The following is a 144,179-nucleotide window of genomic DNA, read 5'->3' on the forward strand; positions in this document are numbered from 1 at the left end:
GCTTAATGAATTTGGGAATGTTGGAAGCCATATCTGCAAAGAGAAACAAGGAGAAACAATTAGATAATATGCAAACACATACGGAAATATGGGGAGATGCAAGCATAGCAGATGGCATAAAAATCGTAAAGCATGCAGGAAGGAAATTTATAAAGCGAATATCAGGAAAGTAAGTTCAAAGGTGCAAGCTAAGAGGAAACCTGGGTTTCCCGTCGCCTCCACATCTGCACCCCCCTCGTCAACGGGGGATGCATCCACCATCGTGGTGGAAAAACCGAGCCTCTCCAGATTTTCCGGAGTAAGCAGGCTGGAGCCATCACCTAGCCCGGTGGATAGCCCCAACACATGCTTGGCCCTCTCAAGGGACTCTCCCGCCAGAGGAGTCTGCACTGGCATGTCTACAACAAATACAAGCGTAAGGAAACTAAACGGGAACCCTAAAAGGCAAAACTGGACAATGGATTAAGGAAAAGCTGGCTTACTGGGGGAGAGATTGAAGTCCTTCCTGTAGACTGGGCAGTCATAGCAGTAAAGGAAGAGCTTCTGCCAGTCCGACATCGACTGGCGGTTGCCCTTGATGCCCTTCTTATGATGGGTGTTCCAGGCAGTGAGGTAGAAGAAACCGGGGGTCCTGCCGGTAAGTTTCAGCTGGAAGAACCAGCCCAACTCCAAGGCAGACATCCTCACCCCATGGTGGATGTCATAGAGGATGTAGAGGCAGACCGCCATGCGGTAGGAGTTGGGGGTGAGCTGCATGGGGGAGACCTCATAGAAGTCCAAGACCTCCAGGATGAAAGGATGGAGGGGGAGAGACAAACCCAGCCTGAAGAACTGGGCGGAAAGCACGGCTTTGGGGTAGCCAGTGCCTGGCTTGAGGGTGTCAAAGCGGTGACACCTCTCTCCTGGCTTCGGGATCCCCAAGGTGCAGCCGGGGTTGCAGGACTCCAATAGGGACTGCAGCCGAACAGGAGTCATGATGGAGTCCATATGCTCGCAGGCCAGGACTACAGCTGGAGGCTCGATCACCTCCACGGAAGCCTCAGCCTCCCGCTCAGCCTCCTCGGGGCTCCCCTCGAGGGCTTCAGCAGCAGGGTCCAGCGGGAAGCCCGAGGTCCCATCCGCCTTACTGGACTCAGAGGTTGTCCAGTTGAGCTCCTTCACCACCAAATTGCGCCTGGAGCGGGTTCTGGAGCTAACCCCTAAACTGGGCCGGGCAGGTTGAAGGTCCTGGCTAAAAGAGGATCCCGTGTCAACTGCAACAACGGGAGCCTTGCTGGTGACAGACTGAGAAGAGTGTGAGGACATGGATCCTTGAGACATCTACAATAGGAAAGGATGGGTTAACGAAAGGACACAGCAAGATGAGGAGCGGTCGAGAGAAAGAAAAACAAAAAGGAAGAAGGAGAAAGGGTTTGCGGAAGACTGGGCTGCAAGGGTGGAGCCCTACGGGCGTGAGGAAGGAATGAAAAGGCTTCAGTTGGAGCCCTGAGGTGTAAGAGGACTACATCCCTCACAGGAGGTGGCACAGGCCACGGAGGGCGGTTCATCTTCTTCGGGAAGCCCAACAAGGGACCCGGAGCGGGAAGCCTAATCCTAACCCCAGTCTCAACCACAACAGTCAACATCCAATAATTACCCTAGGCTACAATCTAAGCAAGTACAACGCAGCAAATCACACAATAAAACATCCAAGGCAGATAAAGACACACAAAGGGGTTTCGATCGCAAAAGAGGGGTTTCCTCTGAAGGCTGATTGGGAACCTAGGGCTTATGGCCTAAAATCGTAATTGGGGCTGCGAATCGACAAGGCGTCACAGCAACGCCGAGAGTGGCAGTCAGGTCACGAGATACACATAACATAATCAGGGCCAAATCAAAGCATGTGGTGTGTGTGCATTCAGAGAACGAGTGTACATATTTAACTATACTGGCATGCAGGGCATATTGGCGGTTTAATCTACTGAAGTAACCTCAGATGGACAAATGTGGGTGAGTGCACGCATACCGAGGTGAGCAATTGAAAAGCAGAGAAGAGACAAACAAGCATGGATCATACAAGCATTTAGCCACAAACATGGATGAATGTAATGGAAAGGAGAGCCGGAGGTCAAGAGACATACCTTTGGTCGGAAGTAGAAGAAAAGCCGAAGAGAACGCCGGAAAAGCGAAGTAGCTCTGCGCCTGGGATGCTTCGAGTGTGAGAAGTGGGAGAGTGAAGAGTTGGAGAGATATAAAAAAGTAAGGCAAGGCTGTGTGTAGGTGTATATATAGCTGTGGGAAGTGGGGGACAGCTGCGCCAGGTGGCGTGCCGTGACTGGCTTGGCGTGGAGAAGGCTTTGATGACGCAGGGCTTCCCGAGGCCCAGGTGGGTGGCTGAAGAGGTAGAGGCAGGCTAGGACTCTACAGCTGCACCGCCTATTTAGGGGATTTTCTGTTACAATTCAAATCAATTTGAATTCAAATTAAACCCCTAAATATTTGGGATCAGCCTTATCACAAACTGACATGGCATACGCGGGAAGCTAGAGAGTTGGAACAAAAATTGTGGAAGCTTGGACATATTTGCGGAAAATAATTTTTATTATTTCGGGATAAATATTCAAGGCTTGTGGTGGTTGTGCCGAATTAATATAATTGGTTTTATAATTATGTGTGGGAATTATGTCTGAATTATTTCTTGTTTCTTGCACCGGGCTATGCTCACGTAAGCTTAGAAATAATTTATGATTAATTTCTGACATAATTTAAGGGCTTGCAGCTGGATGATTGAGGGTTACCGTTCTTAGGTTCCTCTCGTATTTAATACTTCAAGGAACCGGGGGGTAGTTGTTGTGCCATAAAATCTCCCTGGGCCTATTTTACAGCCCATCATATTATTTGGGCTTCACTTGGGCTTATTGGAATCATTTGGTTAAGAATAATGGGCTTCACCATGGCTGGGTGGATCATTGAAGGTGTACAAGAAGGTGTATGGACTCACACTGGAAATATAGTGAAGGCTGCCATCAGAATGGGGTTGCACCTGAAGGCGCTTTAGGGGTTACCACTGCTAGGGGTTACCGCTAAGTGCATCCTGGCTTGCAGTTACGGGGCTGTAGTTAGGGGATGCCGCTGGCAGGGCTTCCGCCGCCTGGGCAGAATGGCAGGCAGACTCCAAACAGGACTCTTCTTCCTTGTTTCTAGGAGGGCGAATTGGAGACATATCGGGAGTGTGTTAGCTATTATTTATCTACGAATTAAGGGATAAATATATACATTATGAAGATAATTACGATCGGGGGAAGATAATTCAAGAATATTCGGATAATTATGCAAGATGAAGGCTTCAAGTAACCTACTTGGAGTGGGATACCGCTGGATAACTACTGAAAGAAGGCTGTTTTATCTTAAACTCGAGGGGATAAGAGCTTATCTCTTCAGAGTCCTAAATCGAGAACTACATGGGCTTGATCCCTATAAATATAGGGTATGTAGGCACCTTGCAAAGGGACTTGAATCATATTCACGAGTTCTACACTCTAAAGAGAGGCACGTGTAACCTTTGTGACAGATATTTCCGGGCAATTGCAGGACGGAATTCCATAATTCCGGCCTCGTTGTTTGGTTCTTTGCAAGCTCAGCCCTTAAACACACTTGTTTCTCATTAGTTTTGTTAGTTTATGTTAACGGTAGCCCCTAAGAGCTAGCCGTGATTTTCGTAGTCGTAACAGATATCCCTATAATTGTGCTATACGGTTCTGGGGGTGTTGTATCAATTCCTCTCACAACAATATATATATATATAGGGTTGAGTTCTAGGGAGACCTTCTTCATCAAGAGACCCAAGAGACTAAATATAGACCATTGATTATTCAAATCTCTAATTATTACTCTTAGGGGCACACTAGTCAAAAGATTATTTATTCTCCCGTACAAATCTTGTATATACGAAGCGTATAAACAAATATAAGGAAACTGGTGTTTACAATGTCCATCTTTCATCAATCAATGATCACCTTATTTTTGGTAAATCATGTACTTGAAAGCCAATATATCAACGGAGGTTTTATATTTATTCTTATATAATACTTTCCTTTCTAGTCGAGAAGCAAGCTTTATAGATTTTTTCCCAGAACAACAATGGAGGTTGACAAGTCTCATCGAAGGTTTGTCTTTTGTTGTGCATGTAAAGTCAAATGATTTTAAATTCTAGTGTTATCTTTAGGGTTTTATAACAATTCTGTTGTTCTTCTGATGGCTATGATTCGAAATCTATAAATCGTCTATGTATTGTACAACTAACCAACTATTTTTATTGCACAGGGATGAAGAACAATACTGATCAGTCCAAATACGAGAAGATCGAAATACTAAGATTCCATCATCATCGCTCCTGGGTCGAATATCGTGATGATCTACTATCACTCCACCTTTGGTGTTAACCATGTTTGGGATTCACCGTGTCGTTGTCGGATGGATCAATCATTATATTTATCTTACATCCTTTCCCTGTTTGGTAGCCAAACCAAAAGAATCTGCAACATTGATCTATGGGGTTTGTAGCTAGGCATGTACCAGTTATATTTATCAAGTATGGTCGTCTTCTTGTGTTGTTATTCTTTTCTGTAGACCTTCACAAGAGAACTGGTTTTCCATAAAATTCATGTAGAGGAAAAGATGCAGATTTTGTACCTAAGCTGTCTGGTGTTCTTAAATTTTTTAACGACGTTGGAGTTTGTTGTTGGATTCTTAATTGTGTTCCACCTATATTGAATGTTAAGTTATGAATTCTTAACCGAACACCTTTAAAAACATGCCACCACCAGTGTTGCAGTTTGTGGAAGTTTCTTTTGGCTATACCCCAGATAACCTCATCTACAAGAACATTGTCACAGTTTACAAATAACTTAGAACTTTCAAGGAACACTTTGAAGAACACTTTGAATTAAAATAAGATTTCAAGGAACACTTTGAAGAACTTCGAAATTTGAATTAAAAGAACATATTATTTCAAAATTATTGAACATTTTAAAGAATCCGAGTAATGTAGTTTATAATACATAGTTATTTATAGTCCAAATTAATTATGAGTAATGAAAATTGAAGCGTACATATATCTATCTATATTTAAAATATTATTTACATTAATGACAATACTTTTTGATTTTAAGATCGGTCACACAAGAATCTTTATATTTTTGGTAATGAACTGATAACAAACTTTATATTTTTGTTAATGCATTGATGTTGGTATATATTATGTGTCAAATATAAAAAATATTTTATAAATCATATGATATGGTGTCTTTTACGAGCTTAACCTCCAATTCATTGAAGAAAAAAAATCACATCAAGATTCTTTAATCTACTAAATAATATAATGCTGATACATGTAGATCACTTAAAAGAACTCAAAATATTTATAATATATTTCGGCAGAATATTATAAATAGAAAATTAAATTAAAATGTGTAGAACACTCACTTGAATAAAGTGTTTATACTGAAATTTAATAGTTACTCCGTAGAAATAAAAAAATAAAATTATACTGCAGAAAAAATTATATATACTAAATTTTTTAAACAAGTACTCGATTAAAATGTTTATACTGAAATTTAATAGTCACTTTGTAGAGCTAAAAAGACAGTTGTAATGAATTTTTTTAAATTTTTTGCTTGAATAAAGTGTTTATACCAAAATTTAATAGTCACAGTCTAAAATTCAAAAAAAAAAATGCTTGAATAAACATTTAATAGAACTATAATTGTAAACACTTATCAGAACTTTAAGTAATAAAAATAATGTTCCTTTAGCTGTTCTTATAGAACAAGAAAATTTAAGTACAGCATGGTTAATCTAAACCCCAAAATTTCAAAAAAAATGTATTATTTTAAATTCATGACTTTGATTTCTATCCTACTAACTCAACATATGTAATAGTTTAAGAAATTTAATCTCTAAAAGATTCATTACAGTGTTCCTCCAAATACATTTCCATTTATTTTATTTAGTAGAACTTAATAATATATTCTTCATTAAGACACATTAATAAAACCGAAGAATCCACGATCACCTATGAGATTAAAGAATCAAAAACACTTTAAAAATCATAAATTATAAAAAAAATCATCTAACATAAACAATAAATTAATAATTCAAAAATATTTATGAGAATCACAAATAAAGTAATATAAGAAAAATTTTCGAGAATTTGTTGATTCCATATAGTAAATTATTCTCTAAATTCCATCATCATATTTTAATTTTTTGATTTCATAATTTATTTTGATTTTTTAAATGAGATTCTTTAAAGTGTTTTATTAGCATTATATATATATTCAATAGTTTTTGCATAATAACATTTTCTTGGAAAAGTAGTTGAAATATGAAATTTAATTCTAAAAATTGTAAAAAGTTAGATGACATGGTATAAATATTTTAATTATTTCAATAAGATTTACATCATTCATGAGTTCTTCATCGATGTAACATATCTTATTGAATGATTTATATTTTCTTACGGATTTTATAGATATTCTTTAAGATGTTACTTACGATAATAATTGCATTTTTGTTTGTTATTTATTTTGGAAGATAAATTTTAAAAATGAAATTATTCATTAAGTGTCCTGCGTGCCAACTGCCAAGTGTGCGATATCTTTATAAATTATTTTCATACTAATTTAAAATTTTCAGATACTAATTCAATATCTTTTTTCTTAGAGATTCTTTAAGGTGTTACGTAGTTATATAATAAAAATATATGATTGTGTTTTCTTAAAATTTACTAATATAGATTTATTAATTCAATTAATATGGAGATTCGTTAAAGTGTTCTCAAAAATACTAAAGTTCTAATGAGAGATCTAACAGTACTTTTCTGCTCGTAAAAATGTTTAGGTTTGTGCATAATATATAAATTGTTCTAATATAAAATTTAATATAAATTTTTTGAGTAAATATTGTAAATATTAACTTTTATGTAATTTTTAAATTTGTTTATATTTTCACTTATCTTATCACGGATTCATTTCAGTGTTCTGGTGTTAAATTTAAATATTGTAGTATAGAGATTAAATATTTTATTATTTCAGAATAAAAATTCTATTAAGCCGTTGTTTCTTTATTTATTAAACTATAACGTTAGCTTTGGAAGTAAGAATCCGAAGAGAATCCTTAAAGAATGGAAAGGAGCTCCAAGCAAATCGTACTACAGTAAATAAATTTAAATTTCAAAATCATTAAATACAATGCATACATCGTGGAATTGTAAACGTATGCATTAATGTACATCGTAAATATGATAAAATTTTAATACAATCTCTTAATTATAGTAAGAACCTTGATTGACTATGTAGGTTGCACGTATGTAAATAAAATCTGTATGAAATCTTTATAAAAAAGGCAATATCATTGATTGGATTCAGGACAATTAATACATCTACGTATTCTTTAAAAAATACGATACATTGTTCTCCTTACTACCCCTGTACAAAATCTATGATTAATATATTGCATTAATTGATTTAACCATGACCACTAGATTAATACAGATCCAACGGCTGATTATATGGTCTCCCAGGTCTTTGGCTGAGCTGCGGTCTCTTTTGAACCTCCCCCTATATATATATATATATATATATATATATATATATATATATATATATATATATATATAGAGAGAGAGAGAGAGAGAGAGTTATACTCCAATAGAAACCTCCTTATTCTAGAAACTAAAAACCAAGCTGAAATATCACTAAATCCTAAAGCAAATACCACTAAATTTTTAAACAACCCCATCTCCACCACCATCTTCACCAACCCCACCTCCATCTTCACCAACCCCACCTCCACATCCGCCACTGCCACCACCTCCGTCGTCACCTCCTCCATAACCACCACCACCTCTATGCCGCCCGCCCCCTCCATCTCCACCTCTACCTCCATTATTTCTCTAACAACACAATTTCCACTCCATCTTCACCAACCCCATCTTGGTCGCTGCTTCAACCTCCTTCAGCCCCGTTCATACTTCTTTCTCCACCTCGACTCAACTTCAAAACGCGGCGGAGCCACCATTATTCCGGCAACGCTCCAACCCCCTACTTCAAGCCGCCCACACCTTCGCTACAATCATCCTTCCTCCATCTCCACCTTCACCTCCACCACCGTCACCACCATTTGAATTGAAAACGTGAACAGATCTGGAGATTTGAGCAGTTTTTGGAACATATATGGAGATTCTGGACGGTTTCTGCAACTTTTCACTAATTCTTGCAACACAGATCACTAAATCCTAAAGAGAATATCACTAAATTGTACTGAGAATATCACTAACTTTTATTGGTTTCTAGTTTTTATTTTAAGAGTGGTTTCTATTTGATCATGAGCCTATATATATAGGGTCGAGTTCCAGGGAGACTCTTCGTATTGAGAGACCCAAGAGACTCCATCTAGACCATCCGTTAGTAGTATTTTTATACAATCTTGAATACATCTCACAATGGCAATACAGTAATTATTTCTATTAATGGAGGAAATTTTTATATTCTCAAATCTCTATAATCTGTGTATTTATGGAAGATATTAATATGTCTTTTATGTAGAGATTTAATGTTCTTTTCAGATTCGGAAGGGATATATTATGCATTTATGTAGAGATTGAATAATCTTTTTATATTTGGAAATGAGATATTGTGCTCTTATTTTTGAGATTGAATTATATTTTCAGATTTGGAAAGAATATATTTACGCAATACTATATTTTCGATCAGTTTATGTACCAAACACGATAATGATTAAATTATGTTGATCTCTTATCAAATCATTAAAAATTAGTAGAACACTTACCAGAATAATAGTAAAACCATGGCACATTGAAATTTTTGTTAGGTCATTAAAAATGTACATTATAACACTTAATAGAATAATATTTTTTAGAAGAACTCACCTCAAGTTTTTTGTTGAACTATTAATTACATATTTATGCGGAATTTTTTGTATTCTTATATTTTAACCAAATCTATTTTAGTAAATATAGTAATATGTAATAGAGCACTTTTATAAACACTTAGTAGAACATTTAGTTGACTAAAAAATTATAGTAAATTTTAGTAGAACAGTTGTTAAAACAAAAATAAATATATTAAATTTTAATAAAACACCTTGCGAATCTCTGTAACAAAATATGTTACCAATCTTAATAAATTTTATTATATGATCTCTTTAATTCAAATTGAGATTCTTTAAAAATATTATATATAATAAATTTAATTTGACACTTATTAAAGAAAAGAGTAACTAAATTCACTAAAAAAACTTAGCAGAACATTTATTATATAAAAATTTCTCATTAAAATTTTTATTAGGTGTTTCGTTAGCCAGTCATATATATTTATATATATTATGATTTTATTATATGTTATTTTTAAATAAAGTAAAATATATTTGATATAATTTATTTAAGTCATATATTTATTAAGATTCTTCTAATTGATGCATTAAGTGTTTCATATAATGATAATAAAAAAATAATAATTTAAACTAATAAACACTTAAGAGAATATTAAAATTATATTAAGATTCTTCTAATTGATACATTAAGTGTTCCATACAATAATAATTTTATTTAATTTTTTAAAGCGAATAATAATAATAAATTTATTTGATATAATTTATTTAAGTCATATATTTATTAAGATTCTTCTAATTGATGCATTAGTGTAAAATCTAAATCAAAAAATTTAGTATAAATTTTATTGTAATCTTAAGTATTTTTTGCTAATAAACACTTAAGAGAATCTTAATAAAACATTCACTACTACATAGTTGCCGAAACATGATTAAATATATTGTAATCTTAAGTGTTTTTTGCTAATAAACACTTAAGAGAATCTTAATAAAACATTCACTACTACATAGTTGCCGAAACATGATTAAATATATTGTAATCTTAAGTGTTTTTTGCTAATAAACACTTAAGAGAATCTTAATAAAGCATTCACTACTACATAGTTGCCGAAACATGATTAAATATGTTGGACCATGTTTAATAGAATTCATTTAGGATGAGATTAAACATATGAGAACACTTAAAAATGATTGATATATAATATTAAGATTCTCGCGAGTAATTTAATAAATATATTCTATTACTGAGTCTCATAAGTTCATAAAAATGTTTGATATAGAGTTTGTAAACATCCAAAAAAAATTGTAAATTTTACATCAAAATATTTAGTATAAATTTATTGGAATCTTATTTTAGTTTAATAAAAAAAATATTTTTATAATTTTTGGTGAAATTATATTGAAAAATTATCCGATAAACACATATTATATATGAAGAATTATAATGAATATTTTGAAAGAAAATATATCAGAAGTATATTTAAGGTGTCTAAGGAACACCTTAAAGAATCTTGTGAAAATAAGATTCACGATATTAAAGAATCCGATATGTACATTTTAATAATATCACGATCATCTTAAAGAATCTTGTAAAATTATTCGATATGTACATTTTAATAATACCACGATCATCTTAAAGAATCTTTATCATTATCTTTACTTTGATCTTTAAAATAATTTTTAATACGATCTTTAAAATAATCTTTATTAAGATCTTTATAAAGATTCTCTTAAGTAATCTTTTTAAATGATTTTGTAAGATTTCATAAAATATTTACTAGAATCTGTTAATATTTGTAAAAATATCCATAACATATTCCAACGAATCTGTGATAAATTGCATAATGTAATTTATAGTAATATATTAATTGTAAATTTTTCAATTTATGTTAATAGTGCACCCAAATCATCATACAATCTATTTAAAAAAGGTATGATTAATGCAAAATATGTATCATTAATGGTAGTTATTCTAAGATCTTGACATACATGGAAACAATTTAAATAGTATATTATAAATAACTGTAACTGAGATTTTGATGGTAATTAAGCCGCATAATTATGGAAGTACAATTAACAAAATCGTATGATTAATGTATGCATAATGCGTATTTTTAAAATATAATATACTACCCTTAGAGTTTAAACAAGGAAGAATACCAGTATGTATGTATAGCATATAGACCACAAGATCAAAAGAAAATCAATGGTAGAGATCATGGTCTCTCAGGTCTCTCGCTACTCCCCGGTCTCTTTTGAACCTCTCCATATATATATATATATATATATATATATATATATATATATATATATATATATATATGAGTTAAGTTCTATGGAGTACATAAAAACATTGGAGTATTGGAGTACAAATCATAATTTTTTAGTTTGATCATATATAATATCTTTGATTATCCAAATTTTGATATAATCTATCATTTATAAGTTGTCTTGCACATAATTGTCAATTAATCATTAATATCTTTCAACTTTAACAAGTATTAAGATTATTATTTTGCTTATTAGTTATATTGCAGAACATAAAGTCCTATGATTTATAAAAGTAATTATTCTACCATTTGATCACAATGCTTATGTTGCAGAACATAATGTGCAGGTTGTCAAATATTTACAAATATTAGTGGACAAAAAAAATTGAAATTTAGATGACTAAATTACATTTTATCAAACTTTGTACTCCAATACTCCAATTTGTTTTGTACTCCATAGAACTTAACTCATATATATATATATATATATATATATATATATATATATATATATATATATAAAAGTTTCACTTGATTTTTTTTGTTAGATGATGAAAAAATTAAATATCAAAATTAGAATTTTTTATAATATAAATAATCTCAATTTAAAAAGATAAACAAAGAGATATAAGAAATATTGAAAAAATAATTTAAAACAACCGTGCTTTGGACAGGTTAGAAAGCTAGTTTATATTATAAATCCGAACCCGAATCTGAAAAAATCCGAATTATGTAACCCGGATCCGTTAGATTTTATTCAGGTTCGGGTTAATTCGAAACTTGAAATATATAATTGTTTAACGAAGATGAAAATTGAAAAACTCAGTAGTTTAAAATAAAAATATTACAAATTCTAAAAATTTGAAAGCAAATTATAATCCAAACATTGCAAAATCATTTATGATCTACTAAGCCCAATATATTATTATATATAGAGTGATTGACACTTTGCACCCCTTATATTTAGACGCTTTTTCGATTTCATCTCAAATAAATTTTTTTGGCAGTATGCACCCCAAAGTTTGAAAAACGCTTCGTTTTGCACCCTTTTGACCACTCTCCGTTTAATTGATCGTTAAAATTAACAGTTGTACCTTTTTCACTTTGCACCCCACAATTTTAATTTTTTTTCACGAGTATTTTGAGTATTTTTTTTCACTTTTCCTTCTCCACTATTTGTGCTGCTGCTTGTCCATCTTCATCCCCCACCTGTCCAGCCATGAATTTTTAGATCAATTTATACGCTACTTATCATCTGACTTGTTCATTTATTTAGATCAATTTTGTCAATAGTGTTGTCTAGCTAGATTCGATATCAGGAATAAAATTCTGCAAATGTTCATATGAATACCATAGCATTTCTATCCTCAGACACATGTACCAGTAGTTGCTCATAATATTATTCCAGATTTTGTAATCTATCATCCCTCAAATTAGTGAATCTCTTGTTAATTTTTAAGACAACCTCTTACTATATGGTCAAGTCTAAGATTGCTGGTGTCTGAACTCTACATGATGATGTACCGTATCAGATTTCACCATCATCAGAGTGCTCATTCAGGAGACACTCTTTCTATTTTAATATTAAAGTTTCGAAAATTGTCAAGTGTTAGGTAATTTATGAATACGAAGTGCTATATACAAATTACCTTATCTTGATTTTATGTTCACAATTTTCAATTCCAGGACCGGTAAAATGACATTTTCATCTCATCAGAAAGAGGCTCGTAGATGCCGTGGCTGACATGTGTTCTGTTCTTGATGTGGAAGTGTGGCACAACCTGTGTTCGTACTCTCATATAGACAAGACGGAGGTGTATGTGTGGTTAAGTACCCTCTAAGGCGCCTCTCGACTTCTGCAGGTTTTGCTGAAGTAGGCCATCGAAATTTTAGAGTAGGGGATAAAGATCCCATCTGCACGTATATAAAAATTAACGATAGCACGCGTTGAACCTTTCCTGTTAGCTATTCTTGTCAACTCCTGTAATTAAAAATTAACATTAACCTCTTATCTCAAACACTTAATCTTATGTTTTCCTGTTCATTCAAGCCATACACCGAAAAATATTGAGTTGAGCGAGTTCATGATAGTGAAGAAGTAAAAGATGAAGTTCGGAAAAGAATTGAAATCGCAGATGGTACCAGAATGGACAGAAGCATACATTGGTTATGATTCTCTGAAGAATCTCTTGAAAGATATAAGTCATTTTCAAGAAAGATATAGAACAACACCTTTAGCTACTAATCCACCTGGATTAAGTCGAAAACTCACACTTTACAGAGCTTTTAGTGGCTTAACCCAAAGAACTGTTTCTCCAAGAACTCAAGACTTTGAAATCCAGCCCATTTATAGCCTTTAATTCATCAGCAGAAATAGTGGAGAAGGAAAAGTGAAAAAAAAAAAACTCAAAATACTCATGAAAAAAAAATTAAAATTGTGGGGTGCAAAGTGAAAAGGGTACATCTGTTAACTTTAACGGTCAATTAAATGGAGAGTGGTCAAAGGGGTGCAAAACGAAGCGCTTTTCGAACTTTAGGGTGCATACTGCCAAAAAAATTTGTTTGAGACTAAATCGAAAAAGCGCCTAAACATAAGGAGTGCAAAGTGTCAATCACTCTTATATATATTAAGATCACAAAATGTAAATTCGTCAAAAAAAAACATCACAAAATCTGAAAAACAAAACACTAAAGTAGTAATGCAACACCAGCAAAACAAGACAGCAACATGTCCCTGTCACTGTCAGGCATGTATCGTGATACTGAGGTTTTCCTGAGGTCCGACGTCTGAGGACTTAGAGCATGCAACACCAGCAAAACAAGACAGCAACATGTCCTGTCACTGTCAGGCATGTATCGTGATACTGAGGTTTTCCTGAGGTCCGACGTCTGAGGACTTAGAGCAAGTCCAACACTATGCTAAGAGGTTCCCTAAAAATATTATAAAATAATATGTCTTAGTGATTTAGCACAAGATTTAGCACATGAGCTCCAATAGTACTCCCTATATCCATTCCCTATTATTATAATAATATTAGATAGTGGAGGAGAGAGGGAAAAAAGAGAGAGAAATGATATGGAGGAGAGAGAGAAATGAATATTTTAATGATAAAAATAGTTTAGAAGTGGCTAGCATATTCTAAAAATAGGGAAGGGGAGGCTTGTGCTAGTGATTTAGAGCAAGTCCAACACTATGCTAAGGGGTTCCCTAAAAATATTATAAAATAATATGTCTTAGTGATTTAGCACAAGATTTAGCACATGAGCTCCAATAGTACTCCCTATATTCATTCCCTATTATTATAATAATATTAAATTTAAACAACTTTGGTGTGGAGGAGAGAGGGAAATGATGTGGAGAAGAGAGAGAAATGAATATTTTAATGATAAAAATAGTTTAGGAGTGGCTAGCATATTCTAAAAATAGGGAAGGGGAAGCTTGTGCTAGTGATTTAGCACATCACTAGCATAGTGTTGGAGTGCAATTTTATCCCATATTCCCTATTTTTGGATTTAAGACTTGATTTAGCACACCTATTGGACTTGCTCTTAGTACATCACTAGCATAGTGTTGGAATGCAGTTTTATCCCATATTTCCTATTTTTGGATTTAAGACTTGATTTAGCACACCTATTGCACTTGCTCTTAGGATCGAAAAATGAGGCGCGGGTACTTACGTTTTAGGTTGTAAACTACATATGTACATAATACATGTTGCTGATTAATAAATCCCAACTTTTAACCCGTGCGAAGCACAAGCGGGTATATATTTCGTAATTTATTATTTATAATTTAAATTTTAACATCATTTTATTAGTATTTTAGTATTAATAGATTGAATTTTAATTAAATTATATTATTCAACTGACTATATTTTCTCCCGATTACTTAAAAATGGACAAACCCTAATATAATCCGAATTTAGCACACGTAGATTTAAAAGTAAAAAAAATTAGAAAATTCTAATTTTTTTCAAACTTAGCCGATCGTGTAATACCTTTGAAAGATTCAGTAATCTAATCAATTTTTATTTATAACATTATTATAATTTTTTTTAATGAAATATTATATGATAAAATATTGTTATGAGTGTTTTTAGTATTTGAAACTGTTTATAATACTAATAGACTCCACATTTGTAGAATAGACTCCACATTTGTAGACTTGTGGTACTAAAAGGAGAGTATCAAACCAAAAAATATAACTAAAACCTAGGATTACAAATTATACTCATGTTGGCTTATTATAGATAATATAGATTAAATATTAATATTAATAATTTATACATATACACGGGTTTCGGGTTCGGTTTGAAACGGATTTTGATTTTTCGGGTCAGGTTCGAAACGGCATACCATAAACTTGAAATCGATCCGAAAATAGTTCCAGTTTGAAAACTAAACTCTTTCAGTTCGGTAAAACCCAATGGGGTAATTTGTTATCAAAAAAGTAATAATTTATCTGTCAAAAAAAAAACAGTAATAATCTAGTACTACAATGAAAGGGATTAGCATTTCTTAGATGAAACCGACATCGGGAAGTGTGATATACAATAATTCACTTTTCTATCCGAAATTTGCATGCACCTTAAAATTTGTGCCTCGCTGTCAGTCTGTTGCTGCAACACGTATATCCTCAACGCCTTTGTTTGTCGTCTAAACCAGGAATTTAATTATACCACGCGTATGTATGTAGAAACAAAGCATGTACTAGGCTATATAAGCACTGAAGAACACAATCAAATATACTCATGTCTGCCCATTTCTAGTTCCCTTTAATTACCATCAGGTATGCATATATATATTCGTATACTGTATTGAATTTACCCTTTTTATTTCATGTCAAATTAATGTTTTGATCGTTTGTTTCCCCGATTGTCAAGGCCCTGTTGATTTTTTGTGAAAATTTTAGTAAAAAATTTGATAAGGCTAGTGAAATTGGGTGTTGGCCTAATCTTCCATCTTTATCTTCTTGATATTAGATTGTTTAGCGTTTTGAAATCCTAAATGCTATTTCAGATAGTGTTTTACAGGAATTTTCAGATTTAAACGCAAAACGATTTAGTTATTTTTTTAAAAAAAATCGAAATACTCGATTATCCGAAGTAATATTTGGGGCCATTTGTCCCGACTTTGGTATTTTGGTCCTTGTTGAAATTGTGGTATGGGGTTTTCTGGGTGAAATTTTGAATAAGAATTTTTGGATATAGAGAACCTAATTTTTGTGAATTGTTGAAAGGATGGAGGACATGGATGAGGACTGCGAAGTTGATGATAGTTATTCCTCTACAAAGCAAGTGAGTGGTAAAGCTAGTTGGTTAATAGGCAAAGGGATATGGTTGGGGAAGAAGGCTGTAATTACTGGTGCCGTCATCACATCTGCGCCACTGGTTCTTCCTCCACTTGTGGTTTTCTCTACACTTGGATTAGCTTGTTCGGTCCCTTTCGGGTTTGTTTTTGCAACATATGCTTGCACTCAAAAGATCATGAGCAAGTTGCTTCCTGAACCGGATTCGGGTTCTATGTTTGAGGACAATATGGAAGTTGATGATATGGAAGTTGTTGATTTGTTGCAAGGTGCAGGGGCAGAGGAAAAAGGATATGATCTAGAAGATGTTGAGTTGGTACAGGAATTGGTAGCGGAACAAGAATATGGTGATTTCTTTCAACGAGAGGAGGAACGAGAAAATGTAGTGGAAGAAGATGATTTGGTGCAAAGAGCGGAGGAACTAGTATATGAAGAGGATGAGGAGGCACAAGTTAATTTGGAGCAAGTGCCAGAAGAACAAGAAATGAAACAGACACCTGCGGTACTTAAAGAAGGAGATATCTTGCAAGAGAAACCAGTCAACACAATGGCATTTGGTGCGGCGAGTATTCAGTTGGATGGTAAGAATAATCTCCAGCCTGAAGGAGAAGCTCTTTCGCAGGAAGAAAATATCTTGCAAGAGAAACCAGTCAACACAATGGCATTTGGTGTGACGAGTATTCAGTTGGATGGTAAAAATAATCTCCAGCCTGAAGGAGAAGCTCTTTCGCATGAAGATGTTTTTTGTAGCCAGGACGGCATCCAAGTATATAATGAAGAACCTTTGGAGCAAGAGAAGTTGATGGTGGACGTGCTAAAAGGTACTGGGATGAAAAATATGTTGGATGATGCAATTACCAGCATTAATATTCATAAGCAAATCCCAGTTGTGCAAGAGAAACAGTTGAAGGAGGTAGTGGAAGAAACTGCTACAATGATAGAACTAAATGTAAATGATATCAGTAAACCCGAGAGAGTTCTTACTTACCAGGCATGTGTTTATGATGAGAAGAATGGTTTTTCAATGCTCAAGGAAGGGTCTGATGAAATGGAAAGAGAAATGCTGATGAGGAATGATATGGATGGAGAAGGTAGAAATGAGACTCAAGAAGGAAGCACATCGCAGGCAAATGAAATTTATTTGCGTACAAATGTCCAGGAAAGACCAATAAGAATTATAAAGCATACTCATGAAGGGGAAAACAAGGAGGAAACTACCAAGTACCTTCAAGTAGAAGATGCACTGTCAGCGGAAGGAACAGAAGTGAGAGATGTGAAGCTAAGTATTGAAGATATGAATGAAAAACCTGTTATAGAGATGCGCCAAGTGGTAGTTAGCGTTCATTGTGGTAAGAAGATTGCCAGTAAGCAAGAAATTGAAGATGAAGAGGAATGCAATAAATCACAGAAGCTTGTTTTGGTGGCGAGAAAGGTTACTGAAGAAACTGTTCAGGACATAAAGTGTGTAGTAAAACGCAATGCGTTAGATGATTTGAATTCAGCAAGAGAGATTGCTGATGAATGTGGGCTGGATTTGTTCGATCACGCAGCGGGTGATCATGACTCCTACAATGATTATAATATCACCCAAGGTATTGTTTTGGTGCTTAAAAAGTCCTGAATGATTATTTGCCTTAAAAGGAACATGCTTTAAGTGAATAAAAACCAGTGGAGTAAAAGGAACATGCAACGGTTTCATATCACAAAAATATATTATTTTGTAAATTGGAGTTACTTCTAGTTTAGAGTAAATTATAGAGATATTATTTATGGTACCATCACATGTTTTGCTTCTACAGGTGGTGACCTTGTATATTTTGTTTTTCACATATAATACTCTCATGTTAAGGAAAATGTAATAGAATTGGTTTTGGACTGTAAAACAAATTGTATTTGATTTTTTTTGCAAAACATATATGAAGTAGACCTTTGAATCATGTAAAACGGAGTTGAATGTTGAAACTTATTATAAGTCCATAGCCAAACTTTGAGCATAAATATATATCTCAGGGTCTATTTCATGTATCTTTTCGCAAAATTATTTTAATATACAATATGTTAAATAGTTTGAAATCAATTCTTAACGTTCGACTGAAGAGAATGTGAAAAACCAAATGCACAAGGTCACCACACAGAGAAACAAAATATGTGATGTACTAGTTGGGAAAAGCCAATTGTACAATGGTACCATAAGGGTAGATTATGTGAAAACCGATATATAGGGTCACCAAAAATAGAGAAAAAAATTGTAATGGTACCGGCAGGAAGAGAGTCCTAGCGCAGGCCCCAACATTTTTCAATAAAATAGTAGGCCTATTTGAAAGTTGGGGGGGGGGGGGGGACTCTGGGTGAAAGCTACCCTTGCTTACGCCTGGGGTCCAGTTTGTCAAGTGTTGCATATTAAAGGATTTTTAATAGTCTTAAAACTAGTTTGACCTATTTATCTGAGGTATGGCCATTTGTAATGTTGGAGACCACTTGGAATGTAGATTTTTTGCTATCGTATGTTCTACATTAGTCAAATTTTTTAACCATGTTCTCCCTGCAGGAAATGATAATTTTAGGAGCAGAGAGACAGATGATGTTGCAAATTTACCAGTTCTTCGAGTTTCCACAAAGGTAGCTGAATCCAAGCATATGCACCTCCAACCTGAGACTGATACCCTTACGCCTCCCAACGAGGTCAGTACTTAATATGTCTTTTTGCAGTCCCTCATAAAATTAGAACAATGGCTTTTTATGTACGTTCACTGCCCTTGGTTGAACGAAATTTGGTAAAACAACTGAATTTGCGGAAGTATAGATTCTGTACCAGCATTTTGCAAAACTTAACTAATAATTGTCATAAATTTGTAATACTTGTTATATTGATATATTCTTGCACAAAATCTGAGGTTTATTATCATCTTATTTCGGGAGTGCTTTAACTTCTGGCTGGTCTTCTTTTCTCGTATGATGTTCCATGGACATAAACAACCGATGTAATAGGGTACCTTGTGGGAATATAAGTAAATGTCCGTGAGAAACTTTGGCACATAATAATAGATAGTTCCTTTTACAAATAAGACATACCTGAAGGCCTCTTGTTGTCATTGCAATTTGTCCTCCAACCTGTTGTCAGCCAAGAACATCCATGACACTATGGTGACTAACTTCTTCCTTTTAAATGTTTTTTCCCCTTAAGAGGATACGAGTGATATCAGTGAGAGACTTCTTTTCTGCAACTTCTTTCCTCTGAAATTTATGGACCTCAAGTTTTGCTGGTACCTGTGTTGATCTCTTGTTGTATTTTGAGGGTCACTTTAACAATGTTAATCCTTCTCCAACATGCAAAACATGGAATTTTTTTCCCTGTTCAAAAACCGGATAACTAATAGTCTAATATTTGTATGGGCAGTGGTCCAGGTCAAATGATTGGTGGCAGCATACCACCAGCGGAAAAATAACCGCTGGAAGGAAAAAACCCTAGAACGGATGATTTTTCTGCTGGATGACACATTGCCACATTCACATCAATAATTTAAGGCTTAATGCCTTCCAGCAGGAAAAAACCGCTGGTAGTGTGCTTCATCAATCGATTGTCAGACCCTACCTGTATACAGCATACAACATTTTTTACTTTCTTTTGTGTCTCATAACATTTGTGCTGTGTTAACAAAAATACTTTCACAGATCCTGAATTTGAATCTCTGCCTCCTCAATGGTTTTTATTTACTGCAAAAATCTAAAATTTTGAAGTTATCCCTATATTGTAATATATACAAAGATTGCTAAATATTCAGAATTAACTATGACAATGATATGCATATCTGCCAATCATAATGATTTCATGTTACAAATAAACTATTCAGAAGAGGCACTCGTCTAGCATACAAGTTTCTAACATGACCTAACTGGTTCTTCAGTAGAACTTAATTTATCTATCTTTATTTGAAGTCCAACTACTACACAAGTGACTACTCGACTGATCTGGCACTGCAACTGTGGTCTTCTGTTGAGCACTAATATTATATATTTCATTGGTTGCATTTTCTATTTTCTTTACTTAAAATCAAGATAAACATACACTTGGTTATGTTTCTGTGAATCCTCTGCTGTTAATGATTTGCACACATTTTTCAGTAGGTAAACAGTTAATCCACTGGCAGCCAGGAATATGGTTCTTGGTTCATGGGGTAGCCAAAATCCTGCCTCTGATTTGTCTGGGTACCTTATTTCTATAAAAACATAATTTGAAGTATAAGTGAATTTTTTTAGTTGAAGTGTAGTAAAAAATAACAAACTAGACAATAAATAAGATATATTAAAAACAAATTAATTAAATTGATAAAATTTATTTATATAAATAAATGAAATGTTATTATACGTATTACGATAAAATTTATTATATATAGCACTAAATTTTGAATTATAAATGAAATAAACTGAAGTAACAGAAGTCCCATGTATAATTTTCTTCCAGTGACAATGTAATATGTGCATGTCCATTAATGCATATAAAAACTGTTGATTATTATTTTTGTTTTCATGATCCAAACAATAAATTGTCTATTTTTCCTAATTTTATTCTTTTTCTAAAAAAAAACACACACAAAGTTATCACGAAGTTAGGTAATTATTTGTATTTTGTTATACAGGTGTTTGTTTGTGTGCTGTATCTGAAGTTTCTCCGGCTGCCTGCCTGCAGAGTGTAGATACTTAAACCCTAAGGTCGAACTTTGAAACTAGAAAACAAAATAAATAGAAAGAGATATATGAGGGTGAGCATCATGTAGGCTGGCCCCTGCCCTGTGGTGTCTTTGCCCCGAGGCAATCCATAGTAGCTTTGATCATGTTCTGTTTCATTTTGGGAAGATTATGTAATCTCAGCACCTCACTGGGCAATATTATCTCATGAAACTGAAAATAGGCAGTATGAGAACTAGGAAGTTTGTTGTTTTTGTACATGGATTACTTAAGGCTGATATTTAATAGAGCATAAGAGTATATGGTGATAATCAGGTGATTTTTTTCTGTGAAATAAACATGGCCTAAGAAAACACTCATATGCTTGTCACAAGCCGAACTTTTGTTGTTTACATTTCCACGTACCTGATGTTTGCTGTAGGTATTGCTCGATGAGGAGAACATATGGAAACAGATTGGTGCACTACGGGCAATAGTGGGATATTCAGCTCCTATGCACACTACTAGCTTAGAGGAACTAAAAGCTCTCTATATCTTTACAGGAGTCGAACCGCCACCCTCATTAGCAGACAATCCGGATCTTGTGGAACTGAACGAAAAGCTCCGATTTCTAAAGTCGGTAGTTGGTGTGAAATAGTTATGTTTGAACTAGCATTTCTGTAGACGTGGTGTTTGATATCTCATGGTAGAGTGTCTTAAAATTCCGGAGGCTTTTTGCATGGTTGAATTATATGAATTGAATGTACTGTTGCATGATGATTGTTTTTTTCGCATTTGTAACATCTTAAATCTTGTGCTCTCTTTTATTAGAGTAGTGTTTTGCATTTTTCTGTCCAGGAGCCGACTAATTATGATTCATGATAGACAGACGGTAACACTAAAACCGGATTAGCATATTGAACATCAGAAAACTATATATCCAGGTGAGTAAATAACTATTGTATCAAGTCGGATGAATGTTTGAAGATAGTAAAATAGGCTAAATCCTGAGTAACTTGGACCGCAATATGTGTAATGGAACATGCAGCTGATTTGAGCAACTAATGCTATAAACTTTAGCTATGTCTTCATCATGGTTTGGGTTTGGCAGAAAACATGCAGATCATTGTATATTAGCTTTTTCATCCTTGGACTGCTGCAGGCGTAAAGATGCATATCAGTTCAAATTGCCTAGCGTGGTTCATGATTTGGTAGATGCTACTCTATTTGGTACTAGGGATGTAAAATGAGAATGAGTAATTCTCGAATATGAGTACACATTCCTATGTTTATCTTATGTTCACGGTTTACATTTTGAGTAGGTATCATATTATTATTTATAAAATAACTTTCTCAAATACCTAAATAAGATTTATATAATTATCTTAGCTTATTATATTTGTAAGTAATCAGTTATGTTATTTATCACTTAGGGTCGCGCTCAAGAGAGAAATCATGCTTAAAATAAAAACATGGAACCACTAAGGTTATTCTGCAGAATCCTAATTTTTTTATATAGATTTTCCGGATCTAAATCAAAATACATTTTTTTTGCATCGTTGTGTGCTCAAAAGTAATTTCAAAACATAAGACATTTTTTTCATGTACAGTTCTGCTGTAGAATCCTAATTAATTCTACAACAAAATAATTCTAGATGATCATTATTTTGTTATAGAACATATTGAGATATTGCATAATTTTAGATGATTTTTAGAATAAAAAAATTTGTATAACTACGTTTTCAGTTTAAAAATTAAAATTTGTATATATTTGTAGTGTGCTGCTTAACTCCATACAAGAGAGTATGCTATGAAGTACCGTGCTTTTATATATTTGTAAAGCACGTTCTTATGAGTGCGATGAGTCGCACTCATGAATAACTGTCTTATATAGCGTCTAGTAAAGAATATCTATATACATATAAAATTGATGTATCAATCTCACTAGACATATAATTAGCAAAATAAAAAAAAAGATTTATTATTTCCCCTCTTAAAATGGTTGAAAATTAATCATAATATAAAAATTGGTTCTATATATTTATACAAAATGATTCTATAATAAAACCAAATTAAAAAATATATCCTCATGAAATGCCGCGGTAACGGGATGCGGAAATTATATATGAGACGAGGCTAAAATACGAAGCTCCTCTCCAAACCGCCCCTTTGAGATAGAGGCTAAACACACATTTTAAAATTGTTGTAACATTTTCAAAAATTTCTTCTAAAATAAAACTCATGATTAAGTTTTTATTTTAAAACAACTTTTTTGAAAATATGCTAGGAAACTATATTCAATAAAAGTTTAAAATATGTGTAAAGTAATGCGGAAAAAATTATATAGAGCAGAATTTTATTTATATTAAAAACTACTCCAAATATTTTGTTTCGACCATCCACAAAAAAAATATTACAAACAAAATATCTTTTTATAGTGCAAAAAGTTACATTCACCCGGAGGGAGGGACTAATATCTGTCGGCGTGAACACAGCCTCAGCCAGCCAGATAATTAAAGTGAAGAAGCCTTGTGAATCTGGTGTTGCTCTTGCCCTAGCTCCCTTTAGATCTTCACTCTCTCTGGTGAGTTTCTTCTTCTTCAATTCAATCTCTCTGTTTCATCTCGTGAATCTCCAGATTTCACTCTTTCTTCTCTGCTTCGTTATCTATTTCTTGCTCAATTTTTACGTGAAATTTAGTGGTTTTGTAATCTCGATTCGCCCAATCTCTACTATTTGTGAAGTTATGTGTTTAGTTCTGATTCTTCGGTTCATTTCAATTGGCTTAGTTGTATTGATAATAGTCACTGAATCTGTACTGTGTTGAGCTTTTTATTTATTTATTTTGAACTTGTAATTGTTCTCTCTCTTCACTATGAAGACTTAAGTGTATGTTTGTAGTTACTATATGTTTGATATATTGTGCTGACTTGATTTGATATGTTGATGATATTTGATGATTTGGGGTTTTATTTCTTCGGACATTGTTCGTTTTGTTTAGCTGTCTTACTGGTAAGTTTTCATATATATATATATGCTTGACTTATAGGTTCACGCTGTTTTTATATTGTAGTTAAAGATATCTATGAAATGAATATTCGTGAAATTGATCCTGGTGTTTATCAACTTTTGATTCTTTTGTTTCAGTAACAGGGAGCTGGAAACGTGTGCAATTAACTAAATTATTGTCTGTCCATGAGAAAGGGGTTTGAATTCTCTTGTTCTAGATGATTTGCGAGAAGTATACTAGTATGCTGCAAAGATGGACGGTTTTCTTGCCAAACTCCAAGGGTCATTGCTGTTGTATATTCTAATCCTTTATTCTCAAGTGAACATTATTGGTGCTCTCAGTCCTGATGGTATGATTATGGGTTTCCCATTCTCCTAAATTCTATTTGAACTCCTGCATAAAAGAAAACTTCTTGGTCTCTGTGTTTGGGATTTAAATACGGTCTGAAATCTGTAGTTCGTCTAAATTTCAACTTTCCATAGTGGATAATTATTCATCCCATTTTAGGAATTTTTGATGTTGCTGGTATGTGGTATGAGTACGGGTATGCGGGATGTTATCTCCCATTAATTCGGTACAAGAACCCATGAATCAGATGTCAGGGGTTTATACAACCCCATATGTAGTAATTTGTTTTCATTTATAAACATCATAGGACATCATGTTGTCTCCACTTCTTTTCCCTCGTTCAGATTGCAATTTTTGCTGTTCTTATTTTCATTCTTTAAGATTTTTGTTAAGATTTATGGGCTGCTATATTTTATGAATTAAATCGTTTTTCACAGTAAATGGGACAAGATGGAATTGCAATCCTAAACGAGGAATCCAATTTGTGGTTCCATAGCATGACTTACAAATTCTGTAACACTGCCTTAGGGATATTGCTTAGAGTTGAAGCAGTGTAAAAATTAGTAAAGAGTGCTGTATTGTTTAAAAATTCAACTCTTCATTTATTGTATTACAGGCCAAGCACTTGTTAGTTTCCGGACAAATATTGTAAACTCCGACGGCGTCCTTCTGCAGTGGAGACCTGAGGATCCCGATCCATGTGGGTGGAAAGGTGTAACGTGCGATCCCAAATCCAAAAGAGTAACATCATTGTGAGTTAGTAATGGAAGATAGAGACTAGTATATCGATTTCCATACTTATGTTGGCCTGGTTGTCTTTAATATATTATTTAAGAACATTGTTTGATGTCGTATTGAGCTATGTATGACTAGAAGTATATTATGTGAAAGATTTGTTCTGGGTAGAATCCAAGACACACGACTATGAGAAAGAACAGATGTTGAGTTGTTGACAAAAAGTTACGCAGAGTAGAAAGACCAAGAGGGCAACTGGGTACCAAATATTTTTCGACGTGTCACCAACTTTATAGGAACTATTTAGGTAACAAACAACTGAAGGGCACCTTTGTCAGTGGAGATACTGCCTTATATATAAGCATTAAAATTCGTAAATTACTCCCCCATTCTTCCATTGTTCAAGTCATATTAGAACAATGCATGAGCAGTAAACCACATACTAAGCAGAATTTCACTTCTGCTTGCCATCTTACCTTTTGCCTAAACATGGACGAGTGGAGCCACTTATCTTAGGTCTTTGCTTAGGTCTTTCGCTTGTCATCTTACCTTAGGTCTTTGCGGCCATTACCATTTTGTATCTAATTTGTGAGGTTTTTTAAACATTAATGAATTTGTGGACACAGCTGAGCTCTAAGTCGATCCATGTTATATTTTTTGTGTGATTATTCTTGTTTAATGATGTAAATTTACAGTAGTATATTTACTGTATTATATAGGTAGGTTTGTGTGGGCGTATCTAAGTGACTAACAAAAATAGGTTGTTGCCTCTTCAGATGTATAATCAATTTTAATATGCTATAAAAATAATAAAAGGTCACATCTCTATATGACAGGAGAACCTTAATATCAACCAATAACGAGACTAGTCCTATATGCTTCCTTATTCCCATGCTCTACCTATTATAACTGAGCAAGTTCGTATATAATATATTTAAGCTTCATAATAAAGCACAGCTAGCTTCTATTATATGATAGCATAAAACAAATTCAAATTAATCTTTTCATATTGCTGGTAGCCTTGGATTATTATTGTTAAACACTATATAAAGCCATCCCTCTCCGTGTTTTTCTACCTTGTCTTTGTCAAATTTTATTAGATAAAAAGCTCAAGTCATTCCTTTAGGATGGTCTAAGTACCGCAATCAATTGGACAGTCCTTTTTAGGAGATTCCTAATGCATTTTGAAGATGTATAATAGATTTGGGGAAGGTAAAACAATTTCTGAGATGGGTTACTTGAAGTTCATGATTCTCATACATGCTTCACCTTCTCAGAATTTTAAGAACGAAGAATCATTATCTGGTAGTCTACTAATTTGATTTTTAATTTTTTGTACATTTCATTACATTATTCTTATGCATTTCTTTCACAGCTTTTACTTTTTTAACAGTTACTGGTAAAATGTAGATGATACGGTGTAGTTGTAGCATATATTTCAGCTCTATAAGCAATTTTGTGAGTTTGTTTACTTCTCACATATTGCAAATCAATTGATATAGTTCTTTAAGGTCTAAAATTTACATAACTAACTGAGATTATGTGTGTTCATCAGGAGTCTCTCTAACCACAGACTGAGTGGCTCTATATCGTCAGACATTGGGAAGCTAGAGAACCTGCAGTTTCTGTATGTTTTTAGGACATTTTATTTTGTGTTTTAAAATTATTTGGATTAAGACCAAGGATGTATAGAATTTGAACTTGGGGTTGCGTTTTTGCTAGTATTGTTTTCGTCATATTTCGTGTAGTGGGAGGGTGAAGAAAAGACTGATACGAGGGAATGTCCATTTGCATAAATTGAATGTATTTAGTGTTTTTTATGCTATTATATTGTTTAATTTTTTGTAGGGCTCTCTATGACAACAACTTGTATGGGAATATTCCTCCAGAGTTGGGATCCTGCACAAAATTGCAGTCATTGTAAGTTCAATATGCATATACATATGTGACTACAATAGTATGACTGGTAGTATTTGTGTAGTTGGCCTTCTTTTATTATCAATTTAATTATGATAGAAGAAATGAAAAGATCCATGTTTTGGGAAAGTCGAGTTTGAGGTGATATTGAAACAAATTATGTACAATCAAGTGCTCTGTCTCTTTGCTGTAAATAATTTTGGTTTTAAAATAATGCAACTACTCACATTAGTGTTTGTATTTTATCCATAACTAACAAGTCTTTAAGTTCTGTGTTGGTCCTGTTGGACTTTTTCTGACAGCATATAATTAAACTTGTACTTGAGCGGATAAACATGTACTTATAGTTAAAACACTGGAGAAGTATTTACTTGGAAAAATCAACATAATACAATATGTGACGATAATGTAAGATTTACAATGAAATTCAGCAAAAACTGATATCCTTTTCGCTATAATTGAGGTTTGATTTATTCCATTTGACAGAGATTTGCTTGATATATAATGCTCAAGCACATGTGATTTGTATAAATTATTAAAGTTTAATTATGAGGTTCAAAGAATGTCAGTCACACATATAATGTTGCAAAGTTAAGTTTTCTAAGAGTGGTTATTATTTATATTTTTTGTAAGAATGTAAGATGAAATTAGTGTTTATAGTATAATATTCGACATGGAGGCCTGGTTCAAGCTTCACCTGTATGATATCGTTAAAATGTTTTTTCCCCCCCAGATATTTGCAGGGTAATTATTTGAGTGGAGTAGTACCCTTTGAGATAGGAAACCTTACTGAACTTCTTAATCTGTAAGTTATTTCGAATACGCAGATTACTTCTCTTTTGTATTTCATAAGTTGCAGGCTGAACCTTATGTCAGCCTTATTAGCATGCCTCTTAAATCTGTTTTACATATCTCTTAAAGCTGTTTTGTATTTCGCAAGTCGTTTTGTGTTGTGGAATAAGGTTATTCTAATTATTTAGCACTTGGCAGAACCGATTAGAGAATAATTCAACCTTATTATATAAGAGGAATGCATAACATGTCTTGCATGCAACCATATGATCTCCTGATGTGTTTTAAGTTATAAGATCTGTTTAGTAACTCTCACTAACAAATTGAGGTTTCAGTGGTGATGATTATGAATCATGAACATACCAGTTGTTAACCTTTGTTTTGTGTTGTAAAAAGAGGTGTAGTATCCTAATTTGAATAGCTAGTTAGCAGAATCATTCAAAGATAATATGATGTTATAAAATCAAGTCATAAACCAGTTTTCAAGCCTCCGTTTCAGTCAAGTTTGACCCAGTCCAGTCTACACTTACAAACAACTGCTTCAATTGGTCTCTAGATAAATATGTTATCAAAGCGTTCTTGATTTTAGCATCAAATTTTTTGTAGCTGCCTCTCCAATATTAAACCAAAACTATGTATGAGAATTGGAAGGAGTCCAAAATATAGTTGGAAATCTTTGGGTTGTTAGTAACTAACATGTCTTGTTTTAGTTAGCACCACTATCCGTCAATATATGAACTGCATATACCTTTCCGATTCTCTTCAATTTTGCTTTCCGTCGATATCTTGTAAACTTTATCTAAGATAGTTCAATTCTTGTAGAGATATCTCAAGCAACTCTCTTGGAGGAAACATTCCACCTTCACTTGAGAAGTTAACTAGACTCCAAGGATTGTAAGTGACTGATGTTTTCCTGAGTTCCATGTTTTTTATGGTTTATAGTAGGGATAAATTGTTTACTTATCATATGTGGTATGTATAGCAATGTATCAACGAATTTTTTGGTTGGAGCAATACCGTCTGATGGCATTCTTCATAAGTTCGCAAAAGACTCGTAAGTAGTATAATAATTTTAAATGATTTTCTTTATTTATACTATATGTTATGAAGAAAGTATTCCAAGTTGTGTCTGGATGTCTTACTGTACAGGTTTGTTGGGAATCGTGGTTTATGCGGTAAGCAAATTGAAGTGACGTGCAAAGATGATTCTGGAGGTTCTTCAAACTCAAATTCAGATTCAGGTAATTCATAAGCAAGGACCCTTTTTGGACTGGGGTATTGATATACTCTATTTCTTGGGGTTTAAATCTTTATGTATAGACATTTTTAGTACCGTTTCAATTTTAAGATGCAATTAAGTAGTATATATTTAAAGATATGGACTATACACATGGTAGATGGTTGGCTTTGAAATAGATACCTACAAAAATAAGTGTGAAATAATGCTATAGTTGCACACCCAGGATTTTACATTATTGGAGCATTGGATTCAGGAAAATCTAAAAATAGGGGAACTAAAGTAGGCTGAATAAGTCGTGGTGATACTAATATGGTATCATTCAGTAATATGACAAAATTTAAAGGTTGAAAAAGTAAGCTTTTACTTTTCTAGGCTTGTTAGATTTTGCTAAACTGTACAATGAGTGTAGGGTAGGTGTATCCAGTCTCTCAGTTTACCTAATCTGTACTATAGTGATTCCTGTTTAAGAGAATAATAATGACAACATCTAATAAATTGCATAAAGGAATAGTGCTTTGAACCATAAGAGGAGAGTGTTACTCAGTTATCGAAGACCGCTTTACGATAAAATAAGGGCCGAACCTGTATTCAATTTCTGAAATACCCCTTGCACCTTTGGATGATGGACACTGTTTAACCACCTTTATTATGAAACTAGTATTAGTGCCCACTTTGCATGGATATTAAAAAATCATAAATTCTTTGTTAAACTAAATATGAATTAAAAAAATACTTTTGAAAATTGAGGTTCCATTTTATTAGAAACATAAGAAATATTCGCTCCGCTGTTTTAGGTAAACAATCCCTTTTTTTATTTAACCTCAATTTAAATTTGAATTAACAAATTCAAAAAATGTGATATAAACTTTTATTTACATCTCATTTTGTTACAGTTTATTTACTTCTCAGTCAAAAATACTTTTGAAAAATGAGGTTCCATTTTATGAGAAACATAAGAAATACCCACTCTGTTGTTTTACATTGTTCTTTGCGGGATGTTCCTCTGAATTGTATATTATTCAAAATTTTCTAAACATAATAAATCTTTTGGAGTATAAAAGTAAATCTCACATTACTTCTGTCAACTTTTTTCGATCTAACAATTATTAATTAGGAACCTCACCCATATACCCAATTTTTGCTTTTCACCCTCTTTTTATACATTTTTCTTAAAACTCAAAGTCCTACTTAAAATAAGAAACTGGGTGGAACTGAAAATAGATATACATACTACACTTTTCATAGTTTTTAGGTATACAATCATTTTTCATTCAACTTCACTTTAAGTTTGATATATCAACACATAATAATATACTGTCGATATATGCATATTAGCTTAATATAATTGCATACCCCATTCTCGAATAGCTTTTATGTTTACCATCGCATCCATCCGAAATGATATAAAAGAAGACCGTAAACATACATCTCAGAAGAGATTATAATATTAAAAACTCGAAATTTGACAAATCTTGGAAGAGTTTTAACAGATATTATTATTATAGCTATATGCAAGAGAAAGTATTTAAATTGAAATTTCATTGAACTTCGAACTGAATGAAATTTTAATTTGAATGATTTGTCATCCTGCTGAAGAGAGAAGAGAGAGATTCAAATTTGAAATTGAATGGAAATTTAAATCGTACATGGATGTGGTTGAAACTATAAATTATTTGGTTCAATTATTGTAGATTTTAATTCAAATTGAGATTCAAATTTGAACTGAGATGCTGGATATAAGAGGCAATAAAATATATGAAATAGTGTGAATGCAGCTGCTTTTTCATTTGTATGTTTTCCATGTATGGGTGTACAGGGGAGTCAGAGTCGTGCACAGTATAATTGAGTCAATTAGTTATTGATATTTTGAAGTGAATTGAATGGCATTTTCTGTAATCATATATGAAGTCTTGGGATCGGGGGCATAAAAAATGCATGTAAAAAGTTTCAAGATTTATAATTTAAAGGATATCTCCCTGTCCTAACCATTTCTCTATAGTTCCCTTTTTTTGGTGTCCCATCCAATTCTTTACATTTCAAAACTTACCAAAAATAGTCAACGGGTCCCACCATTTCCCCACTTTTCTTCTCTTTTCACACTACTTTTACTCCACTATCTCCCTTTTATACATAAAAAGCAATGGGTCCCACCACTTCACCCACTTTTCTTTCTCTTTTTCACTACTTAATACATATTTCTTAACTTCCATGCCCAAACCTTATGTAAAAAAATGGTTGGGACGGAGGGAGTACATGTTAAGCTCAATTTTACAGTTTTTCATTTAACTATGTTTTTTTAATACATATGTAATGAATTCCAATGTTAATATTGTGAACGGTTGAAGTAATCTATCTAGGATAGTATGAGAAGCGAACATGATGCATTAACGAGATCAGTCACTATTATTAATCAGTATTAACATTATATAAGAGGCATGCTCCAATGCTCTCAGTCTACTTTCCTGTTCCGTTATTTCTCTATGCAAGCATATATAAAATTGAACATGTGATGAACCTGTGGTGAGGTGAATCATTATTATAATATTCCTCTACATGCAAAACACTCTATAAGAACCTTAATTGCACAAAAAAGCTATGGAAACGAAGCCTGTACAGTGACAAGTGAGAGATTGAACCCAATAGACGAGGGCTCTAAAATAATCAATCAAGTCTCTCTTGTAATTTAGACACTAATTAGAACGAAAATAATGGAGATAGGGTGTTATGGTGATAATACAGTGAGTTCCATCCTTGTGAAAGCCTGTCCACCAAATCCTAATTAATACACGTGAACCTGAATTAACTCAATACACATTGATCCAACTATATAGTATGAATGATTTGAAAAATGCAAGATATGCATATGAAAGAATCATGTAGAAAATAAATAGTAATTAGAAATTTGGTGGTAAAAGCTTCTACTGAACTCCAAATTAAAGAGATTAACATCTAATACAATACAAAGTTAGCACTAACATGATCTAACAATTATTACAAATCTAACTAGAGAGTGGAAGCTTGGCTAGTGGTCCAGGCTTCAAAGTAGATTCCCAAAGATGGTGGAGCTAGGAATTCTATTGGTGCTAGGTTTAACTCCGCTAACACTGTTGTTTTAAGGAATACTTTGAGATGTTCTCGGAGTCGCCAAATTTTCATCACCGGGAATCTCTTTGTCGAGATAAACTTAAATCTTCTATAGCTCCCATGTTTATATCCAAATGAATCCTGAAAACTATATCACTCTGGGACTCGTGTCATAAACGAGCAATTTGAAATTGTTTTTGGTGTTTTCTATAGATATAATGCACGAATAACGAATAAAGTAAAGGTAACAGGACAAATAGAAAGATTTTAGACAGAATTGAGAGAGATACAGACAAAAAGATAGAGATCGAGCAGAAAGACATAATTAGTGAGATGAGAGATAGAAACTTGCATGAGAAGATAGCAATTAGAGAGAGAAAGATCGGTGGAAAAGATTCTAATTTTCATATTTCAATTCAAATACTGAATGTACAAACTCAAACAAGTATTTAAAGAAGTATTTATAGACCTCGATTTGCAAGAAAACAATAAACAGTAAAATTACAAAGGCGCCAATGCACTCTTGGTTCAATGGTGGACCCTTTAAGGGATATCGTGGGTTCGAACCTTTTCAAAGACAAGGTGGGTGTTTTTAATTTTCAGAGGAAAAAATTGATCAAGGCACCCTTACTAATAACCACAGACTTTAGATAGTTATTGTACTACTGCTGTTCCTAACAACCCACCCCCCTTAAAAACACCTATGTCCTCAGGGTTGATGGAAAGCTGGAAAATTCCTAGTGAGCAAATCTTCATCCTATCATGTCGCTTCCTTCCTCCACACTGCAGTCTTTCCATAGAATCAACAACTGAAAACCACTTTGTTGTCTCTCAAGATTTGTTTGTAGTCAAGCCGCCTTAAAGCAATGACACAAATATTCCTTAGTCATTGACTTGAGGTGCTGCACTATCTTGTTTTAACCTACAGCTTTCTTTAGTTGGGAGACATGAGAAAGTGGCTGGACCATCCGAATTTCAAAGTAGAGCCAGTTCATAGAGGCCACAGACCAAATCTTTGCAAGAATTTCATAATTTCAAAAGGCTCAACAAACTAGGCAGCCAACTTCAAGCTTTTTCTAATAGTTACAGTAACCGTCCTGTATGGTTGTAGCATCAAATACGCCCATTCTCCTGGATGAAAGCTTTTCTGTGACCTCTTTGTGTCAGCATAGTTTTTCCTTCTCAACTGAGCAGCCTCTAACAATTCTTTAAGCCTTTTCCACTGCAGTTGTTTTCCAGCTAAGAATTACTCCAAGCAATGAATGTTCGTGTGTTCCCTAGCCTGCTAAAGCCATAAGTGTTGGTTTACTGCCATAAATCACTTGATAAGCCATGGTGTGTGAAAAATGGTGTTATATCTGTCTTCAATCCTTTTGACTTGGACGCTCATTAATGAAGTCCACAATATCCCTCCAAGGTTCCTTTGGTATTTGTAAGGGTTTTTGACTGTTGCTTCTTTAACTTGTTGTCAAGTGACACACTCTCTAATCCATCTACCCACAGTGTGATTAATAAAGGTCAATAGAAATATTCCCTGATTCTTAAAGTAAATCTCCAACCAAGGGTGTCCACCTATTCCATGACTATGCAGCTCCTCAAATATTTGCATTATGAGCCAAACCCCATTTCCCCCCATATTGCAGCAATCTTGCCCCAAATAGTATTCTTGAGGTCCCCTTGTTACTTAATAATGCTTCAGTAATGAGCTTTTGTAACTACTCATCTCCAATATATCTGTCATGGATGTGTTCCATCCACAAGGGTGTCACAGTGGATATTTAATTATTCTCAGCTTCACAAACCTGTCACGGTTCGTAGTGGGACTAGACTGTAACGTGACCACCTGATTATTCCATTTGGCATGCACGGTGTTAGCCTTATAATTGCACATATCCCCTATCCGAGTTGGCCTTTTCACCCCCAGTTTCACTTGCAAATCTGTCAAATCAACCACTTGAGGAGCAGCCTTAAACTCCAGGCCCTTCCAAGGGCCAGACAAACTAAGGACAATTAGTGGTACTAGTAATTTTATTCCCATTAGGAAGGTGCAAGTATATTGGATCTTGCTGCTGAGTTGGAATATTCAACTCTTCACACAGTTGAGTCTAAATGATATTCCTGGGACTGCCTCCATCAATAAGAGACACCACCTCTTTGTTGTACATCACGCCCCTTGTATTGCAACGGTGGATGGTTTGCTCCTGGTAAGCCCAAAGCAGCTAAAGTTAGATCTCGGTCTCGCCAAATATCCATCTCTTCCCCATGGACCATGTCAAACTTAGGAGCCCCTTCATACTCTTCTTTTATTTACAATAGGAACAAAGACCTTTCTGTCTCCTTTCTTCTCTCTGAATAAGCCAAAGGCCATGGTTTGCTGTTGATAGTGATAGTGTTAGGAGCCTCGGTGGTGACCAGCATGGAGGAGGGTTGTTAGTGGTGGTATCGACACTAGTTATCTCTTTAGAAGGTGAAGATTTGTAGGAGTCTTGTAGTTGCCCTTTCTTGGCTGATTGGCTAAAGTTTGCTCACAGATTCCGGCTAACTTTAATGCTTGTTCCAGAGTTGCAAGCTTCAAAAGTGTGACAGTAAGGTGATGTAACCAACAATAGAACATGAATAAATAAATATAGTTTTAGATGGAGACCTTTCTATTGACATTGGATTGATGTGTTCCAGCACTGATTTATACTGTGACATGTTTCGTAATACAACATAAAACAAAGAATTTGGCTTTTATTTGGGACATTTATGTTTTATATATACTAATACCTAGTTCACATTTTACAAGATCGTAATCCTTTTTTAAGCCTAACGATAAGTTGTATATCAATTGTTTTTAAATATCTTGAATATGTTTTGACGCCAACTTGCAGGCCAAAACCAAAATGGGAAGAAAAAGGCCTCGGGGCGGGTACTTACAAGTGCATTTGCTACTGTTGGCGCGCTACTTTTGGTTGCACTTATGTGTTTCTGGGGCTGCCATCTCTATAAGAAACTTGGGAAAATGGATAGAAGAGGTCTTATAATGGATGTTGGTGGAGGTACTATAGACGATTTAGTACTGTGAAATACATTGTTATGATAAATATATATAGTTTTGAGTGCCCTAAATTTTAACTATATCTTCGTCGTCTCTTTTCCTATTTTTGTCAATGTAGGTGCATCTGTTGTAATGTTCCATGGAGACTTGCCGTACACTTCAAAAGACATTATAAAAAAATTCGAATATTTGACTGACGAACATATTATTGGATCCGGGGGATTTGGAACAGTGTACAAGCTTGCGATGGATGATGGAAATGTATTTGCCTTAAAAAGGATATTGAAGCTGAATGAAGGTTTTGATCGTTTTTTTGAAAGGGAGCTTGAAATCTTGGGAAGCATTAAGCATCGATACCTAGTGAATTTACGTGGATACTGCAATTCTCCAACATCAAAGCTTCTGATCTATGATTTCTTGCCTGGTGGCAGTCTTGATGAAGCTCTCCACGGTAGTAGCATTCCCTTTCTTGGTCGACAATTATGCTTTATTATCTTAGTCCTTATTGCATTATCATGTATCAACTCTTCAACTTTGTCCAACAATTTGCTTTATGTTTATATTTCTCGTACTATAGAATTTTTCTGCTTTATGTTTATACTAAATTGCATCCTTGAGTATCTAAAAAAGTAGATCACTGAATCCCCATATTAGTTAGTTTCTTCCATGTTTTTTAAGGTTGTAGTGCTATCATGATCAAAATATTTGAATGACTTGTGACATGACCTCATATAGGAGTCCTTGGGGACGTCGGTTTAGAGTAGATCTATCCTAGATTGACAGACCCCATACTCAGGGGTGCGAGGCACATGTAGGGAACGAAATTCTAGCAGAGTGCGTCGCATATCTTCTTTAGCATACTATATTCGTTTTCTATACTCTATTTACTGTACTGCATGCATGACACTTTTTACTTTCATACCTTTTCTGTTATTGTTTGATATCTATATTAGGTCTCTACTGGATTTTTAGAGCCATGATGCTTCTGAGTTTTGTGTTTGCTGTCAATACTTTGAACTTTAATCATGTAATCTTCACCAGTTTCAGGACACCACAACCACAAGTGTAAACTCCGGTTCTGCATTAACTTATCAGAATCAACCACTATAATATGCTTGTGAATCACACACAAAAGGTCCAAAACTGATGTCAATCATTGATCTCCTGATACCGGCCACAACATTAACTGATCTACTATTTTGGCGACTTTCAGTATAACTAACCAGTAACCACTACTAACACTGATGCGAGAGTAAACTACTGTAAGAATTCGTAGTCAAAGGACTATGTGACACTACTGCAGATGTATGTAGCTGAGTACAGAAATCAAATACCTGATTCGCGGACTTCTTAATATAGTAATTATAGATCCGGTTTTCACAATCATAACTTCTTAAGTTGCGTATATACGAGTGTAGCAAGGTTGAAGCTGTGGTTGACCAAAATTTGCTGGCTCTGATATTAATTCCAGGAACTGTGAGTTTCTGAAGTGAAAATATAGAAGCTTTTTAATGCAGTAAACAAGCAATAGACATAGATATAGCATAGCACTGAGGTGGAAAGAGAGTAGTAGTAAAAGTGAAATAGAGATAAAGGTGGAATATTATAGCTTGAAAAAGAAGAGATTTTAGAGAAAGAAACAGTAGTGAGAGAAAGAGTGGTGGTATTTCTTCCATTTTCATATATCAATTCGTCCTAGAAATTACATTCTTTAGATATCATTTCAGTTTCTTATGGAAAGACTCAATTACCCTTATACACAAGTACCAAGCCCATTTCATACTACAATCAGACTACTAATACTACCAGGGGTGATAAATTCTGCCGAGTCCTGACATATGCTTTGTTTTTTGTTTATGCTTTTGTATTGCATCTCAAATCCGGGGGTGTTTTATTTTTGTTTATGCTTTTGTAGTGCATTGTCATAGTTGCACTCTTTTTAAGAACCACTTTCTTCATTCCTAGGAATGAATGTAAGGTGTGCGTACATACCCTTCCTTCCCTGAAAGTGGGGCAGGACATACCAGGAATGATTAGTTGGTATCTTCTGAACCAACTCCCGGGAATACAAAATTTTACTGTTATCTGCTTTTAATTCGGACCTTACATACATGAGGATTGCAGATTCTCTTACAACAGTGGAGGGCTGTAAAGAGTAGTATCATTTATTTAGTTCTTTTCTCTCTTAAAGTTAAAGTTTTTGTTTTCTTATCTGAAGTTTTTATTTAGTTCATTTATACTCAAGTTAAAGTTTTTGTTTTCTTATCTGAAGTTGTATGTGCTCTTGGCAGTTTCTGACTTGTTCTTGTACAAGGTCCTGCGTAGAACTTATATAATTACACCATAATTTTCTTATTTTTATGCAGGTAGGTCCGAACAACTTGATTGGGATGCTAGGCTTAATATTGTCATGGGAGCAGCGAAGGGTCTTGCTTACTTGCATCATGATTGCTCACCTAGAATTATTCACCGTGATATAAAGTCAAGCAACATATTGCTTGATGGGAATTTGGAAGCACGAGTCTCTGATTTTGGACTAGCAAAACTGTTGCAGGATGAGGAATCTCACATCACAACAATTGTTGCTGGAACTTTTGGTTATCTGGCTCCAGGTAAATATTAAACTACGAGTTAATCACTGATATTTTGTTTTAGTAATTGGCTGAGCATGTAACTGTTGATTCGAGTTTCCTCCTGCTGTTAACACAACTGTCATAAATGTTTGTCAACTGAACCTAAAGCAAAATTTGCAAGAGTTAGAGTGGTCTATGTAGTCATAAATTGCTCTTGCTGATCGAATGCTTGTCTGAAATTTCCCTCAGTGCCTGGGTTCATTTGTTTATCATAATATATTTCGTCTTAAGCATGTATACAGCTTCATAAGACGATTCCAGGCCTGTAGTAAATTTTATTTCGTAGGTGCTAATGTTCCTCTGGTTTCTGTCACCATCAAATGTATCTTCAATTCTGAGATAACCGTCTGTTTGTTTTTATGCAGCATATGTTGCAGTTTCGCAAATTATGTAAACACGAATATTTCTATTTTTGCATTTTTACTTGCAGAGTATATGCAGAGTGGTAGAGCAACAGAAAAGACCGATGTTTATAGTTTTGGGGTTCTTGTGCTTGAAGTTTTGAGTGGCAAGAGACCCACTGACGCATCATTCATCGAGAAGGGCTTTAACATTGTCGGATGGGTAAATTTCTTGCCTCCCTTTTTTTTGCCAATTTATAATTTATTAACCCAACAAAATAAATACAAGGAGTTAGGTCATACCCCGGGCCCTCAATTTTGAGTGAAACAAACCCCAACTCCATTAGCTAACAAAGGTCCACAATTCATACACACAACCACTGCCACTCCGGCTATATGCAACTGCTATATAAATTCCTCCCTGTTTCAGTTGATATAGAAGTAATAAAGATATTCTGCTATGGCATTGTTATGGTTTTGACTCTCTACTCTACTCTTTAAGACACTGATATAGCTGATTGAAATTTTAACAGACTCTGTACCTTGATTTTATTTAGTTACTGGCTGAATTGCCATATCTGCAACTGTGCAACTTTAACGAACTTCAGTCATGCTCTCTCCTTATTTCAGTTGAACTTTCTGGTCACTGAGTGTAGGCAGAGGGAGATAGTTGATCAGCATTGTGAAGGGGTACGGGCAGAAAGCCTTGATGCGCTGATTTTGGTTGCTATTCAGTGTGTTTCATCAAACCCAGATGAACGTCCTACTATGCACAGAGTAGTACAAGTACTTGAGTCAGAGGTTATGACCCCATGCCCAAGCGACTTCTATGATTCAAGTTCTGAGTAAAGTTGTGTTGAGAAGTGGAACAGGAAGGCATGTTTTAATAGTTTGCAACACAGGTGAAAGGTGGCATATGAGGTGGCACAGGATCTGTAGTGCAAAATCTGTTGTAGGAATCATTCTTTCTTACAGACCTTTGACACTTGGGAAGCCTTCCTTTTTTTTGTGCTTAGTTTAGTGTAAGGGCAAACAGGCAACCAATTCACAATCGGTTAAGATTCTTGTTATCATTTACGGTGTTTTTAGTGTCCTCATTTTGATTGGTTCTTAATGGAATTTCTTTGCCAATGGGGATGACTATGGTACGACAATTCTAATTCATTCTCCTTTGTTTTTCTTTTCTAGTCTATGTTTTCCCAAATTTTAACCCAAAATAAAGTGTATATGACTTTATGCAGTTCTACGTACCCCTTTCTTTAGGGGTGTTTCTGCTGTTAATGTAAAATATGTTTCCATCACATTGAATTCCCCATGTAAAAGTATCACTATGTATGACTGCACTTAGGCAAGTCACTATTTTTTTCCCATGTAAATCTACAAAACACGAGCAATTATTTATTGAATATTTACTTCCTTTATACAGTAAACCACTTGTATAATGAGCCATTTTTATTGTATATTAATCTTTTTTGTGATTGAGATATTTTTGCAATTTTTTCAATATTTATACCTTGAGTTTGCTTTCACATTGGTATTACTATGTCCATACGTCCTCTTTGCTTTGGTCATTTCTGTTTTGCTACGCCGAATACTCGCACTAGTGGCAGAACATATGTTGCTTGGTTTGAAACCAATTCATCAAGATCAAATGGGCTTGTGCTTCATTGGCTCATGGGACCTTGCAACTTATGTGTTCTTACTATTTGATTGCCCGCAGTGAGCTTGAGGTCGAGGTGTATGAGTCTTCAGATGTTCCCATATTTTGGTTCTTCACATGTTCCCATATTTTGGTTCTTCACATTTCCCATCTGTGTACAAAGTTGTACCTACATTTATATTTGTGGTTTTACGGATTGCTGGTGTGTTTATGTATACTTTGCACATACTGTAGTAAAGATTACCTACCGTGATCAGGTGGCTCCAGGGCATCACAACCGTCGCCCACCCTATTAGCATCCCAGGTCACACGCATTGATTTCACCCTTTATGGTTCATATGCATTTAGCAACCCGATTTAATCTCTATGATATGTATTTGTATTCTTTCTTACCATGCTCTTTTCTCACTTTTGCCTTTTGGCGATTTGATTCAGGTTCTCACCCGTGACCTGATTAAACGATTTTTAAAGGTAAAACATGATTGAAAGTTTTAAATAATTTAGTGATTTCACTGCAAGCTATTGCATTGCTTGCATTTTAAGTTCTATGACCTACCTACTTGCAAATAAGATTTGTGTTTGAGTGTTTATTTTGTCAATTAATCCCAATTGAATACAATAAACATTGAGGTTTATATCAAAGGGGCCACCCAATACGTCAATTCCAACCATCTCATTACGTGTTCATTTAAGTCATTATAAAGCAAATATATGTATCATTTTATCCGCATAACCGTTCATACCTCTTTTTATTTAATCATTTATAAAAAATTATCCATTTATTTTTTTACGACAAAATCACAAAATAATTTGAGATTTCCTAAATCAACATAACTAAATTATATTATGATCATTACACATTAATTACTGTGATTTAAGTGTGCTATTTTAACATCTTATAAATGAATAATTTTATTTTAAACGTTAATAATTAAAGAATGAGTAACTGATGGACACGAACACTGGCCGATTATCGGTTTTTTATGTTCGCAGGTCAATTGTGATTCTACTATTTTCAGTGATGTTGGTGTCAACTGGATTGCTCGAGAAACTTTTGTAATCATGTTTATGATCAAGAATAATCTGAAAACAAAGCGGCTATTTTCGATTTTTGTTTCACAATCAGGTTGTAATTGTTAGTTTGGGGATTTGTCCCGAATGTGTTCTTATGTTTTATGTTCAATAAAATCCTATTGATTGTCAAAAAAAATTAAAATTTTATTCATTAAACTATGATAATAAACCAGAAAATTCGCTAATCCTTATGTGAGCACCAAAGGGTAAGGCAGCATATTCCTATGGGAAAAAAAAAATAATGATAAAAAAATCCGCTAATCCGGAAACTTAAAACAACCATTTAGGGTCCTGTTTAATTACGAACCCAAATCCGAAATCTAAACCTCGACACGTTAGTTGCGGAATAAGATTAGTAAAGGGTGTGATAGTGACCAATTCAACACAAGGATATATGCTAGTAGTCGAAAGGATATACGAGGAGGAAGATATAAGGATGCACACAAGAATTGCTGTGAATGAATGAGAACTCCGCCATCGCTTCTTTCGCTAGCAGTTGACTCAGCTGTCGTTAATCTCGCCTCTTACTCCGATCTCTCTTTTCTACCTGAACACATTCTCATTGACCTCTTCCTGGTATTCTCTCTCTCTCTCTCTCTCTCTCTCTCTCTCTCTCTCCCTCTCTCTCTCCCTCTCTCTCTCTCTCTCTCTCTCTCTCTCTCGATTCTCATATCAAAATTAATCTCTTTCATCGCTTATTTTGAATCTTTTCCCCCTTTGTGTATATATTTAGGTATGTGTTTGATTCAATTGTATCTCAGATTTCAGTTTTTGCTTTGTTTTGATATAATGTCGTTGTCTCGCTTAGGTCTATGATGATATATGATTTATAAACTGGTTTTTATTTGAATTACTGAGTGCTATAAGTGTTTAGATACTTAGATCTGAGCTTCGCCCGTAATGAAGGTTATATGATTATGTATTGTTAATTGATTTTCACTTTTCGAGGAGGAAAAGTGAGAAAGAAAATAAGGTCAGTGCCGAATTGCACAGTTCTAGGAAACTAAAGGTAAAAGCTGTATATTTTATTGAAGAATCAGCGGACTGGAGATAACAGATGTAGCAGAGGGATGGACATGGTCTATATATAAGCTGGACATATTAAATTTTAATATGATCCTAATCGCTAGATATGCATCCAACGGCTCAGGATCAGTGTGTCCCGTCCCGAGCATACTGCTGCCAGGGACTGGACCCTTTTATTTCTTCCGCTCCGCCATATTTTATTTTAGATACGCCCAAATACGAATTATGCAGTAATTTTTTGTAACCAAAATTTTAACTTAAACTTTTTCCAGTTCAAATTCAAAACTTTTGGATTTTTAATATAGTAAATTCAATGTACTCATAGGAGTAAATTATTTTTTATGTTAGTCGAGTAAATATATTAACTATATATACTAATTTATAACTTGTGTTTTGTACGGATTTGTTTAAATATATATTAATTTTAACAATTTGTCCTTGTATTTTGTAAAAAATTATCTACTATTTCGTTTTAATTTTAGCTATTCTTCATTTAAATAAAAATAATTCTTAGCTAAAATTTTAAAAATCTCAGTATATTATCTAAAATACTATAATTTATAACTTTTTATTTAGTAGTAGTAGCAGCATTCAAGAAAAAAATGTATAAAACTCCATAAAAATTAGTTTTCGAACACATATTTTGAGGTGTCTATTTGATATTTATTCAAGCAATATCATGTTGAATTTGATGACTAATTTGATATAAACACTTCACTCCAATGAGCACTTTGAGATTTAACCCAACAAATACTCACTTAAAACATTTCGAGTTATACTAATCTCAATAGACCAGCCCCGTAAATCTTTACATGAAGGCAAAGCTTTTGACCAAAAAATTAAATTGCCACACAGAATTATGATTTTGGGGCAGGAAGTCATTTACCCATATGATTCTATAAACAAAATAAACATAGGGTTATCAAACTGTTTTCTGACTCATTTTCCAATTTTGTGATTCTGAATCATTTTTAGAAAAACCAATCGAGTTAAACATCAACATCCTCTTCAAAATCTATTTATGATATCCTGTATTCGAGGGCTACTTCTATTAAGCTCAAGCAACCAGAAGAAACAAGTAAAAAGATGAGTCTCAAAATCACAAATACCCCCACAACATAAGAAAGGTAATTATAAAAGTGTAACTAGTCAATAACCCAAAGATGTAAAGAGGCCAGGAAAACTACTTTCCACATGCTTTAGTTGAATTAAGAAATCGCCTAGCAGCATCCAAACTCAATTCTTCATGAACCTACAAGAAGCAAAGGATATCAGTTACTATCTTTGTAAACTGTCTCACAAATTAAAAGAGTGACTACATAAACAATTAATATAGAATAATATCATACAAGTTTCTTATGAACATGTTGGAATTCCTTGCAAAATCGGTCAGCCTCTGCTGCACCAAGCTGTGAAACAAAAAAAATGATAATCATCAATGTCTCCAATGTCTTTAATATATGATGGCACAAAATAAAACTGGGAACTTGGAGAATTCCTTTATTCGAGTGTACAAAGCAGAATTTCGCAACATTTTATGTGGGCAACTAAAGAGAAAAACAATACTAATGTTTCCCGAACTAGAGTTTTCGAGCATGAAAATCCCAAATTGAAGATTAGGGATGCTTAATATGGATTCGGATTGGTCAAAGATATTGTCTACTGCTGATAAATCAAATGCACTTAATTATGACAAATTCATTGAACATAATCAATCAAAAGGATGTCACAGGATGTCAAAAACTTAGTCATCCAGAGACCTTTATCTTGCTCTCTATAAAGAGGCATCTGGTTTAGCTTGAACTAGATTGGTGCAAGCATGAAAGGTGAAGTGCCCAACTTCAAGATACCAAATCCGACTAAAATTTGATACCCATCCCTGTGTCATGTCCTTCGGACACGAGTACCATACTTTTTAAGGTGTAAAGGAAACACAGGGGCTAGGGAAGCATCTGGATGCCTAGGCAGTAAGGCGCTCGCCTAGGCTTCTATTAGGCATTCAACTACATGCAAGCACATAGATTATAAATTAGGTACACATATTTTGTTTATATCTAAGAATAATTATGTTAATATATAACTAGTTTATTTGATTAAACTAAACAAATTTTATCATTTTTTCAATTTAAGACTGTTCTAATTTATATCATAGTTCGATTGTCATGTCACAATTTTACGATGTTACTACTTAAATTCATAAGCAAGTTCAAATTTCTCAAGAATCAAAAGACTATTGTCGACTATGTACTCTCCAGATGGACAATATGGTGTATAAGACTGAAAATGAAAATAACAACAAACTTTATCACAATCTCCTCTGAGCATCTAATAAAAATTGGTGGCAACACATACTATTCCAAATGCTTGGATTAAACAGTTCTGCTTAGATCTTATATAAGAAGACAGGACATGACCAATCATAAAGATAGTGTAGTAATAGGATCTTTGTGTTAGACACCCATTCAGCAAAGCATGTAGCCATCACACAACAATGCATCGACATAATGCTCGACACCTGCATGGTCAAGGCAGATGAAAACAGAGCTGCCAATCTAACATGATGGTATTTGCAACTTAAAGTCACCCCAGATGAAGGATACAAACTCTACCCTGACACTGTTATATATCAATGTAATAGGGTTAATTATCAAATTCATCACTCAAGTCGACAAAAGATATCAACTTCATCACTAATCTCCACGGGTTCTCACTTGACTCACTAAACTGATTTGACGGTATCAAAAACATCACTACCCTTAACTTAGCTAACGGAATCATAGATGAAGTGACAGCTGGACAATATAAATAGCAAAAAATGGTTGACGGAGCGACAACTAGCAGAATAGTCTTGCTTGAAAATCCATGATTATCATAACTTACTTGAAAATCCATGATTATCTTGCTCAAATGATTGAATCAGTAGCTTGATTGCAGTGGCGTTGGTGATTGCAGAGCTAATATATATGTAAACAACCACAGTGATTAGTCGTTGGTGTTTAAAAGGGACTATATATAAACATAAAAGACGCTACTTCGCCTAGCATTTTGATTTGTAATAATATATAAAACGCTACACGAATTAACGTTTTTCCTGAATAGTAAAACGCTAATTACCTTGCGTCTCTATTTGTCATTTAGAGGCATTTTTTCAAAACAGGTTATTTGGGAGATTAAACCCAATAATATTGTTATTTGGGGCTTTTTTCTAAAAGACAGCGAAACCCGTGGCATGACCTGGTGAGCAGTAATAAGCTGCAATCAACAGAGGGGCAGAGGTGAATTGAGTTGAGTATGGAGAAACATGAATTTCGTCAAATACTTGAACTCTTTCCTATCGTGAGATCTCGCAACTATCGGGTAAACTTGCTTCTATCCTACTACGCTTTTGTTTCTCCGATTTTAATTTAATAATTGTTTATTAATTTACACATACATCACCTAATTATTGTTGAGTATTCTGGCGATGTTTTGTAATTTCAGTAAGCAGAGCATATCGTTATACATACACTACTGCAATTGAGAGTTCTCATTCAACTCAATTCAACACTGTTATTATATGTTTCAAGATATTATATGTTATTATACGAATTTCTCTAATTTGTCATTAAAATTTCATTTCCAACTCGTATTTTTTTTTTTAAATGAAAAGAGTAGAAGCTGTTATCCGCGATTAATAGTGATATTGCCAATGGAACAAATTGTGCAGTATTTTGGATGGAGAGAATGCTAAGTTCTTTTTTGGATCCAGATTTGGATTGTAGATTGTAATGTCGGGCCAAGTGCTTGAATTTTGTTATTAGAATGTCTGAAGAGAGACAAGTGTGTAGACTACAAGAATTGGATTTACATGTTTGATAAATTTAACAAAATTTGAAACTTGGAGTACTGGATGTTATGGTCATCACTCAGTTTTGGAATATGAATTATGCACTCATCTACCTAAAAGTTAAAAGCACATAAGGGTGCACCGGGTAGTGATGTTGATTAAGAATGTGTTGTGGCTACACTTGTTTTGTCATATAGAGCCACTAAACACAGTTTATTAAGGTCATTGTAGATGGAACTTACTATGTTGAAAGTAAGATTTAATTATTTATTATCCAAATTGGTGTTTCTGACATGTTTTTTCATTCGGAGATCTTGAACATTTTGGTTTCACAATTTTTCTGTTATCTCTATTCTTAATGGTATTATCATGTCATATCCCAAATGTATAGCACCTTACATTTATATCTGACTGAACCGTCATATACATAGGGCACGAGTTCAATACTATCTTCTGCTGTCCTTGTTTGAACTTGTAATTCATTATTTCAGGCTGACTCGGAATCATCAACACAAGCAACCTCCCGCTCCATCCAGAATGAGCAGGTATCATTTGTATCTTCGTGCTTAGTACTTACCTTCTAGCTTAGCATGCTAATAGTGGAACTTCATCAGGTAGATGACTGGCAGGATGCTTGGGATTCAGAGTCAAACAAGGATATTGATATTAAAGGAATTGAAGAACATGGTATGCATTGATATATGTATATAGGTTTCACTGTTATTGCTTACATGTATATATGAATGATATTTATATGTAACAAATTTAAGTGTGGAAATGGAAGAGTAGTACTACACAACTAGGAGACACATTAGTGTATGCATGTGAACCTAATAAAAATAAATATTACTGTAGAAGGTTTATAGTCAAAGTAATTGTATTTATTTAAGATTTTCTCAACATGTCAAGACTGATCTTAAAAATGTCCCTTTTTTTTTTATCCTTGTGATTATAATACTGAGGATTACACTAGCTTCTCCAGGATCTGTTTTATCAAATTTGGCAAACAGTGATGATTTATTTTGGTTGATATATATTTGTGTCAATATCATCAGACCATCTACATATACGTGGATAGAGTGCAAATGCCATTTTTATACTTATAATTCATGCATTTCTCACTTCCATCAACACTGAAGTCATCTGACATCATAAGATTGTGAAACTTCTCATGCCATAGTGTAGGCAGTTGCTTTAGTCTATACAAGGTCGTATTTAACTTGCCCACATTTTGTTCTTGCCCATGAATCACAAAACCATCAGGTTTTTATTAATTTCTTTATCTAGTTCAACGTTTAAGAAGGCGAACAACCAGATTATGGAGGGCAACTATAAAAATGAAGACTCTTATGGATGTTAGTCTAGTGATCGGTGAAAAGTTTTTAATGAAGCCCACATTTTATTATTGCTTATAAACTTTGGCCACAGTTGTGCCCTTTACCTTTTGACAATGCTATCGAAATCTTAGTTTCTTCTTAAAGATGCATTTACATTTATTTATGAGGTAAATCAACCAAATACCATTTTTTTTATTTAATTATAATGAATCCATCTTATCATTGACATCGGTCATTCTACGATATGTAATCTTATTAGAATAACTTTCAGTTTTTCAGTTGAATCTCATTAAGTAGTTGCATTCTTACATTTTTCAGAAAATGTTTTACATGTTCAGAAGATAGCACAAATTGTTATGCAAGATATTAGTTTTTGAATGTAAACACAAAATACTCATTCTGATGTATGGTTTCAGATGGATTTTGGGAGAAGCTAAGGTCGGCTGCTGCAAAAAAGGTATGCTTGATTATTGTTGTCATATTACATTGGGGTTAATTATCAAATTCATCACTCAAGTCGACAAAAGATATCAACTTCATCACTAATCTCCGCGGGATCTCACTTGACTCACTAAACTGATTTTGGGGTATCAAAAACATCACTGCCGTTAAATTAGTTAACGGAATCATAAACCGGAGTGACAGCTGGGCAGTACATATGGCAAAAAATGGTTGACGGACCAACAACTAGCAGAATAGATGGCAAATGGCTAGCTAGTTGTAATTTTTTCTAGGATATTTATACCAAACAAAGACATGGAAAAGTATTTGTATTTTTTCCAAAACTAATGTTTTTTTCTTAACTATGTATTTGGAAATGAATGAGAAGAATGCAACAAAATATTTCAATATTTGAACAAGAGATTAAAATTATTTTGGATAAATTATTTTGTGGATAATTTACTTAGCTTAACTATATAGTTAAACTATTTCTCTTGTTCAATATTTATCCAAAATAAATTCTTGTGGATAATTATCTTAACTGCTTTTGGATAATTTATTTTGTGGATAATTTACTTGGCTTAACTATTAAGATAATTTATTTCTTAGATAAATTATGTCTGGACTTTTTCAGATGTGAAAGTATTCAAATATTTTGTTGCATTCTTCTCATTTATTTCCAAATACATAGTTAAGATAAATATATTAGTTTTGGAAAAAAAAATATAAATATTTGTCCATGTCTTTGTTTGGTACAAACCTCCCGGACAACTTCCATCTATTCTGCTAGTTGTCGCTCCGTCAACCATTTTTTGCTATTTATATTGTCCAGCTGTCACTTCATCTATGATTCCGTTAGCTAAGTTAAGGGTAGTGATGTTTTTGATACCGTCAAATCAGTTTAGTGAGTCAAGTGAGAACCCGTGGAGATTAGTGATGAAGTTGATATCTTTTGTCGACTTGAGTGATGAATTTGATAATTAACCCTATTACATTGATATATAACAGTGTCAGGGTAGAGTTTGTATCCTTCATCTGGGGTGACTTTAAGTTGCAAATACCATCATGTTAGATTGGCAGCTCTGTTTTCATCTGCCTTGACCATGCAGGTGTCGAGCATTATGTCGATGCATTGTTGTGTGATGGCTACATGCTTTGCTGAATGGGTGTCTAACACAAAGATCCTATTACTACACTATCTTTATGATTGGTCATGTCCTGTCTTCTTATATAAGATCTAAGCAGAACTGTTTAATCCAAGCATTTGGAATAGTATGTGTTGCCACCAATTTTTATTAGATGCTCAGAGGAGATTGTGATAAAGTTTGTTGTTATTTTCATTTTCAGTCTTATACACCATATTGTCCATCTGGAGAGTACATAGTCGACAATAGTCTTTTGATTCTTGAGAAATTTGAACTTGCTTATGAATTTAAGTAGTAACATCGTAAAATTGTGACATGACAATCGAACTATGATATAAATTAGAACAGTCTTAAATTGAAAAAATGATAAAATTTGTTTAGTTTAATCAAATAAACTAGTTATATATTAACATAATTATTCTTAGATATAAACAAAATATGTGTACCTAATTTATAATCTATGTGCTTGCATGTAGTTGAATGCCTAATAGAAGCCTAGGCGAGCGCCTTACTGCCTAGGCATCCAGATGCTTCCCTAGCCCCTGTGTTTCCTTTACACCTTAAAAAGTATGGTACTCGTGTCCGAAGGACATGACACAGGGATGGGTATCAAATTTTAGTCGGATTTGGTATCTTGAAGTTGGGCACTTCACCTTTCATGCTTGCACCAATCTAGTTCAAGCTAAACCAGATGCCTCTTTATAGAGAGCAAGAGAAAGGTCTCTGGATGACTAAGTTTTTGACATCCTGTGACATCCTTTTGATTGATTATGTTCAATGAATTTGTCATAATTAAGTGCATTTGATTTATCAGCAGTAGACAATATCTTTGACCAATCCGAATCCATATTAAGCATCCCTAATCTTCAATTTGGGATTTTCATGCTCGAAAACTCTAGTTCGGGAAACATTAGTATTGTTTTTCTCTTTAGTTGCCCACATAAAATGTTGCGAAATTCTGCTTTGTACACTCGAATAAAGGAATTCTCCAAGTTCCCAGTTTTATTTTGTGCCATCATATATTAAAGACATTGGAGACATTGATGATTATCATTTTTTTTGTTTCACAGCTTGGTGCAGCAGAGGCTGACCGATTTTGCAAGGAATTCCAACATGTTCATAAGAAACTTGTATGATATTATTCTATATTAATTGTTTATGTAGTCACTCTTTTAATTTGTGAGACAGTTTACAAAGATAGTAACTGATATCCTTTGCTTCTTGTAGGTTCATGAAGAATTGAGTTTGGATGCTGCTAGGCGATTTCTTAATTCAACTAAAGCATGTGGAAAGTAGTTTTCCTGGCCTCTTTACATCTTTGGGTTATTGACTAGTTACACTTTTATAATTACCTTTCTTATGTTGTGGGGGTATTTGTGATTTTGAGACTCATCTTTTTACTTGTTTCTTCTGGTTGCTTGAGCTTAATAGAAGTAGCCCTCGAATACAGGATATCATAAATAGATTTTGAAGAGGATGTTGATGTTTAACTCGATTGGTTTTTCTAAAAATGATTCAGAATCACAAAATTGGAAAATGAGTCAGAAAACAGTTTGATAACCCTATGTTTATTTTGTTTATAGAATCATATGGGTAAATGACTTCCTGCCCCAAAATCATAATTCTGTGTGGCAATTTAATTTTTTGGTCAAAAGCTTTGCCTTCATGTAAAGATTTACGGGGCTGGTCTATTGAGATTAGTATAACTCGAAATGTTTTAAGTGAGTATTTGTTGGGTTAAATCTCAAAGTGCTCATTGGAGTGAAGTGTTTATATCAAATTAGTCATCAAATTCAACATGATATTGCTTGAATAAATATCAAATAGACACCTCAAAATATGTGTTCGAAAACTAATTTTTATGGAGTTTTATACATTTTTTTCTTGAATGCTGCTACTACTACTAAATAAAAAGTTATAAATTATAGTATTTTAGATAATATACTGAGATTTTTAAAATTTTAGCTAAGAATTATTTTTATTTAAATGAAGAATAGCTAAAATTAAAACGAAATAGTAGATAATTTTTTACAAAATACAAGGACAAATTGTTAAAATTAATATATATTTAAACAAATCCGTACAAAACACAAAAAAAATAAATTAGTATATATAGTTAATATATTTACTCGACTAACATAAAAAATAATTTACTCCTATGAGTACATTGAATTTACTATATTAAAAATCCAAAAGTTTTGAATTTGAACTGGAAAAAGTTTAAGTTAAAATTTTGGTTACAAAAAATTACTGCATAATTCGTATTTGGGCGTATCTAAAATAAAATATGGCGGAGCGGAAGAAATAAAAGGGTCCAGTCCCTGGCAGCAGTATGCTCGGGACGGGACACACTGATCCTGAGCCGTTGGATGCATATCTAGCGATTAGGATCATATTAAAATTTAATATGGGACACAACGCAAAAATACATACCAGATCTGTCATATCTTTTCATCTGGTTGTGAGGATTCGGTTGTTCATCCCTGGTGTCATTACCTTCATACCCAATGATATATGTTGCGTAGGAGTTTATTGTTCGCAGAAGTGTATGTTTGTATATCAGTGTATCATGTATGTAATAAGTTGGGGGAGAGAGTGAATATATTATGTGTGTGTGTGTGTGTGTGTGTGTGTGTGTGTGTGTGTGTGTTGTATACTTGTATGTGTACGATGTTGTATTGTTCACATGGCTTTATTTCCAGTTTAAACTCTGAGTAATATACTATTAAAGCTAAAATATTTAAGGTTTTATCGGTCGGTATTTGGGTCTACGGGCTTTTTTAATTTATAACATACTTTAATGGGTCTTTTTATTATGATTAAAACATGTTTAAACTTTTTCATTAAAACATATCTCTTTAGGCCAATTTTTAATTAGCTTTTTGACGGGCTTGGCTGTCAAGAACTTATTCAACATATTAAATGAAAAACTTATTTAACACAATAAAAATATTAACACAGAGCACAGAGTACGACACTCGGGTATGTGTCATGTCCACTCCTCACCGGAGTTTGAGCAACTTAGAAAAGGACAACGAAATAGACAGGAGGGAAGAACAGATATAACACCCCAACAGTTACAACAATTTCCTATAGGTTACTGGTGGGTTGGGGAGAGCCCTCTCACATGGTCAGGGTGGTTCTTGGCAGCTGCTGACCACGATGTGTAAAGGGAGGTGGTTGGATCATCTCATATCACTGGTGGAAGGGGAAGTGCTGATTAAAAAGTGTGTGAAAGGGGCAGTTCTGTTATTAACTATGGGGTTGAAACTTGCCGAATAGCTCCCAACACTGTATAAAGTCTTTTGTAGAAGATGAAATTGATGATGAGAGAGAATAGTTGTGAAGCTTCTTGTTCAGACTATACAGTTGACTTCTGCGGTTGCAAAGTTACACACATGTATTTTGGAAACTCATTTTTGTTGGCCTGGTCAAACCAATAAAGTTCATTTAAATGTTTACTATATAGACGTTGTGTCATGTGTGCCACCTTGGCAGAGTGATACAATCTGGCAGGAAATTATGCCTTTACTAAAATTTCACCACAATATCAGGTGACACCACACAGCATGGGCATGGATTTTCTAGTTCTCGTATTAGTTATCTGGAAGGAGACAGAATTGGTTATGAGCTCCTGCTTTAAGTTGTGACTTCATCTTTTTTTAACACCATGGCATTATTTCTTTTTAGTTGTAGTGCATATATATTAATCCTCAACACAAATAAAAAAAATATGTCAGTGTATATATGTTATGTACCGGGTTTAAGCCTATATGAGAAACTAGATGTTTGCTGAGTTAATTGCATCAATATTGAGTTTAGCTGAATAATGCTTTGTAACATTAGCATCCTTTTCTTTTGCTGGCTTCATTGATTATGTATCTGTTTGACAGAGGACTTTAAGAGCTGGAAAACTGACTGAGAAGATTCTCAAGCTTTTTATTTCAACTGGTAAAGAAGAAGTACATTCACTCATCCAAGCGCTAAATATTAAGCATGTTCTGAATCCTGTTCTTCCCACTAGTAAGTAAATTTGAATACCAAATTATATCCCAATTCAGTTGAAAGAGCTAATTTATAATTCTTTCCACAGGATGCTCTGAAAGATTCTGATTGTCAATTTCATTCTAGTATTGCAAGAGTGCAGATTCCAGATTGTTGCTGTATTTAGGACTACCTAGGTTTCTTACATTAATTGAAATATCTCGCAAATGTCTAAAGTAATGATCAACGAGAATGAGGTTGATATTGTGATTGGTGCACTAAACCCAGACCTAACATATTTTATGGAGGAATGGAGACCTGTCTTCTCCCGCTTCCACCTGATTATTGTCAAAGATCCTGATCTCAAGGAGGAACTGAAGATACCGGAAGGCTTTAATGTCCATGTCTATACAAAAGCAGATATAGACAAAATTGCCGGTTCTACTTCCACATCCCTTCTCTTTAGTGGTTACTCTTGTCGTTATTTTGGCTATCTGGTCTCTAAAAGAAAATTTATAGTTTCAATTGATGATGATTGTGTTCCTGCAAAAGATGACATGGGCAACTTAATAGATGCTGTTTCTCAGCATGTCCAGAACCTGGAAACTCCAGCCACTCCTTTCTTTTTCAATACACTTTATGACCCTTACCGTAAAGGAGCAGACTTTGTTCGTGGTTACCCGTTTAGCTTGCGTTCTGGGGTGACGTGTGCTCTGTCATGTGGTCTGTGGCTGAACTTAGCGGACTATGATGCACCTACTCAAGCCCTCAAGCCAACTGAAAGAAATTCACGATATGTTGATGCTGTTCTTACTGTACCTGTGAAGGCTATGATGCCTGTAAGTGGAATTAATATAGGATTCAATCGTGAGTTGGTGGGACCTGCTCTGTTGCCGGCATTAAAGTTGGAACAGGAAGGGAAAGTGAGGTGGGAAACAGTAGAAGATTTATGGTGTGGAATGTGTGTAAAAGTAGTAAGTGACCACATGGGGATAGGAGTGAAAACTGGTCTTCCTTACGTGTGGAGAAACGAAAGAGGCGATGCTGTTGCAAGTCTGAAAAAAGAGTGGGAAGGGGTAAAGCTCATGGAGGATATTGTCCCTTTCTTTCAGTCACTGAGGTTTTCAGAAGCAGCGGTTACAGCTGAAGAGTGCGTGATTGAGTTGGCCGCAGCTGTAAAAGAATCCCTTGGGCCATCGAATCCTGTCTTTGAGCGGGCTGCAGAAGCTATGGTGCAGTGGGTTAAACTCTGGAAGGTAGTCAAAACATAAGTGTCATATTAGTAAGCCAGCGTAAGAGCTTGTTTCTCCCAGCAATGCCCTGTTTCTCTTGTGTTTTTTATTTTGAGTTCCCTTTTAACTATAAAGACAATGACGAGTGAAAATAAAATCTAATAAATATTGGTAAATTGTTACTGCGGAGGGACCTCTGTTGATGACGAGACACTAGATCTCGTTGATATCAACTTGCGTTGTATTTTCATTGTGTTGCTGTTATAATTATATATTTGGGCCTTGTTACTGAAGAGTGAAGGATAGTCTGTACAGTGAACAGTAATATGGATGGAATATAAACTAAGGTGGAGTTTGGTTGAAGTTTTTAAGCCCACTTCTGGATTTATAAATTAGAAACACTTATTTGTACCGTTTGTGTAAAAAGTCAAGAAGTAATATAAAAAACTGAGAATTCTAATTTTTGTTTCATGATTTTTATTTCTTTCACAAACACTTTAATCACTTGACTTGCTTGTAACTTAAATTTCATTTTTTTACTTTAAGCAAAAAATACTTATTTTAAGTTCGAGCTAAACAATCCCTAGATATCTTTGACAACTGAGCATTCGTAGAATTGGTATACATCCAAGTATACACCCAAGTTATATCTTTGACAACTGAATATTCGTAGAATTGGTATACATCTAAGTTATACGGATTACAACAAAAATTTGTTGAGATTGACAAATTATATAAAAGCTCTGTGAACTATTCAAAAAAAAAAATGAACACAATTTAATGTTCCCATTAAATATACCTCTATATTTATTTTTAAGATTGTTTTTTCTGAATAAAAATTTAAATGTCAAATTTATTATTTAGAAAAAAAACTTTTTTGAAAATAATTTATAAAACTAAACATTATAGAAGTATTAAGGTGCATGTTGTAAAAACGTGCCAAATTGAATGAGATATAGGGAGCAGTTAATAAGCCCACTTGAAAATATACACACACAAATCAATATTGTTTGTATTTAATATAGCGATAATTTGTAGTTTAGTTAGATATTTTTTACCATTTTTAAATTATTGTTATTTCTATATTTTTGAAAAAAATAGAATTGTATAAATAATGAGTGACAGATCAACATATCTCTTTTTAATAGTAATGTATTGTGCTCGAATACAAACACTGCAACTCTTTTTAATTCGAACATTATTTACTCCGAAACACACAGGAAACAGATATAATATAAATATTATCTTTTTTCATCAAAAAACACACTAATATTAGGAAAACATATACATATAGATGATAAATGTATTTATTATTTATACTAGCAATTTGCGATATACAAAAAAATATTATAAACGCTAAAATATTAAAAAGAGGATATAGTCATTCGGTCAATATTGTTTACTCAAATTTTAATTCATAAAAAAAGAATTCATCATGCAAAAATAATTATGGCTGTCCAACGATACTAAGTCATTTAAAAAAATGATATGCTTTAACTACCCTTAATTTACATGTAATGCAGTGCAAAACACTCTAATGATGAGAGTCGATCTTCTCTTTCTCCCATTTTTTTTTCACCCGCCGCCTCTTCTCCCCACTCTAATCCTTACCTCCATACACTCAATCTAAATAACAATTGTCATTGGAAGAGATCTTATTTTCCCCTCTCTTGTTTTTTTGTTTTTCTCTTCAATAATTTTGTAATAATCTTCATCTTTTGGGTGAGATTTTTGATACTTGCATCCATTCTTTTGGGTGTTTTATGTCTTTTCTTTTGGAGTGGTTTGTGTCTCTTCTGGTTGGTGTGGTTTAATATGTTTTGATGTGCTCTATTTGTTTATTTTTAATCAATTGATAATGATTTTATTGGTGTATCGGGTAATTTGGGAAGCCAATTTTGAATCTGAAACGGTGGTAATTATTGCAAAAACTACCTTGCATAACGATAGATTGTTCAATGTTCTTACTCGTTCTGATGTAATACACAATAAAAGTTGAAAGTGAAGCCCAACCAAGTTAAATCAAAGTCGTCTAAAATATTCAATAATTAAAATAAGATATTAAATATTAATTAAAAGTCAACTTAATTTTTTATTTCCACCATCAATTTGTTGTCTGACTTGATATGTATCACTATATATATATATATATATATATATATATATATATATAGAGTTAAGTTCTATGGAGTACACAAAATATTGGAGTATTGGAGTACAAAGTTGGATAAAATGTAATTTATTCATCTAAAACTAAATTTTCTTGTTCAATAATATTTGTAAACATTTGACAACTTGTACATTATGTTCTGCAACATAAACATTGTAATCAAAAGTAGAATAATTACTTTTATAAATTACAGAACTCTATGTTCTGCAATATAACTAACGAGCAGAACAATAATCTTAAAACTTGTTAAAGTTGAAAGATATTAATGATTAATAGACAATTATGTGCAAAACAACTTATAAACGATAGATTATATATAAATTTGGATAATCAAAGATATTATTTATGATCAAACTAAAAAAATTATGACTCGTACTCCAATACTCCAATGGTTTTGTGTACTCCATAGAACTTAACTATATATATATATATATATATATATATATATATATATATATATATATAGAGTTGGGTTCTATGGGGACAATTATATTTAGAGTCATTAGAGACCTATGTCTCTACCGTTGGATAATAGACCAATCTAAAGGCCAAGATTAAAGATTTATATATTAATTAAAATCTTTAAAAACAAAACAATAACTGATGAATAATTATATTATGATCATTACACATTAATTACTGTGATTTAAGTGTGCTATTTTAACATCTTATAAATGAATAATTTTATTTTAAACGTTAATAATTAAAGAATGAGTAACTGATGGACACGAACACTGGCCGATTATCGGTTTTTTATGTTCGCAGGTCAATTGTGATTCTACTATTTTCAGTGATGTTGGTGTCAACTGGATTGCTCGAGAAACTTTTGTAATCATGTTTATGATCAAGAATAATCTGAAAACAAAGCGGCTATTTTCGATTTTTGTTTCACAATCAGGTTGTAATTGTTAGTTTGGGGATTTGTCCCGAATGTGTTCTTATGTTTTATGTTCAATAAAATCCTATTGATTGTCAAAAAAAATTAAAATTTTATTCATTAAACTATGATAATAAACCAGAAAATTCGCTAATCCTTATGTGAGCACCAAAGGGTAAGGCAGCATATTCCTATGGGAAAAAAAAAATAATGATAAAAAAATCCGCTAATCCGGAAACTTAAAACAACCATTTAGGGTCCTGTTTAATTACGAACCCAAATCCGAAATCTAAACCTCGACACGTTAGTTGCGGAATAAGATTAGTAAAGGGTGTGATAGTGACCAATTCAACACAAGGATATATGCTAGTAGTCGAAAGGATATACGAGGAGGAAGATATAAGGATGCACACAAGAATTGCTGTGAATGAATGAGAACTCCGCCATCGCTTCTTTCGCTAGCAGTTGACTCAGCTGTCGTTAATCTCGCCTCTTACTCCGATCTCTCTTTTCTACCTGAACACATTCTCATTGACCTCTTCCTGGTATTCTCTCTCTCTCTCTCTCTCTCTCTCTCTCTCTCCCTCTCTCTCTCCCTCTCTCTCTCTCTCTCTCTCTCTCTCTCTCTCTCGATTCTCATATCAAAATTAATCTCTTTCATCGCTTATTTTGAATCTTTTCCCCCTTTGTGTATATATTTAGGTATGTGTTTGATTCAATTGTATCTCAGATTTCAGTTTTTGCTTTGTTTTGATATAATGTCGTTGTCTCGCTTAGGTCTATGATGATATATGATTTATAAACTGGTTTTTATTTGAATTACTGAGTGCTATAAGTGTTTAGATACTTAGATCTGAGCTTCGCCCGTAATGAAGGTTATATGATTATGTATTGTTAATTGATTTTCACTTTTCGAGGAGGAAAAGTGAGAAAGAAAATAAGGTCAGTGCCGAATTGCACAGTTCTAGGAAACTAAAGGTAAAAAGCTGTATATTTTATTGAAGAATCAGCGGACTGGAGATAACAGATGTAGCAGAGGGATGGACATGGTCTATATATAAGCTGGACATATTAAATTTTAATATGATCCTAATCGCTAGATATGCATCCAACGGCTCAGGATCAGTGTGTCCCGTCCCGAGCATACTGCTGCCAGGGACTGGACCCTTTTATTTCTTCCGCTCCGCCATATTTTATTTTAGATACGCCCAAATACGAATTATGCAGTAATTTTTTGTAACCAAAATTTTAACTTAAACTTTTTCCAGTTCAAATTCAAAACTTTTGGATTTTTAATATAGTAAATTCAATGTACTCATAGGAGTAAATTATTTTTTATGTTAGTCGAGTAAATATATTAACTATATATACTAATTTATAACTTGTGTTTTGTACGGATTTGTTTAAATATATATTAATTTTAACAATTTGTCCTTGTATTTTGTAAAAAATTATCTACTATTTCGTTTTAATTTTAGCTATTCTTCATTTAAATAAAAATAATTCTTAGCTAAAATTTTAAAAATCTCAGTATATTATCTAAAATACTATAATTTATAACTTTTTATTTAGTAGTAGTAGCAGCATTCAAGAAAAAAATGTATAAAACTCCATAAAAATTAGTTTTCGAACACATATTTTGAGGTGTCTATTTGATATTTATTCAAGCAATATCATGTTGAATTTGATGACTAATTTGATATAAACACTTCACTCCAATGAGCACTTTGAGATTTAACCCAACAAATACTCACTTAAAACATTTCGAGTTATACTAATCTCAATAGACCAGCCCCGTAAATCTTTACATGAAGGCAAAGCTTTTGACCAAAAAATTAAATTGCCACACAGAATTATGATTTTGGGGCAGGAAGTCATTTACCCATATGATTCTATAAACAAAATAAACATAGGGTTATCAAACTGTTTTCTGACTCATTTTCCAATTTTGTGATTCTGAATCATTTTTAGAAAAACCAATCGAGTTAAACATCAACATCCTCTTCAAAATCTATTTATGATATCCTGTATTCGAGGGCTACTTCTATTAAGCTCAAGCAACCAGAAGAAACAAGTAAAAAGATGAGTCTCAAAATCACAAATACCCCCACAACATAAGAAAGGTAATTATAAAAGTGTAACTAGTCAATAACCCAAAGATGTAAAGAGGCCAGGAAAACTACTTTCCACATGCTTTAGTTGAATTAAGAAATCGCCTAGCAGCATCCAAACTCAATTCTTCATGAACCTACAAGAAGCAAAGGATATCAGTTACTATCTTTGTAAACTGTCTCACAAATTAAAAGAGTGACTACATAAACAATTAATATAGAATAATATCATACAAGTTTCTTATGAACATGTTGGAATTCCTTGCAAAATCGGTCAGCCTCTGCTGCACCAAGCTGTGAAACAAAAAAATGATAATCATCAATGTCTCCAATGTCTTTAATATATGATGGCACAAAATAAAACTGGGAACTTGGAGAATTCCTTTATTCGAGTGTACAAAGCAGAATTTCGCAACATTTTATGTGGGCAACTAAAGAGAAAAACAATACTAATGTTTCCCGAACTAGAGTTTTCGAGCATGAAAATCCCAAATTGAAGATTAGGGATGCTTAATATGGATTCGGATTGGTCAAAGATATTGTCTACTGCTGATAAATCAAATGCACTTAATTATGACAAATTCATTGAACATAATCAATCAAAAGGATGTCACAGGATGTCAAAAACTTAGTCATCCAGAGACCTTTATCTTGCTCTCTATAAAGAGGCATCTGGTTTAGCTTGAACTAGATTGGTGCAAGCATGAAAGGTGAAGTGCCCAACTTCAAGATACCAAATCCGACTAAAATTTGATACCCATCCCTGTGTCATGTCCTTCGGACACGAGTACCATACTTTTTAAGGTGTAAAGGAAACACAGGGGCTAGGGAAGCATCTGGATGCCTAGGCAGTAAGGCGCTCGCCTAGGCTTCTATTAGGCATTCAACTACATGCAAGCACATAGATTATAAATTAGGTACACATATTTTGTTTATATCTAAGAATAATTATGTTAATATATAACTAGTTTATTTGATTAAACTAAACAAATTTTATCATTTTTTCAATTTAAGACTGTTCTAATTTATATCATAGTTCGATTGTCATGTCACAATTTTACGATGTTACTACTTAAATTCATAAGCAAGTTCAAATTTCTCAAGAATCAAAAGACTATTGTCGACTATGTACTCTCCAGATGGACAATATGGTGTATAAGACTGAAAATGAAAATAACAACAAACTTTATCACAATCTCCTCTGAGCATCTAATAAAAATTGGTGGCAACACATACTATTCCAAATGCTTGGATTAAACAGTTCTGCTTAGATCTTATATAAGAAGACAGGACATGACCAATCATAAAGATAGTGTAGTAATAGGATCTTTGTGTTAGACACCCATTCAGCAAAGCATGTAGCCATCACACAACAATGCATCGACATAATGCTCGACACCTGCATGGTCAAGGCAGATGAAAACAGAGCTGCCAATCTAACATGATGGTATTTGCAACTTAAAGTCACCCCAGATGAAGGATACAAACTCTACCCTGACACTGTTATATATCAATGTAATAGGGTTAATTATCAAATTCATCACTCAAGTCGACAAAAGATATCAACTTCATCACTAATCTCCACGGGTTCTCACTTGACTCACTAAACTGATTTGACGGTATCAAAAACATCACTACCCTTAACTTAGCTAACGGAATCATAGATGAAGTGACAGCTGGACAATATAAATAGCAAAAAATGGTTGACGGAGCGACAACTAGCAGAATAGTCTTGCTTGAAAATCCATGATTATCATAACTTACTTGAAAATCCATGATTATCTTGCTCAAATGATTGAATCAGTAGCTTGATTGCAGTGGCGTTGGTGATTGCAGAGCTAATATATATGTAAACAACCACAGTGATTAGTCGTTGGTGTTTAAAAGGGACTATATATAAACATAAAAGACGCTACTTCGCCTAGCATTTTGATTTGTAATAATATATAAAACGCTACACGAATTAACGTTTTTCCTGAATAGTAAAACGCTAATTACCTTGCGTCTCTATTTGTCATTTAGAGGCATTTTTTCAAAACAGGTTATTTGGGAGATTAAACCCAATAATATTGTTATTTGGGGCTTTTTTCTAAAAGACAGCGAAACCCGTGGCATGACCTGGTGAGCAGTAATAAGCTGCAATCAACAGAGGGGCAGAGGTGAATTGAGTTGAGTATGGAGAAACATGAATTTCGTCAAATACTTGAACTCTTTCCTATCGTGAGATCTCGCAACTATCGGGTAAACTTGCTTCTATCCTACTACGCTTTTGTTTCTCCGATTTTAATTTAATAATTGTTTATTAATTTACACATACATCACCTAATTATTGTTGAGTATTCTGGCGATGTTTTGTAATTTCAGTAAGCAGAGCATATCGTTATACATACACTACTGCAATTGAGAGTTCTCATTCAACTCAATTCAACACTGTTATTATATGTTTCAAGATATTATATGTTATTATACGAATTTCTCTAATTTGTCATTAAAATTTCATTTCCAACTCGTATTTTTTTTTTTAAATGAAAAGAGTAGAAGCTGTTATCCGCGATTAATAGTGATATTGCCAATGGAACAAATTGTGCAGTATTTTGGATGGAGAGAATGCTAAGTTCTTTTTTGGATCCAGATTTGGATTGTAGATTGTAATGTCGGGCCAAGTGCTTGAATTTTGTTATTAGAATGTCTGAAGAGAGACAAGTGTGTAGACTACAAGAATTGGATTTACATGTTTGATAAATTTAACAAAATTTGAAACTTGGAGTACTGGATGTTATGGTCATCACTCAGTTTTGGAATATGAATTATGCACTCATCTACCTAAAAGTTAAAAGCACATAAGGGTGCACCGGGTAGTGATGTTGATTAAGAATGTGTTGTGGCTACACTTGTTTTGTCATATAGAGCCACTAAACACAGTTTATTAAGGTCATTGTAGATGGAACTTACTATGTTGAAAGTAAGATTTAATTATTTATTATCCAAATTGGTGTTTCTGACATGTTTTTTCATTCGGAGATCTTGAACATTTTGGTTTCACAATTTTTCTGTTATCTCTATTCTTAATGGTATTATCATGTCATATCCCAAATGTATAGCACCTTACATTTATATCTGACTGAACCGTCATATACATAGGGCACGAGTTCAATACTATCTTCTGCTGTCCTTGTTTGAACTTGTAATTCATTATTTCAGGCTGACTCGGAATCATCAACACAAGCAACCTCCCGCTCCATCCAGAATGAGCAGGTATCATTTGTATCTTCGTGCTTAGTACTTACCTTCTAGCTTAGCATGCTAATAGTGGAACTTCATCAGGTAGATGACTGGCAGGATGCTTGGGATTCAGAGTCAAACAAGGATATTGATATTAAAGGAATTGAAGAACATGGTATGCATTGATATATGTATATAGGTTTCACTGTTATTGCTTACATGTATATATGAATGATATTTATATGTAACAAATTTAAGTGTGGAAATGGAAGAGTAGTACTACACAACTAGGAGACACATTAGTGTATGCATGTGAACCTAATAAAAATAAATATTACTGTAGAAGGTTTATAGTCAAAGTAATTGTATTTATTTAAGATTTTCTCAACATGTCAAGACTGATCTTAAAAATGTCCCTTTTTTTTTTATCCTTGTGATTATAATACTGAGGATTACACTAGCTTCTCCAGGATCTGTTTTATCAAATTTGGCAAACAGTGATGATTTATTTTGGTTGATATATATTTGTGTCAATATCATCAGACCATCTACATATACGTGGATAGAGTGCAAATGCCATTTTTATACTTATAATTCATGCATTTCTCACTTCCATCAACACTGAAGTCATCTGACATCATAAGATTGTGAAACTTCTCATGCCATAGTGTAGGCAGTTGCTTTAGTCTATACAAGGTCGTATTTAACTTGCCCACATTTTGTTCTTGCCCATGAATCACAAAACCATCAGGTTTTTATTAATTTCTTTATCTAGTTCAACGTTTAAGAAGGCGAACAACCAGATTATGGAGGGCAACTATAAAAATGAAGACTCTTATGGATGTTAGTCTAGTGATCGGTGAAAAGTTTTTAATGAAGCCCACATTTTATTATTGCTTATAAACTTTGGCCACAGTTGTGCCCTTTACCTTTTGACAATGCTATCGAAATCTTAGTTTCTTCTTAAAGATGCATTTACATTTATTTATGAGGTAAATCAACCAAATACCATTTTTTTATTTAATTATAATGAATCCATCTTATCATTGACATCGGTCATTCTACGATATGTAATCTTATTAGAATAACTTTCAGTTTTTCAGTTGAATCTCATTAAGTAGTTGCATTCTTACATTTTTCAGAAAATGTTTTACATGTTCAGAAGATAGCACAAATTGTTATGCAAGATATTAGTTTTTGAATGTAAACACAAAATACTCATTCTGATGTATGGTTTCAGATGGATTTTGGGAGAAGCTAAGGTCGGCTGCTGCAAAAAAGGTATGCTTGATTATTGTTGTCATATTACATTGGGGTTAATTATCAAATTCATCACTCAAGTCGACAAAAGATATCAACTTCATCACTAATCTCCGCGGGATCTCACTTGACTCACTAAACTGATTTTGGGGTATCAAAAACATCACTGCCGTTAAATTAGTTAACGGAATCATAAACCGGAGTGACAGCTGGGCAGTACATATGGCAAAAAATGGTTGACGGACCAACAACTAGCAGAATAGATGGCAAATGGCTAGCTAGTTGTAATTTTTTCTAGGATATTTATACCAAACAAAGACATGGAAAAGTATTTGTATTTTTTCCAAAACTAATGTTTTTTTCTTAACTATGTATTTGGAAATGAATGAGAAGAATGCAACAAAATATTTCAATATTTGAACAAGAGATTAAAATTATTTTGGATAAATTATTTTGTGGATAATTTACTTAGCTTAACTATATAGTTAAACTATTTCTCTTGTTCAATATTTATCCAAAATAAATTCTTGTGGATAATTATCTTAACTGCTTTTGGATAATTTATTTTGTGGATAATTTACTTGGCTTAACTATTAAGATAATTTATTTCTTAGATAAATTATGTCTGGACTTTTTCAGATGTGAAAGTATTCAAATATTTTGTTGCATTCTTCTCATTTATTTCCAAATACATAGTTAAGATAAATATATTAGTTTTGGAAAAAAAAATATAAATATTTGTCCATGTCTTTGTTTGGTACAAACCTCCCGGACAACTTCCATCTATTCTGCTAGTTGTCGCTCCGTCAACCATTTTTTGCTATTTATATTGTCCAGCTGTCACTTCATCTATGATTCCGTTAGCTAAGTTAAGGGTAGTGATGTTTTTGATACCGTCAAATCAGTTTAGTGAGTCAAGTGAGAACCCGTGGAGATTAGTGATGAAGTTGATATCTTTTGTCGACTTGAGTGATGAATTTGATAATTAACCCTATTACATTGATATATAACAGTGTCAGGGTAGAGTTTGTATCCTTCATCTGGGGTGACTTTAAGTTGCAAATACCATCATGTTAGATTGGCAGCTCTGTTTTCATCTGCCTTGACCATGCAGGTGTCGAGCATTATGTCGATGCATTGTTGTGTGATGGCTACATGCTTTGCTGAATGGGTGTCTAACACAAAGATCCTATTACTACACTATCTTTATGATTGGTCATGTCCTGTCTTCTTATATAAGATCTAAGCAGAACTGTTTAATCCAAGCATTTGGAATAGTATGTGTTGCCACCAATTTTTATTAGATGCTCAGAGGAGATTGTGATAAAGTTTGTTGTTATTTTCATTTTCAGTCTTATACACCATATTGTCCATCTGGAGAGTACATAGTCGACAATAGTCTTTTGATTCTTGAGAAATTTGAACTTGCTTATGAATTTAAGTAGTAACATCGTAAAATTGTGACATGACAATCGAACTATGATATAAATTAGAACAGTCTTAAATTGAAAAAATGATAAAATTTGTTTAGTTTAATCAAATAAACTAGTTATATATTAACATAATTATTCTTAGATATAAACAAAATATGTGTACCTAATTTATAATCTATGTGCTTGCATGTAGTTGAATGCCTAATAGAAGCCTAGGCGAGCGCCTTACTGCCTAGGCATCCAGATGCTTCCCTAGCCCCTGTGTTTCCTTTACACCTTAAAAAGTATGGTACTCGTGTCCGAAGGACATGACACAGGGATGGGTATCAAATTTTAGTCGGATTTGGTATCTTGAAGTTGGGCACTTCACCTTTCATGCTTGCACCAATCTAGTTCAAGCTAAACCAGATGCCTCTTTATAGAGAGCAAGAGAAAGGTCTCTGGATGACTAAGTTTTTGACATCCTGTGACATCCTTTTGATTGATTATGTTCAATGAATTTGTCATAATTAAGTGCATTTGATTTATCAGCAGTAGACAATATCTTTGACCAATCCGAATCCATATTAAGCATCCCTAATCTTCAATTTGGGATTTTCATGCTCGAAAACTCTAGTTCGGGAAACATTAGTATTGTTTTTCTCTTTAGTTGCCCACATAAAATGTTGCGAAATTCTGCTTTGTACACTCGAATAAAGGAATTCTCCAAGTTCCCAGTTTTATTTTGTGCCATCATATATTAAAGACATTGGAGACATTGATGATTATCATTTTTTTTGTTTCACAGCTTGGTGCAGCAGAGGCTGACCGATTTTGCAAGGAATTCCAACATGTTCATAAGAAACTTGTATGATATTATTCTATATTAATTGTTTATGTAGTCACTCTTTTAATTTGTGAGACAGTTTACAAAGATAGTAACTGATATCCTTTGCTTCTTGTAGGTTCATGAAGAATTGAGTTTGGATGCTGCTAGGCGATTTCTTAATTCAACTAAAGCATGTGGAAAGTAGTTTTCCTGGCCTCTTTACATCTTTGGGTTATTGACTAGTTACACTTTTATAATTACCTTTCTTATGTTGTGGGGGTATTTGTGATTTTGAGACTCATCTTTTTACTTGTTTCTTCTGGTTGCTTGAGCTTAATAGAAGTAGCCCTCGAATACAGGATATCATAAATAGATTTTGAAGAGGATGTTGATGTTTAACTCGATTGGTTTTTCTAAAAATGATTCAGAATCACAAAATTGGAAAATGAGTCAGAAAACAGTTTGATAACCCTATGTTTATTTTGTTTATAGAATCATATGGGTAAATGACTTCCTGCCCCAAAATCATAATTCTGTGTGGCAATTTAATTTTTTGGTCAAAAGCTTTGCCTTCATGTAAAGATTTACGGGGCTGGTCTATTGAGATTAGTATAACTCGAAATGTTTTAAGTGAGTATTTGTTGGGTTAAATCTCAAAGTGCTCATTGGAGTGAAGTGTTTATATCAAATTAGTCATCAAATTCAACATGATATTGCTTGAATAAATATCAAATAGACACCTCAAAATATGTGTTCGAAAACTAATTTTTATGGAGTTTTATACATTTTTTTCTTGAATGCTGCTACTACTACTAAATAAAAAGTTATAAATTATAGTATTTTAGATAATATACTGAGATTTTTAAAATTTTAGCTAAGAATTATTTTTATTTAAATGAAGAATAGCTAAAATTAAAACGAAATAGTAGATAATTTTTTACAAAATACAAGGACAAATTGTTAAAATTAATATATATTTAAACAAATCCGTACAAAACACAAAAAAAATAAATTAGTATATATAGTTAATATATTTACTCGACTAACATAAAAAATAATTTACTCCTATGAGTACATTGAATTTACTATATTAAAAATCCAAAAGTTTTGAATTTGAACTGGAAAAAGTTTAAGTTAAAATTTTGGTTACAAAAAATTACTGCATAATTCGTATTTGGGCGTATCTAAAATAAAATATGGCGGAGCGGAAGAAATAAAAGGGTCCAGTCCCTGGCAGCAGTATGCTCGGGACGGGACACACTGATCCTGAGCCGTTGGATGCATATCTAGCGATTAGGATCATATTAAAATTTAATATGGGACACAACGCAAAAATACATACCAGATCTGTCATATCTTTTCATCTGGTTGTGAGGATTCGGTTGTTCATCCCTGGTGTCATTACCTTCATACCCAATGATATATGTTGCGTAGGAGTTTATTGTTCGCAGAAGTGTATGTTTGTATATCAGTGTATCATGTATGTAATAAGTTGGGGGAGAGAGTGAATATATTATGTGTGTGTGTGTGTGTGTGTGTGTGTGTGTGTGTGTGTGTGTGTGTGTGTTGTATACTTGTATGTGTACGATGTTGTATTGTTCACATGGCTTTATTTCCAGTTTAAACTCTGAGTAATATACTATTAAAGCTAAAATATTTAAGGTTTTATCGGTCGGTATTTGGGTCTACGGGCTTTTTTAATTTATAACATACTTTAATGGGTCTTTTTATTATGATTAAAACATGTTTAAACTTTTTCATTAAAACATATCTCTTTAGGCCAATTTTTAATTAGCTTTTTGACGGGCTTGGCTGTCAAGAACTTATTCAACATATTAAATGAAAAACTTATTTAACACAATAAAAATATTAACACAGAGCACAGAGTACGACACTCGGGTATGTGTCATGTCCACTCCTCACCGGAGTTTGAGCAACTTAGAAAAGGACAACGAAATAGACAGGAGGGAAGAACAGATATAACACCCCAACAGTTACAACAATTTCCTATAGGTTACTGGTGGGTTGGGGAGAGCCCTCTCACATGGTCAGGGTGGTTCTTGGCAGCTGCTGACCACGATGTGTAAAGGGAGGTGGTTGGATCATCTCATATCACTGGTGGAAGGGGAAGTGCTGATTAAAAAGTGTGTGAAAGGGGCAGTTCTGTTATTAACTATGGGGTTGAAACTTGCCGAATAGCTCCCAACACTGTATAAAGTCTTTTGTAGAAGATGAAATTGATGATGAGAGAGAATAGTTGTGAAGCTTCTTGTTCAGACTATACAGTTGACTTCTGCGGTTGCAAAGTTACACACATGTATTTTGGAAACTCATTTTTGTTGGCCTGGTCAAACCAATAAAGTTCATTTAAATGTTTACTATATAGACGTTGTGTCATGTGTGCCACCTTGGCAGAGTGATACAATCTGGCAGGAAATTATGCCTTTACTAAAATTTCACCACAATATCAGGTGACACCACACAGCATGGGCATGGATTTTCTAGTTCTCGTATTAGTTATCTGGAAGGAGACAGAATTGGTTATGAGCTCCTGCTTTAAGTTGTGACTTCATCTTTTTTTAACACCATGGCATTATTTCTTTTTAGTTGTAGTGCATATATATTAATCCTCAACACAAATAAAAAAAATATGTCAGTGTATATATGTTATGTACCGGGTTTAAGCCTATATGAGAAACTAGATGTTTGCTGAGTTAATTGCATCAATATTGAGTTTAGCTGAATAATGCTTTGTAACATTAGCATCCTTTTCTTTTGCTGGCTTCATTGATTATGTATCTGTTTGACAGAGGACTTTAAGAGCTGGAAAACTGACTGAGAAGATTCTCAAGCTTTTTATTTCAACTGGTAAAGAAGAAGTACATTCACTCATCCAAGCGCTAAATATTAAGCATGTTCTGAATCCTGTTCTTCCCACTAGTAAGTAAATTTGAATACCAAATTATATCCCAATTCAGTTGAAAGAGCTAATTTATAATTCTTTCCACAGGATGCTCTGAAAGATTCTGATTGTCAATTTCATTCTAGTATTGCAAGAGTGCAGATTCCAGATTGTTGCTGTATTTAGGACTACCTAGGTTTCTTACATTAATTGAAATATCTCGCAAATGTCTAAAGTAATGATCAACGAGAATGAGGTTGATATTGTGATTGGTGCACTAAACCCAGACCTAACATATTTTATGGAGGAATGGAGACCTGTCTTCTCCCGCTTCCACCTGATTATTGTCAAAGATCCTGATCTCAAGGAGGAACTGAAGATACCGGAAGGCTTTAATGTCCATGTCTATACAAAAGCAGATATAGACAAAATTGCCGGTTCTACTTCCACATCCCTTCTCTTTAGTGGTTACTCTTGTCGTTATTTTGGCTATCTGGTCTCTAAAAGAAAATTTATAGTTTCAATTGATGATGATTGTGTTCCTGCAAAAGATGACATGGGCAACTTAATAGATGCTGTTTCTCAGCATGTCCAGAACCTGGAAACTCCAGCCACTCCTTTCTTTTTCAATACACTTTATGACCCTTACCGTAAAGGAGCAGACTTTGTTCGTGGTTACCCGTTTAGCTTGCGTTCTGGGGTGACGTGTGCTCTGTCATGTGGTCTGTGGCTGAACTTAGCGGACTATGATGCACCTACTCAAGCCCTCAAGCCAACTGAAAGAAATTCACGATATGTTGATGCTGTTCTTACTGTACCTGTGAAGGCTATGATGCCTGTAAGTGGAATTAATATAGGATTCAATCGTGAGTTGGTGGGACCTGCTCTGTTGCCGGCATTAAAGTTGGAACAGGAAGGAAAAGTGAGGTGGGAAACAGTAGAAGATTTATGGTGTGGAATGTGTGTAAAAGTAGTAAGTGACCACATGGGGATAGGAGTGAAAACTGGTCTTCCTTACGTGTGGAGAAACGAAAGAGGCGATGCTGTTGCAAGTCTGAAAAAAGAGTGGGAAGGGGTAAAGCTCATGGAGGATATTGTCCCTTTCTTTCAGTCACTGAGGTTTTCAGAAGCAGCGGTTACAGCTGAAGAGTGCGTGATTGAGTTGGCCGCAGCTGTAAAAGAATCCCTTGGGCCATCGAATCCTGTCTTTGAGCGGGCTGCAGAAGCTATGGTGCAGTGGGTTAAACTCTGGAAGGTAGTCAAAACATAAGTGTCATATTAGTAAGCCAGCGTAAGAGCTTGTTTCTCCCAGCAATGCCCTGTTTCTCTTGTGTTTTTTATTTTGAGTTCCCTTTTAACTATAAAGACAATGACGAGTGAAAATAAAATCTAATAAATATTGGTAAATTGTTACTGCGGAGGGACCTCTGTTGATGACGAGACACTAGATCTCGTTGATATCAACTTGCGTTGTATTTTCATTGTGTTGCTGTTATAATTATATATTTGGGCCTTGTTACTGAAGAGTGAAGGATAGTCTGTACAGTGAACAGTAATATGGATGGAATATAAACTAAGGTGGAGTTTGGTTGAAGTTTTTAAGCCCACTTCTGAATTTATAAATTAGAATCACTTATTTGTACCGTTTGTGTAAAAAGTCAAGAAGTAATATAAAAAGCTGAGAATTCTAGTTTTTGTTTCATGATTTTTACTTCTTTCACAAACACTTTAATCACTTGACTTGTTTGTAACTTAAATTTCACTTTTTTACTTTAAGCAAAAAATACTTATTTTAAACTTGAGCCAAACAACCTCTAGATATCTTTGACAACTGAGCTATACTGATTACAACAAAAATTTGTTGAGATTGACAAATTATATAAAAGCTCTGTGAACTATTCAAAAAAAAAATGAACACAATTTAATGTTCCCGTTAAATATACTTCTATACTTATTTTTAAGATTGTTTTTTCTGAATAAAAATTTAAATGTCAAATTTATTATTTAGAAAAAAAACTATTTTGAAAATAATTTATAAAACTAAACATTATAGAAGTATTAAAGTTCATGTTGTAAAAACGTGCAGTAGTTAATAAGCCCACTAGAAAATATACACACACAAATCAATATTGTTTGTATTTAATATAGCAATAAATTGTAGTTTAATTAGATATTTTTTACCATTTCTAAATTATTGTTATTTCTATATTTTTGAATAAAAATAGAATTGTATAAATAATGAGTGACAGATCAACATATCTCTTTTTAATAGTAATGTATTGTGCTCGAATACAAACACTGCAACTCTTTTTAATTCGAACATTATTTATTCCGAAACACACAGGAAGCAGATATAATATAAATATTATCTTTTTTCATCCAAAAACACACTAATATTAGGAAAACATATACATATAGATGATAAATGTATTTATTATTTATACTAGCAATTTGCGATATACAAAAAATATTATAAACGCTAAAATATTAAAAAGAGGATATAGTCATTCGGTCAATATTGTTTACTCAAATTTTAATTCATAATCAAAGAATTCATCATGCAAAAATAATTATGGCTGTCCAACGATACTAAGTCATTTAAAAAAATGATATGCTTTAACTACCCTTAATTTACATGTAATGCAGTGCAAAAAACTCTAATGAGAGTTCTCCCATTTTTTTTTCACCCGCCGCCTCTTCTCCCCACTCTAGTCCTTAACCTTATCTCAGAGACCTTATTTTTCTCTCTCTTGTTTTTTTTTTCTCTTCAATAATTTCGTATTAATCTTCATCTTTTGGGTGAGATTTTTGATACTTGCATCCATTCTTTTGGGTGTTTTATGTCTTTTCTTTTGGAGTGGTTTGTGTCTCTTCTGGTTGGTGTGGTTTAATATGTTTTGATGTGCTCTATTTGTTTATTTTTGGTCAATTGATAATGATTTTATTGGTGTATCAGGTAATCTGGGAAGCCAATTTTGAATCTGAAACGGTGGTGATTATTGCAAAAACTACCTTGCATAACGAAAGATTGTTCAATGTTCTTACTCGTTCTGATGTAATACACAATAAAAGTTGAAAGTGAAGCCCAACCACGTTAAATCAAACTCGTCTAAAATATTCAATAATTAAAATAAGATATTAAATATTAATTAAAAGTCAACTTAATTTTTTATTTCCACCATCAATTTGTTGTCTGTCTTGATATATATATATATATATATATATATATATATATATATATATATATATATGCAAGTGCTCAAATGAGAACCCCAACTAATGTGAGATATGAGATCTAATCTCAGCCTCTTACTCCGATCTCTCTTTTCTACCTGACCACATTCTCATTGACCTCTTCCTGGTAATCTCTCTCTCTCTCTCTCTCTCTCTCTCCCCCTCTCTCTCCCTCCCTCCCTCCCTCCCTCCCTCCCTCTCTCTCCCCCTCTCTCCATCTTCATATCAAAACTAGTCTCTTTCATCGCTTTTTTGAATCTTTTCCCCCTTTGTCTATATATTTAGGTATGTGTTTGATTCAATTGTATCTTGAATTTCGTTTTCGGTTTGTTTTGATATAATGTCATTATCTCTTTTAGGTTATATGATAATATATGATTTATAAACTAGTTTTTATTTGAATTACCGAGTGCTATAAGTGTTTAGATACTTAGATCTGAGCTTCGCCCGTAATGAAGGTTATATGATTATGTATTGTTAATTGATTATCACTTTTCGAGGAGGAAAAGTGAGAATGAAAATAAGGTAGTGCCAAAATTGCACGGTTCTAGGAAACTAAAGGTAAAAGCTGTATATTATATTGAAGAATCAGCGCACTGGAGATAACAGATGTAGCAGAGGGATGGACATGGTCTATATATAAGATACTGGATGGGATAAAATTTAACAGATAAACCCCGTTTTCGTCAACGTACAACTTCTTAGTTTAATAAAATGAAACTGGATAATAAACTGCATTTGCTTAGCTGCCCCAACTACCGTTTAGGGCATACCAGTGTATAAAATTCTACCAACTGTTGTTATGACACTAAAGGTAGCTGTGACTTATACTTTTTAATCTTACTACGCTAGACGCCCATTTAGGAGTATTATATATTTACACCTATTTTTTTATTTAGGTTGCAGAACTCTGGTTGCTGCATTAGGTAGATCATTCATTTGTTTTTAAGATAGCAATGAACTGTTGTTCTCCTCAAAGTAGATCCTTGAAAAAATATATCTTTTTTTTTTTTTTTTACTTTGTACTAGTTTACTGTATGTTAGAGTTATTTTGACACATTTACTTGGTCCTTGTTGATGCTGGTGTATATTTTGTCCTCTTTTCTACTAGCAAACTTTCTTAGGCAATTTTGAGATAGATACCAATGTAAAGTTTGTGTCTTCTTACTCTTTGTTTTAAATCTGGTTTAACTAATACTCTCATGGACTACAATTAGAATCATACAAGAGGCCGTTTGGAAACATGGATTTCATTTCAAATGATGGATTTCAAATGACAAGATTTGATTTGTCATTTTAAATTTTCATATTTATACTAATATTTGAATGTTTGGATTTCAAATGAAATCCAAATCCAAAGTCAAATTCCCAAACAAGTTATTTGATCAAATCTAGAATTTCAAATGAAATCCAGTTTCCCAAACAGACCATAATATCATTTATTGTTCAGGCATATCTATGATCTGTAGAACTTTTATGGAAAATTTTGAACTTTAAAGAAAATTCCAGTTAAGTCCTGGTACTTAGTTCGGAAGTGCAATACATGTTTTTTGTCCCGGTCCTTAGTTGGGATGTGTAACAAATATTTATGCACACAAGAATGAAATCGAAAACATGAACATGGTAATCATAAAAATGACTAATCGCCTTCTAGTTGACTAATCGTTATTCAGAATAAAAGTCGGTCTACGATTTGTTGATCAAACGTGTTTTATCCAGATCTGGCCCAGGCTAGAACCCGACCCTAATTTTGGCCCTAGATCCGATCTAAAACTACGAACAATAGCGTTATAAAGAAAAGAATTTTGCGTCCACAATCCACATCATATATATCAGAATACTTTAGGGCCTTAGGTGGCGATGGATAGGGCTTTGGGTGCTTGATTTGACTCATTATATTTGCTCAGACTTGTTGACTTCTGATATTTGGATGTTGTTATGCAGTACTATGCTTAGTCCGAACTATTATTTTGTTACTTTTGATTTAAACTGTAAAATTGATATGTGCTTTACTGTATAAATTATGAATATATGTATATGAACGAATTTCTGTGATAACTAACCATAAGACAAAGTAGACCCCCCCCCCTCTCCTAGCAAGTTTTGAATGGGCAAAACCAAATAATTTATTCGCATAAAAAAGCATATTACCCAATGGAGCATATCACCCAATGACCACATGCATCATTATATAATTTTAATAATGGACCACATGCATCCTTTTCTTTTGCTGGCTTCATTGATTATGTATCTGCTTGACAGAGGACTTTAAGAGCTGGAAAACTGACTGAGAAGATTCTTAAGCTTTTTATCTCAACTGGTAAAGAAGAAGTACATTCACTCATCCAAGCGCTAAATATTAAGCATGTTCTGAATCCTGTTCTTCCCACTAGTAAGTAAATTTGAATACCAAATTATTTCCCAATTCAGTTGATAGAGCTAATTTATTATTCTTTCCACAGGATGCTCTGAAAGATTCTGATTGTCAATTTCATTCTAGTATTGCAAGAGTGCAAATTCCAGATTGTTGCTGTATTTAGGACTACCTAGGTTTCTTACATTAATTGAAATATCTCGCAAATGTCTAAAGTAATGATCAACGAGAATGAGGTTGATATTGTGATTGGTGCACTAAACCCAGACCTAACATCTTTTATGGAGGAATGGAGACCTGTCTTCTCCCGCTTCCACCTGATTATTGTCAAAGATCCTGATCTCAAGGAGGAACTGAAGATACCGGAAGGCTTTAATGTTCATGTCTATACAAAAGCAGATATAGACAAAATTGCTGGTTCTACTTCCACATCCCTTCTCTTTAGTGGTTACTCTTGTCGTTATTTTGGCTATCTGGTCTCTAAAAGAAAATTTATAGTTTCAATTGATGATGATTGTGTTCCTGCAAAAGATGACATGGGCAACTTAATAGATGCTGTTTCTCAGCATGTCCAGAACCTGGAAACTCCAGCCACTCCTTTCTTTTTCAATACACTTTATGACCCTTACCGTAAAGGAGCAGACTTTGTTCGTGGTTACCCGTTTAGCTTGCGTTCTGGGGTGACGTGTGCTCTGTCATGTGGTCTGTGGCTGAACTTAGCGGACTATGATGCACCTACTCAAGCCCTCAAGCCAACTGAAAGAAATTCACGATATGTTGATGCTGTTCTTACTGTACCTGTGAAGGCTATGATGCCTGTAAGTGGAATTAATATAGGATTCAATCGTGAGTTGGTGGGACCTGCTCTGTTGCCGGCATTAAAGTTGGAACAGGAAGGAAAAGTGAGGTGGGAAACAGTAGAAGATTTATGGTGTGGAATGTGTGTAAAAGTAGTAAGTGACCACATGGGGATAGGAGTGAAAACTGGTCTTCCTTACGTGTGGAGAAACGAAAGAGGCGATGCTGTTGCAAGTCTGAAAAAAGAGTGGGAAGGGGTAAAGCTCATGGAGGATATTGTCCCTTTCTTTCAGTCACTGAGGTTTTCAGAAGCAGCGGTTACAGCTGAAGAGTGCGTGATTGAGTTGGCCGCAGCTGTAAAAGAATCCCTTGGGCCATCGAATCCTGTCTTTGAGCGGGCTGCAGAAGCTATGGTGCAGTGGGTTAAACTCTGGAAGGTAGTCAAAACATAAGTGTCATATTAGTAAGCCAGCGTAAGAGCTTGTTTCTCCCAGCAATGCCCTGTTTCTCTTGTGTTTTTTATTTTGAGTTCCCTTTTAACTATAAAGACAATGACGAGTGAAAATAAAATCTAATAAATATTGGTAAATTGTTACTGCGGAGGGACCTCTGTTGATGACGAGACACTAGATCTCGTTGATATCAACTTGCGTTGTATTTTCATTGTGTTGCTGTTATAATTATATATTTGTGCCTTGTTACTGAAGGATAGTCTGTACAGTGAACAGTAATATGGATGGAATATAAACTAAGGTGGAGTTTGGTTAAAGTTTTTAAGCTCACTTCTGGATTTATAAATAGGAAACACTTATTTGTACCGTTTGTGTAAAAAGTTAAGAAGTAATATAAAAAGCTGAGAATTCTAATTTTTGTTTCATGATTTTTACTTCTTTCACAAACACTTTAATCACTTGACTTGCTTGTAACTTAAATTTCATTTTTTTACTTTAAGCAAAAAATACTTATTTTAAGCTCGAGCTAAACAATCCCTAGATATCTTTGACAACTGAGCATTCGTAGAATTGGTATACACCCAAGTTATATCTTTGACAACTGAATATTCGTAGAATTGGTATACACCGAAGTTATACTGATTACAACAAAAATTTGTTGAGATTGACAAATTATATAAAAGCTCTGTGAACTATTCAAAAAAAAAAATGAACACAATTTAATGTTCCCATTAAATATACCTCTATATTTATTTTTAAGATTGTTTTTTCTGAATGAAAATTTAAATGTCAAATTTATTATTTAAAAAAAAAAAATTTGAAAATAATTTATAAAACTAAACATTATAGAAGTATTAAGGTGCATGTTGTAAAAACGTGCCAAATTGAATGAGATATAGGGAGTAGTTAATAAGCCCACTTGAAAATATACACACACAAATCAATATTGTTTGTATTTAATATAACGATAATTTGTAGTTTAGTTAGATATTTTTTTACCATTTTAAAATTATTGTTATTTCTATATTTTTGAAAAAAAAATAGAATTGTATAAATAATGAGTGATAGATCAACATATCTCTTTTTAATAGTAATGTATTGTGCTCGAATACTGTTAGGAATCAATAATTTTTGATGATAACATAATAATTTTTGATGATAACATAAACATTCTGTAACATGTCTTACTTAGAATCTTTATCAAATTTCAGTTGTAATTGTTATATTTTTTTATCATTGGGAATTATCAACGGATGGGTAGAATATGATGGCTAATTGTAAATATCCAATGCCATGTAATTTTATCTAAGTGAAGGATATTCAACTGATGAGCTGTAATTATTCAACTGATGAAGACTGAACCATGTTTCAACTGATGAAAACCAAGCATTCAACTGAAGACAAAGTATTCAACTGATGATACTAAGGAATTCAACTAATGAGACTGGAACAACATTCAACTGATGAAGTTTGTAATTCATTCAACTGATGAGCCTAGCACAACATTCAACTGATGAAGTCAAGAGCAGTTGAAAGTAACCAGAACTTTCAACTGATGAATCAAAGAGCAGTTGAAAGTGACTAGAGCTTAAGTCTGACAAATCACATGGATCGAATTACACTAAAATAGACATGGAAGCCTAATTAGGAAAATAAAGAAGAAGCAGAAACATACTTATCTCATGCAGTGCAATCTGGATCAAATCAAGATGATGGTCAAAGATGAAGACATCTCAGAAAGCATGCATAAGACAAAGTTGTGCAGCATTGTTTTTAGATTAGAGTGCATTTTGTAATCTAGCTAAAAGCTTTGTAAAACTTGGAGTATATAACCAAGTTAGAAGCATCAGTTGAACTTGTTCAAATTACAAAAAGAGAAAATCTGAGAGTTAGAACTTGTTCTTGAGTGATGAACCAGCAGCTGTGCGAATTGTAAACAATCCACGGATTCTTCTATATAAAATCTCACGGGTGGATCATTCAATCCACCCGTATTTTTAATACTTGGTGTTTTTCTGTTTACTGTGTTCTTAGTGTATTGTTCTTGAATCTTTTAAATTTGTAAAAGATTGTATTCAACCCCCCCTTCTACAATCTTTCTTATAGTCAGTGTAAAATAACAATTGGTATCAGAGCCAGGTTCCCAACAAACAGGGAAAAAGATCAACACTGCTAAAGAAAGATGGGAAAGAAGGATGCTGGAGTGAAGATTCCTAATCTTGACAAAGACAACTACTTTCACTGGAAAGTGAGAATGCATTTGCATTTGTTGTCCATTGATGAAAGCTATGTGAACTGCATTGAAAAAGGACCTCATGTCCCAAGGTCTGCACCAGTATGGGAGCTGATGGTGAAGACATGGTAGGTAAAATGATTCCAAAACCTATCCATGAGTATTCTCAAGAAGATACTGAAGAAGTGCACAAGGACAAGAAAACCATGAACCTTCTGTTCAATGGTTTGGATCAAGAAATGATTGATAGTGTTATCAGCTGCACAAGTGCCAAAGAAGTTTGGGACACCATCAGGACCATCTGTGAAGGGAATGAGCAGGTAAGAGAAAACAAAATGCAGCTTCTGATTCAACAATATGAGTCATTCCATTTCAAGTCTGGTGAAGGTTTGAGTGACACTTTTAACAGATTTCAAAAACTGTTAAATGGTCTAAAGCTTTTTGGAAGAGTATATCAAATTAAGGATTCAAATTTGAAATTCTTAAGAGCTCTTCCCAAAGAATGGAAACCTATGACAGTCTCTCTCAGAAATACACAAGAATTCAAAGACTATACTCTAGAGAGACTGTATGGAACCTTAAAGACTTATGAGCTTGAAATGGAGCAAGATGAAGAGATTGAGAAAAGCCAAAAGAAAGGGCATTCATCTGTGGCTCTAGTTGCATCTCTTGATGATGCTGTCAAGGACAAGGGAAAGTCTCAAGTTGAAGAAACTGAGAAGTTGGTCAAAGAAGAAAGCTCAGAGTCAAGCAAAGGAAAAGGAAAAGAGAAAGATGTAGCTGATTCTGGTGAAGAAAGTGATGGAATTGATGAACATCTAGCCTTCCTGTTAAGAAGATTCTCCAAACTAAAATTCAAAAAGAATTTCAATTCTGCAAAATCATTCAAAGGCAATCCCAAGTCTGATAGAAGCATGGTTGACAGATCAAAATTCAAGTGCTTCAATTGTGGGAATGCAGGTCACTTTGCAAATGAGTGCAGAAAGCCTAAAGTTGAGAAGAGGTCAAGTGAAAACATTGACTATAAAAAGAAATATTATGAACTTCTCAAACAAAAGGAAATTGAAAGGCATATGTTTAGCCTATTTGTAATTAAAGAGGTACCAACTCAACTCTGATAAGAAAGCAAGGTAAATAGCAAGTACTGTTGAAGGAATCCGTACGAAGAACGTCAAGTGATTTATTGAAATTATATGTCTGAAGAATTTCAGGATGCTGCTGCACACCACTGGAAGAAGTTCATTAATATGTTCAAGCCTCAGTGTACAAATAATCTTTTGTAGCACGTCCAGAAGTCCAGAAGGTATAAAGTTTTAATACTTTATTTATTCAGAAGATTCCATACTATTGTTACTAATGAAGAAGAACTACGAAGACAAAAAAATCGACGAACAAGCCACGTCTCAAATGTTTATTTGATAAAGAATATTTAATTCAGCTAGATACAGATGAACCAGACAGTACATTTGTGTGTCAGCTACTCAGATTAAGTGTTCTGCATCAACTTCAAGTGGCCGTTCAATCAAGACAAAGATCTACAGCGTTTAAACATGTCTGGAGTCCCTGCTGCTTAAAGAAAAGAATTATTTAAATATTTCTTTAATCACTTCACTCTTCAAAATAATTAAATTGGTTGTATAATTTATTTATTAAATTGATTCACCTTCGAATTAATTTAATTTATGAATTTATATGATTAATATAATTAATTAAGTGATTATTGAATATTTATTTAATTAAAATCAAGTGTTTACATACATATAGCAGTCGGTATGACATTATTCAATAATGTCATACCGTGTCACTCATCATGGCATTGTCAACATGACTTAGAAATGTCATTCTGGTGTGTTTTGTATGAGTTTGTCATTCGGTATGAGTTTCCTTAGGAAAGTCATACCGTGTGCACTCACATGTCTTCCTCCTGTATGACTTAAGAAAGTCATACCGTGTCAATCAGTATGACTTTCTTGGTTAATGTATGTCTTGTGCTTGTATGACTTTAATAAGTCATACCGTTTGAGCCCTTATGACTTAATATGTCATACCGAATGGTTGTGTATGACTATGGCTAGTTAAGTCATGCCAAAGGACCCTTGAAGGCCAAGGAAATAATGTCATACCGTGTGTGGCAGTATGACATTCCTTTTAAATGTCATTCCTTCCTTCCTTTTGGCATGGCTTTGCTTTGTAATGTCATTCCTAAGCTACTAAGTCATTCCTTTCAATGTCATACCTAGTTCCAAGTGCTTTGCCTATATATATGGCTTCACTTTCTTCATTTCAAGTTGTTCATTGCATTGTAAACTTTCAAGTTGTTTGTAACTTGCTATTCGTTATATCCACAGTTTTCTGTGCTTTGATCACTCGGTTGTTTTAATCACTAAACTAGAATACATCCTGTCGAATTTATTCTACGAACTTTAGTGGACATTAAAACGAACCTTATTAATTATATAAAGACTTAAAACATTGTTATATTAATTAATTAAAATCTGATTAACAAGTTTAACTCCAATCAGATTATTCCGCCGCGATTATTTTGTGACGATTGTATTCAACCCCCCCTTCTACAATCGTATCTGGACCTAACAATTGGCATCAGAGCGGTTGATACCATTTTTCCGTATCAGATCCTATACACACTCTGTAACGTCCAAATATTTTTTTATTCGAATTAATTTTATTCCAAAAATTAATTTTGATTTAAAATATTTTTCTTTCAAAAATCCAAATCTCATCCAAACACTATTCACTTCAAATCCTTAAACATGAGTACACAAAAGATCAGTAGCATTAAAATCCCACCGTTCAGCAAGGAACACTTTGGCCTATGGAAGAGGCACATGTTCCTATTCCTCCGCACCGCGAACAGAAAATACATCGGGATTTTGGACAAAGGTGTTACTACTCCGATGAATGTCATATTAGCACACGAAGAGGATGGTGTGTTAATACCTCATCAGGTCATTCCGAAAGAACTTTCTGAGTACACAGATGAAGAGAGTGAACAGATGAACTTAGATGACGCTCTTCAACTAATATTGGTGGAATCTCTAGATCCAGTAATGTACAATGCTGTTGTTAATTGTACGAACGCCAAGCAAATCTGGGATACGTTAGAGATTATCAATGAAGGCTCAGAGGAAGTTAGGGAAAACAAGAAAGAGATACTGATGGCTCAGTATGAACAGTTTGGTTCCCATCCCGGTGAAGGGATTTCAGAAGTATTTATCAGACTTAATAATTTGATAAATAATTTAAATCTGAATGGGAAATTCTACGACAAGAAAGAGGTCAACATGAAGTTTCTCTTAACCCTTCCCGAACATCTGGAACACAGAATCACTGCCATCAGGGAAAGCAGAGATCTGAATGAGATTTCTCTGGAAAGACTCTACGGAGTTTTGAAAACTTACGAACTGGAGCAAGTTCAGAGTAAACAGAGATATGGCTGGGGTAAAACACAGAACCATTCGAGAGCTCTAGTTGTTGAGTCACCTGTGTTAGGTCCTGAAACGATTGTAGAAGGGGGGGTTGAATACAATCGTCACAAAATAATCGCGGCGGAATAATCTGATTTGAATTAAACTGGTTAATCAGATTTTAATTAATTAATATAACAATGTTTTAAGTCGTTATATAATTAATAAGGTTCGTTTTAATGTCCACTAAAGTTCGTAGAATAAATTCGACAGGATGTATTCTAACTTAGTGATTAAAACAATCGAGTGATCAAAGCACAGAAAACTGTGGATATAACAATTGCAAGTTACAAACAACTTGAAAGCTTTTACAATGCAATGAACACATTGAAATGAAGAAAGTGAAGCCATATTTATAGGCAAGCACTTTGAACTAGGTATGACATTGAAAGGAATGACATTTAAGCTTAGGAATGACATTACAAAGGAAGATATGACATTGTTACACAAAGCCATGCCCTAAAACAAGAAAGGAATGACATAATTAAGCAATGTCATACTGCATAGGCACGGTATGACATTTTAAACTTGGTCACTAAGTCATTCGGTATGTCTTACACCTCCAAAGCCATTCGGTTGCCTTCGGTATGACATTTACAAGTCATACAACTGCAAGTCATACACACAACTGCCACATGCCTGATCCACAGACACGGTATGACATTCTAATGTCATACCAGATGAAGTCAGATGCATGCAATCGGTATGACTTCTAATAAGAAAGTCATACCGAATGAAATATACATACAAACAACATCAGAATGACATTTTAACACATTCCAGGGAAAGTCTTACACAAGGGCACGGTATGACATTATTTAATAATGTCATACCGAGCTAAATGAAGCATTAAATCAGCTTTTTAATATATATAAATATTAGATAATTACCCACTTAATTATATTAATTATATAAATTCATAAATTAAATTAATTCGAAGGTGAATTAATTTAATAAATAAATTATACAATCAATTTAATTATTTTGAATAGTGAGATAATTAAATAAATACTTATAATATTGTATATCTTCATCAGCAGAGACTTCCGGCTAGATTAAACTTTGTAGATCTTTGTCTTGATTGAACGGCCACTTGTAGTTGATGCAGAATACTTAATTAGAGTAGCTGACACACAAATGTACTGTCTGGTTCATCTGTATCTAGCTGAATTAAATATTCTTTATCAAATAAACATTTGAGATGTGGCTTGTTCGTCGATTCTTTGTCTTCGTAGTTCTTCTTCATTAGTAACAATAGTATGGAATCTTCTGAATAAATAAAGTATTAAAACTTTATACCTTCTGGACTTCTGGACGTGCTACAAAAGATTATTTGTACACTGAGGCTTGAACATATTAATGAACTTCTTCCAGTGGTGTGCAGCAGCATCCTGAAATTCTTCAGACATATAATTTCAATAAATCACTTGACGTTCTTCGTACGGATTCCTTCAACAGTACTTGCTATTTACCTTGCTTTCTTATCAGAGTTGAGTTGGTACCTCTTTAATTACAAATAGGCTGAACATATGCCTTTCAATCTCCCCCTATTTGTTTGTTAACATAACATGCAAATTATCGAGAGGATAACTCAACTAACTGATAAGACAAAGGATTAAACATGGATTGTAAATAGCAAAAAGTTTCTGGTATTTCATTAAACATTCACCAGAATTCAAAAGATTACATTAGATTACAAAAGGATGTTCTTACTGAACATATATTACAAATCCCTAATGAATCTAAAGATCAACTTCTCCTTCTTCGATATTAGAAGTGTGAAGGATAGGAGTTGATGGTTCTTCCCTGGTTGGCACTTCAGATGTAGTGGATTCACCACGCTTCATTCGTTCCTTTGCCAGAGCCAGTTGATGTAGTACTTCCAAATCCACAGGGTCTTCTCGGAAGTCTGATGGCTGAGATTTAGTAACATGTTTCATCTTTCGAAAGTACTGAGCAACATTCTTTCGAGTGCAGTAAGCAAGAATCACATCATCAGCATCAGACTTAGCTTTAGAAGCAAAGCCCTTGGTTCTTAAGAGAGTGGAGGCAAGAGCAAGTTGTTTAGCTGGATACTTTGGCAAGGCTTCTTCGTTCAGATAGACAGTGCTGAAGATCTCCTTGTGAACGAACTTAACACAATAAGGATTCCTGACAACCTGAGGACTGTTGAATACAGCTTGTTCCAGCAGTTTGTCACGAAGAAGTTCATTCAGGTTGGAGCTGCGCTTTACCTTATTCCGAAGCACCCAGAGCTCAGATACAGAGAGTGATTTCAGAGATTCGACAGATAATCTGAAAGAACCATTCCTCTGTGTATAGACAATTAGCTCCCATTGCTCTAGCAGGTTGTTGACTCCCACAGTCACATAATTCAATTCCAAAGCAAAGGCATGCATAAAGACATCCTCGTCAGAGTTTACCTCTCTAAGATCATAGATCAGAGATAAGAACTTGTTGTCATCGAAAGGCTCTCTTTGAGGTCCATTAAAAATTCTTCTTGCTATGTCCCAGCTTTTTCCTTCTTTCCTCCTTATATCAAGATTCTTCTGCTTGATTGCAGCATCATAGATTTTCTGTTTCTCGATCTTGATTTGTTCTTCTGTTATCAACTTGTCCTCTAGAAGTTTTTGGAAATCACGAAGCTTACGCTTCCTAGCTTCATTTTCAGCTTTGAACTTCCGGACATTCTCCTCATGTTCTAGGTCAACAGGTTCTTCATCCTGAAACAAATAACCCTCATCAAATATACCTTCTTCTTCTTCTGCTTGACGATAGGTAGCATCGAAGATGTCATCATCATCCATATCCTGTGGATAGTCATCATAACTATCAGAATTGAAAACATTGTCGGACTGATGTAACTGTTCTTTGCCTTTAGACTTATGAGTTTCTTTGTCAGGGGCAGATCCAGAAGTGGTATTTCCCTTGTTGCTTTGATTTGAGCTATTGCCTCTATCATCCCTGTCACCTTTGTCTCTATTCTCCCCCTTAGTTGAGGGATCCTCTCCGGAGGGTTGATCATCAGACTTATTGGAGTTTCTGAGGAGTTGATCTAACTTGCTGTCGATGGTCTCAAATTTGGACATGTAAAGTTCATGATTAGACCTCATTTCAACAGCCAAGTCATGGATTTCCTCTTTGAGCTCATCCCTGTACGAACTGGATGGCCTCTCCTCAGCTTTCTGTTGTAGGGTCACCAACTGTGCACCCTTGAGCTTCTCGTTCTCAGCAATCATTCTGGCTAATTCAGCTCTTAACTTAGCCATTTGTTCCTCAAACAGAGCAGGGTCAGTGTGTGCACTCACCTTACGTACACTCATAGCTGTTTCACTAGCCTCACGTGCATGTGTATCGCTCGGTGTTTGCCTTACATCACTCTGTTCATTCACTCTTCCTGCTGTACCTGTATATACTACCAATGTCCCCTGAGATGGGTTCAAAGGTAGTGGAGGAACAAATTGTCCTCCGGAAGCCTGTGAGGGCAGATTAACTTGCACGCTGCCAAGTTCCGCCTGATCAGAAAAGAAAGGGAGATCAGCAAAGTTTTCATAAATAATACATTGATTTTGAAAATCTGTGCACTCAGTAAACATAGTAACCTGTGTATCTGTTTGGGCTGGCACTAGCGTGAGTGCTAGCGCAGTGCTTGACTCTGTACAAGTTACCGCGGCCGGACGGTCAATTTCAATGGCCACATCCTGTTGAGAGAATGGGTCCAGAGACTGCTTATCTGCCATTTCAAAATCTGAGCCTTGTTGGGAAGGCACAGATGAGGCTACAGTTGTCTCCAAAGTTTCCACCCTTTGCTTCTTTGAGGGAGACAGAGCTGTGGGTTTATTCATCAAACTACTCGAACTCCGTTTCCTCGCAACTTTACGAACAGGTTGCATTGAAGTGTTGGTTGATGTGTTTGGAGAAACGAATATTTGTTGAAGAGAATCTTCAGCTAGGTTATGAACCTGTGTGTTGTCAGGTTCATTGCTGGTAGGCTGGAAAACAAAATCCATGTCACAAACAAGATCACAACAATAATCTGACGTATCAACATTAAAATTAGATGATAAGTTAGAAAGTACCTGAGCTACCTGTAGGTCCTGACGGAAGGACTGCAGCTCTGGGTTGATAGGAGAGTCAGAGGGAAGGGGTTGTGAGGTAGATTGTGTTTGTGGGATGATTTGGGATTGTGTTTGGTGTGGGAGAGGTTCAGATGAAGATGGTTGATGCTCGAAGAGATCATAATCCAAATTTTGATCTTCAAATGAAGGGTTAGATGGTTCTGTTTGATGGATGGGGGAGTGATATGATGATTGGTTGGATGAGTGGTGTGAAGATTGTGCTTCTTGGGATTGTTGAGGTGAATGCTGCTGTTGTTGTTGTTGTAGAAGTTGTTGTTGATGTTGAAGTGTAGGTTGTTGAGTCTGTAGGGGTTGAGGTTCTTGAGGTTGCTGCTGCTGTTGTTGTTGAGGTGGATGAGCCACTTGCATTTGATATGGTTGAAGAGGAGCATTGAACATTTGGAGCAAGTGAGGAGTGGTGATTAGTGGAACGTTAGCAAATTTATTCTTGTTATCCAACTGAGTCATAAGTTTGGTGCAGGCACGAGGAACTTGTGCCACAGGAGAGTTGGAGTAGTGTTCCTTTTCAGCGTCGGTCATTTTGTCATTCAGAAACAGCATGATAAAGCGAGGATAAAAGCATGCAACCTTCGCGTTCTGTTCAACCGATCTGTTCCTTAGTGGTCCCAACTTGGAGAGAATAGCTTGAAGAATAAGCTTTCCAAAGTTGATCCGACGATTATAAACAATGCTGAACCCAATCTTCTGAAGCAACGAGGTTATTACATTGAAGTTCTTGCGAGTGGTCGGAGCAAACACTTTAGCCAAAGTGTCGAAGAAAAGATCCCACTCAGGCTTCAGATTGCCTTTCAACATTCTAGGCAGATTGATCTCACCCTGATATAAGATTGTCTCGAAGAAATTGGTGAGTTCAGCTTCGGTAGGGAGTTCAACAAAATTCTCCCTTGGAAACCCCAAAATCCTATTCACATCATCAGTGCTGATAGTGATCGTACGTCCTCTGTGTACATCTCCAGAAATCCGATGATTATCCAACAAAGTAGTATTCAGAGCTGTCGTGTAGAAGTCCTGAATAGGCTGTATCTGGAGGTCTGCATGAGCTGTAATAGCAGTGCTGACGAGCGACTGGCTATTCAGAAACCGAACCCACGGTCTAAATCGAGCTAAACTAGCCTCGGGGTCAAAGAATCCATTCAAGTTTGTCTCCTCGATGACAAAGCGACCGGCCATTGTTAAAATTAAAAATTGAATTAAGTGAGAATTTTTCAAATAAAATAATAATTTTCAAATTTCTCACGAATTTCAATTAATAATTAAATATCAATTAATTAAATTAATTAATAATTCGAATTAAAGGGTTAAATTCGAATTAAAACTTAATTTAATTTAAAATGGAAAATCAAAGTTCCCAAACAATGTCTTAAGCTCCACTTTGTACAAAAATCCCCAATTAAGCTCTAAAAACCCTAAAAATTCGAACTCAAGAATTAGGGTTTGAAATCAGTCTAAACCAAACCACCACAAATCGTTCAATACAGGTAATCCACAACCAAAGGATCACAGAACCGGTGAGAACTCAGTCAAAATCGTTCGAATCAGTGAGAACTCGTGCAACTCGGTCAACTCGGTTAGACTCGGTGTAAAATTGGGCAGCAATTCGACTTATTTCTTGATAAAACAGAGTAACCAGCAAGCTTTAAGGGCTTGAAATAAGTAACCAGCAAGTTTTGATGCAAAAACTTGAAAAAATCGAAGGCAAGAACAATGGAGGTCGGTGTATATGTCTGTGTGTTGTGTGTAGGAGATGAAAGGAATAGGTATGACATTATCCGTTTAAGTCATATGGGTTACAGGGGTCGGTATGACATTCTCAAGTAAAGTCATACCGAACTCTTGAGAAAGACATTCTCGAGCGAGCGGTATGACTTTTCTTTGAAATGTCATACCGTTGGCAGATGGCAGACTTAAAAACCTCGGTATGACTTCTTCAAGAGAAGTCATGCCGAGTTTTGTAGGCGTATGGAACAAGACTGAGCCGTATGACTTAAAAAGAAATGTCATACCGTACAAACACAACAGAAAAAAAACAAAAAAAATGTAAAGAAGGCAGCCGGTATGGCTTTCTTTAAGAAAGTCATACCGCCCTATAAAAACAGATTTTTATAAAAACAAAATGGAATATTATGATCCTTGAGTAATTAAAAACAATAAAACCTTTTGCACGTTTAATCAAAAATCTAATACACATAATATATTATATATTACACATATATTTTGTAATATTCAACTTTAATTAAATATAAATACTTATGAATTTAACTTTAATTCATTAAAATGAATTAACTCAAAATCAAATATTTATACTTAATTAATTTTGAAAAATACAAAATAAATACATATAATTATCTAAATGCACAGAAAATATTACAGGGGAGTATGCAGCACTTAGAAAATTATAGAAACAGATATGAACATGCATAATTACACATAAAATTATCAGATAATTTACAAACAATTATATAAAAACTAATAAAATAGATATAATTATACAGAAAATTCACAAAAATATATAATAATACATAAAATACATATAAGCTATATACAAAGAGAATCATGGCATATTTAACATCCCTAGCTCACAAACCAACTTAGAGAAAGTGGATTCATCAAGTGGTTTCGTGAAGATGTCTGCAATTTGATCAGCCGTGGGTACAAAATGTAACACCACAGTACCATTCATGACATGTTCTCGAATGAAATGATACCTGATATCTATGTGCTTGGTCCTGGAGTGTTGCACTGGATTGTTTGAAATGGCTATGGCACTGGTATTGTCACAAAATATAGGAATTTTGTCGACAGAAATACCATAATCATTTAATTGATTCCTGATCCAGAGAATCTGAGCACAGCAACTTCCAGCAGCTATGTACTCAGCTTCAGCAGTAGAAGTGGACACTGAGTGTTGCTTCTTGCTGTACCAGGAAACCAACCGACGTCCTAGAAATTGACAACTTCCAGACGTACTCTTTCTATCAATCCTGCAACCTGCATAATCAGAATCTGTATAGCCGGTTAAGTCAAAACCAGTATTCTTAGGGTACCAAATACCTAAACCAGGTGTACCCTTAAGATATCTAAAGATTCTTTTGACGGCTATAAGATGTGATTCCTTAGGATCAGCCTGAAACCTAGCACATAAACATGTTGCAAACATGATATCTGGTCTACTTGCAGTAAGATAAAGTAAAGAGCCAATCATACCTCGATAGCTTGTGATATCAACTTTCTTACCAGATTTATCCTGGTCAAGCTTTGTGGCAGTGGCCATGGGTGTCTTTGCCGGGGAAGATTCTTCTAAATTGTACTTTCGAAGAAGATCTCTGACATACTTGGATTGGCAAATGAATATTCCATCTTCCTTTTGGCTTACTTGAAGACCCAGGAAGTAGGACAGTTCACCCATCATACTCATCTCATAATTACTCTGCATTAACTTAGCAAATCTCTTGCACAAGTTGTCGTTAGTAGAACCAAATATAATATCATCAACATATATTTGAACAAATATCATATCATTATCATGCAATTTGTAAAAGAGAGTTTTGTCTATGACACCTCTAGTAAATTTATTTTCAATTAAAAACTCAGAGAGGGTATCATACCATGTCCTTGGTGACTGCTTGAGTCCATAGACAGCTTTGAATAGGAAGTACACAAAATCAGCAAATTCTGGATTTTCAAAGCCAGGGGGCTGTTCCAGATATACTTCTTCTTCCAGCTTTTGTAAGTCTAAATGTAAAGACAACCCTATCTGTTACATAAGGATGATAACTCAACAATAGAACAGGACAAGTAAATAACACTACGTCTGCACCGGAATCGGAAGATGCGAAGACAAAGGTTGAAGAAGCCATCTACAGTCTTGAAGGAATAAGTCCACTGGAAGAAGTTCATTAATATGTTCATGCCTCAGTGAAGAATAAAGATTGAAGTATTCAAGATTGTGGAAGCAATGAAGATGTTGTCCAAGTACTCGAAAGATTTCAGGGCAACCCCTGAAGCAAGATATTTCTATATATCTTGGTTGGTTATTTATAATCAACAAACTGAAGCATAAACTAACCCGGAACCGACTGATCAATGTTTGCTGACAAAGACGGTACAATGTTTGACTTCAGTGTTAGTCGCTTGTGAACCAGACCAGTGCACTAAGCGTCAGCACGTATGGAGTTTGCAAAGTATTTATCAATCGAAGAATTGATCAAGTCATAACAAGTCATTTGTTCCAAAGCCAAGCCAAGCCAAATACTCTGCCTCTGCAAGCTATGCCAAAGCTTACTGCTCAAATGCCATATATCAAGCTTCCACAAAAAGCCATATCAGGAAGTGACCTATCTTTTATATGTGTGCACTTATATATTTGTATATGTACAAATATATTTATATATATGTATATATGTATATTTAATTAAATATAATATATATAATATATATGTATATATGTTTTTAAACATATGTATATGTATATTAATATGTATGTATATTTAAATAAATATATATGTATATAGTATATGTATTTATATTTTACATAAGCAATTATATAATTAAGTGTATATATATATATATTATATTATGTGCATATAAATATATTCATATTTAGAGAGAGCTATATATATCTTTATATATATATATATATTTATATTTATATTTACACATAGTTATATATATATTATATATATTTAAATATATGAGAATATATTTAAATATATGTGTATATATATGTTACTATATGTTTATATAAATATTATATATATGTATATATTTATATATACTTTTCTTTATATATATTTATGTTTATATTTATATTTATAAATAACTTTATATATCTCTATATATATTTATATATATATTTACATTTGTATTTACATATAATTATATATTATATATATTTAAATATATGAGAATATATTTAAATATATGTACATATATTATTATATGTTCATATAAATAAATTATATATGTGTATATATATTTATATATACTTTTATTTATTAATATAATAACAACATAATATATTATATTATATATATTATGCATGCATATGATGATGTCAGGTGTTTAGGGCACTCTAGGGTTTGCATGGCTTTATATATATATATGTATCAACTGTGTTCACTGTGTGGCGCAACTTACATTTGATTCAAGCAGAGACTAAGGCAAACACAGTATACAGAGTATATATATCATGAGGCGCAAGTTACTGACCAAGAGAGAGAACAGGGATGTACTCTCAGAGGTTGGCGCAAGTTCGTGTGCCTGGAATGTTTTCTAAGTCACCAAGGTCAAGGCGCAAGTTTGGGTCAGAGGAGAGATAACAGTGGACCTAGGCGCAACTTCAACCTGGCGCAAGTTCAATGAACTTAGAATTTTCTAAGTACATGTTACAGTGTACAGAGGGGCGCAGGTTTAAGTCTTGGCGCAAGTTTGCACGTACACTTAGTTTATTTTCTAAGTATTCAAAAGGTGCCAACTCATGTATTCACACTCAACTGGCGCAAGTTTAACTTGACTTAGAAAAATCTAAGTCATGGTTAACATACATGGCACCTATAGGCACATGTTGGAGGCGCAACTTCACTTCAGTAGTGCAAACTCAAGGGCACAAATTCATTCCTCTGGCGCAAGTTCAAGTGGCGCCAACTCATGAAGTTAACTAGGGTTAGTTAATGTAAAGTCTATAAATACTTGAGATGTGAGTTCATAATTTACACACACTCTCCACCACCTTTATGGTGGAATGGCTTTGTGCCTTGCACACTACTACACACAAATAAACTCTAGCTTAGTTTTGTATTATATATATATTTAGAAGCTAGGGTTTGTGAGTGTACGTAGTATTAGCCATTGTAGCCAACCTTCGGGTTTGGATTTATAGCACCCTTCGAGGTATTTATCAATATACAGATATACCTTGGAAAATACTGTGTGTTGGTTTAATATTTTCATATCCTCAGAAACCGACCCAATAAATATCCGGAACACGAAACCCATTACAGGACTGCAATTTATTTATCCGCAAGATTCGAAAGAATTTTAAATTGTAGTGAGTATCGTATTCAACCCCCCCTTCTACGATACTTTGGACCTAACAATTGGCATCAGAGCAGGCTGATTGATATACAAATCAGGATCCTTATCGTACGGAAAATCAAGAACCTAGCTTTTGATATTTGATTAGGGGAAATGTTCTTCCGGTTTGTGTTGCTGAATTTGTCCGTAGGCCTAAGCAAGGATTATCTGTCGGATACTGAACTTTGGACCGGGACTTATAAATTTATACTTTAAATTTTAATAAGTTTATTTTATAAATTTGACTTAATTTATTTTAAACTTATTAATTGAGTTTATTATGAATTAATTAAATTTATCTTATAAACTTAATTGAATTTACTTTATAAACTTTACTAAATTCAATTATTAAATTTGTTTAAATTTATTTTAAACTTGTAAAGTTTACTCTTAGACTTACCAAGCTTATCATAAATTTTTATAAATTTATTATTTAAATTTGTATAGTTTATGATATAAATTTAAGTTAAAATCTAGAATATAATCTTAAGAGGATTTTACTGATTATGGATATAAGTTCAAGTTCAAAGGTTCAATTTAGTTTGTTCTGGAAGCTATGATTTAATTGGAGACGAGACACTTGAATATTTTCAAAAATTAAATTTATTTAATAAATTTTAATATATTTACTAAATGAATTTGAAATAAATTTGTTCTAAACTTATTCAGTTTATTATGAATTTATTTGAATTTATTTTTTAAATATAATTAAATTTACTTTATAAATTTAACTAAGTTTATTTTATACTTTATTTCCTTTCATCTTTTAAAACTTATTTTTAAATTTATTGTCTTTATAATTTAAACTTAGTTTAAATAATCAAGTGTCCCGTAACCTTTTTAATTATTCTACTCCAAGACAAATCAGATTGACATTTAGTTGAGACAGATCAGGCTGACAGATTACAAGACAAACATCGGACTTTCAAAATACCAGATTCTCAGAACCGGTAATGGAAGTACATTGATGACCTAATCCAATTGATTACTCAAAGGATTATTAGAAGCAGTTTTCTATGTTCGACAAAGATGATTGTGATTCAAAGAAGATTCTATTGAAGACTAATTTGGTACTACTGACAGTGGATTTTGAAGAAGGTACTTCAGGCCTTGATCTGAGTAATTACTCCTACTTCATTATTAGATCACCAGATCAGGATGGGAACTTGCTTTATGTGTTGAGTGCATCTTCCCAGGGCTCGGAATATCAACTTTGAATGGTACCACTGGTAGTAGGAAAAGAGAAGTTTTTACGGATGAATCTTCAAGGATTTCAATCTAACTCAGTGATTCAGGGAAATACAATTACACAATGAATTGTATCAATGCTAAATCCATCCAGAATCAACTGAACCAAAGACAGAGAACTGTGGAGGTTTAAGGATATAATTATCGAGTTACTACCGCACCAAATCAGTTTCGTGCATTTATGTCAGAACCTTAGGATTGAACAGAAGAGTTTGTAACTGCTGAATTTGAGGAAGCTCAAGTCGACGAAAGTTAACACTTTTGAAGAATGTGAGGACATAACTTCAAGGATTAGCATAACACTGTCTGAGAGGTTTAGTCATGGCAGATTCAGATGGAATCCATTGGTTTCAAGTGGTGACTCTTCGGGGTTCAGTTCGACAGGTTGTTTGAAAACTGAGTTGGTCAGTACACACAATATTGTTTGGTATCTTTAGCAAATGAGGGTTGCTATATATATTGAAGCCTCGACAAACAAGGATGATAGGGCTTGTCTGAAATTCAAGTGGATGTTTTGAAATAAACATCACAACAAGTTCTTATGCTATTTTAGGAAAGGTGTGAGCTGGATCAGTTGCTGATGAGAAGGATGATTATGGTTATCTGGCTATCCCAGCATTCTCTGAAGATGACTCAACTCGCACATCTCAGGTACGAATTCTTTCTAACTATGGAATACATATTTCTTTATATTCAAAGCATGTTATAAATCTCTGAATAGAATTGTTTAACACACAAGCACAAGCATGATAACATCACAATAGATAATGTTGAACTAGTATGCTAGATCACTATTCTGGTAACTAGGATTGATGATAATCTTGTGCATGTGTCTTTAGCAGATTCTTAACATGTGTATGAATATTTAGTATTTGATTATTTGCAATGATGAGATTAGAAGCTTTCCTTTGGAACACGACTCTTAGTTTTAGGGGTTATGATCCTAGCATATATAACTTTTGTTAAAACATTTACTTTCAGATTCCCTAGTACAATTAGATTTGCTTATCTAATCTGAATTGTTTGTTAAGGGATTTATTTGTTCTATGATGGAATGTCTACCTTGTGTCAGTAGAACTTTTAGAACTTCATGTTAGATCTAAAACTGACTTAGGTAATAGAGATAGTATAATGCCATATAATAACAGATTGGAATCAGATTCTTATGCTCTTAGAAGATTATTAAATATATGTAATTCTACTTGATACATGTTGCACTTGTGTTAATTGGTTTAAGTAGAGAGTACTGAATCTTCTGAATTGCATAACTGCCTGTCTTGCTCTTGTCTTATCTTTGACTGTTTGCCATGTGTACTCAACATCATGTCTGTTTATTTTCATGTCATGAATGCATGTCTTTGTACTTGCATTGATTTTAGAAAAGCATGTTTGAGAATCACATTAGGGCAATGTCTAGATAAGAATTAGCATGTTAAGGTTGCTTCTGTTGTTACCATTGTTAAAGAAAAATCTCTAATCCATTCGGACCCAGTTATGATTGGGGACCATAGAACTCTTTCCATTTGTGATTGCAGGTTACATATATTCCATATGATTTTTGGTGCACTCTGTTTGCTGAGTAGCTGAAATCATATGATTCACAAAAAGTACCCTGTTAGCAAATGTGATCGTGTGAGCAGTTCCGTCAATAATCTTTGGAAGATGACAACAAAGATTCTCTTATGGAACATGCTCCTTTTATGAAATGTCATCATGGAAGTATATCTTTCTTGGAAGAGTCAAAGCACACAAATTCTGAGTATCAGACTGTTCTCTGACAAAGGACATTATGTCAGTTCATGGAATAGTGCTTTATCTCAAATCAGGAAAGATGTGAATCTGCTCGTAGCTAATATGGAACTTCAACTGAAGATGAAGTGAGCTATTTCGATAGTAAAGCTTCATCGAATGAGTATTAGCTATGGCACTTGAAGCTCTCAAACTTGTATGTCAAAACAAGGAGCTCTTTTTATTCGTAAGAAGAGAATTAGTGAGAGGACTACCTCATCTGGGATTCTATATGGATGAAGCTCATGAGGTATGTCAATAGGGAAGTCGAAGGAGCATCGCACAGAAGCAAAGATATGACTAACATTACTGAGCCGCTTCAGATGATACATATGGATTTCTAAGGATCAGTTAATGTTATATCTACAACAAAGCCAGATATCTTTTTGTGATGATCGTTGACTACTCTAGAGTCTTTTGTGTTGTTCATATGTGTTCGAAGGACAAGATGTCACAAATGAAGGTTGATCAAGATGAACCCTGATCATTGATAAATCCAGAAAGACACCATTCTTTCCAGTGGCCAATCAGAAGCAAACACTAACTCTTGGTATGTGTTTGGAGGAAAATGCCTCTTTAAAAGTCTTGCATTTGAAAATCAAAGAATATTTTCCTCAGCTACTCAATGGAGTCTATAGTCTACAGGGTGATTATGATTGATCAACAGAAGGTGATTGTAAGTCTGGATGGGACGTTGAACAACACTTTGCTCCAAGCTGTTAAAGGTGATATTATTGGTATAATGATGATTCAGATCCAAGCGGAATCTCTTTGCATGGATAAGGATTATTAAAGAAATCTCAGCAACAGCTTAGGGGGAGCATTTGGTGGATCCACTAGTCAAACTCAACACCACATTGAAGATGAACAGGACATATCAAGAACGTATCTGCTTAGACAAAGGGTTTGAGTCTATATCATTCCCGGATTCTAGTTCTTAAATGTTCCTAACGGTGAAGTGAAGACTAGGAGAGCTATTGTGAAAGGATGTTGTTTCTTTGGGTTTCAATCTGAAGTGAAACTTGAGGATGATTCAGAAGCTCTTAAAGGGATCCAGATTGAGTGATTGCACAACAATATGATCTCAATCAAGTTGTAAAGCAGATTGTGCGGATTCTGATACCCTGACCTAAAGACAATTCAATACTTAGTACTTGTCGGGTATTCAAATTCCAACTGGATAATTTTGGCTCTGTTACGAGGGACAAGCCAATTTGGTTGCTTAGGGTTACTACAAAGGAAAAGGTTATGAAGATGATGGAAATAGAATCTTCAAGTTGAGGACTCTACATTTTAGGGGACTCAACGACCTTCATGATTGAACTAAAGCACCATGGACGAGACTCGGGTTCAGGATATTACAGTGAGCTAGAAGATGAAGCTTCATGCAACATTTCAAGGACTTTGCAGTTGCAGATCCAACGGAATTTGTATGTTCTTTCTTCACCAGCTCTCTATGAGTTGTTATCCAAGACTTGATGATGGTCACGGACATGGTATGACTTCTGACCAGCATATTTTTTTTGAATATCTGTTTGCTAGAGTCATATTTGGTATCCAAATTATTACCTCTCATGATACAAGGCACACACAATACAACTATTTGTGCTGTGATACCATGATTATATTATATGTGGACTAACGTCACTTGTGCAAGATAATTGCTAAGTGAATGCAGATTAGTGATATGATGAGTTTGTTGGAAAGTTGCAATTCTTTATGGTCTACTAGCTAGTCTAAAGAATGATGGCAATAAAAGGAAGTCAAGGATCTTTTGAATATGCGCATTTTGGAAGATTCTAGACCTGCCAAGACTTATGCCAACAACCACTGGACTTGATCAGAACAAGAAAGGTACATCAACTGAAATGTCAAGTCTCAGAGGTATTCAACTCATCATTTTACTTAACTGCAAGTAGATCACATACTATATTTTCTATAAGGTATTACTTCCTTCATGAGCATGTATATCGTATTTCTTGAATGAATTCATGAGTATTAAAATTGTCTATACATAGGACTTGTGAATTTATTTAAAATCCAGTACCTCGTGCTTTTTGCTATTATATGTGATTGCCATGTTTATTGTTTTGCATGCTTAGATGGTGATTATATGTTTTAGCATGAGTGTTTGTTATTTCAAATTATTTAAATTATGGTGCATGACAATTAAGTGACTTATTTGTTCATGATTTAAATGATTAGAGATGACATGAAGCATGACTTAATTATGTTATTTTTCTTGATCTATACCTCTTCAACAATTGGTATCTAGTAGAGAACTTTGTCATAATCTAGTCGTGATATATCTATATTTGTGAACATACTTAGGATTATTTTCTACGTTGAATTCATTTTTATAGGTATAAAATCTGAAGCATGACTTATTTATTTCTAGACTTGTGACTTGTATCAGTAATTGGTATGTGGTTAGAATCTAGTTAGAATTTAGTCATGGTATACTAGTATTTGTGGAGTTACTGAGATTCTCTCTAGGCTGAATCCATTTATATTAGTGTATATACTTGAAGCATAACTATTTGTGTTGGATATTTAATGATTTATTAATTGATACTTTATTTCATGTCTAACTACATATAGTTGTGATACTTTTAGTGTTAGTGATATTTTGCATGCTTATATGTAGATCACTAATATTAATTGTTAATATTTTTCTGCGAGGAGTTGTGTGAGTCCACTTGTGTTTAATGATTATCTGTATAAGACTAGTGAACTTTTCCTCAACTTTCCCTCGGGCTTGCGAATATCTTTGTATGATTGTCATGATTTTAGTTGTTATATGCTGTTCTCATAATTATATGATATTGCGTAGGTAATTATTATTTTATCTTAGTTAGATTGTGATCCATGACAATTATATGCTTATTTGTTTCATGATTAACTTTGATAGAATAATAGAAGCATGATTAATTCATCTTTGAAATATTTGATTGGTATCTTTTCTTGATGCTTTATTGATGTTTTATTTGTGAATTGATTTTGATGTATTAGCACTGGTGAAATATTGTTGCATATTTCTTAAAACCACTAGTGCAAATATATATTAGGTGTTTAATATTCTGAGTACAAGGGAGACAACAAAATCTTTATTCTGTCTCGTATTTATGTTCTGGAGTGGTGAGTTTCTGTCAAGAAATTTCCTTATCAATTGATTTCAACAATTGGTATCCACTACTTTATTTCATAAATATTTCTTAGAATATTTTGCATCTATACATGTAGCGTCATAGGACGAGACATTGATTATCTTGTATTTGTGTACTTGGTGATCTTTGTCACTTGCAGCGTCTGTTTTGACGATGTGCTAGTATGAGGCCTTTTCACTAATTAGTGTGGCGAGTGCTTTATACACTGTAGCGCATAAATTTTTCTTGTTTCCTTTTTAAATTGTAGTGAGAAACAGGAGTCTGTGTCTTTTCAAAGACAAGTTCATTTAAACCTTTTATGCATAGATTCAGACTCTCGTACTCAAACCAGTTTTTAATGGAAAACTTTGATTCTTTCATCGGTTTTGATTGTCATAATTTATGAAAATCATTTTTTTACAATCACAACTGATTCATTTTTCCTCAAAAGATTAAATGCAATTGCTTTCATTCAAAATCATAGATTTTCTAAAATGCATTTATATCTCTTTCTGTTCTTCGGAACTTAATCAGCCTCTTGGCTTTCCTAGATAGTCATAAGGTTGAAAACCAACAATCTTTATCCCAGACTATAAAACCAAATTCAGAACACATCCCAACTTTCCCCCTGGAGTAATAAGGAACTTTTCAAACAAAAAGTCAATGAGGGAGAAACTGTACTTGTTGCAGCAAATAAGGATGTGAGGGATAGTGTACCCACAGCTCTACCTCTCAAGGAGAAAAGGTGTTTTCAAAATTGAGGTAACTGTTGCTCATCTGTATTCTCCCAAAAGAATATAGAGCTGAAAAGGCAATAAAACAGTCTCTGGAATCATTCTCTCAACAGGATGAGTCCATTGAAATTCGCTCGTCAGCCAGAGCATCTTGTATTGAGTCAAGCACATCATCAGTAATCACTCTGATGAAGAGCCTAAACAGATATCTTATGACACAATACAAGAGAGTGCACAGTGAGGTTAAAGGTTTTGTTCCAGAAGCAACTTCTTCATTTATCATTTTACGGTAAATAAGATGGTTGATGCCTTTACAGGTGTAAGGAGGAAACGAGGATCTCAATTGCCAAATCTTCAGGATTCTCGTCTCCCTCCCCAGATAAGAACAGATCTGAATCCAATCGGAATGGATTTCCTATTTATAGGAGATCGGCAACTCTCTGACTATGAGTCAATTTATTGATGAGTCAGTTGAGGATCGGGGATTTACGAAACCCCATTGCACCGCCAGTGACCTCTCTTGAAGGGGCTATGGTGATTTTCTCATGCAGGTACAGAAGACCATACTTTGAGTGCTGAGAGAAACACTATGAGCCAAACACTAAGAGTCAAACACTTGGTAAGATTCTGAGAAGATTCAGTGAGATATCAGAATGAGAAATATGTGAGCATGAGTGAGTGCAAACACATAGGATATTGAGAAGAGTGAAACACTTGTGAAGTACATATGATAATAATTGGTATTGAAAGCTTACAAGTTGTTGAAAGAATTGACAGAAGCAACTACGGTTCATTCCATTTCACGTTGTGAACTTATGGTTGATGATTCTCTTGAATCAAGTGTCTTCACAGACATTGAGGAGGACTTAGGCCTTTGCCATAATTAAGCCTTTGTCTAACCTCCCAGAGCAAACAACTCTGGATCCTTAATTGGATAAGCCACTTAGTGGTTGGCAACTTGTGGACCATGATTCGGATTTATCTGATGAGTCTGCAGGGACTGGGAATTACGAACTCCCATTGCACCACCGGTGACCCCCTTTAAGGGTGGCTAAGGTGATTTTCTTGCAGGTACTCAGCATTTTGGAAGCTCAGTATTTGTGTGGAGGGATATACTTACAGAACTCGTGAGTGACACCCTTACCCAAAACCGAGAGAAATTTGAGTGTCGAGTGATACACCTGCAGAACATTTAAGTGAGATACCCACTAATTACCAAATTTATACCTAAAGACAAAGTGGATGTTGTTACTGGAATGTCAGTTTTTATTCCTTACTTTTCCGTTTGGAACCTATTCTTTCAGCATAGGGACCAACCCAATCAAAGTAAACCCTTCTTCTGAACTCTTTCTTCGACCCCAGCTTTAGCGTTGTTTAGTTCTCTATGGGGAGATTATCTTTTGGTACAGGAAGTATTGTACTCGTTCCTTGACCATATTTGATACCACATATCCTCAGAGGATTCCACAACTAAGGGGGAGAATATATTTAGGGGGAGAATATATGAAAGGGGGAAGAAAAAGTAAGTTAGCTTTCTTCTGCTGTCTACAACTAAGGGAGATTAAACTACTCTTTAGTTGTGTACTACTGAGGGGGAGATTCTTCTTTCAACTAAGGAGGAGGATTGATCTTTCATCTAAGGGGAGACAACTACTTATCACTAAGGGGAACCTGATCAAGGTAACGGGAGGAGAAGTATAAGGTGATACAATTATTCTTCAGTAAGTGGTAGAAAGGAACTTATTCATTACCACTGAAGAATTCAATGAAGCTGCTGATTGTTCTTTGCATAATGGAATGTTTTGAATTCTCTTCAAGACAGACTATGAGGATTATCTGGCAGGTAAGCAAGAACCAGAGAAATAAAGGTGATATGCACATTTGTTATTTCTATTCATGAAATCTGGAAATGTATTATATGATCCAGAAACTTTGTAGCATTATTTACTAGTCCAGGACTTTACTTTTTCTAGTGTTAGTTGAGTTATCCTCCAGAGGATTTGCTTGTTATGATTAACAAACAAATAGGGGGAGATTGTAAGTCTAAATGTAAAGACAACCCTATCTGTTACATAAGGATGATAACTCAACAATAGAACAGGACAAGTAAATAACACTACGTCTGCACCGGAATCGGAAGATGCGAAGACAAAGGTTGAAGAAGCCATCTACAGTCTTGAAGGAATAAGTCCACTGGAAGAAGTTCATTAATATGTTCATGCCTCAGTGAAGAATAAAGATTGAAGTATTCAAGATTGTGGAAGCAATGAAGATGTTGTCCAAGTACTCGAAAGATTTCAGGGCAACCCCTGAAGCAAGATATTTCTATATATCTTGGTTGGTTATTTATAATCAACAAACTGAAGCATAAACTAACCCGGAACCGACTGATCAATGTTTGCTGACAAAGACGGTACAATGTTTGACTTCAGTGTTAGTCGCTTGTGAACCAGACCAGTGCACTAAGCGTCAGCACGTATGGAGTTTGCAAAGTATTTATCAATCGAAGAATTGATCAAGTCATAACAAGTCATTTGTTCCAAAGCCAAGCCAAGCCAAATACTCTGCCTCTGCAAGCTATGCCAAAGCTTACTGCTCAAATGCCATATATCAAGCTTCCACAAAAAGCCATATCAGGAAGTGACCTATCTTTTATATGTGTGCACTTATATATTTGTATATGTACAAATATATTTATATATATGTATATATGTATATTTAATTAAATATAATATATATAATATATATGTATATATGTTTTTAAACATATGTATATGTATATTAATATGTATGTATATTTAAATAAATATATATGTATATAGTATATGTATTTATATTTTACATAAGCAATTATATAATTAAGTGTATATATATATATATTATATTATGTGCATATAAATATATTCATATTTAGAGAGAGCTATATATATCTTTATATATATATATATATTTATATTTATATTTACACATAGTTATATATATATTATATATATTTAAATATATGAGAATATATTTAAATATATGTGTATATATATGTTACTATATGTTTATATAAATATTATATATATGTATATATTTATATATACTTTTCTTTATATATATTTATGTTTATATTTATATTTATAAATAACTTTATATATCTCTATATATATTTATATATATATTTACATTTGTATTTACATATAATTATATATTATATATATTTAAATATATGAGAATATATTTAAATATATGTACATATATTATTATATGTTCATATAAATAAATTATATATGTGTATATATATTTATATATACTTTTATTTATTAATATAATAACAACATAATATATTATATTATATATATTATGCATGCATATGATGATGTCAGGTGTTTAGGGCACTCTAGGGTTTGCATGGCTTTATATATATATATGTATCAACTGTGTTCACTGTGTGGCGCAACTTACATTTGATTCAAGCAGAGACTAAGGCAAACACAGTATACAGAGTATATATATCATGAGGCGCAAGTTACTGACCAAGAGAGAGAACAGGGATGTACTCTCAGAGGTTGGCGCAAGTTCGTGTGCCTGGAATGTTTTCTAAGTCACCAAGGTCAAGGCGCAAGTTTGGGTCAGAGGAGAGATAACAGTGGACCTAGGCGCAACTTCAACCTGGCGCAAGTTCAATGAACTTAGAATTTTCTAAGTACATGTTACAGTGTACAGAGGGGCGCAGGTTTAAGTCTTGGCGCAAGTTTGCACGTACACTTAGTTTATTTTCTAAGTATTCAAAAGGTGCCAACTCATGTATTCACACTCAACTGGCGCAAGTTTAACTTGACTTAGAAAAATCTAAGTCATGGTTAACATACATGGCACCTATAGGCACATGTTGGAGGCGCAACTTCACTTCAGTAGTGCAAACTCAAGGGCACAAATTCATTCCTCTGGCGCAAGTTCAAGTGGCGCCAACTCATGAAGTTAACTAGGGTTAGTTAATGTAAAGTCTATAAATACTTGAGATGTGAGTTCATAATTTACACACACTCTCCACCACCTTTATGGTGGAATGGCTTTGTGCCTTGCACACTACTACACACAAATAAACTCTAGCTTAGTTTTGTATTATATATATATTTAGAAGCTAGGGTTTGTGAGTGTACGTAGTATTAGCCATTGTAGCCAACCTTCGGGTTTGGATTTATAGCACCCTTCGAGGTATTTATCAATATACAGATATACCTTGGAAAATACTGTGTGTTGGTTTAATATTTTCATATCCTCAGAAACCGACCCAATAAATATCCGGAACACGAAACCCATTACAGGACTGCAATTTATTTATCCGCAAGATTCGAAAGAATTTTAAATTGTAGTGAGTATCGTATTCAACCCCCCCTTCTACGATACTTTGGACCTAACAGCTTTCCATTCAGAAATGCACTTTTCACATCCATTTGATAAACTCTGAAGTTGGAATGTGCAGCAAATGCAAGAAATATTCTGATGGCTTCAAGACGAGCAACTGGAGCATAAGTTTCATCATAATCAATTCCTTCTTCTTGAGAATAACCTTTTGCAACCAGTCTGGCTTTGTTTCTCACAACAATGCCATCACCATCTAATTTGTTACGGAAGACCCATCTAGATCCAATTGTAGATTTTCCTTTTGGTCTTGGAACCAGGGCCCAGACTTCTTGTCTCTCAAATTGATTGAGTTCTTCTTGCATGGCAAGAACCCAATCAGGATCAGCAAGTGCTTCATCTATTTTCTTTGGTTCTAATTGTGAAAGAAATCCAGAGAATAGACATTCATTTGTCGTAGCACTTCTAGTCCTTACACCAACATCAGGATCACCAATAATTAGATCAAAGGGATGATCTCTGCTCCAAATCCTTTCCCTTGGAAGTTGTGTCCTTGATGATTCAGCAGTATCATCATTAGGCTGATGTGTATGACTAGTTGATCCACCAGCTCCCCCTGAGCTGTTGCCAGGTTGACTTGATGATCCACCACTAGCATTAGTGGAATCTCCAGCATTATTGCCATTTCCTCCACCATTGCCTGGATCATTATCATTGTTGTCATCACCTGTTGCAACCTCAGGTGGCACATCATCATCTGAATCAGAATCTGGATAGTTATCAAACTTCAGAGATTCAGATGGATCAGCAGATTGTAAACTTGGGAGTTTAGTGTCATCAAATGTAACATTGACACTAACTTTCACTGACAGAGTATCAATTACAAAAACTCTATAAGCATTGTTTATATAACCAACAAAAATTGCTTCAGATGCCTTTGGCTCAAACTTGTTCAAGTTCTCTTCACCATCCTTGAGAACATAACACTTGGCTCCAAATACATGAAGATGTTTGACATAAGGCTTCTTGTTGTTATACAGATGAAATGGAGTTTTCATATGATCCTTGTTGATCAAAGTTCTATTCTGGGTATAGCAGGCAGTAGACACAGCTTCAGCCCAAAAGTACAATGGAAGCTTTGCTTCAGCAATCATAGTCCTTGCAGCTTCGATCAGTGTACGATTCTTTCTTTCGACGACTCCATTCTGCTGAGGAGTCCTTGGTGCTGAATACTGCCTTCTAATTCCCTTTTCAGAGTAAAAGTTAATTAGAGTTTGATTCTTGAACTCTGTGCCATTGTCTGACCTTACAGCTTTGACTGGCACACCTTTATCCAATTCAACTAACTTTATATGATCAATCACTGTCAACGGGGTTTCATCCTTAGAAGCCAGGAAGTAAACCCAAGTAAATTTTGAGAAGTCATCCACAATAACCAAGGCATATCTTCCTCCATCAATGGATGCAACATTTACAGGGCCAAACAGATCCATATGCAACAAATGAAGTGGATCTGTAATGGTATTGATGGTTTTGCCTTTGTGAGATGCTCTCTTCGCTTTTCCTTTCTGACAAGCTTCACAAAGATCATCAGTTGAGAATTCCAGGGAAGGCAACCCTCTCACTAGATCTCTCTTGACTAGAGAGTTCATGGTTTTGAAGTTGAGATGTGAGAGCTTCTTATGCCATAACCAACTATCTTCAGCAGACGCTTTGGCGTAGAAACAGTGAACTTCGTTTCCTGGTCCTGAAGATAAATCAGCTACGAATATATTGCCTTTCCTTATGCCACATAGTGAAGGACGCTTATCCTTGATATGTTTAATGATACATATCTCCTTTTCAAAATGAACATAATATCCCTTGTCACAGAATTGACTGACACTTAGGAGATTATGTTGAAGTCCTTCAACTATTGCAATATCTTCTATGATGATCCTTCCAATTTTGTACTTGCCATATCCCACAGTACGACCTTTGCTATTATCAGCAAAACTGACTGTAGGGCCAGCTCCTTCTCTTATGTCCTCCAGCAGGGATTTATTGCCAGTCATGTGCATTGACGCTCCACTGTCAAGCACCCAGGTAACACGAACAACTCCACTGGCACCCTGCAAAAGACAACTTGATTAGACAGTCTTTGGGACCCACATTTGATTGGGTCCGGCAGTCTTAAAGAACTGATTTCTATTAGGTAATACAACAGAGCCTCTTGGGCTGATATTTGGCTCACTTTTGACTGAACTTACTTCCTTAACAGAAGCCTTATAAACCTTGGTTTTAGGCTTTGGAACATAAGTTTCCTTCCTAACTCGAGAAGGACTAGCAGTCTTTGATCTAGCATGCTTGTGGTTTGTGTGTTGTCTAGGTGTCGTGTTTTCATTTTTAGCATGCAAATTTTTAAAATAAGCAGACATAGTATTGAAAGCACAGAGCATACAGTTATCAACACCACAGAATTTATGACATGCATCAAAAGTAGGAGCAACAGGAATATCAGTCATCACAGTAGGAACGTCAACAGATTCTACTCTAACTTTGTTAATAGTTTTAAAGTTCTCAGTAGAATGACATCTGTTATCTCTGTTCTTACTGTTCACAAAACTATTAGGCTTGTTGAATTTGGTTCTCTCAGAGTTGACACCTAAACCAGCTTTAGGCAACCTAACATTGCCTTTCACTTTAATTGGTTTCAGGTTTGTCAGAATCTCATCTCTCATCTCATTACTCTCTTTCATTTTAAGGTCTTCCTGTTTTAGTTCATATCTAATGACAACAGGAGTCTCTAAAAGAGGTTCAGCTTCTGAGGTTTTAAACAAAGGTTTAAGGGAATCTTTCAAAACAAAAGGAATCCCTCTCTCTTCAGCACTCTTCTTAAAAGGAGTAATGTTGCTAGCCTTACCTACAGATTTGTTATAGTCAAAGCCTATTCCAACAGTTCTCTTGATCTCTTGTTTATCATTAAGTTCATTGACTATCATGGAGGCATCCTTAAAGGCTTTACATTTCACTTTCTCTTCGTCTAGCTGAAGTCTTAAAGCAATCTCACCTTTCTCTAGAACTTTGACTTTAGCACATTGAAATCCTAAATCCATAGTCAATTGTTCTATTTTAGGTTTTAATACTTTCATCTCATTCATTTTATAAGCATGAATATCTAAGACTAAAGTATCAATTTTAAGATTGGCAGCTTTCAACCTTTTAATAGCATCATCTCTTTCAAGTCCTAATTGCATAAAAAGTTTAGGGCATGTAGGATCTACCTGAAAGCTTCCAGCAGGAGGAGGTGAAGATGATCCAGCATTAGCCATGAGAGCAACATTCCCAATCTGCTCTTCTTCATCACTATCTGTATCATCCCAGCTTTTCCCTTCTGCTAGATATGATTTGCTCTTGAAGCTTTGACTTCCAGAAGTACCATGATGCTTTCTAACCAGTGCATCATACTTCTGCTTCAGCTCATCATACGAATCTTTTCTTTTTCCTTGAACCTTGGGCTGTTTGCATTCAGTTGCAAAGTGTCCAGGTTCACCACAATTGAAGCATTTGAACTTGCTTCTGTCCACCATCCCAGTCTTGTATCCTCCTTTGCTTGTAGAAGATGAATAACCTCCCTTCTGAAACTTACCTACAGTAGGTTTGTATTTATAGGAAGGGTTCTTCCGGAATCTCATGTTTCCAAACTTCTTGGCAAACAGGGATAGAGATTGATCTTCTAACAGTTCCAGCTCTTCCATTGTATAGAACTCATCATCACCACTGGAAGAAGCAGTCTGACCCATCTCAGGTACAACAAATTCCTGAGTGGTTTTAGAAGGAACAACAACATCCTTCTTCTTTTCTTCCAGCACCGGTGACTCAACAACTAGAGCTCTTGACTGGTTCTGTGTTTTACCCCAGCCATATCTCTGTTTACTCTGAACTTGCTCCAGTTCATAAGTTTTCAAAACTCCGTAGAGTCTTTCCAGAGAAATCTCATTCAGATCTCTGCTTTCCCTGATGGCAGTGATTCTGTGTTCCAGATGTTCAGGAAGGGTTAAGAGAAACTTCATGTTGACCTCTTTCTTGTCGTAGAATTTCCCATTCAGATTTAAATTATTTATCAAATTATTAAGTCTGATAAATACTTCTGAAATCCCTTCACCGGGATGGGAACCAAACTGTTCATACTGAGCCATCAGTATCTCTTTCTTGTTTTCCCTAACTTCCTCTGAGCCTTCATTGATAATCTCTAACGTATCCCAGATTTGCTTGGCGTTCGTACAATTTACAACAGCATTGTACATCACTGGATTTAGAGATTCAACCAAGATTAGTTGAAGAGCATCATCTAAGTTCATCTGATCACTCTCTTCATCGGTGTACTCAGAAAGTTCTTTCGGAATGACCTGATGAGGTATCAACACACCATCCTCTTCGTGTGCTAATATGACCTTCATCGGAGTAGTAACACCTTTGTCCAAAATCCCGATGTATTTTCTGTTCGCAGTGCGGAGGAATAGGAACATGTGCCTCTTCCATAGGCCAAAGTGTTCCTGGCTGAACGGTGGGATTTTGATGCTACTGATCTTTTGTGTACTCATGTTTAAGGATTTGAAGTGAATAGTGTTTGGATGAGATTTGGATTTTTGAAAGAAAAATATTTTAAATCAAAATTAATTTTTGGAAATTAATTCGAATAAAAAATATTTGGACGTTACAGAGTGTGTATAGGATCTGATACGGAAAAATGGTATCAACCGCTCTGATGCCAATTGTTAGGTCCTGAAACGATTGTAGAAGGGGGGGTTGAATACAATCGTCACAAAATAATCGCGGCGGAATAATCTGATTTGAATTAAACTGGTTAATCAGATTTTAATTAATTAATATAACAATGTTTTAAGTCGTTATATAATTAATAAGGTTCGTTTTAATGTCCACTAAAGTTCGTAGAATAAATTCGACAGGATGTATTCTAACTTAGTGATTAAAACAATCGAGTGATCAAAGCACAGAAAACTGTGGATATAACAATTGCAAGTTACAAACAACTTGAAAGCTTTTACAATGCAATGAACACATTGAAATGAAGAAAGTGAAGCCATATTTATAGGCAAGCACTTTGAACTAGGTATGACATTGAAAGGAATGACATTTAAGCTTAGGAATGACATTACAAAGGAAGATATGACATTGTTACACAAAGCCATGCCCTAAAACAAGAAAGGAATGACATAATTAAGCAATGTCATACTGCATAGGCACGGTATGACATTTTAAACTTGGTCACTAAGTCATTCGGTATGTCTTACACCTCCAAAGCCATTCGGTTGCCTTCGGTATGACATTTACAAGTCATACAACTGCAAGTCATACACACAACTGCCACATGCCTGATCCACAGACACGGTATGACATTCTAATGTCATACCAGATGAAGTCAGATGCATGCAATCGGTATGACTTCTAATAAGAAAGTCATACCGAATGAAATATACATACAAACAACATCAGAATGACATTTTAACACATTCCAGGGAAAGTCTTACACAAGGGCACGGTATGACATTATTTAATAATGTCATACCGAGCTAAATGAAGCATTAAATCAGCTTTTTAATATATATAAATATTAGATAATTACCCACTTAATTATATTAATTATATAAATTCATAAATTAAATTAATTCGAAGGTGAATTAATTTAATAAATAAATTATACAATCAATTTAATTATTTTGAATAGTGAGATAATTAAATAAATACTTATAATATTGTATATCTTCATCAGCAGAGACTTCCGGCTAGATTAAACTTTGTAGATCTTTGTCTTGATTGAACGGCCACTTGTAGTTGATGCAGAATACTTAATTAGAGTAGCTGACACACAAATGTACTGTCTGGTTCATCTGTATCTAGCTGAATTAAATATTCTTTATCAAATAAACATTTGAGATGTGGCTTGTTCGTCGATTCTTTGTCTTCGTAGTTCTTCTTCATTAGTAACAATAGTATGGAATCTTCTGAATAAATAAAGTATTAAAACTTTATACCTTCTGGACTTCTGGACGTGCTACAAAAGATTATTTGTACACTGAGGCTTGAACATATTAATGAACTTCTTCCAGTGGTGTGCAGCAGCATCCTGAAATTCTTCAGACATATAATTTCAATAAATCACTTGACGTTCTTCGTACGGATTCCTTCAACAGTACTTGCTATTTACCTTGCTTTCTTATCAGAGTTGAGTTGGTACCTCTTTAATTACAAATAGGCTGAACATATGCCTTTCAACCTGTACTGGAAGAAAAGAAGAAGGATGTTGTTGTTCCTTCTAAGACTACTCAGGAATTTGTTGTACCTGAGATGGGTCAGACTGCTTCTTCCAGTGGTGACGAAGAGTTCTATACAATGGAAGAGCTTGAACAGTTTGAAGATCAATCTCTATCCCTGTTTGCCAAAAAGTTTGGAAACATGAGATTCCGGAAGAACCCTTCCTATAAATACAAACCTACTGTTAGTAAGTTTCAGAAGGGAGGCTATTCATCTTCAACAAGCAAAGGAGGATACAAGACTGGGATGGTGGACAGAAGTAAATTTAAATGTTTCAACTGTGGTGAACCTGGACACTTTGCAACTGAGTGCAAGCAGCCCAAGGTTCAAGGAAAGAGAAAGGATTCGTATGATGAGCTGAAGCAGAAGTATGATGCCTTAGTAAGAAAGCATCATGGTACTTCTGGAAGTCAAAGCTTCAAGAGCAAATCATATCTAGCAGAAGGGAAAAGCTGGGATGATACAGATAGTGATGAAGAAGAGCAGATTGGGAATGTTGCTCTCATGGCTAATGCTGGATCATCTTCACCTCCTCCTGCTGGAAGCTTTCAGGTAGATCCTACATGCCCTAAATTGTTTATGCAATTAGGACTTGAAAGAGATGATGCTATTAAAAAGATGAAAGCTGCCAATCTTAAAATTGATACTTTAGTCTTAGAAATTCATGCTTATAAGATGAATGAGATGAAAGTATTAAAACCTAAAATAGAACAATTGACTATGGATTTAGGATTACAATGTGCTAAAGTCAAAGTTCTAGAGAAAGGTGAGATTGCTTTAAGACTTCAGCTAGACGAAGAGAAAGTTAAGTGTAAAGCCTTTAAGGATGCCTCCACTATAGTCAAAGAACTTAATGATAAACAAGAGATCAAGAGAACTGTTGGAATAGGTTTTGACTATAACAAATCCGTAGGTAAGGCTAGTAACATTACTCCTTTTAAGAAGAGTGCTGAGGAAAGAGGGATTCCTTTTGTTTTGAAAGATTCCCTTAAACCTTTGTTTAAAACCTCAGAAGCTGAACCTCTTTTAGAGACTCCTGTTGTCATTAGATATGAACTCAAACAGGAAGACCTTAAATTGAAAGAGAGTAGTGAGAAGAGAGATGAGATCCTGACATCACTGAAACCAATCAAAGTGAAAGGCAATGTTAGATTGCCTAAAGCTGGTTTAGTTGTCAACTCTGAGAGAACTAAATTCAACAAGCCTAATAATTTTGTGAATAGTAAGAACAAGAACAATAGATGTTATTCTACTAAAAACTTTAAATCTGATAACAAGGTTAGAGTAGAATCTATTGATGTTCCTACTACTATGACTGATACTCCTGTTGTTCCTGCTTTTGATGCATGTCAAAAATTCTGTAGTGTTGATAATTGTATGACTTGTGCTTTCAATTTGATGTCTGCTTATTTTAAAAATTTGCATGCTAAAAATGAAAACACATCACCTAGACAACACACAAACAACAAGCATGCTAGATCAAAGACTGCTAGTCCTCCTCGAGTTAGGAAGGAGACTTATGTTCCAAAGCCTAAAACCAAGGTTTATAAGGCTGTTGTTAAGGAAGTAAGTTCAGTCAAATCAGAACCAAGTATCAGTCCAAGAGGCTCTGTTGTATTACCTAATAGAAATCAGTTTTTTAAGTATGCTGGACCCAATCAAGTGTGGGTCCCAAAGAATGTTTAATCAAGTTGTCTTTTGCAGGGTGCCAGTGGAATTGTTCGTGTTACTTGGGTGCTTGACAGTGGAGCGTCAATGCACATGACTGGCAATAAATCCCTGCTGGAAGACATAAGAGAAGGAGCTGGCCCTACAGTCAGTTTTGCTGATAATAGCAAAGGTCGTACTGTGGGATATGACAAGTACAAAATTGGAAGGATCATCATAGAAGATATTGCAATAGTTGAAGGACTTCAACATAATCTCCTGAGTGTCAGTCAATTCTGTGACAAAGGATATTATGTTCATTTTGAAAAGGAGATATGTATCATTAAACATATCAAGGATAAGCGTCCTTCACTATGTGGCATAAGGAAAGGCAATATATTCGTAGCTGATTTGTCTTCAGGACCAGGAAACGAAGTTCACTGTTTCTACGCCAAAGCGTCTGCTGAAGATAGTTGGTTATGGCATAAGAAGCTCTCACACCTCAACTTCAAAACCATGAACTCTCTAGTCAAGAGAGATCTAGTGAGAGGGTTGCCTTCCCTGGAATTCTCAACTGATGATCTTTGTGAAGCTTGTCAGAAAGGAAAAGCGAAGAGAGCATCTCACAAAGGCAAAACCATCAATACCATTACAGATCCACTTCATTTGTTGCATATGGATCTGTTTGGCCCTGTCAATGTTGCATCCATTGATGGAGGAAGATATGCCTTGGTTATTGTGGATGACTTCTCAAAATTTACTTCCTGGCTTCTAAGGATGAAACCCCGTTGACAGTGATTGATCATATAAAGTTAGTTGAATTGGATAAAGGTGTGCCAGTCAAAGCTGTAAGGTCAGACAATGGCACAGAATTCAAGAATCAAACTCTAATTAACTTTTACTCTGAAAAGGGAATTAGAAGGCAGTATTCAGCACCAAGGACTCCTCAGCAGAATGGAGTCGTCGAAAGAAAGAATCGTACACTGATCGAAGCTGCAAGGACTATGATTGCTGAAGCAAAGCTTCCTCTGTACTTTTGGGCTGAAGCTGTGTCTACTGCCTGCTATACCCAGAATAGAACTTTGATCAACAAGGATCATATGAAAACTCCATTTCATCTGTATAACAACAAGAAGCCTTATGTCAAACATCTTCATGTATTTGGAGCCAAGTGTTATGTTCTCAAGGATGGTGAAGAGAACTTGAACAAGTTTGAGCCAAAGGCATCTGAAGCAATGTTTGTTGGTTATACAAATAATGCTTATAGAGTTTTTGTAATTGATACTCTGTCAGTGAAAGTTAGTGTCAATGTTACATTTGATGACACTAAACTCCCAAGTTTACAATCTGCTGATCCATCTGAATCTCTGAAGTTTGACAACTATCCAGATTCTGATTCAGATGATGATGTGCCACCTGAGGTTGCAACAGGTGATGACAACAATGATAATGATCCAGGCAATGGTGGAGGAAATGGCAATAATGCTGGAGATTCCACTGATGCTAGTGGTGGATCATCAAGTCATCCTGGCAACAACTCAGGGGGAGCTGGTGGATCAACTAGTCATACACATCAGCCTAATGATAATATTGCTGAATCATCAAGGACACAACTTCCAAGGGAAAGGATTTGGAGCAGAGATCATCCCTTTGATCTGATTATTGGTGATCCTGATGTTGGTGTAAGGACTAGAAGTGCTACGACAAATGAATGTCTATTCTCTGGTTTTCTTTCACAATTAGAACCAAAGAAAAAAAATGAAGCACTGGCTGATCCTGATTGGGTTCTTGCCATGCAAGAAGAACTCAATCAATTTGAGAGACAAGAAGTCTGGGCCCTGGTTCCAAGACCAAAAGGAAAGTCTACAATTGGATCTAGATGGGTCTTCCGTAACAAGTTAGATGGTGATGGCATTGTTGTAAGAAACAAAGCCAGACTGGTTGCAAAAGGTTATTCTCAGGAAGAAGGAATTGACTACGATGAAACCTATGCTCCAGTTGCTCGTCTTGAAGCCATCAGAATATTTCTTGCATTTGCTGCACACTCCAACTTCAAGGTTTATCAGATGGATGTGAAAAGTGCATTTCTGAATGGAAAACTAGAAGAAGAAGTATATCTGGAACAGCCCCCTGGCTTTGAAAATCCAGAGTTTGCTGATTTTGTGTACTTCCTATTCAAAGCTGTCTATGGGCTTAAGCAATCACCAAGGACATGGTATGACACCCTCTCTGAGTTTTTAATTGAAAATAAATTTACTAGAGGTGTCATAGACAAAACTCTCTTTTACAAATTGCATGAGAATGATATGATATTTGTTCAAATATATGTTGATGATATTATATTTGGTTCTACTAACGACAACTTGTGCAAGAGATTTGCTAAGTTAATGCAGAGTAATTATGAAATGAGTATGATGGGTGAGCTGTCCTACTTCCTTGGTCTTCAAGTAAGCCAAAAGGAAGATGGAATATTCATTTGCCAATCCAAGTATGTCAGAGATCTTCTTCGAAAGTACAATTTAGAAGACTCTTCCCCGGCAAAGACACCCATGGCCACTGCCACAAAGCTTGACCAGGATAAATCTGGTAAGAAAGTTGATATCACAAGCTATCGAGGTATGATTGGCTCTTTACTTTATCTTACTGCAAGTAGACCAGATATCATGTTTGCAACATGTTTATGTGCTAGGTTTCAGGCTGATCCTAAGGAATCACATCTTATAGCCGTCAAAAGAATCTTTAGATATCTTAAGGGTACACCTGGTTTAGGTATTTGGTACCCTAAGAATACTGGTTTTGACTTAACCGGCTATACAGATTCTGATTATGCAGGTTGCAGGATTGACAGAAAGAGTACGTCTGGAAGTTGTCAATTTCTAGGACGTCGGTTGGTTTCCTGGTACAACAAGAAGCAACACTCAGTGTCCACTTCCACTGCTGAAGCTGAGTACATAGCTGCTGGAAGTTGCTGTGCTCAGATTCTCTGGATCAGAAACCAATTAAATAATTATGGTATGTCTGTCGACAAAATTCCAATATTTTGTGACAACACCAGTGCCATAGCCATTTCAAACAATCCAGTGCAACACTCCAGGACCAAGCACATAGATATCATGTATCATTTCATTCGAGAACATGTCATGAATGGTACTATGGTGTTACATTTCGTACCCACAGCTGATCAGATTGCAGACATCTTCACTAAACCACTTGATGAATCCACTTTCTCTAAGTTGGTTTGTGAGCTAGGGATGTTAAATATGCCATGATTCTCTTTGTATATATGTTATATGTATTTTATATATTAATTATATATTGTTGTGTATTTTCTGTGTAATTATATCTATTTTATTAGATGTTATATAATTGTCTGTATATTATTTGATAATTATCTGTGTAATTATGCATGTCTATATATTTATCTGTAATTTTCTAAATGCCTGCATACTCCCCTGTATTATTCTCTAAGCATTTAGATAATTATTTGTATTTATTTTGTATTTTTCAAAATTAATTAAGCATAAATATTTGATTTTAAGTTAATTCATTTTAATAAATTAAAGTTAAATTCATAAGTATTTATATTTAATTAAAGTTGAATTTTACAAAATATATGTGCAATATATTATATATTATGTGTATTAGATTTTTGATTAAATGTGCAAAAAGGTTTTATTGTTTTTAAATAATCAAAAATCATAATATTCACTAATTTTTCTTTCTAAATTCTGCTTATTTCAGTCGGTATGACATTTTTATAAAATGTCATACCGCTTCTAGCGTGTCTGGTAAGCCTCAAGAACGCGGCATGACTTTTCTTTGAAAACTCATACCATGTTATGCATACTCCCTTTGTATTCATCGGTATGACATTTCTGGAAATGTCATACCGAACGCTCAACATGACTTTTGAAGAGCACGATATGACATTTCCGTAAAATGTCATACCGACCCCCACATCTCCATATGACTTAGCATTTGAAAGTCATACCTACCCCTTTTCATCTCCTACACGCATACAGACATATACACACCGTCGCCATTGTTCTTGCTCTAATCGGTTTTCAAGTTTTATCCACAAAACTTGCTGGTTACTTTAATTCAAGCCCATAAAGCTTGCTTGTTACTGATTTATCACGAAAACAAGTCGAAGTGCTGCCCGATTTCGTTGAGTTTCGAACCCCGAGTCACCGAGTTGAACCGAGTTGCTCCGATTCTGATCATTTCTTGCCCGATTCCGTGATCCTGTGATTGTAGTTTGTTTATTTAAGTTGATTTGTGGCAGTTTTGGGTTGTTTGAGTTGAAACCCCTTTTTCTTGATTTCGAAATTAGGGTTTCCATAGCTTTATTTGGGGATTTTTGGACTAAGTTGAGATTAAGGCATTGTTTGGAGACTTATTTGAGCCATTTTAAGATTAATTAAGTTTTAATTCGAATTTACTCAATTAATTCGAATTATTAATTAATTAATTGATTTGTTAATTATTAATTGAAATTTGTGAGAAATTTGAAAATTATTATTTTATTTGAAAAATTCTCACTTAATTCAATTTTTAATTTTAAAAATGGCCGGTCGCTTTGTTATCGAGGAGACTAATTTGAATGGATTTTTCGACCCGGAAGCTAGTTTGGCTCGCTTCAGACCGTGGGTCCGTTTTCTGAATAGTCAGTCGCTCGTCAGCACTGCTATTACAGCCTCTGCAGAACTCCAAATTCAACCGATACAGGATTTCTACTCTTCAGCATTAAATACTACGTTGTTGGATAATTATCGAATGTCTGGAGAAGTACATAGAGGACGTACCATTCATATCAACTCTGACGATGTGAATAGGATACTGGGATTTCCGAGGGAGAATTTTGCTGAGCTACCTACTGAAACTGAGATCACCCAATTCTTTCAGACTATATTATATCAGGGTGAAATAAATTTGCCTCGGATGTTGAAAAGTAATCTGAAGCCCGAGTGGGACCTTTTCTTCGACACTTTGGCTAAAGTGTTTGCCCCTACCACTCGCAAGAACTTCAACGTTATAACTTCCTTGCTTCAGAAGATTGGATTCTGCATTGCTTTTAATCGACCGATCAACTTTGGTAAGCTTATACTCCAATCCATTCTTACCAAGTTGGGACCACTGAGAAACAGATCTGTTGAGCAGAATGCCAAAGTCTCTTGCTTTTATCCAAGGTTTATTATGCTGCATCTGAATGACAAATTGACTGACGCTGAGAAGGAACACTACTCTAATTCTCCTGTGGCACCAGTTCCTCGTGCCTGTTCCAAGTTGATGACTCAGTTGGACAACAAGAATAAATTTGCCAGTGTTCCACTAATCACCACTCCTCACATGCTCCAAATGTTCAATGCTCCTCTTCAACCATATCAACTTCAAGTGGCTCCTCCACCTCAACCTCAACAACAGCAACAGCAACAGCAACCACAAGAACCTCAACCCCTGCAGATTCAACAACCTGCACAACACCATCAACAACAACTTCTACAACAACAACAACAGCAGCATTCACCTCAACAATCCCAAGAAGCACAATCTTCACACCATTCATCCAACCAATCATCATATCACTCCCCTATCCATCAACACCAACAATCTAACCCTTCATTTGAAGATCAATCTTTGGATTATGATCTCTTCGAGCATCAACCATCTTAATCTGAACCTCTCCCACACCAAACACAATCCCAAATCATACCACAAACACAATCTACCTCACAACCCCTTCCCTCTGACTCTCCTATCAACCCCGAGCTGCAGTCCTTCCGTCAGGACCTACAAGTAGCTCAGGTACTTTCTAACTTATCATCTAATTTTAATGTTGATACGTCAGATTATGGTTGTGATCTTGTTTGTGACCTTGATTTTGTTTTCCAGCCTACCAGCAATGAACCTGACAACACACAGGTTCATAACCTAGCTGACGATTCACTTCAACAAACTCTCGTTTCTCCAAACACATCAACCAACACTTCAATGCAACCTGTTCGTAAAGTTGCAAGGAAACGGAGTTCGAGTATTTTAATGAGTCAACCCACAGCTCTGTCTCCCTCAAAGAAGCAAAGGGTGGAAGCCTTGGAGACAACTGTAGCCTCATCTTTGCCTTCCCAACAAGGCTCAGATTTTGAAATGGCATATGAACAGTCTCTGGACTAGGCTTGTCAATGGACCGGAGCTCCGGCCCGATCCGAGCCGATCCGGGGTCTTTTTAGTGGATATGGATTCGTCAAAAACAAATCTGATCCGAAATCTAATCCGATAATAAAAATCCGATAATAAATGGAGCGGATATGGATTTAAGGTGATCTGATCCGTTAATAACCCGATCCGGTGGAATATATATACATTATAATTTTTTTAAATTGTAGTAGGGACTGGATAGCATTTATGTGAGTCGTGGATTGTAAATATGTTTGATTAATCATTTAATTAATTAGGACTCCCTCTGTTTTTTTATACGACACTTTTGATTTGGGCACGTATCTTTAGGTGGCTTGATCGGATAGTATAAAATATTTTTAATTGATTTTTTTGTAAATTAAAATTTTGATTACATATTTTTATTCAAGATAAAAAAATATTAAAAATACAGTTAACTAACCGGTCAAATCATTTAAAAATGTGTACCAAAAATTCAAACATCTTATATTAACAAACAAAAGGAGTGTGTATGAGTTTTAAAGTTAGAGCAACTAGTATCTTCGAAATTATACCATTTTGTGTATTCTTTTCTAACTTAATTTGTGGTTTTTTTTTATAGAATGAAAATATATCATGCTACTTACATCATGAAATCTCGTTTAATCTTGTCCTTCCGGAACTTCAAGAATCACCGACATGAATTTTTTTTAATATTTTTAAATCTAAAAAAATCAAAAAAAAAATTAAATGGATTCGGATATCCGATCCGTGATCCGTGTTCCTAATGGATCTGGATATGGATTGGTCTTTAAAAAATCCGGTCCCAATCCGATCCGGATCCGAATCCGATAAAATAAATGGATATGGATATGGATTTAGGTTGATCCGATCCAAACCCGACCCGTTGACATGCCTACTCTGGACCCATTCTCTCTACAGGATGTGCCCATTGAAATTGACCGTCCGGCCGCGGTAACTTGTACAGAGTCAAGCACTGCGCTAGCACTCACGCTAGTGCCAGCCCAAACAGATACACAGGTTACTATGTTTACTGAGTGCACAGATTTTCAAAATCAATGTATTATATATGAAAACTTTGCTGATCACCCTTTCTTTTCTGATCAGGCGGAACTTGGCAGCGTGCAAGTTAATCTGCCCTCACAGGCGTCCGGAGGACAATTTGTTCCTCCACTACCTTTGAACCCATCTCAGGGGACATTGGTAGTATATACAGGTACAGCAGGAAGAGTGACTGAAAAGAGTGATGTAAGGCAAACACCGAGCGATACACATGCACGTGAGGCTAGTGAAACAGCTTTGAGTGTACGTGAGGTGAGTGCACACACTAACCCTGCTCTGTTTGAGGAACAAATGGCAAAGCTAAGAGCTGAGCTTGCCAGAATGATTGCTGAGAATGAGAAGCTGAAGGGTGCACAGTTGGTGACCCTGGAACAGAAAGCTGAGGAGAGGCCATCCAGTTCTTACAGGGATGAGCTTAAAGAAGAGATCCATGAGTTGGCTGTTGAAATGAGGTCTAATCATGAGCTTTACATGTCCAAATTTGAGACCATCGACAGCAAACTAGATCAACTCCTCAGAAACTCCAACAAGTCTGATGATCAACCCTCCGGAGAGGATCCCTCAACTAAGGGGGAGAATAGAGACAAAGGTGACAGGGATGATAGAGGCAATAGCTCAAATCAAAGCAACAAAGATAATACCACTTCTGGATCTGCCCCTGACAAAGGAACTCATAAGTCTAAAGGCAAAGAACCGTTACATCAGTCCGACAATGTTTTCAATTCTGATAGTTATGATGACTATCCACAGGATATGGATGATGATGACATCTTCGATGCTACCTATCGTCAAGCAAAAGAAGAAGAAGGTAAATTTGATGAGGGTTATTTGTTTCAGGATGAAGAACCTGTTGACCCAGAACATGAGGAGAATGTCCGGAAGTTCAAAGCTGAAAATGAAGCTAGGAAGCGTAAGCTTCGTGATTTCCAAAAACTTCTAGAGGACAAGTTGATCACAGAAGAACAAATCAAGATCGAGAAACAGAAAATCTATGATGCTGCAATCAAGCAGAAGAATCTTGATATAAGGAGGAAAGAAGGAAAAAGCTGGGACATTGCAAGAAGAATCTTTAATGGACCTCAAAGGGAGCCTTTCGACGACAAAAAGTTCTTATCTCTGATCTATGATCTTAGAGAGGTAAATCCTGACGAGGATGTCTTTATGCATGCCTTTGCTTTGGAATTAAATTATGTGACTGTGGGAGTCAACAATTTGCTAGAGCAGTGGGAGCTAATTGTCTATACACAGAGGAATGGTTCTTTCAGACTATCTGTCGAATCCCTGAAATCATTCTCTGTATCTGAGCTCTGGGTGCTTCGAAACAAGGTTAGGCGAAGCTCCAACCTGAATGAACTCCTTCGTGACAAACTGCTGGAACAAACTGTATTCAACAGTCCTCAGGTTGTCAGGAATCCTTACTGTGTTAAGTTCGTTCACAAGGAGATCTTCAGCACTGTCTATCTCAACGAAGAAGCCTTGCCAAAGTATCCAGCTAAACAACTTGCTCTTGCCTCCACTCTGTTAAGAACCAAGGGCTTTGCTTCTAAAGCTAAGTCTGATGCTGATGATGTGATTCTTGCACACTGCACTCGAAATAATGTTGCTCAGTACTTTCGAAGGATGAAAAATGTTACAAAATCTCAGCCATCAGACTTCCGCGAAAACCCTGTGGATTTGGAAGTACTTCATCAACTGGCTCTGGCAAAGGAACGAAAGAAGCGTGGTGAATCCACTACATCTGAAGTGCCAACCAGGGAAGAACCGTCAACTCCTATCCTTCACACTTCTGATATCGAAGAAGGAGAAGTTGATCTTTAGATTCATTAGGGATTTGTAATATATGTTCAGTAAGAACATCCTTTTGTAATCTAATGTAATCTTTTGAATTCTGGTGAATGTTTAATGAAATACCAGAAACTTTTTGCTATTTACAATTCATGTTTAATCCTTTGTCTTATCAGTTAGTTGAGTTATCCTCTCGATAATTTGCATGTTATGTTAACAAACAAATAGGGGGAGATTGAAAGGCATATGTTTAGCCTATTTGTAATTAAAGAGATACCAACTCAACTCTGATAAGAAAGCAAGGTAAATAGCAAGTACTGTTGAAGGAATCCGTACGAAGAACGTCAAGTGATTTATTGAAATTATATGTCTGAAGAATTTCAGGATGCTGCTGCACACCACTGGAAGAAGTTCATTAATATGTTCAAGCCTCAGTGTACAAATAATCTTTTGTAGCACGTCCAGAAGTCCAGAAGGTATAAAGTTTTAATACTTTATTTATTCAGAAGATTCCATACTATTGTTACTAATGAAGAAGAACTACGAAGACAAAAAAATCGACGAACAAGCCACGTCTCAAATGTTTATTTGATAAAGAATATTTAATTCAGCTAGATACATATGAACCAGACAGTACATTTGTGTGTCAGCTACTCAGATTAAGTGTTCTGCATCAACTTCAAGTGGCCGTTCAATCAAGACAAAGATCTACAGCGTTTAAACATGTCTGGAGTCCCTGCTGCTTAAAGAAAAGAATTATTTAAATATTTCTTTAATCACTTCACTCTTCAAAATAATTAAATTGGTTGTATAATTTATTTATTAAATTGATTCACCTTCGAATTAATTTAATTTATGAATTTATATGATTAATATAATTAATTAAGTGATTATTGAATATTTATTTAATTAAAATCAAGTGTTTACATACATATAGCAGTCGGTATGACATTATTCAATAATGTCATACCGTGTCACTCATCATGGCATTGTCAACATGACTTAGAAATGTCATTCTGGTGTGTTTTGTATGAGTTTGTCATTCGGTATGAGTTTCCTTAGGAAAGTCATACCGTGTGCACTCACATGTCTTCCTCCTGTATGACTTAAGAAAGTCATACCGTGTCAATCAGTATGACTTTCTTGGTTAATGTATGTCTTGTGCTTGTATGACTTTAATAAGTCATACCGTTTGAGCCCTTATGACTTAATATGTCATACCGAATGGTTGTGTATGACTATGGCTAGTTAAGTCATGCCAAAGGACCCTTGAAGGCCAAGGAAATAATGTCATACCGTGTGTGGCAGTATGACATTCCTTTTAAATGTCATTCCTTCCTTCCTTTTGGCATGGCTTTGCTTTGTAATGTCATTCCTAAGCTACTAAGTCATTCCTTTCAATGTCATACCTAGTTCCAAGTGCTTTGCCTATATATATGGCTTCACTTTCTTCATTTCAAGTTGTTCATTGCATTGTAAACTTTCAAGTTGTTTGTAACTTGCTATTCGTTATATCCACAGTTTTCTGTGCTTTGATCACTCGGTTGTTTTAATCACTAAACTAGAATACATCCTGTCGAATTTATTCTACGAACTTTAGTGGACATTAAAACGAACCTTATTAATTATATAAAGACTTAAAACATTGTTATATTAATTAATTAAAATCTGATTAACAAGTTTAACTCCAATCAGATTATTCCGCCGTGATTATTTTGTGACGATTGTATTCAACCCCCCCTTCTACAATCGTATCTGGACCTAACAAAAGAGCATTCATCACAAAGGATGATTGGGCAGCTGGAGATGATTCTGATGAAGAGGAGGAGTTTGTCAATCTAGCTCTAATGGCCAACTCCACAGATCAAGAAGAAAACACTGGAAGCAGTAGTCAGGTATTCACTACAAACCTAGTTGAGTTAACTAAAGATGAATGCAATGCTACCATAAATGAAATGTCTACAGAACTGTATCATTTGCATGTTTCTTTAAAATCTCTCACTAAGGAAAATAGTAGGATTAAGGAAGCTAATACCTTTCTTAGTGACAGAAACAGTGCTTTAGAAGCTCAATTTATTGAGTTTGAGAAACTGAAAATTGAGTGTCAGACAACCAAAGATGATCTCTTGGTTGTTCTGAAAAGAGAAGAGATCATAAGAAAACAGCTTGATAAGGAACAAGAGATTATTGCCAAATGGAAATCTGGGAGAGATGTTTCCACTAATATCATCAACATGCAAGGTAGAGAAACCTTTGTGGAGAATGAATGGAAAAGGAATATGAAAGTTCTTGAGATATCTGAGAACAGTTCAAGTGATGAGAATACTGATGATGATCATCAGTTGAAAAGCAAAGTCTCAACTGATGAGAGTCATCAGTTGAACAAAAACTCACCAGTTGACAAGAAAGTTCTCAAGAAGCTCAACAAGAAATATGGTCCTATTAAAAAGAACTTTGTTAAAGGTGAGAATAGTTCTTCTGAGACAAGTGATAGTGTTAACAACACTCTTAATTCCAGTAATAAGAACAAGAAGAAGTTGGATGCTAATGAGCCTAAATCAGAAGAGACTAAAAAGAAGAAGGGAAATAGAAATGGTACCAAAATCAACTTGATCTGTTTGTGAAATGTGTGCAAGGAAACCACAAGAAGAATTTGTGGTACTTGGATAGTGGATGCTCCAGGCACATGACTGGTGATTCTTCCCTGCTCACAAAGTTTGTGGCGAAAGCTGGCCCTAGCATTACCTTTGGAGATGACAGCAAAGGATATACTATGGGATATGGCTTGATTGCAAAAGAGAATGTCATCATTGATGAAGTTGCATTGGTGTCTGGTCTTAAGCACAACTTGCTTAGCATCAGCCAGCTCTGTGACAAAGGTTACAAAGTTAATTTCACTCCTGCAGCCTGTGTTGTCACTAAAGAAGATGACAACAATGTGGTTCTGATTGGACAAAGGAAAGGAAATGTGTATGTAGCTGACTTCAATTCTGTAAAGTCTGAATCTATCACTTGCCTTCTCAGTAAAGCAAGCTCAGATTACAGTTGGCTGTGGCACAAGAGGTTGTCTCATCTGAATTTCAAAACCTTGAATGAGTTAGTTAAGAAGGATTTGGTAAGAGGTATACCAAAGCTGGAATTCTCCAAAGATGGATTGTGTGGAGCTTGTCAGCTTGGAAAGCAAAAGAGAAGCTCTTTCAAAAGCAAATCTCTTTCATCAATTGTGAAGCCCCTTCAGCTCTTGCATATCGATTTATTTGGACCAGTCAACATAATGTCCATCTCAAAGAAGAAATATTGCCTAGTGATTGTTGATGATTTTTCAAAATTTACTTGGACTTTCTTCCTGCACTCTAAGGATGAAGCTGGGAAAAACATCATCAATCATATCAAGGCATTAAACAACAATCCAGATGTCAAAGTTGGAAGGATAAGAAGTGACAATGGAACAGAATTCAAGAACTCTGTGATGAAAGAATTTTGTGAAGAAGAGGGAATTATTCATGAGTTCTCTGCACCAAGAACTCCACAACAAAATGGTGTTGTTGAAAGGAAGAATAGAACTCTTATTGAGGCTGCAAGAACCATGATTAATGAAGCTCAACTTCCAACCTATTTTTGGGCTGAAGCTGTGAATACTGCTTGTTTTACTCAAAACATTTCACTAATTACCAAACCTCATAATCTAACTCCCTTCCAACTCTTCAAAGGAAAGAAGCCAACAATTAGCTTTCTTCATGTATTTGGATGCAAGTGTTATGTTCTAAGAAATCAAGGTGAAAATCTTGGAAAATTTGAGCCCAAGGCAGATGAAGCTATTTTTGTTGGATATTCTAATGGAAAATCATTTAGAGTATACAATCTGAGAACCAACATTGTTATGGAATCAATCCATGTAGTTTTTGATGATAAGAAGATTCAAGGATTGTCAGATGAAGGATTTCATGATAATCTCAGATTTGAGAATGAAGGTGAAGGTGATCTGTATGATAGTGATGATGATTGTGATGACACTATTCAGAATGTTGGAATTAATCCTGGAATTAATGTTCCAACTGATGACCCGCTGGTGCAAGAAACAACTGCTATTGAAAATTCAACTAAAGCATCAGTTGAAACTACATTGGAGGGATCAGTTGAAACACCTCAAGGATCATCAGTTGAAAGAATGTCTCAAAATTTCAATCAGTCTAGAAATAATGAGATGTCAAATTTAGGGGGAGCTTTCCAACATGGAAACCTGAACTTCAACAATGAAGCCACATCATCAAGGCAATCATTTCCACCACAAAGAAAGTGGACAAGGGATCATCCTTTTGAGCTAATTATTGGAGATGCAAATGCATCTGTACAAACAAGAAGAGCAACTCAAGATGAGTGTTTGTATAGTGCATTCCTTTCACAGGATGAACCTAAAGTCATAGAAGATGCTCTCAAAGATGCTGATTGGGTCCTTGCTATGCAAGAAGAATTAAATCAATTTGAGAGAAACAATGTATGGAAGCTGGTACCCAAACCTAAAAACAGAACAATTGTAGGAACAAGGTGGGTATTCAGAAACAAGGTGGATGAGAATGGAGTTGTCACCAGAAACAAGGCAAGGCTTGTTACTAAAGGATACTCTCAGTCTGAAGGAATTGATTTTGATGAGACCTTTGCACCAGTTGCAAGACTGGAAGCAATAAGAATCTTTCTGGCCTATGCTGCTCATGCAAACTTTAAAGTTTATCAAATGGATGTCAAGAGTGCTTTTCTAAATGGTGAACTGGAAGAGGAGGTATATGTCAGTCAGTCTCCTGGTTTTGAAGATCCAGAATTTCCAGAGTATGTTTACCTTTTATTAAAAGCACTCTATGGACTAAAGCAAGCACCAGGGGCATGGTATGACACTCTATCTCAATTCTTGTTAGATAATCATTTTTCCAGAGGAACTGTGGATAAAACACTATTTTATAGAAATGTAAATGGTGCCTTTATTCTGGTTCAAATTTATGTAGATGATATAATTTTTGGTTCTACAGATGAGAAACTTTGCAAGAAGTTTGCTAATCTAATGAAAAGTCAGTATGAAATGAGCATGATGGGAGAGCTCACCTACTTTCTTGGTTTACAAGTTAAACAAGTAAAGGAAGGTACATTCATAAATCAAACTAAGTACATCTATGATCTACTTAAAAAGTTTGATTTAATGGATTGCAAAGAAGCTAAGACTCCCATGCCAACAGCCACCAAATTAGAGTTAAGTCCTAATGAGAAATCTGTGGACATCTCTAATTATAGAGGCATGGTTGGTTCTCTTTTATATCTGACAGCTAGTAGACCAGATATTATGTTTTCTACATGCCTTTGTGCTAGATTTCAATCTGATCCTAAAGAATCACATCTTATTGCTATAAAAAGAATATTCAGATATCTTAAGGGAACACCAAATCTTGGTATTTGGTACCCTAAAGACTCTGGATTTGATCTAATTGGATATTCAGATGCTGATTTTGCAGGATGCAAAATTGATAGAAAAAGTACAACAGGCACATGTCAATTTCTTGGTGACAGACTGATTTCTTGGTTTAGCAAAAAGCAACACTCTGTATCAACCTCTACAGCTGAGGCTGAGTACATTGCAGCTGGAAGCTGTTGTGCACAAATATTGTGGATGAGAAATCAATTACTTGATTATGGTTTAAATCTCTCAAAAATCCCAATATTTTGTGACAACACCAGTGCTATTGCTATAACTGAAAATCCAGTACAACACTCAAGAACCAAGCACATTGACATCAAATACCACTTCATAAGAGAACATGTGATGGCTGGTACTGTTGAAATGCATTTTGTTCCAAGTGAAGAACAAATTGCAGATATTTTCACAAAGCCTCTTGATGAATCCACATTCACAAGGCTGGTAAGTAAATTAGGTATGTTAAATTTCTCCTAATTTAGAGTGAATTTTTCTGTAATTTGGCAGCCAGAATTTGATTAATTTTGATTTATCAAAATTGAGTTAGTTATAATTCTGGATAAAATCTATAATATTTCAACTGATGAACTAGTGAAATTGTTTCAACTGATGTTTGAAACAATATCCTCTTGTTTTGATTTTCATTCAACTGATGACACCAGTTGAAAACGCTTTCAACTGATCTTCATCAGTTGAATAGGAAGCTTAAAGAGGCGCTTATCTCATCCGTTGAAAATATTATCAGATCTGAGCCGTTGAAATTTCTTTTGTCTCTCTCCTACTTTATACACACGATCGTGTGTGTAATTTTTGTAGAGTTCAATAAGAGTAATTTCTTCTCAACGGTAATTTCTCAGCCAATCACAGCAATTTTCTGAGAAAGTATTTAAGTGTTTTAATTTATTTTCATTTCTTTTCATCTCACTCTTTCGAATTCACCAAGCTCTCTTCTCTCTCTGTGCAAAAACAAGTTCTTATTTTCTTCAAGCTCTTTCCAGTAACTACAATGGCACCCATGAAGAAATATACTGCACCAAGTGGGTTCATCTATGAGAAGAACAACTTCGCATCATTTGTTGACACTGAGGCTGTGGAAGAAAAAGAGTATCACAGAATGATGGAGTTCATCAAATCCAGCCAACTATCTCACGCCATGCTCTCAACTCCAACTATCTACCATGAAGTTGTGGAAGAGATGTGGACCTCGGCTGAATTTAATAGTGAGGATGACACTATTTCTTTTACTCTTAAAAATAATGTTTATGAAATTAATTGTGATGTTATGAATGCATGCTTTAAAATCCCTGAAAATACTGTTTCTACCTTGCCTTCTGATATCCAGTTAGTTAACATGCTTTATGCCATGAATTATGTGTTACCAACTGATGCTTTAGGTAAGATTGAGAGGAGAGGTTTGAGAAGAGAGTGGAGCTTTTTATGTGATGCATTTGTTAAGTCTTTTTCTGGTAAAATTAGTAACTTCAATGCTATTACCTCTCAAATTCTGCAAATGCTCTATATGTTCTTGACCAATGAGTACTTTAACTTTGGCACTTTGATGATCCATGAAATTGGGGAGAAACTAGGTGATAGGACTGATAGGCCTAAGAACATATATTATGTTAGATTTTTGATGATGTTGGCTAACCATGTTGATGACAAGTTAGTCATCACTAAACAGGAAGCCAAGCTTCCAAGTTTTGTGCAGGAAAAGAGGATCTTCAAGGACCTCTTCAGGATGAATCTCTATCCCTCTTTAGAGATGGTTTACCTGCCAATCATGGAGGCTGGAAAAGAAAAAGAGGTACATGGTTATCCTACTACTCCTTCTCAACCCTCACCTTCTTTGCTTTCTGCCATCAGGGCTGTTGAGGAGGCCCATCAACAGTCCACACAAGTGGCACAATCTTCAAAATCCAAATCTTCTAAACCAACCTCAGGTGCCTCCCAAAAGGCATCTGTTGTAAAATCCAAGAAGCACAAACCTGAGGGGAGTGTGGTTGGTGGAAGTAAGGGGGAGAGAAAGGGTGATCATCAAAGAAACCCTAAGGATAAGGCTGGAGAGAAGAGTGATGACCAGCCAAGCCACTCTGCAGTCTCCCAAAAGACTGTGGAGCTTAAAAAGGATTTAAACTCATCCCTAGCAGCATCCTCCCAAAAGGATGTTGCTATTGAAAATAGTCCCCATCCAGGGACACAGCAAAAGAGGGGGAGGGACACCACTTCTTCACCAATCAAAAGCCTATGGGAGAAAGAAGATGAGAAGTGACAAGGTCAAGCACACTGCACACACTATTTCTCAAAGTCAGATTGATGTGACTCCAATAAATGTGGAGTCACAGCTCCCTTCTTCCTCTCAACAAATTACACATATACATGATCTTACTATATCTACTAGTCAAACACTATCCCCAACCTCCTCTGTGGATGTGGAATTAATTCACACCACACTTGTAAATTCTCCATCTTTAGACTTCTTGGAGAAGCCCCATTCTGAGATTGATCATCATCATTTTGATGATTTGTTGGATCAATCTCACCCAATTTATTCTTCTGTGACAATGTGTTCTGTGGACTTACATGCAAAATCAATCACCACAGACTCAACTGTCACAGCTTCTAAACCTATTTCTTCACTTTCTTCAACTGATCTCCTTCATCAGTTGAATAGTGTTTGTCCTTCAACTGATCTGCTTAACAGCTCTCATCAGTTGAATGCCTCCTCTACTCATGTTTCAACTGATGTCCCTCATCAGTTGACAACTGCTGTTACTTCAATTAATTTACCTCTTTCTACAGCATTTGATCACATGGTAGCACAAACACTACTAGGATTGAGTGATGTGAGCACTGGAGTGGAGAGGCAGCCTTGGGTGCTGGCAAAAGGAGAGGGTGTGGAGAGTCTGGCAATTTCTTCTGGCCAGGAAAAAGGAGAGATTATGAGTGACCCTTTAGCAAGGGTAAGTGAGGGAGAGGTGAGGTGTGTGGTGAGCCAAGGGGAGCCCTTGATGCAAGAACAGAGAGATAATGAGAGAAATGCAGGTGTCAATGAAGGGTTTAGTGAACAAGAATTTCAAGCAGAATACAGATCCATACTGGATAGTGTTTCACTAGACCCTGAGACTTTTACTCATGGGATGTCTTCTATCCAAGCTTTTGCAAGGATGGATAATCAAGCAGCTGAGAGGAGCCTAAATTTGATTCACACTTCATCATCTATGCTTAGAGCAAAGGAGGCACTTACAGCTCTGCCTGCCAATGCTGGAGATGATTTTCATTATGATGACAGTGATGAAGACCTCAATGATGCACTTGAGGAATCTTTTGGTGAACAGCCTACAACTTCTCTTCCCTCCTGGCTCTCTCTGCACTTTCAGCGGGAGGTAGAGCTTCTCAACTCTCTCATCACTTCTGTCAAAACTGATCTTACCAAACAGATTGATGAGAAGCTTCCCTCTCAAGTCAAGTCAGCCATCTCTGCAACTGAGAACAGGCAAATTCAGTTGGAAAAGCAAGTGGAGGGTCTAGAAACCAATGTGCAAATCTTAAATTCTAGAATGGAAGAGATGCTCCAACATCAGAGGGTGCAAACTGGCCTTCTTCAACATCTGCTTCTAGCCTCTGGTGTTTCTCTTCCCAGTCCATCTACTACACTTGCTGCTAACAAAAAGGGGGAGAAAGAACCATTGCCTACTCCTGCAGAATTGGTTAGCAGAATTCCTCCTCCTTTTCACACTGAAAAGGAAAAGAAAAGGCTTGAAAGAATTGCAGTTCTGGATTCTATTGAAAAGAGAGTAGCTCAGTTGGGAAAGAAATCTTCTGCAGCCACCACAGCTCAAATCTCTTTTCCAACCACAACTACAATTCTCAGGGTAATTACACCTGAAATTATTATTCCTTCAAAGAAAGAAAAGGGTGAGCCATCATTTTTGAATGAGTTCAAGGCCATCCTATTTCCAAATAGTTGTGGTTACTCCAGGCCTGGAAAAGACTCAAGCTCAATCTACTTTCCACTAGCCAGGCCTGACAAAAATGAATACAAGCTTTTGGGCCAAGAGATTGATAAGTGGATTTCATATCCACTTGGAAGCCTTCGTTTTGACTTAAAACGATGGAATGGCCTCAAGCTTTTGGTGTTTTTGATATTTTTTAGTGTTGTGTTATGTAGGTTTCTTGGAAGGAGGATGAAGAGGAGAATCATAGCTTTCATTGAAAAAAAACGGTGAAGCAATCGGATGCCCGAGGAGAGAGTTATGGGCAAAGAAGCATTCTGCCACCGTGAGGCCCCGGCCTGAGATGTGAGGCCCCGGCCTGAGAATTCTGCCACTGTGAGGCCCCGGCCTGAGATGTGAGGCCCCGGCCTGAGCTGTGAGGCCCCGGCCTGAGCTGTGAGCGGGATTTTTGGCCCGTTTTGACCGTTTTTGATCCGTTTGAAGGCCCGTTCGTTGGGGAAGTACAAGAAAGACTTGGGGGATTAAAAACATAACCTAGAAACATTCCAAGGAGCACGTGACGGCTACGGAGAAGATCTAGATTCATAGTTTTCTTTTGTCTTCTTCCAATTAGGCGATACTTTTGGATGCTCATTCGGATTTGTTTCGAAACTCTTGTTTTACTCTTTTGATATTGTTTAGACTATTCAGTACCATGTTTACTCTTATTCCCATGATGATGAGAAGTTCGATTATGAACTAATCATTATCGTGGGATTCTAGCGGATTTATATATGGATTTCAGTAGTTGATTTGCCTTAATTATTTATGTGATGAATGTTTGATTTCTTCGTATTGGTTGTGCTTATTCGTCTTGGATGCGTAGCTAACATCTTGGATTGTGTGTTAATCTTTATTGAAGCGACAGTGGATATATTGATTTAGAACTTGCCATGCGAACATAGGATTATGTATTCGATATACATGATTAGTGGTGTGATTTTACTCATCTTGCATCGCCCTATGTAATCTTGATAGATAACTTGTTCTTCAACCGTTATGCTTTCAAATTCTATAGACATATAGGGTCTAAGCATAATTGGTGTCTGTTTACCTTCTATCTTAATTGTGGATGTGTAGCAGTATGGTGCACGTATAACGACAGTTAGCGTGTATCAGTTTCGTGTTATCTGATTAGTTATCAACCATCACATATCGATAAGGCATAACTCTGAATGAAGTATATAATGAAGTTAGAATCCCATGTTTTATTCTCATTAGTAATTCGATTTTAATTCTCTTAGTTAATTAGTTAATTTAGATAAAAACCAACCAACTTGTTAATTGTCCGAGCATTGAACAATAATCATACATTGGTGCATAAGTGCATAATTTTTAATACACCAGTCTCTGTGGGAACGAACTGAATTTGATTCTATACTACTTGTGACCACGTACGCTTGCGTGATTTTGTGCGAACAAGTTTTTTGCGCCGCTGCCGGGGACTCGGTGTTTTACTTTAGTTTATGTGCTTGTCATTAGTGGTCGTTAAAGTTCAGTGACTTGGATTCTTTTCTCACTTTATTTCGTTTGTGTGTGTTTCAGGTACTTGAGTGACGTGTATGCGAACACGTTCTCAGGCCCGTAAAGAAGCATTGGCAAAAGCAGAAACGGTAGTGAACAATACAATGGGCGACCAACCACCAGCACCACCAGGGGGAAATGATATTAAGGCTCTTAAGGCTTTCTCTGAGCCTAAAATCAATGACATTCAATCGAGCATTATCAGGCCAGCAATTCAGGCCACCACTTTCGAAATCAGACCGAGCACTATTCAGATGGTACAGAACTCAGTGCAGTTTGGGGGTTCTCCGACTGAGGATCCTAATATGCATATTCGGGACTTCATTGAGATCTGCGACACTTTCAAGTTCAATGGTGTTACTGACGATGCCATCAAATTGAGGTTGTTCCCATTCTCTCTGAGGGATAAAGCTAAAGGATGGTTACATTCTCTTCCTGCAGGATCTATTACGACATGGGAGGATCTGGCTCAGAAATTTCTTACTAAGTTCTTCCCTATGGCCAAAACAGCTGCAATCAGGAATGCTATCACTCAATTCTCTCAACTATCTGGTGAAACTTTATGTGAAGCGTGGGAACGCTACAAGGAGATGCTTCGAAAATGCCCACATCATGGGATGCCTGATTGGATGGTTATTAATTGCTTTTATAATGGGTTGGGTCCTCAATCGAGGCCAATGCTCGATGCTGCATCAGGCGGAGCTCTATGGGCTAAGAGCTATGATGAGGCTTATGAGTTGATCGAGATGATGGCTGCGAATGAATATCAGAATCCTACTCAGCGTCTTCATCAGGGCAAAGCAGCAGGAATTCTAGATGTTGATGCTACTACAGCCATAGCTGCTCAGCTTAAGGCTCTTACTATGAAGGTGGATTCTTTGGCAAATCTAGGAAATCAGCAGCCACCTCTAGTCTGCGAGCTCTGTGCTGGAGCACATTCTTCGGATCAGTGTGCTAATCCGCTCAGTTTGTGAGCAACTTTCAGAGGTCACAACAGCCAGCTCCGGCCACTTATCACCCGAATAATCGGAATCATCCGAATTTCAGCTGGAGCAACAATCAGAACTTCATGCCACAACAGCAGCAACAGTTTCAGCAGCAAGGAGCTAGACCTTTTAACCCTTCTGGTTTTCAACAACAGTTTGCACCGAGACAGCAATTCCATCCACCCGGATTCCAGCAACAAAATCATGGGGTGGCTGGACAGTATTCCAACGAAAGATCAGAATTGGAAGAATTAAGACTAATGGTAAAAAGCCAATCGGTGTCAATCAAAACTTTGGAGAATCAGATTGGGCAAATTGCTAATGCGTTGATTAATAGACCACCAGGAACTCTTCCTAGTGATACTGAGGCCAATCCGGGCAAGAAGGAAGTGAAGGAACAGGTACAGGCTGTCACCTTGAGGTCCGGAAAGGTTACGAAGGATAAAGAATCAGCAACAGAGCGAAACAAGGAAGAGAGTGAACAACAGGTTGAAACACCCGTGCTCTCATCTAAGTTAGATAGTGGAAAAACTGTTGTTGAAGCTGACATGAATAAAATCAACAAGGAAGCAAGCAAGGATTCAGCCGAGAAATCTAGCCCGAAAGCTGATATTGGGGTCAAGCAAGTATATCCACCTCCACCTTTTCCGAAGAGACTTCAGAAGCATAAGCTCGATAAGCAATTCGCTAAATTTCTAGAAGTTTTCAAGAAATTACAAATCAACATACCTTTTGCGGAGGCTCTAGAACAAATGTCGAGTTATGCTAAATTCATGAAAGGTATTCTTTCTCGGAAACTCAAACTTGAGGAATTGGAGACTGTAGCTTTGACCGAGGAGTGTAGTGCTGTGTTGCAGCAGAAATTGCCACCGAAGCTGAAAGATCCGGGAAGTTTCACAATCCCGTGTACTATTGGGAATTTGTCATTCGACAAGTGTTTATGTGATTTGGGAGCTAGCATCAATCTGATGCCGTTGTCTGTCTTCAAGAAACTTGGTCTGCCGGAGCCAAAACCTACAAACATGTCTTTACAACTGGCTGATCGGTCCATCACATACCCGAGAGGTATAGTGGAGGATGTCTTGGTTAAGGTGGATAAGCTCATCTTCCCTGCTGATTTTGTCATTCTAGACTTCGAGGAGGATAAGAAGATTCCCATTATCTTGGGAAGGCCTTTCTTAGCTACAGGCCAAACTTTGATCGATGTGCAAAAAGGAGAGCTTACAATGAGAGTTCAAGATCAGAGTGTCACTTTTAAGGTGTTCAATGCAATGAAATTTCCAACCGACGAAGAAGAATGCTTTAAGGTGGAGCCACTAGAAGCTGTTGAAAATTCTGAGATGGAGCAAAAGCTAAGGCCAGGTACCTTAGAGAGAGTCTTATCACGGGATTCTGATTTCGAAGATGAAGGAGGAGCAGAGCTTAAGAATTTTAAGGAGCATCTTAAACCATCTATTGAAGAAGCTCTCAATCTCGTACTCACACTACCACCGGATCTCTTAAGTGATGTGCAGTTTAGAAGGTTGTCACGGCGCATAGATGACATGCATGACATTCACCAACGTTTTGCAGAGGATTTGACTCAGGCTCTTGGGAGTGCTTTTCGAGCCATTGATGTTGAGGTTGATTGGCCAGTGTTTGGAGCTGGCATGGTATATTCACCACCTGATCCTCCACCCGAGGAGGGTGTTCCTCCCGACATCTAGGTACATTCGATCCTTTTTATCACCTTCAATGAGGACATTGAAGATTTTAAGTTTGGGGGTGGTAATATAAGGACTAGTATATAGTGTTTTCATATAGATTGCATGTTGCATATAGTTAGCATATTATCGCATATAGTTGCATATTAGTTAGTTTTTTTTATATATATACGCTTGTGTTTAGTATGTGTTAGTAGTTGCATATAGTTGCATTTGCATGAATCTTGAAGTTGTTTTCCAAGTTGATGTCCTATGATGAGTTTATGTGCATAAGTTCTTGGCTAGTAATCTTGATCATATGTGATGCCTTGTTACTTGGAAACTGCTTGTGTGAAAATTGTAATTACACTTATGCTCTAGAGATAAGTGTTAGGTCCAAAGTATCGTAGAAGGGGGGTTGAATACGATACTCACTACAATTTATTTTTCTTTCGAATCTTGCGGATAAACAAATTGCAGTTCTGTAATGGGTTTCGTGTTCCGGATATTTATTGGGTCGGTTTCTGAGGATATGAAAATATTAAACCAACACACAATATTTTCCAAGGTATATCTGTATATTGATAAATACCTCGAAGGTGCTATAAATCCAAACCCGAAGGTTGGCTGCAGAGACTACAATACACTCTACACACAAACGCCTATCAAAACAGATCTTCTATCTAAGCTCTCGTATGTGTGTAGTGTGTGCACTTTACAAAGTGTGTAGTTTTTTTCAAATGAAACTACAAGGCTCTATTTATAGGCTTTACAAAATCTAACCATGGTTAACGAGTTCGTCCTGGACGACTTGAGTTCGTCCTGGACGGATTCGTTTTATAAAAATAAAACTAACTCCAAGTGCATACCAAAGTTGCGCCACTGACCAGTGGTAGTCAAACCTTGCGCTTTGACTTCATCATAGTATATGATTTGTAATACTTAGAATAAATTCTAAGTTGTGCTAACTTGAGAGGTCAAACATGGCGCCTTACATGGTCAATGGTTGCGCCAGGAAGTAGTAGAGTGCAGGAGTCAAAGTTTGCGCCCTTCTTGGTCAAACATTGCGCCTTACCATTGTGACATCAGTACATGTGACTTAGAAGAAATTCTAAGTGAATTTTCTGTGTCATTGTGACTTGGAGTCGCAAACTTTGACCAGTCAAAGTTTGCGCCCCAAGTTGCGCTTGTACATCATATGCAGTGTGTGGTACTTAGAATTAAAACCAAGGAGTTTTGCTGGGGTTGACCTGAGTCAAAGTTTGCGCTTTGACTCTTGGTCAAACCTTGCGCTGGGTGCTCCTGTGAAATGCCTTAGACAAATTCCATGTTTTGATCTTGCTTCTTGTTTTGTATACTAATTAAATATACATATATATATAAATAATTGTGTTAACTTAATTACTTGAATTATTTAAATTCAAATAATTCACAATTAATATATATATATATATATCTAATTAATAAGATCCTTTTGGCAATATATCCTGGAGCAGCTCGATTGACTTGATCAATTAATTCGTTGGTCGAATTCACTGAATACTTTCGTACGTCCTGACGTCCTGTGCACTGGTCTGGTTCACGAACGACTCGAACTGAAATAATTCTTTGAATCCTTTGCTTGATAATAAACTTGATCAGTCATTCCGGGTTAGTTTATGCTTCAGTTTGTTGATTATAAATAACCAACCAAGATATATAGAAATATCTTGCTTCAGGGGTTGCACTGAAATCTTTCGAGTACTTGGACAACATCTTCATTGCTTCCACAATCTTGAATACTTCAATCCTTATTCTTCACCGAGGCATGAACATATTAATGAACTTCTTCCAGTGAACTTATTCCTTCAAGACTGTAGATGGCTTCTTCAACCTTTGTCTTCGTATCTTCCGATTCCGGTGCAGGCGTAGTGTTATTTACTTGTCCTGTTCTATTGTTGAGTTATCATCCCTATGTAACAGATAGGGTTGTCTTTACATTTAGACTTACAATCTCCCCCTATTTGTTTGTTAATCATAACAAGCAAATCCTCTGGAGGATAACTCAACTAACACTAGAAAAAGTAAAATCCTGGACTAGTAAATAATGCTACAAAGTTTCTGGATCATATAATACATTTCCAGATTTCATGAATAGAAATAACAAATGTGCATATCACCTTTATTTCTCTGGTTCTTGCTTACCTGCCAGATCATCCTCATAGTTTGTCTTGAAGAGAATTCAAAACATTCCATTATGCAAAGAACAATCAGCAGCTTCTTTAAATTCTTCAGTGGTGATGAATAAGTTCCTGTCTACCACTTACTGAAGAATAAATGTATCACCGTGATCCCTCAAAAGTAAAGAAACAAGTCTTTGCTTATGCTTCTCCCTCTGTTAGAGATAGTGGTGAACTAATACCACTACTTCCTAGGAATCATACCACGTACCACCTGAATAAGAATGCAATACAGTGGTGAGGTGTACATGAGTTTTTATTACTTCTCCTCCCATTACCTTGATCAAGTACCCCTTGGTGATAAGTAGCTATCTCCCCTTAGATGAAAGATGAATCCTCCTCCTTAGTTGAAAGATGAATCTCCTCCTCCGTATTACACAGCTAAAGAGTAGTTTACTCCCCCTTAGTTGTAGACAACAGAAGAAAGCTAACTTACTTTTTCTTCCCCCTTTCATATATTCTCCCCCTAAATATATTCTCCCCCTTAGTTGTGGAATCCTCCGAGGATATGTGGTATCAAATATGGTCAAGGAATGTGTACAATACTTCCTGTACCAAAAGATAATCTCCCCATAGAGAACTACACAACGCTAAAGCTGGGGTCGAAGAAAGAGTTCAGAAGAAGGGTTTACTTTGATTGGGTTGGTCCCTATGCTGAAAGAATAGGTTCCAAACGGAAAAGTAATGAGTAAAATCTGACAATCGTGTCCCTTTGGTGTTACCAAATGCTAAAGCTTCCCGATATTGTTAGGTCGCAATACCAATTGTTAGATCCCTGGTAAGGTTTCGATAACATCTTCAACATGGCTCCAACGGCAGTCAGTCGAACATTTCAGTGAAAGTATCCACTTTGCCTTTAGGTATAAATTTGGTAATCAGTGGTTATCTCACTAAATGTTCTGCAGGTGTATCACTCGACACTCAATTTTCTCTCGGTTTCTGGGTAAGGGTGTCACTCACGAGTTTTGTAAGTGTATCCCTCCACACAAATACTAAGCTTCCAAAATGCTGAGTACCTGCAATAAAATCACCTTAGCCACCCTTAAAGGGGGTCACCGGTGGTGCAATGGGAGTTCGTAATTCCCAGTCCCTGTAGACGCATCAGATAAATCCGAATCATGGTCCACAAGTTGCCAACCACTAAGTGGCTTATCCAATTAAGGATCCAGAGTTGTTTGCTCTGGGAGGTTAGACAAAGGCTTAATTATGGCAAAGGCCTAAGTCCTCCTCAATGTCTGTGAAGACACTTGATTCAAGAGAATCATCAACCATAGGTTCACAACGTGAAATGGAATGAACCGTAGTTGCTTCCGTCAATTCTTTCAACAACTTGTGAGCTTTCAATACCAATTATTATATGTACCTCACAAGTGTTTCACTCTTCTCAATATCCTATGTGTTTGCACTCACTCATGCTCACATATTTCTCATTCTGATATCTCACTGGTCCTTCTCAGAATCTCACCAAGTGTTTAACTCTCAGTGTTTGGCTCACAGTGTTTCTCTCAGCACTCAAAGTATGGTCTTCTGTACCTGCATGAGAAAATCACCATAGCCCCTTCAAGAGAGGTCACTGGCGGTGCAATGGGGTTTCGTAAATCCCCGATCCTCAACTGACTCATCAATAAATTGACTCATAGTCAGAGAGTTGCCGATCTCCTATAAATAGGAAATCCATTCCGATTGGATCCAGATCTGTTCTTATCTGGGGAGGGAGACGAGAATCCTGAAGATTTGGCAATTGAGATCCTCGTTTCCTCCTTACACCTGTAAAGGCATCAACCATCTTATCTACCGTAAAATGGTAAATGAAGAAGTTGCTTCTGGAACAAAACCTTTAACCTTACTGTGCACTCTCTTGTATTGTGTCCATAAGATTTTTGTTTAGGCTCTTCATCAGAGTGGTTACTGATGATGTGCTTGACTCAATACAAGATGCTCTGGCTGACGAGCGAATTTCAATGGACTCATCCTGTTGAGAGAATGATTCTAGAGACTATTTTATTGCCTTTTCAGCTCTATATTCTTTTGAGAAAATACAGATGAGCAACAGTTACCTCAAGTTCAAAAACACCTTTTCTCCTTGAGAGGTAGAGCTGTGGGTACACTATCCCTCACATCCTTATTTGCTGAAACGAGTACAGTTTCTCCCTCATTGACCTCTAGTCTAATAAGTTCCTTTTCACTCCAGGGGGAAAGTTGGGATGTGTTCTGAATTTGGTTTTATAGTCTGGGATAAAGATTGTTGGTTTTCAACCTTATGACTATCTAGGAAAGCCAAGAGGCTGATTAAGTTCCGAAGAATAGAAGGAGATATAAATGCATTTTAGAAAATCTATGATTTTGAATGAGAGCAATTGCATTTAATCTTTTGAGGAAAAATGAATCAGTTGTGAATGTAAAAATGATTTTCATAAAGAATGACAATCACAACCGATGAAAGAATCAAAGTTTTCCATTAAAAACTGGTTTGAGTACGAGAGTCTGAATCTATGCATAAAAGGTTTAAATGAACTTGTCTTTGAAAAGGACACAGACTCCTGTTTCTCACTACAATTTTAAAAAGGAAACAAGAAAATTTATGCGCTACAGTGTATAAAGCACTCGCCACACTAATTAGTGAAAAGGCCTCATACTAGCACATCGTCAAAACAGACGCTGCAAGTGACAAAGATCACCAAGTACACAAATACAAGATAATCAATGTCTCGTCCTATGACGCTACATGTATAGATGCAAAATATTCTACGAAATATTTATGAAATAGAGTAGTGGATACCAATTGTTGAAATCAATTGATAAGAAGATTTCTTTGAAGAAACTCACCACTCCGGAACATAACTATGAGACAGAATAAAGATTATGTTGTCTCCCTTGTACTCAGAATATTAAACACCTAAAATATATTAGCACCAGTGGTTTTAAGAAATATGCAACAATATTTCACCAGTGCCAATACATCACAATCAATTCACAAATAAAACATCAATAAAGCATCAAAGAAAGATACCAATTAACTATTTCAAAAATGAACTAATCATGCTTCTATTATTCTATCAAAGTCAATCATGAAACAAATAAGCATATAATTGTCATGGATCACAATTTAACTAAGATAAAATAATAATTACCTACGCAATATCATATAATTATCAGATCAGCATATAACAACTAAAATCATGACAATCATACAAAGATATTCGCAAGCCCGAGGGAAAGTTGAAGAAAAGTTCACGAGTCTTATACATGTAAGCATTAAGTACAAGTAAACTCACACAACTCCTCGCAGAAAATATTAACAATTAATATTAGTGATCTTCATATAAGCATCCAAAATATCACTAACACTAAAAGTATCACAACTATATGCAGTTAGACATGAAATAAAATATCAATTAATAAATCATCAAATATCCAATACAAATAGTTATGCTTCAAGTATATACACTAATATAAATGGATTCATCCTAGAGAATCTAAGTAACTCCACAAATACTAGTATATCATGACTAAATTTTAACTAGATTCTAACCAGATACCAATTACTGATACAAGTCACAAGTCTAGAAATAAATAAGTCATGCTTCAGATTTTATACCTATAAAAATGAATTCAACCTAGAAAATAATCCTAAGTATGTTCACAAATACAGATATATCACGACCAAATTATGACAAAGTTCTCTACTAGATACCAATTGTTAAAGAAGTATAGTTCAAGAAAAATAACATAATTAAGTCATGCTTCATGTCATCACTAATCATTTAAATCATGAACAAATAAGTCACTTAATTGTCATGCACCATAATTTAAATAATTTGAAATAACAAACACTCATGCTAAAACATATAATTACCATCTAAGCATGCAAAGCAAAAAACATGGCAATCACATATAATAGCAAAAAGCACGAGGTACTGGATTTTAAATAAATTCACAAGTCCTATGTATAAACAATTTAATACTCATGAATTCATTCAAGAAATACGATAGACATGCTCATGAAAGAAGTAATACCTTATGGAAAATATAGTATGTGATCCACTTGCAGTTGAGTAAAGTGATGAGTTGAATGCCTCTGAGACTTGACATTTCAGTTGATGTACCTTTCTTGTACTGATCAAGTCCAGTGGTTGTTGGCATAAGTCTTGGCAGGTCTAGAATCTTCCAAAATGCGCATATTCAAAAGATCCTTGAATTCCTTTTATTGCCATCATTCTTTAGGCTAACTAGTAGGCCATAAAGAATTGCAACTTTCCAACAAACTCATCATATCACTAATCTGCATTCACTTAGCATTTATCTTGCACAAGTGATGTTAGTCCACATATAATATAATCATGGTATCACAGCACAGATAGTTGTATTGTGTGTGCCTTGTATCATGAGAGGTAATAATTTGGATACCAAATATGACTCTAGCAAACAGATGTTAAAATAATATGCTAGTCAGAAGTCATACCATGTCCGTGACGATTATCAGGTGTTGGATAGCAACTCATAGAGAGCTGGTGAAGAAAGAGAATACAAACTCCGTTGGATCTGCAACTGCAAAGTCCTTGAAATGTTGTATGAAGCTTCATCTTCTAGCTCACTGTGATATCCTGAACCCGAGTCTCGTCAATGGTGCTTTAGTTCAATCATGAAGGTCGTTGAGTTCCCTAAGATGTAGAGTTCTGAACTTGAAGATTCTATTTCCATCATCTTCATAACCTTCTCCTTTGTAGTAACTCTAAGCAACCAAATTGGCTTGTCCCTCGTAACAGAGCCAAAATTATCCAGTTGGAATCTGAATACCCGACAAGTACTAGGTACCAAATTGTCTTTAGGTCAGGGTATCAGAATCCGCACAATCTGCTTTTCAAATTGATTGAGATCATCTTGCTGTGCAATCACTCAATCTGGATCCCTTTAAGAGCTTCTGAATCTTCCTCTAGTTTCACTTCAGATTGAAACCCAAAGAAACAACATCTTTTTACAATAGCTCTCCTAGTCTTCACTTCACCATTCGGAACACTTAAGAACTAGAACCCGGGAATGATATTGACTCCAAAGTCCAAACCCTTTGTCTAAGCAGATATGTTCTTCATATGTCCTGTTCATCTTCAATTTGGCGTTGAGTTTGACTAGTGAATCCACCAAATGCTCCCCCTAAGCTGTTGCTGGGATCTCCTTAATACTCCTTATCCTTGCAAAGAGATTATGCTTGGATCTGAATCATTATTAAACCAATACTATCACCTTTAACAGCTTGGAGCAAAGTGTCGTTCAATGTCCCGTCTAGACTTACAATCACCTTCTATTGATCAATCACAATCACCCTGTAGACTGTAGACTCCATTGAGTAGCTGAGGAAAATATTCTTTGAGCTTCAAATGCAAGACTTGCAAATAGGCATTTTCCTCCAAACACATACCAAGAGTTAGTGTTTGCTTCTGATTGGCCACTGACAAGAATGGTGTCTTTCTGGATTTATTAATGATCAGGGTTCATCTTGATCAATCTTCATTTGTGACGTCTTGTCCTTCGAACACATACGAACAACACGAAAGAATCTATAGTAGTCAATGATCATCGCAAAAAGATATCTGGCTTTGTTGTAGACATGACATTAACTGATCCGTAGAAATCCATATTTATCATCTGAAGCGGCTCAGTAATGTTGATCATATCTTTGCTTCTATGCGATGTTCCTTCGACTTCCCTATTGACATACCTCATAATCTTCATCCATAATGAATTCCAGATGAGGTAGTCCTCTCACCAATTCTCTTCTTACTAATAAAAAGAGCTCCTTGTTTTGACATACAAGTTTGAGAGCTTCAAGTGCTATAGCTAACACTTATCTGATGAAGCTTTACTACCGAAACAGCTCACTCCATCTTCAGTTAAAGTTACATATTAGCTACGAGCAAATTCACATCCTTCCTGGTTTGAGATAAAACACTATTCCATTAACTGACATAATGTCCTTTGTTAGGGAACAGTCTGATACTAGGAATTTGTGTGATTTGACTCTTCCAAGAAAGATATGCTTCCATGATGACATTCCAGGAAAACAGGCATGTCCCGCAAGAGAATCTTTGTTGTCATCTTTCAAAGATTATTGACGGAACTGCTCACATGATCACATTTGCTACCAGGGTACTTTTGTGAATCATATGACTTCAGCTACTCAGCAAACAGAGTGCACCAAAAATCATATGGAACATATGTAACCTGCAATCACAAATGGAAAGAGTTCTATGGTCCCCAATCATAACTGGGTCCGGATGGATTAGAGATTTTTCTTTAACAGTGGTAACAACAGAAGCAGCCTTAACATGCTAATTCTTATCTAGACATTGCCCTAATGTGATTCTCAAACATGCTTTTCTAAAATCAATGCAAGTACAAATACATGCATTCATGACATGAAAATAAGCAGACATGATGTTGAATACACATGGCAAACAATCAAAGATAAGACAATAGCAAGACAGGCAGTTATGCAAATCAGAAGATTCAGTACTCTCTACTTAAACCAATTAACACAAGTGTAACAGGTAGAAAGCAGAATTAAAGATATTCAGTAATCTCCTAAAAGCATAATGATCATAGACAAATTAATAATCACATTATCAATTCATATTAATCCCATTCTGTTGTTATATGGCATTATACTATCTCTATTACCTAAGTCAGTTTTAGATCTAACATGAAGTTCTAAACGTTCTACTGACATAAGGTAGACATTTCATCATAGAACAAAATAAAATCCTTAACAAACAATTCAGATTAGATAAGCAAATATAATTGTACTAGGGAATCTGAAAGTAAATGTTTTAACAAAGTTATACATGCTAGGATCATAACCCCTAAAACTAAGAGTTGTTTTCCAAAGGAAAGCTTCTAATCTCACCATTGCAAATAATCAGATCCTAAATATTCATACACATGTTAAGAATCTGCTAAAGACACATGCACAAGATTATCATCAATCCTAGTTACCAGAAAAGTGATCTAGCATACTAGTTCAACATTATCTATTGTGATGCTATCATGCTTGTGCTTGTGTGTTAAATAATTCTACTCAGAGATTTATAACATGCTTTAAATATAAAGAAATATGTAATGCATAGTTAGAAAGAATTCGTACCTGAGATGTGCGAGTTGAGTCATCTTCAGAGAATGCTAGGATAGCCAGATAACCATAATCATCCTTCTCATCAGCAATTGATCCATCTCACACCTTTCCTAAAATAGCATAAGAACTTGTTGTGATGCTTCTTTCAAAACATCCACTTGAATTTCAGACAAGCCCCATCATCGTTGTTTGTCGAGGCTTCAATATATATAGCAACCCTTCTTTGCTAAAGATACCAATCAATATTGTGTGCGCTGACCAACTCAGTTCTCAAACAACCTGTCGAACTGAATCCCGAAGAGTCTCCACTTGAAACCAATGGATTCCATCTGAATCTGACATGACTAAACCTCTCAGATAGTGTTATGCTAATCCTTGAAGTTCTGTCCTCACATTTCGTCAAAAGTGTTAACTTTCGTCGACTTGAGCTTCCTCAAATTCAGCAGTTACAAACTCTTCTGTTCAATCCTAAGGTTCTGACATAAATGCACGAAACTGATTTGGTGCGGTAGTAACTCGATAATTATATCCATAAACCTCCACAGTTCTCTATCTTTGGTTCAGTCGATTCTGGATGGATTTAGCATTGATACAATTCACTGTGTAATTGTATATCCCTGAATCACTGAGTTAGATTGAAATCCCTTGAAGATTCGTCCGTAAAAACTTCTATTTTCCTACTACCAGTGGTGCCATTCAAAGTTGACATTCCGAGCCCTGGGAAGATGCACTCAACACATAAAGCAAGTTCCCATCCTGATCTGGTGATCTGATAATCAAGTAGGAGTAATTACTCAGATCAAGGCCTGAAGTACCTTCTTCAAAATCCACTTTTAGTAGTACCAAATTAGTCTTCAATAGAATCTTCTTCGAATCACAATCAGCTTTGTCGGACATAGAAAACCGCTTCTAATAATCCTTTGAGAAATAATTTGATTGGGTCATCAATGTACTTCCATTACCGGTTCTGAGAATCTGGTATTTGAAAGCCCGGTGTTTGTCTTGGAATCTGTCATCCTGATCTGTCTCAACTAAATATCAATCTGATTTGTCTTGGAGTAGAATAATCAAAAAGATTACGGGACACTTGATTATTTAAACTAAGTTTAAATTATAAAGAAAATAAATTTAAAAATAAGTTTTAAAAGATGAAAGAAAATAAAGTATAAAATAAACTTAGTTAAATCTATAAAGTAAATTTAATTATATTTAAAAAATAAATTCAAATAAATTCATAATAAACTGAATAAGTTTAGAATAAATTTATTTCAAATTCATTTAGTAAATATATTAAAATTTATTAGATAAATTTAATTTTTGAAAATATTCAAGTGTCTCGTCTCCAATTAAATCATAGCTTCCAGAACAAATGAAATTGA

At 35.1% G+C, this 144,179-nt stretch overlaps 8 protein-coding genes, 2 long non-coding RNA genes and 1 other non-coding gene across 28 annotated transcripts; 8 read left to right on the forward strand and 3 right to left on the reverse strand.

The window, feature by feature from the left end:
• The first annotated feature begins 15,712 nt into the window (after positions 1-15,712).
• On the forward strand, positions 15,713-21,926 carry LOC108203141 (uncharacterized). Of its 3 annotated transcripts, XM_017371903.2 has the most exons (5): positions 15,777-15,948; positions 16,399-18,059; positions 19,016-19,149; positions 21,105-21,177; positions 21,575-21,712. In XM_017371903.2, exons 2-4 carry the CDS (start codon positions 16,400-16,402, stop codon positions 21,159-21,161), a joined length of 1,851 nt encoding a protein of 616 aa, XP_017227392.1. In that variant the 5' UTR covers positions 15,777-15,948; position 16,399; the 3' UTR covers positions 21,162-21,177; positions 21,575-21,712. The 3 variants fall into 3 exon arrangements, with proteins under 3 accessions (XP_017227391.1, XP_063940511.1, XP_017227392.1); XM_017371902.2 differs by lacking the exon at positions 21,105-21,177 and having other exon boundaries at positions 15,713-15,948; positions 21,575-21,926; XM_064084441.1 differs by lacking the exons at positions 21,105-21,177; positions 21,575-21,712 and adding an exon at positions 19,865-20,153 and having other exon boundaries at positions 15,776-15,948.
• A 1,603-nt stretch (positions 21,927-23,529) lies between these two features.
• Positions 23,530-39,754, forward strand: LOC108202569 (LRR receptor-like serine/threonine-protein kinase FEI 2). Of its 2 annotated transcripts, none has more exons than XM_017371028.2 (14): positions 23,530-23,716; positions 24,280-24,491; positions 25,107-25,242; positions 26,781-26,852; positions 27,074-27,145; positions 27,876-27,947; positions 28,757-28,828; positions 28,917-28,988; positions 29,084-29,175; positions 35,132-35,299; positions 35,417-35,749; positions 37,665-37,910; positions 38,362-38,495; positions 38,903-39,754. In XM_017371028.2, exons 2-14 carry the CDS (start codon positions 24,395-24,397, stop codon positions 39,119-39,121), a joined length of 1,785 nt encoding a protein of 594 aa, XP_017226517.1. In that variant the 5' UTR covers positions 23,530-23,716; positions 24,280-24,394; the 3' UTR covers positions 39,122-39,754. The 2 variants fall into 2 exon arrangements, with proteins under 2 accessions (XP_017226517.1, XP_017226518.1); XM_017371029.2 differs by having other exon boundaries at positions 23,545-23,716; positions 38,929-39,459.
• Positions 39,755-41,235: 1,481 nt separating this feature from the next.
• LOC135149732 (uncharacterized) lies at positions 41,236-50,271 on the forward strand. Of its 8 annotated transcripts, none has more exons than XM_064085562.1 (7): positions 41,266-41,582; positions 45,171-45,389; positions 46,350-46,403; positions 46,473-46,545; positions 47,612-47,652; positions 49,852-49,911; positions 50,009-50,271. In XM_064085562.1, the coding sequence occupies exons 2-7, from the start codon at positions 45,324-45,326 to the stop codon at positions 50,075-50,077; spliced, it is 363 nt and encodes a 120-aa protein (XP_063941632.1). In that variant the 5' UTR covers positions 41,266-41,582; positions 45,171-45,323; the 3' UTR covers positions 50,078-50,271. The 8 variants fall into 8 exon arrangements, with proteins under 8 accessions (XP_063941627.1, XP_063941629.1, XP_063941631.1 ...); XM_064085564.1 differs by having other exon boundaries at positions 45,190-45,389; XM_064085563.1 differs by having other exon boundaries at positions 41,269-41,582; positions 45,245-45,389.
• LOC135149733 (uncharacterized) lies at positions 42,952-43,790 on the reverse strand. Its single transcript, XR_010287913.1, has 2 exons — positions 43,382-43,790; positions 42,952-43,284 (listed from the first exon to the last, which is right to left on the reverse strand). It is a non-coding gene; the product is annotated as an uncharacterized LOC135149733 (long non-coding RNA).
• Positions 50,272-52,729: 2,458 nt separating the features above from the next.
• LOC135146748 (probable UDP-arabinopyranose mutase 5) lies at positions 52,730-54,186 on the forward strand. Its single transcript, XM_064085556.1, has 2 exons — positions 52,730-52,804; positions 52,875-54,186. The coding sequence occupies exon 2, from the start codon at positions 52,993-52,995 to the stop codon at positions 54,034-54,036; it is 1,044 nt and encodes a 347-aa protein (XP_063941626.1). The 5' UTR covers positions 52,730-52,804; positions 52,875-52,992; the 3' UTR covers positions 54,037-54,186.
• A 3,057-nt stretch (positions 54,187-57,243) lies between these two features.
• On the forward strand, positions 57,244-66,277 carry LOC108202661 (uncharacterized). Of its 8 annotated transcripts, none has more exons than XM_064085079.1 (7): positions 57,274-57,589; positions 61,178-61,396; positions 62,357-62,410; positions 62,480-62,552; positions 63,618-63,658; positions 65,858-65,917; positions 66,015-66,277. In XM_064085079.1, the coding sequence occupies exons 2-7, from the start codon at positions 61,331-61,333 to the stop codon at positions 66,081-66,083; spliced, it is 363 nt and encodes a 120-aa protein (XP_063941149.1). In that variant the 5' UTR covers positions 57,274-57,589; positions 61,178-61,330; the 3' UTR covers positions 66,084-66,277. The 8 variants fall into 8 exon arrangements, with proteins under 8 accessions (XP_063941144.1, XP_063941146.1, XP_063941148.1 ...); XM_064085081.1 differs by having other exon boundaries at positions 61,197-61,396; XM_064085080.1 differs by having other exon boundaries at positions 57,277-57,589; positions 61,252-61,396.
• On the reverse strand, positions 58,960-59,797 carry LOC135149387 (uncharacterized). Its single transcript, XR_010287857.1, has 2 exons — positions 59,390-59,797; positions 58,960-59,292 (listed from the first exon to the last, which is right to left on the reverse strand). It is a non-coding gene; the product is annotated as an uncharacterized LOC135149387 (long non-coding RNA).
• A 2,466-nt stretch (positions 66,278-68,743) lies between the features above and the next one.
• Positions 68,744-70,200, forward strand: LOC108202660 (probable UDP-arabinopyranose mutase 5). The gene is made up of 2 exons (XM_064085073.1): positions 68,744-68,818; positions 68,889-70,200. The coding sequence occupies exon 2, from the start codon at positions 69,007-69,009 to the stop codon at positions 70,048-70,050; it is 1,044 nt and encodes a 347-aa protein (XP_063941143.1). The 5' UTR covers positions 68,744-68,818; positions 68,889-69,006; the 3' UTR covers positions 70,051-70,200.
• Positions 70,201-71,620: 1,420 nt separating this feature from the next.
• Positions 71,621-74,619, forward strand: LOC108202880 (uncharacterized). The gene is made up of 5 exons (XM_064085279.1): positions 71,621-71,656; positions 71,737-71,827; positions 72,086-72,141; positions 74,277-74,406; positions 74,477-74,619. The coding sequence occupies exons 1-5, from the start codon at positions 71,621-71,623 to the stop codon at positions 74,494-74,496; spliced, it is 333 nt and encodes a 110-aa protein (XP_063941349.1). The 3' UTR covers positions 74,497-74,619.
• LOC135146714 (probable UDP-arabinopyranose mutase 5) lies at positions 74,595-75,892 on the forward strand. Its single transcript, XM_064084423.1, has one exon. It carries the CDS (start codon positions 74,595-74,597, stop codon positions 75,636-75,638), a length of 1,044 nt encoding a protein of 347 aa, XP_063940493.1. The 3' UTR covers positions 75,639-75,892.
• A 55,407-nt stretch (positions 75,893-131,299) lies between these two features.
• Positions 131,300-131,406, reverse strand: LOC135149780 (small nucleolar RNA R71). Its single transcript, XR_010287995.1, has one exon. It is a non-coding gene; the product is annotated as a small nucleolar RNA R71 (small nucleolar RNA).
• Between the last annotated feature and the right edge of the window lie 12,773 nt (positions 131,407-144,179).

Source organism: Daucus carota, chromosome 9 (genome assembly GCF_001625215.2).
Source record: "Daucus carota subsp. sativus chromosome 9, DH1 v3.0, whole genome shotgun sequence".
NCBI classification, from domain to species: Eukaryota; Viridiplantae; Streptophyta; class Magnoliopsida; order Apiales; family Apiaceae; genus Daucus; species Daucus carota.

Bases quoted from the DNA above. Each gene is read 5' to 3' on its own strand.
- LOC108203141 (XM_017371902.2), top strand. From the start codon at position 16,400: ATGGAGGACATGGATGAGGACTGCGAAGTTGATGATAGTTATTCCTCT. The intron at 18,060-19,015 runs GTATTGTTTTGG...TTCTCCCTGCAG, and splicing joins TGATTATAATATCACCCAAG to GAAATGATAATTTTAGGAGC. The intron at 19,150-21,574 runs GTCAGTACTTAA...TGTTTGCTGTAG, and splicing joins CCCTTACGCCTCCCAACGAG to GTATTGCTCGATGAGGAGAA.
- LOC108202569 (XM_017371028.2), top strand. From the start codon at position 24,395: ATGGACGGTTTTCTTGCCAAACTCCAAGGGTCATTGCTGTTGTATATT. The intron at 26,853-27,073 runs GTATGTTTTTAG...AATTTTTTGTAG, and splicing joins CTAGAGAACCTGCAGTTTCT to GGCTCTCTATGACAACAACT. The intron at 29,176-35,131 runs GTAATTCATAAG...GCCAACTTGCAG, and splicing joins AAACTCAAATTCAGATTCAG to GCCAAAACCAAAATGGGAAG.
- LOC135149732 (XM_064085557.1), top strand. From the start codon at position 41,469: ATGAGAACTCCGCCATCGCTTCTTTCGCTAGCAGTTGACTCAGCTGTC. The intron at 46,404-46,472 runs GTATCATTTGTA...GAACTTCATCAG, and splicing joins GCTCCATCCAGAATGAGCAG to GTAGATGACTGGCAGGATGC. The intron at 47,653-48,745 runs GTATGCTTGATT...TTGACCATGCAG, and splicing joins GGTCGGCTGCTGCAAAAAAG to GTGTCGAGCATTATGTCGAT.
- LOC135146748 (XM_064085556.1), top strand. From the start codon at position 52,993: ATGTCTAAAGTAATGATCAACGAGAATGAGGTTGATATTGTGATTGGT.
- LOC108202661 (XM_064085074.1), top strand. From the start codon at position 57,476: ATGAGAACTCCGCCATCGCTTCTTTCGCTAGCAGTTGACTCAGCTGTC. The intron at 62,411-62,479 runs GTATCATTTGTA...GAACTTCATCAG, and splicing joins GCTCCATCCAGAATGAGCAG to GTAGATGACTGGCAGGATGC. The intron at 63,659-64,751 runs GTATGCTTGATT...TTGACCATGCAG, and splicing joins GGTCGGCTGCTGCAAAAAAG to GTGTCGAGCATTATGTCGAT.
- LOC108202660 (XM_064085073.1), top strand. From the start codon at position 69,007: ATGTCTAAAGTAATGATCAACGAGAATGAGGTTGATATTGTGATTGGT.
- LOC108202880 (XM_064085279.1), top strand. From the start codon at position 71,621: ATGTCTTTTCTTTTGGAGTGGTTTGTGTCTCTTCTG. The intron at 71,828-72,085 runs GTTCTGATGTAA...ATCTAATCTCAG, and splicing joins ATTGTTCAATGTTCTTACTC to CCTCTTACTCCGATCTCTCT. The intron at 72,142-74,276 runs GTAATCTCTCTC...TCTGCTTGACAG, and splicing joins TTCTCATTGACCTCTTCCTG to AGGACTTTAAGAGCTGGAAA.
- LOC135146714 (XM_064084423.1), top strand. From the start codon at position 74,595: ATGTCTAAAGTAATGATCAACGAGAATGAGGTTGATATTGTGATTGGT.